This window comes from Chiloscyllium plagiosum, unplaced genomic scaffold (genome assembly GCF_037043375.1).
Source record: "Chiloscyllium plagiosum isolate Xiang-an unplaced genomic scaffold, Cpla_swu_hap1 HiC_scaffold_6, whole genome shotgun sequence".
In the NCBI taxonomy this organism is placed as follows: Eukaryota; Metazoa; Chordata; class Chondrichthyes; order Orectolobiformes; family Hemiscylliidae; genus Chiloscyllium; species Chiloscyllium plagiosum.
This window is the reverse complement of record NW_028270144.1, coordinates 61593000-61718043: the sequence shown is the minus strand read 5'-3', so window position 1 is coordinate 61718043 and position 125044 is coordinate 61593000. Positions and strand designations below refer to the sequence as shown.

Here is a 125044-nt window from a genome sequence, read left to right as displayed (position 1 = left end):
CATCCTTGGATTGTAGGAGGATACCAGAGCACCTGAAGGAAACCGACGCAGACACTGGGAGAACTTGCAAACTCTACATAGACAGTTACCTGAGGCTAGAATCAAACCGGGGACCCTGGTGCTGTGAGGCAGCAGTGCTAACCACTGAGCCACTGTGCCAGCCCCAGGACCTGATCAGGTGTAACCTAGAACTCTGTGGGAAGCTAGGGAAGTGATTGCTGGGCTCCTTGCTGAGATATGTGTTCATCAATAGTCACAGGTGAGGTGCTGGAAGACTGGAGGTTGACTAACATGGTGCCACTATTTAAGAAAGGTGGTAAGAAAAAGCCAGTGAAGTATATATCAAGGAGCTTGACATCGGAGGTGGGTAATTTGTTGGAGGGAATCCTGAAGGACAGGATTTACATGCATTTGGAAAGGCAAGAACTGATTAGGGATACTCAACATGGCTTTGTGCATGGGAAATCATGTCTTACAAACTTGATTAAGTTTTTTGAAGAAGTAATGAAGAGGCTTAATGAAGGCAGAGTAGTGAATGTGATCTATATGGACTTCATTAAGGCATTTGATAAGGTTTCTCATGGTACACTGGTTAGCAAGGTTAGATCTCATGGAATACAGAGAGAACTAATCATTTGAATACAGAACTGGCTTGAAGGTAGAAGACGGATGGTAGTGGTGGAGGGTTGCTTTTCAGAATGGAGGCCTGTGACTAATGGTGTGCCACAAGGATCGGTGCTGAGTCCACTGGAGGTATAGTTAATAAGTTTGAAGATGGCAATGAAATTGGAGGTGTGGAGTACACCTATGAAGATTACTTCTGAGTATGAGTTGGAGGTGCCGGTGTTGGACTGGGGTGTACAACGTTAAAAATCACACAACACCAGGCTATGGTCTACCAGGTTTATTTGGAAGCACTAGCTTTTGGAGCACTCCTTCATCAGATGGTTATACCTTCTCCTACTCCTTTATTCTACCTGCTAAAGTCTGCGCATGTCCTCTCTTTGCTCTTCTTAACTCTCTCTTTAAGTCCTTCCTAGCTAATCTGTAACTCTCCATCGCCTCACCTGAACCATCTCGTCTCGTCTCGTCGTCACATAAGCCTCCTTCTTCCGCTTCAGAAGAGATGAATTTCTGTAGTAAACCACAGTTCCCTTAACTTATCACTTCCTCCCTGCCTGACTGGGACATACTTATCAAGGACATGCAATATATGTTCCTTAAACCAGCTCCACATTTTGATTGTCCCCATCCCCTGCATTTTACTATCTCGTTCTGTGCATCCTAAGACTTGCCTAATCACATTATAACCTTCTCCCATCAATAACTCTTGCCCTGTGGTATGTACCTATCCCTTTCCATCATTAAACTAAATGTAGCCAAGTTATGGTCACTCTCTCCAAAGTGCTCACCTACCACTAAATCCAACACCAAGCACCAGATCCACACTGGGCCTCCCCTCTTGTCGGCCTTCGACATACTGTGTCAGGAAACCCTCCTACATACATTGGACAAAAAGTGATCTATCCAGTGTATGAGAGTTATAGCATTTCTAGTCAATGTTGGGGAAGTTAAAGTACCCCATAATAACCACCTTGTTTCTTTCATTCCTACTCAGAATCGTTTTGCCGATCCTCTCCTCCATACCCCTGGAACTCTGCGGAATCCTATAAAAAACTCCCAGCTGTGTGACCTCTCCTCTCCTGTTTCTAACCTGAGCCCATACTACCTCAGTAGACAAGTCCTCGTCAAAAGTTCTTTCAGCCACCGTTATACTATTCTTGATTAACAAAGCCACGCCTCCCCCTTTTTACCGCCTTCCCTGTTCTTAATGAAAGATCTAAATCCTGAAACCTGCAACATCCATTCCTGACCCTGCTCTATCCATGCCTCTGAAGTGGCCACAACATCGAAGTCCCAGGTACCTATCCATGCTGCAAGCTTACCTACCTTATTTTGGATACTTCTGGCGTTGAAGTAAACACACCTCAAACCAGCTAGCTGTCTGCCAGCACATTCCTGTGATCGTGAAATCCTGTCCTGACAGACTGAATAAGCTGGGGCTATTTTACCTCAAGTGTCGGAGGCTGAGGGGTGACCTTATAGAGGTTTATAAAATCATGAGGGGCATGGAGAGGGTGGGGGAGTTCAGAACTAGAGTGCAAAGGTTTAGGGTGAGAGGGGAAAAATGTAAAAGGGACCCAAGGGGCAACATTTTCTTACAGAGGGTGTGCATGTATGGAATGAGCTGCCAGAGGAAGTGGTGGAGGCTGGTCCAATTACAACATTTACATTACATTAGATTCCCTACAGTGTGGAACCAGGCTCTTCAGCCCAAACCGACCCCCCAAAGAGTAACCCACCCAGACCAATTTCCCTCTGACTAACGCACCTAACACTATGGGCAATTTAGCATAGCCAATTCACTTGACTTGCACATCTTTAGACTGTGGGAGGAAACCGGAGCACCCGAAGGAAACCCATGCAGACACGAGGAGAATGTGCAAACTCCACACAATCACCCAAGGCTGGAATCAAACCTGGGACCCTGGTGCTGTGAGGCAGCAGTGCTAACCACTGCGCCACTGTGATGCTCTAAGGCATCTGGATAGGTCTATGAATAGGAAGGTTAGAGGGATATAGACCAAATGCTGCAAATGGCACTAGATTAGGTTAGGATATCTGGTTGGCATTGACAAATTGGATGAAGGGTCTGCTTCTGTGCTGTACATCTCTATGACTCTATAACTGGATGCTTGTGGATCTGGTGCCAATCAGTCAGGATACTTTGTCTTGGATAGTGCCAAGCTTTTTGACCGTTGTTGGAGCTGCACTCTTCCAGGCAAGTGGGGAGTATTCCATCACAATCCCTTGTGCCATGTAGACGATGAACAGGCTTTGGGAGTCAGGAGGCAGGTGCGCGATGCAGTATTCCTAGCCTCTGACCTGCTCTTGTAGCCTATATGCTAATTCAAGTTGAGTTTCTTGTCAAGGATTTTGATAGCAATGGTAACAGTTTCAATGATGGTAACATAATTGCATATCAAGGGGCAGTGGACAGATTATCTCTTACTGAAAACAGTCACTGCCCAGCATTTCTGTGCCCTGAACGTTGCTAGACACTTTTCAGCCCAAGCCTGGATATTGTCCACATCTTGTTACATATGGACATTGATTGCTTCAGTAAGTGAGGAGTCACAATTGGTGCTGAACATTGTCCAATCTTCAGTGAGCACTCCAAATTCTGGCATAATGATAGAGGGAAAGTCATTGATGAAACAACTGAAGATGGTGGGGACTCAGACACTACTCTGAGGAACTTCTGCAGAGAGGTCCTGCAGCTGAGATGACTGACCTCCCACAACCATAACCATCTTCGTATGTGCCAGGGTTTGACTCCAATCAGTGGAGAGTTTTCCCTCTGGTTCTCATTGATTCCACTTTTGCTCGGGCTTCTTGATGCCACACTCAGTCAAATGTAGCCTTGATGTCAAAGGCTATCGCCTCTCACCTCGGAATTCAGTTTTTTTTATCCATGTTTGAACCAAGGTTGAATGAGGTCAGGAGCTGATTGGCCTCGGCAGAACTAAAACTGGATGTTACTGAGCAAGTTATTGTTGAGCTGGCACTGTTGATAACATTTTACATCACTTTACTGATGATCAAGAAAAGGCTGATGGAGTGGGTTAGATTTATTCTGCTTTTTGTGTATAGGACATACGTGAGCAATATTCCACATCGTTGAGTAGATTCCATGTTGTATCTGTATTGGAACAATTTTGCTTGAGGAGTGGCAAGTTTAGAAGCACATGTCTTTGGTACTATTGCTGGATGTTGTCAGGGGCCAAAGTCTTTGCAGTATCCAGTGCCTCCACCTGTTTCTTGATGACACATGGAGTGAATCAATTTGGTTGAAGACTGGTACCTGTGATTCTGGAGACCACTGGCACTTCTGGCTGAAGATTGTTGCGAATATTTCAGCATTTTCTTTTTTAACTGATGCATTTGGCTCTTCCATCATTGAGGATGGGCATATTTGTGGAACCTTCTCCTCCAGTGCATTGTTTAAATGTCCACCACTATTCACAACTGGATATAGCAGGGCTGCACAGCTTAGATCTGATGTGTTGATTGTGTGATCGCTTAGCTCCGTCTTTCGGTTGCTGTTTATGCTGTTTGGCATGCAAATAGTCCTGTTTGGTAGCTTCACTAGGTATACTTAGTCCTAGGTATGTCTGATGCTGCTCTTAGCATGCCCTCCTGCACATTCCATTGAACCAGGGTTGATCCTCTGACTTTATGGTAGTCATTGAGTAGGGGATATGCTAGGCCATGAGATTGCAGCTTGTGTTGGAGTATGAATCTGCTAGCAGCTGCTAGCACAGCATCTAATGGATGCTCAGTCTTGAGTTGGTAGATTTGATTGAAGTCTGTCCCTTTTGCATGGTGATGGTGCCATACAACACGATGGAGGACATTCACAATGTGAAGGTGAGACTTCATCTCCACAAGGACAGTGTGTTGGTTGCTCTTACTCTTACTGTCATGGACAATTGTATCTGCACAGTTTGGTCAGGATGAGGTCAAGTATGTTTTTGCCCTCTTGTTGTTTCCCTCATCACCTGCTGAAGACCCAGTCTAGCAGCTATGTCTTTTAGGACCTGACCAGTTCAATTTATAGTACTGCTGTTTGAATCACTTTTGTTGGTGGACATTGAAATGTCCCACCTAGAGTTCACTCTGTGCCCTTGCCACCCTCAGCACTTCCTCTAAGTGTTATTTAATATGGATGAGTACTGATTCATCTGCTAAGAGAGCATGGTATGTGGTAATCAATGGGACAATTCCTTGCCCATGTTTAAGCTGATACCATGAGACTTCATGGAGTCCAGAAACAACATTGAGGATTCCCAGGGTAACTCCCTCCCACTTGGAAGCCATTGTGCAGCTACCTCTGTTGGGTCTGTCCTTCTGGTGGGCCAGGACATATTCAGGGATAGTGATGGTGGTGTCCGCAACAGTGTCTGTTAAGATTGACTCCATGATTATGACTTTGTCAGGCTGTTGCTTGGCTGGCCTGTAAAACAGCTCTTCCAATTTGGCAAAAGCCACCAGACCTCAGTAAGGAGGACTTTGCAGGGTTGACAGGGCTGTTTTTGTCATTGTTATTTCCAGTGCCTCAGTTGATGCCAGGTCGTTTGTCTGGTTTTATTACTTTGCTGAGACTTTGTAGCAATAAATACAACTGAATAGCTTCTAGAACCACTTCATAATTAAAAGTGAACAGTTCAGGCTCTGAAATTTTGAAGTTCAGTAATGACTCGTACTCGTGTTTTTCAATGGATCAGTGTATCTTAGACCTGTTGCTGAAGAATTTTCTGAGCTTGCTGATACATTTTCCCTCCAACACCAAAAGCTGCTAATTTGCTCCCAGAATTCTTCAACAAAAACTGAAATTGCTGGAGAAACTCAGCAGGTCTAGAAGAATCTGTGGAGAGAGAAACAGAATTGACGTTTCAAGAAAGTTTGTTGGGTGGCCCTCTGAAACCAAAGGACTGATGCACAATTTTTGTTAAATCTCGAACTGCCACTAAATTTTTGTGAACTTGACTTCACATAGCTCATTAAACAGATTAGTTGCTTTCTTTCTTCCTTCAAGCAAATTCTCCTATCGAGCCCTTCTTGCCCCCAAGTGAATTGGGAACAGTTTTCCTTAAATTGGGAACATGATGTGGATACTTCTGCCAGATTGTCCCGATCCCACAGCCATCATGACTACTCTTGGCAGAATCTGTTAAATGCATCTCTAAAACCGCCCCCTCCAAACCGCAATAAAGATGGGGTCCTCCTTATCATCCCAACAATCTCCGCACCCAACGCATCATCCTTAAACACTTCCATCTAACTAGACCCCACCACCAAGAACATCTTCCCCTCCTAACCCCTCTTTGCCTTCCACAACGACCATTCCCTTTGCCAATCCTTGGATTGCACCACCCTCCCCACCAACCACCACTTCCCCAACCTCCTCACCCCCCGAATCCCCAGGTACCTTCCCCTGCAGCCGTAAAATATGCAAAACCTGATGGCACACCACCCCCCTCACCTCCACCTAGGGCCCCAAACAATCCTTCCAGGTGAGACAAAGGTTCACTTGCCTCTCCTCCAACCTAACTTAATGTATCCCGTGGTCCTGATATGGTCTTCTCTACATCTGGGAGATTAAACGTAAACTCAGGGCACGCTTCACCCAGCATCTCATCCAGGCCCACAGGGGTCAATCTGACCTCCCAGTCACTGCCCATTTTAATTCCCCTTGCCACTCCCTCTCTGGCATGACCGTCCTTGGCCTTCTTCATTGCCACAGTGAATCAGACCGCAAATTGGAAGAACTATGCCTCATCTTCCACCTGGGCAGCCTACAGCCCAGAGGACTCAACATTGAATTCTCCAATTTCAAGTAACCTCTCTTCCTATCCCCCAACTCCCTTTACAGCCCCTCTCTATCCCTTCCATTCCTCTTATCAACTCTTCATTCCAGCTACCAACCAGATTCATACCTGCCATCGATCAACCAGACCACAACCTATACTTGTGTTCACCTATCGCTATCTCATCACTACATCTCTTTCCCACAAAAACCCTCCTCACCCACCCCACCTTTATCTACAGCTCCCCTTATCCCCACTCCCTGTCCTGAAGGAGGGTTACACGTGAAACGTTGACTTCTTTACCTCCTGATGCTGCCATGGCTTGCTGTGTTCTTCCAGCCTCCTGTTTGTCTACCAATAATTTTCCAGTCAATAATAAACATTCAAGCAAAGAGAAACAGAGTTCATGACGGAAAAATAAGTAAGACACAACTATCACTGAACAGAGAATTCAGAATGAAAGAAGCTATAGAAGAAACACTTACCTCCATAGCTTGTGTCTAATCTGTCTTCAACCTTACTACAGTTGGTCTTGACACTCAGTGTGAGGTAATATGAGAGATTGACTAGCTACATATTAAAATAGTAGCTGGATCACAAAACTCCACCTAATATTTCTTAGATGTTGTTCTGATGATGCATTTCACACATGTAATTTTACAATTTTTCAAAATAAAAGGAACGGTGTATTAGTTGTATCTTCCAGATTCGACAGTAATTTCCCTTATTGCAGACAAAAGGCATATTAACTAGAATCAGATGTAATATGAAGTTTTAGTAATTAAATTGTTTTACCTCTTTTTTTCTGGACTTTCCTTCGATATTTGTAATAATTTAATATAGGAACACAGGAAAAGGAGGCTACTTAGTTCTTCAAGCTCGTTCCTACATTCAATTAGGCTATCTCTGTCTCATGATCTAACTCCTTAAAACCAATTTTACCTCATATCCCTAAATAGTTCTGGTTTACAGAAATCTATCATCTCAGATTTAAAACTGACATTTGATACGGTTAGTGAGTTTACAGATGACACCAAAATTTGAGGTGTAGTGGACAGTGAAGAAGGTTACCTCAGATTACAATGGGATTTTGATCAGATGGGCCAATGGGTTGAGAAACGGCAGATGGAGTTTAATTTAGATAATTGTGAGGTGCTGCATTTTGGAAAGGCAAATCTGAGCAGAATTCATTCACTTAATGAAAAGGTCCTTGGGAGTGTTGCTGAATACAGAGGTCTTGGAGTGCAGGGTCATAGTTCCTTGAAAGTGGAGACACAGGTCGGCAGGGTAGTGAAAAAGGTGCATCCCATGCTTGCTTTTATTGTTTTGTGCATTGAGTATAATAGTTGGGAAGTCACGTTGTAGTTATACAGGACATTGGGTAGACCACTTTTGGAACACATGCATGCAATTCTGGTATCCCTGCAAAAGGAAGGATGTTGTGAAACTTGAAAGAGTTGAGAAAAGGTTTACAAGGATGTTGGCAGGATTGGAGGGTTTGAGCTAAAAGGAGAGGCTGAATAGGCTGGGGCTGTTTTCCCTGGAACATCAGAGCCTAAGGGGTGATCTTATAGAGGTTCATAAAACCATGAGGGGCATGGATAAGGTGAATAGACATGGTCTTTTTCCTGGGATGGGGGAGTTCAAAACCATAGGGCATATGTTTAAGGTGAGAGGGGTCAGATTTAAAGGGACCTAAGAGGCAATATTTTCACACAAAAAGTGGTGCATGTGGTGAGCTGCCAGTGGTGCATATGGTGAGCTGCCAGAGGAAGTAGTGGAGAAAAAAAAGTGCAGATGCTGGAATCCAAGGTAGATAAGGAGGAGGCTGGAAGAACACAACAAGCCAGGCGTAGCAGGAGGTGGAGAAGTCAACATTTCGCTTGTAACCCTTCTTCAGGATGGAGTTTGAGTACAAGGGGAACTGCAGATAAAAGAGAGTGGGGTGTGAGAGGGTTTTTGGTGGGTAGAGGGGCTGACTCGTGAGGTAGAGATAGGTGAACTTGGGTAGAGGGTACAAGCTGGGTGAAAGTGAGGACTACAGATGCTGGAGATCAGAATCTAGATTAGCCCTTCTGATGAAGGGCTTTTGCCCAAGACATTGATTTTCCAGCTCCTCAAAAGCTGCCTGACCTGCTGTGCTTTTCCAACACCTCTCTAATCTAGAGGGTACAGACTGGTTGGTCGGTGGGAGAATTAATCTGGTTGGTAGGCGGGATGAAGGGTTGATCTGTGGAATGGAAGGGAGGGGGAGGGGCTAGGAAGGGAGTCAGGGGATGGGAAGGGAGGTTATTTGAAATTGGAGAACTCAATGTTGAGTCCTCCGGGCTGTAGGCTGCCCTGGCTGAAGATGAGGCATTGTTCCTCCAATTTGCAGTCCAATTCACTGTGCCAATAGAAGAGGCCAAGGATGATCATATCGGAAATGGAGTGGGAAGGAGAATTAAAGTAGGCAGTGACTGGGAGGTCAGGTTGGCCCCTGCGGGCCTGGCTGAGATGCTGCACGAAATGTTCCTTGAGTTTACGTTTCATTTCACCGATGCAGAGAAGACCACATTGGGAGCACCGAATGCAGTAAACTAGATTGGAGGAGAGGCAGGTGAACCTTTGTCTCACCTGGAAGGACAGTTTGTGTAACTGGATGGAGGTGAGACGGGAATGTGTGCTGTCAGGTTTTGCATCTTTTCTCGTTGCAGGGAAAGCTACCTGGGCATTCAGAGGGGTCGGTGGCGAGTGTGATGCAAACCAAGGATTGGTGAAGGGAATGGTCCTTGCGGAAGGCAGAGAGGGGTGGTAGTGTCTAATTGGAGTTGGCAGAAGTGTTTACTTCTAAACTGGAGCTGGTCACCACCCATTTTAATTTCCCTTCCCATGCCCTTTCTGACCGACTATCCTTGGCGTCCTCCATTGTAACAGCGAATCAGACTGCAGATTGGAGGAACTACGCCTTATCTTCCACCTGGGCAGCCTACAGCCTCGAGGGCTCAACATTGAGTTCTTCAAATTCAAATAATCTCACTTCCCATCCCCTGACTCCCTCTCCAGCCCCTCCTCTTCCCTTCCATTCTTCTGATTGATCCCTCCTTCCAGCAACCAACTGGATTCATTCCTCCCATTGACCAACCAGCTTGTAATCTCTACCTGTGTTTACCTGTCCATACTTCACCACCCCACCCCTCTCCCCACTCAAAACCCTCCCCCACCCAACATTCCTTTTTCTGCAGCAACCCTTAACCCCACCCCATTACCTGAAAAGGGGTTACACCCGAAATGTTGATTTCTTCACCTCCAGAGGAAGTGCTGAAGGCTGGTACAAATGTAATAGTTAAAAGACATCTAGATGGAAACATGAATAGAAAGGCTTTAGAGTGATATGGGCCAAGTGTTGGCAAATGGGACTAGATTAATTTAGGATATCTGGTAAGCATGGACAAGTTGGACCTAAGTGTCTATTCTCATGCTGTCCAGCTCTATGACTCTATGATTCAGTAGTGATTGCTGTTAATGGAAAAAGATCCACATTTTTCTTACGTGTAGCAAAGAGTTTCCCAGTTTCATTCTTGATTTTACTTCTGATTTTCTCCAAAGTTCCATTTACTGTCTTCTCCCTAGCTGATGTCATCTTTTTAAAAATCATGTCAAGTGTTACATTTTTCCTACAGTCCAACAGTGGCTGAACAAAGATGTGCATTTGATTAATGCCACCTTAGCTACTCTTCTCACATACATCACTTTCCAGTGAGGGAAAAAATTGTGTTTTGTAATTAGGAGGGAAAGTGCTGGAATTCACAAAAGGAAAAGTAAACTTGAACCATTCAGCTTCCTGTTGGCTGGGATGTCTTACATAAGATATGGAAGACAATAGTATCCACCTACGTCCAACTGCCTGAATAGAAAAGAGGAGTGTTCGGGAAACCCATGGCTGTAGTAATAAAAAATGTCTGAAAGTAGTTCTCAGTTGACATAAGATGGCTGGAGAAGATATTTAGCTGAAATAGCAGCTTTCATAGTCTGCTGTTCAAAGTTAAACTATAAACTCAAGTCATTAGCTGCCTCCATAGAAGGCGTAGATCGAAGATAACTTGATTAAGGTAACAGACAAAGGAGATTGTGACATGTATGCAGTGGACATCTGCTGAACAGAAGCAGATAGAGTCGCTTGTGTTGATGCAATTTAATGAAATTCATTCTAGAGAAATGCTGAATAGAAGCCTCCATATCAGGCTGGTCGAACGTCTGCTCTTCCTTATGGGACGGAAGGGAAGGGTTTGACCCACATCTGTGAAGAAGCCACTGGTCAAATATCGAAATGCAGTTTTTAAGTATGCAGCCATTCTGGGATTTAACTATATTCCTCTGGATTTTCACTCTGAGGTGGGTAGAAGAAGCCCCTTCCCATCAGCAAAAGGATTCCTGAATAACTGGAACGGAAGCTAAGCCTGGAGCGTAGTTGAACAAGATGTATATGGAGGCCTGAGGATAAGTGATAAGGTGGGTGTGTGGTAAATATCATAAGATCATGGGAAGACCTAAAGCTATTCATGGACTGATCATGCAGTCACATGATTAACCAGATTGCATGTGTATATAATCATAGGGCAGGTGATAGCCTAGTGGTATTATCACTGGACTGTTAATCCAGAGAACGTGGTGATGTTCTGGGACCAAGGTTCAAATCCTACCATGGCAGATAGTGGAATTTGAATTCAATCAAAAAAAATTCTTGAATTAAGAGGCTAATGATGACCATGAAACCATTGCCAATTATCGAGAAAAACCCATCTGGTTCACTAATGTCCTTCTGGGATGTAAATCTGCCATCTTTACCTGGTCTGACCTACATGTGACTCCAAACCCACATTAATATTATTGACTCTTAACTGCCCTCTCTGCAGTTAGGCTGGCCTAGTCAACGATACCCTCATCACTGAATGGATGAAAAAAATTAATGATGTGATAGTTTTGCACTAACCAAGGCAGGCTAAAAGCAAATTATAAAAAGTGTATGTTCAGTGGAGAAAACCCTGACTGCCCAGAGGCTTTCTCCAATAAACTCTTTGATGTTTGAAGTGAACCTGAGTATCGAGCGATTCATTTAGTCACTCTGCCCCATCAATAACATTTTGAGGTAGAGGTAAAAGAAGCCATCTCTTCTATTGACCTTGGTCTACTGTCCCCTTGTGCTTTGCCAAAGGAGATCAATCTATAATAATTAACGCTGTGAGATTTAGAATTTTAGCCTGCTGTTACTTCTTTAGATGTAAAGAATTAGAACACATTGACTCAGACTCTCTGTATCCAAATCTGAGTCAATTGTTGAATTGATTGTTATCACTGGAATTTAGAATTATGTATGTAATTCTATATTACAAAATATTTCAGGACCAGAACAGAATCATAATGCCACTTTTAAGCAAGACCCAGTGAAATAAACAAGGAATATGTAAGAACCGAAAGAACTGCAGATGCTGTAAATTAGAAACAAAAACAAATGCTCCTCGGAACAGTTCTGAGGAAGGGTCACTGGACTCTAAAAATTAAGTTTGATCTCTGCACAGACGCTGCTAAACCTGCAGAGCTTTTCCAGCAACTTCTGCTTTTGTGAAAGGTTTGTTATCAGTTTTCGAAAACAAAAATGAACTCAGAGGGATGGTGAAATCAGTAACACTTTCAGCTGCCGACTATTTTGCACATTTAAAAGCAAGTGTACTTATTTGTGAAGGAGTTTGCTTGGATGGATTCCAGAATGGAGATGTTGTTGCTACTGGGATTTTTTTGTCACTATGTAGATGCTGAGGGAATAATAATTCACTGGTCAACAAGGAATAACAATACTCAGCTGTGTGTGGTACTGAGCTGGTGAATGGATTAAAGTGACATCAGTAGCTTTACAGTAAGTCGATAAACTGGTCTCAAATATAGATATTTGGGCTTAGTATAATGAAGGAAAGAGTTGAATCATGATCAATAATTTAATCAATGTCATCCTTAGCTCTATCCTTGTCAGGTTATTTTTCATGATTCAGGATTATTACCTATGTTTCTGGATCCATGATGGCAGCAGAGTAAGACACTCCAGCTGGAGCTCCTCTGCTCTGCCAGTTATTTTTCTTTCTTTGGTAGACAATATCTCATTGGTGTCTTGGCCTGGCAGATGACATTTACTATGGATTTACTTTAGTAAATTAACTTATTGAGACACAGTTGATGCACTCTTCATTCTGAGTTTGAAGGTTGTGGTTTCAAGTTCCATTCAAGAGACTTCGCAAACATTTAAGTTGACACTTCAATACAGAATGTAGAAGTGCTGTACTGTTGGAGATACTTACTGTGTGAGGATTATTGGGGCTCCTGAGCCTGTGTGCTCAAGGCTAGCTGCATTCTTCTGTCTCTTTTTCTGTTTCCTTTTCATTTTTATCTGTCATCTTCTGACATTACGGGGAAGGCTGAGAGGTATCAGAGGGTAGTCGACAACAGGGTCAATAATTCCTAGCTGGGACCTGGACACCGGAACTTGGTGGGCTTGTTGGCTGCAGCGAGTTCAGTGTTTGGAGCATGGTTGCGATAGGCCCCCAGCAGGGACTAGATGGGTTGCAAAGACAAGGTCCCAGTGCAGTCTGGAGGTGAGGTCCGGCATTGAAGGATTCTAATGCTGAGCAATTTTTCTTTTCTATATTTTTCTAACGTATTACTAAGATCCTGTACCCAGGTACTTTTATACTGAAGATGACACCACAAATGGTGACTTTAAAAACTATTCATTGTACTCATGTGAGTACATGTGACAATAAATCTAATTCTAAGTCTATTACTGAATTATGGCATTCTCTAGCCAAAGACAGCACAAACCTGGAGATGAAGCATTCCCAAGTTGTTAACTATTTTAATGCCTTCTACAGGCCCAGATGGAAGGCAAGTGCAAACAGTGGAAGGAACATGTGAAAACCTGAGTTTCTTTTATTTGTTCATGGAATGTGGGTGTTGCTGATTCAGCTATTTATTGCCTAGAGGCTAGTTAAGAATCACCACATTTTTGTGGGTCTGTAGTCACATGTAGACCAGACCAGGTAAGAACAGTTGTTTTCTACCATAAAAGGCATCAGTGAACCACATGTGTTTTCCCCCCAAAATTGATAAAAATTTCATGGCCATCTGACCCTCAATTCTAGCTTTGTACTGAATTCAAAATCCCATAATGATGGGATTTAAATCCAGGTTTCGGGAGTAATATCTAGTGATAATATCACTCGGCCAGTGCTTTCCCTTTCTGGGTATCTGACACTTCTGCTTCTCCAAACACTGCCTGTCTCACTAATGGCAGGGTTTGCGGATCCAGTATTGGACTGTTTAGTCATATTGATATCGACCACATTGGAATGGAAGAAAGTCATTATTGATTCTGATGGACTGCCGACATGAGGAGGATGTACTTAATAAAGATCTATCCCAACCCAAATACAGCAGGAGGTGGCATTAAACCACCCTCTTAAATAATTGAGTTCAGTCACTATTTTATGAAGGTCGTTTGATGCAACATGTGGTCATATTGATCATAAGCCATCTTGATATCAAAGGCATTCACTTCCACCTCATGTTTAGATTTCAGCTTTTTGTCCATGTTTATATCAAGATTTTAATGAGTTCTGGAAGCAAGTAGTCCTGGGATATCTCAAATGGAGTATCAGTGATTAGGTTATGAGTGAGTGAGTACCATTTGATATCACTGTTGGTGATACCTATCATCAACCACTTTTGCTACATTGATGTTTGATCAAAGTCAATATTTTCCACTTTTGTTGACAAGAAAAGCTGGGCAATTTTCCATGTTGTATTATTACATTACTGTCAGGCCATATATCTTATACCATCTCCAATGCAGTAAATCAATTTGGATAGCACATGTAGTGAATAAAGTTGGCTGAGATTGGTTTCTGTGTTACCGGGTAACTCAAGATGGTTCATCCATTCAGTACGATTGATTTATTGATTGAAGATAGTTGCAAAGCCTTTGGCCATGTCTTTGCATTTGATGTGCGCTACTCTCTCATCATTCCATTGAGGTGGGGGGGGTGGGTGGGGGGATGGTGATTTTTATTAAATCTCCTTCTCCTATAAGTTGTTTAAACAGTGACTGGGTGTATATTGACTACAGTGCTTTGGCCAGTCTCTCATATGTCAGCTGTGGCAGCACTCTCGATGCTGAGTTAAACATTTTGTGTATTCAAATTTGACTCTAGGACTTGAATTAAATATCAAAGTTGATGCCCACACTGATCCTTGGAGTTCTAGCATACTGCTGGATCTGTTGTGTTGAGCTGAGACACTATAACAAAGCCATATCTGCTGTCTAGATGTAAGAGAATCCATAGGACTATTTGAAAGAAGATCAAGGAAATTATCCTTCATGTCTTGTAAAATATTTATCCCTAAATCACCATCCCAGAAGCAGATTATCTGGACATCATCACATTTATGAGATCTCGCTGTGTACATATTTGCTGCAATGTTTTCTACATTACAACAGTAACTACACTTCATAAGTGACTTGGCCTCAAAACCTTTGGTCATCATGAATGATGCTTTATAAAGGTGAGACTTTTCTTGATTTTCATTCTGATAGCTTAGCTGTCGCATTGTTTATGTCTGTGCAGTACACTGTTTTTACTGCTTAGAATGCTTGTATTGCTGTGTTATTTTGTACTGATCTGGAATCCTACAGTATAGATTTCCTACAGTATGGAAACAGGCCCTTTTGCCCAACAATTCCACACGGACCCTTTGAAGAGTAACCCACTCAGACCCACTCCCCATATTTACCCCTGACTAATGCACCTAACACTAAGGGCAATTTAGCATGGCCAATTCACCTAACCTTTGGAGAAAACCGGAGCACCCAGAGGAAACCCACACAGACACAGGGAGAATGTGCAAATTTCACACAGATAGTCGCCCAAGACTGGAATCAAACCCAGGTCCCTGGTGCTGTGAGACAGCAGTGTTGACCACTGAGCCAGGGTGCAGGATTGTTTTGCATTAAAAAAACTTGTACCCAGATGACATTGGTACAGAGTCATCGAATGACCTGAACAATGTGGACTATGATGTGAAATGGAATAGAATCACACAAGATGCCCAGTGAGATCTATCGTGATGTTAGTAGCAACACGCAAAATTCCAGGTATCAAGGCAAGATTCACGCTAGGCAGCTGTGAGATGCTTATTAAGGGAGAGCAGTATTAACCACTGAGCCACCTACTTTTGTGTTTTCCTGTTGCTGTTGGAATATTTTTCTGTAGTCTTCATTGAACCATTGTTGTATGCCTGATTTGATGATAATGGAAGAATGACAGCTATATTAGGTCTTCGGGTTATGATTTGCATTTGAATGCAATACTGTTGTTCTGCATGGGTGCCCCATTTTTAGCTGATAAGTCTGTTTTGAATTTATCCTATTTAACACAGTGGTAATGTCACATAGCTCAAAGGATCATGTTCTCAGTGTAAAGATGGGACTTTTATTTCCACAGGACTGTGCAATAGTCTTACCAATATTGTCTTTACCAATACAGATGCATCTGTAACATCTAGATTGATAATGATGAAGACAAGAACACTTTTCCCTCATGTTGCTTCACCTCTCTGTCTTAGGCCCAGTCAGACAGCTATCTTTTTACAGTACTCAATTTAGTCAGCAACAACAAACTTGAGGTACTCTGCATTCTTTACATTCCTGCCTGCCATCAGTGCTTCTTTCAAGTATTGTTCAAAATGAAGCATTGTATACATGAGCTGACATAGGTGTTACTCAGCAGATGGTTTTCTTGCCTATGTTTCACTTGATTCCATGAGACTCTGGAATCAAAGGGCTGCCAGCACAACTGCTATCCAACTGTTTCTCACCATTCCAACCTCTGGTGGATTTCTGCTGCAGTGATAACAAGATATACAGGATAGTGACGGGATAACATGAACCTTTGTCTATAAGGTATGACTGCATATGACTTTTGTCAGGCTGGATCAGCTCTCCCAATTTTGACACAAATTCCCTTTTGTTAATGAGGAGGATTTTATAAGTTGGCTGATTATGCCTTTCTTGTATTTGAATCCAAAGTCTGGATCAGTGCCAGATAGTCGGCCTGCTTTTATCATACTTTGTTGTAATGGTTTTATACTACTGAATAGCAGGCTAGGTCATTTCAGAGGGCAGTTAAGCATCACCGCATTGCATTAGCAGTAAAAGTCAGCAGCTATGAAGAGTTCTGCACAAAATGAAAATCAGTTTTTATCATCTCACACACAATGCTACCTTCTATGATCAAGTTTCTGTTACATCTTGGACACTTTCATATCCTGAAGCTTTCAAATTCAGTTATGTAAAGGCTTTTTTATTCTATTTTTGATTATGGACTTAAATGGGAGAAAAGGACTTACAAAAACCAAGGATTGAGGAAAGGATTGATGCACATATTTTTTAAAAAACAAGTTACCAGACACTCATTGTAAGTGCTGTTTAAATTGCTATTTATTCAAGTCTCGTTGCAAATGAACTGGTTTCAAGGGATATGTACAAATGAATTACAAATGAAAAACAAATGGCAACAAGTATAGAGTCATAGAGATGTACAACACGGAAACAGACCCTTCGATCCAACTCATTCATGCCGATCAGATATCCCAACCAAATCTAGTTCCACCTGCCAGCTCTGGGCCCATATCCCTTCAAAGCCTTCCTATTCATATACCCATCCAGATGCCTGATCAATGTTGCATCTGTACTAGCCTTCACCACTTCGCCTGGCAGTTCATTCCATACATGTACCACACTCTGCATGAAAACGTTGCCCCTTAGGTCTCTTTTATATCTTTCCCCTCTCACCCCAAGCCAATGCCCTCTATTCTGAACTCCCCCACCCCAGGGAAAAGACTTTGTCTATTTATCCTATCCATGCCCCTCATGATTTTATAAACTTCTATAACATCACCCCTCAGCCTCTGATGCTCCAGGGAAAACAGTCCCAGCCTACTCAACCTCTCCATATAGCTCAAACCCTCCAACCCTGGCAACATCCTTGTAAATCTTTTCTGAACTCTTTCAAGTTTCACAACAGCCTTCTGATAGTAAGGAGAACAAAATTGCACACAATATTCCAAAAGTGACCTAACCAATGTCCTTTATAGCCGCAACATGACCTCCCAACTCCTGTACTTAAAAATCTGACGAACTTCACTATCCTATCTACCTGCGACTCCACTTTCAGGGAGCTATGAACCTGCACTCCAAGGTCTCTTTGTTCAGCATCATTCCCTAGGACCTTACCATTAAGTGTGTGAGTACTGCTAAGATTTGCATTCCCAAAATGCAGCACCTCGCATTTATCTAAATTAAACTCCATCTGCCACTTCTCAGCCCATTGGCCCATCTGATCAAAATCCTGTTGTTATCCGAGATAACCTTCTTCACTGTCCACTACACCTCCAATTTGGTGTCAACTGTAAACTTACTAACTATGCATCTTATGCTTGTATCCAAATCATTTATATAAATGATGAAAAGCGGTGGACCCAGCACTACTATTTGTGGCACTCCACTGGTCACAGGCCACCAGTCTGAAAAACAACCCTCCAACATCACCCTCTGTTTTCTACCTTTGAGCCAGTTCTGCATCTAAATGGCGAGTTCTCCCTATATTCCATGAGATCTAACCTTGGTAACCAGTCTCCCATGGGAAATCTTGTCAAAAGCATTAATGAAGTCCATATGTCCACCGCTCTGCTCTCATCAATCCTCTTTGTTACTTCTTCAAAAACTCAATGAAGTTTGAGAGACATGATTTCCCATGCACAAAGCCATGTTGACTACCCCTAATCAGTCTTTGCCTTTCCAAATACATATACATCCTGTCCTTTAGGACTCCCTCCAACAACCGGCGTCAGGCTCGCTGGTCTATAGTTCCCTGGCTTGTCCTTACCACCCTTCTTAAACAGTGGCACCACGTTAGCCAACCTTCAGTCTTCTGGGTCTCAGCTGTGACTATCGATGATACAAATATCTCAGCAAGAGGCCTAGCAATCACTTCCCTAGCTTCCCACAGAGTCCTAGGGTACACCTGATCAGTTCCTGGGGATTTATCTACTTTTATGTGTTTCAAGACATCCAACATTTCCTCCTTGGAATTTAGAAAGCTTTGGGGTAATTTAATTGAAGTTTTCAAGATATTTAGGGATAGTTGCCCTTCATTTGTATAATGCCATTGCTTGGACACTCTCGAAAACCAGGGTCTTAGTCAAGGGAATGGTGACCCTTGGTCAATGACTAAGGCCTCTGTCTGACAATATGGTAAGGTAAAGTTGCCATAGACCAGGACCTAGGATTGGCTGTTCTTTCTAATGAAAGAGACTATGTGATTGACTCTGAGGCAGCTGAATGGCTTGTGGATGTAAATGTTTGGGATGCAGCCTTCAGATCTTTGAAAAGGAAGAGCTGACCTTTGACCGTAACAAAGCGTGCCAGCATATTTTCTTTAATCAGTTGTAATCTGTGACTGTTAAGCAACCAGTCAAAGACTTTATAGTATGAACCAATCATCCTGTACCTCCTGAAAGTACTTGGAGAAGGAAGATGGAGGAACAGCAGATCCTGACAAACCAAAAGCATCATCTCAGCAAACTCCATAGACAGAAATCATAGAGCTGCCTTCCCAGCCCTTCCCTCTGCCCAGTTCACCCTTTCTTTGAAATGCATATGTCTATTTGTGTATATAGGGGGAATTTTATAAAGGGTGAGACTTTTAACTAGTTGTTATATGTCTACAGTTCCTAATTATTCATTTGTAGCTAGAATCTACTTATTTGTAATAAACCTGGTCTATGGTTTTTGTCAAACTGAGTCTAAAATTGAGGTAAATTTGGGAATTTTATGTACTTTTATAAACTCCTTTGTGACAACTCTGGATATAGTGGGCTTGGTTTCCAGTGTACTATCCAAGTAAGGTATAACAATTATAATGTTTCTAACGTGTTTTACTTCACAAACAGTAACCAGTTTCCACAGCAGAAAGTTGACTGCTGACTCTGTTCTATTTTACATCAAATGTTCCTGCTCCCTTTTCATTACGTTTGAGTCAGTGCTTTAAAGAAGTTTAAAAGTTCATATTTATTTACTCCTTCTCCTGCTCCCTGTCTCTTCTTTTACGTTCTCACTCTCCATCTGCTCTCTTCCTTTTTTGCCTGTCTCCACATTTTCCCTCCCTCTCCCTTGCCCACTCTCTCTAAGCTAAAAATATGAACTGTGTCTGAAGTAACGTAGGGTTAAAGGGTAGGGGGTTGGTTCTGGGTGGGATGCTCTTCAGAGAGTCAATGTGAACTCGATGGGCTGAATGGCCTGCTTCCACACTGTTGGGATTCTATGATTCTAATGTTGTTGAATGGATCAAAGAAGATTGAGGCTTCAATTCAGAAAGTGTGTAAAGTTGATAATGAAAACATTTTGATGTGTAATTTAATTTTGCTTATACAAAACACTAGTTCCATTTCTTTTCACTAAGTATTATTGATTGGGAACAAGTGATTACCTTGTCCTTAGTTTCTTAAGTTACTAATTTCTTTGAGAGATGTTAAAGATAATTGTTGAACAATATGGTGATTGATTATAATGAAATGTTGTACTAGCTAGGAATAAATTTGAGAAGAGAAGTTTTCAATTTAGATTAACCATCAATCTGGAGCACTTTTGCTGACATTGGTGAGGCTTTATTTATTCTTATCGCAAAAGTGTTAGGTTGGATGGTTTGGATATTGATCTATCAATGTTCAAGCCATGGAGTATATGTACAAGGAACAGTTATTTTAATCAACCTCTTTAGGTATGTTACTGACAGACTTCTGGGCCAGATGGGACTTGAACTTGGACTTTTTGGCCTGGAGATAGGGACACTACCATTGGACCATATTTTACCCACTTGGGAAAATACACTGATTCTCAAGCTCCACTATTCTCAGGGTCACCACAAAAGTTCATGATCTAATCAAACCACACAAAGTCCCAAATTTACCTGTCTGTTGGAATCAAGTAATTAGAAACATAGACCAGGTTCCTGTACTTAACAGGAGCAATTGTTTCTTACAAGTAAGTAAAGTCTATTTGCATGTAAACAGCAATGAACTATGAATAAATGACATTACTCGGTAAAAGACTAGCCTCTTTTAAAACTTAGTCCCCAACACACACACACATACACACATACACACACACACACACAAATGGGCAAACAAAAATTGATTTTATGGCTGGATAGAGAAAAAAAAACTGGTTCACTGAGATGATCATCTTGCTTTCTTGGACCTTTTTTTGTCAAGCTCCTTTTTTAAATTCTTTGAATTTCCTTGTAGGAGGCACAAGGTAATTGGTACACTATTTACAAAGTCTCTTAGTTCCTGGTTAAATGCAAAAGCTTACAGTAACCAACAAGGGGGGAATATTGAATTCAATTCAATTAGCTTTATTGTCACATGTACTAAAATAAGTACACTGAAAAGTTGGAGAAAGTGAGGACTGCAGATGCTGGAGATCAGAGCTGAAAAATGTGTTGCTGGAAAAGCGCAGCAGGTCAGGCAGCATCAAAGGAGCAGGAGAATCAACATTTCGGGCATAAGCCCTTCTTCAGAAATGATCAGTTGACTGATTCCTGAAGAAGGGCTTATGCCCAAAACATCGATTCTCCTGCTCCTTTGATGCTGCCTGACCTGCTGCACTTTTCCAGCAACACATTTTTCTACACTGAAAAGTTTACAAGTTGCAACTTACAATGCCATCTTAGGTACAAGGAATCAGGGTACAGATTCTTCAGTACAAGTTCTTAGGAAAAAAAAAATATTAAAAATAAAGAAATAAAAATTCCAGCATCACAGATCATAGGAATAAATTAGAAAGTAGAGAAATAAGAAGTTGAGAGCAATGGGTGGCAGGGTGGCTCAGTGGTTAGTACCGCTACCTCACAGGATCCTGGGTTTGATTCCAGCCTCAAGCAGCTGTCTGTGTGGTGTTCTTTTGGATGCTCTAGTTTCCTCCCACAGTCTAAGGATGTGGAGATTAGCTGAATTGGCCAAGCTAAATTGCCCATAGTGTTCGGGGATGTGTAGGTCAGGTGAATTAGTCAGGGAAATGTAGGGTAATGGGTTTGGGTGGGATACTCTTTGAAGAGGCAGTGTGGACTAATTGCAGTGTGCAGAAGGGTGTGTTTCCACACTTTAGGAATTCTAATTCTAATTCTAACCCAGTCAATGCTGGCACCTAATTTCCAGGCTCCACTGAGTCTTGACTCCAGACCATACTAGGCTACACCTCTAGGCTCCTGAGGCTGGGTGATTTCTCTGGAATCACTTTGAGTCTAGAAGTCCATGCTGGGCTGAAAGACTACCATGTTGGGCTGAGAAACCACCATACCAGGCTGAGAGACTGCCATACCAGGCTGAGAGAACACCTCAATGGCTTCATGCTAAGGCCAAGAGTTCAGGATGTCACTGATAAGAAAGAAGTGAGAGGAAAAAAAGCACAGAAAAGAGAAGAATAAAAAAGAGAAATGGATGGAGTGGATAAGCTCTGGCTGACGTGTCCTTTCTGCTGCCATCTTAATATTTAACCTGTCTCTATTCGGGTTTCAGTATTTGTATTGCAGAGAGACACACCCACAGCTTGCTTCTTCCAGCAATCTGATGACTATATTGTTCACATCCACAACTGTTCAGATCCTGAGGAAATAGAGACTTGTCATCAGGCTGATGACCTTTGCATCCATGACAGGTCATAATTGCACAAACTAACAGCTTCTTTTTGCTAGCCAAGTAGGACTGTGCATACTCAGTCAGTACAGTGCTGACAACAAATGGTAAATCCCACTGCTTGAAGAAAGGAACAGTGTAAACACCAGACACAATGGATTTTGGTAGTTTGGTTTTAGAAGTGCAACATGTCCTTACACAGTCCTTTAGTTTTAAAACAGTCCATTGTTTTCCTATTTTAGTCCACAATCAAAAATGCAGAAACACAATGAAATGGTCTTTACAGTCACTTGAGAGCCTCAGTTGGTGCCAGCTCTTATTGCCTGAATCTCCCATTTAGCTGCCTGCTTATCCAACGTCCAGGCTCACCATTACTGACAGCAGAAGATTTTGCACCTAAATCTTATTCCGTTGCATATTTACTTATGTCAGGTTATGGTATTCAAGAGTTTTCCAGTGAAGTTAAGACATATGACTTCTTACCTGTGAGAAAGGCAACCCATATTCATTGTTTGCTTTGGTATGCATTATCTCGGATCAGTTTCAGTGCTTGTTTCTGAAAGCTTTCAAGCTTGTTCATGTGTTCTTTTTTAAGTCCAAAATTTGAAACATGTGCTATGTATTCAACAATAGATTTTAGTGCGACTATTAAGCACTATGAGTAGGTCAGTTGCTTCAATATTGCTGGATCAAAATCCAGAAACACACCAGCACTGTGAACTTACCTACACAACACAGACTACAAAGATTCAAGAAGGTAGCTCTCTATTTACTTATAGACAATTAATTCCGGATTTGCCAGTGATGTCCACATTCCATGAACAAAGAAAATTGTCTCGGTCACAAAAACAGAATGCTGGAGAAATTTAATGGGCCTGGCAGCATCTGTGGTAAAAGAAACAGCGTTAATACTTTGAATCTGGTACGGCTCTTCATATCTGAGTTATTCCATCATTCTTTGTTTGTTTCAGATTGCCTGCATCCACACTATTTTGTCTTTATTAAAATAGTCAAAGTGTTGCTCGTTGAAGGGAATCTTGGAAGTGATAGCATTTCCATAACCTCGATGTGCTATACTTTTTTTGTAGACAAAATTAAAAGGGGATTTAGTTGCTATTGAATGAACCCTGGCAATTTTCTTTCCATCATGCATTCTGTCCACATGACAATTGAGTCGAGTGACATCAATTAAGCAAATCCTTCTGTCTGGAATGAGTGGTGAATATTGAACCACATTCCTGTAGACAGTTGAGAAGTTTCTAGAATCCAAGAAATTAGCCATTCTTTCGACAACACTTAATATCAGTCCTGATTTTAACGCAATAGAAGGAAAATGGCTAAACCAGTTTCTACCATTGGTGGCCCCAAGAAGTTGATGATGTTAGTCTTTAAAATATTGTTGTTGTTGAATGTTGAGGGAAATTCCTGACCTTTCCCCTGCTTGAGACAAAGTCAATATTTGACAGCTGTGCACAATATCTATACCTGTATTTGCCAGCCCAAACCTCAATGTTATCCCAGCTCTGCTCTAAGATGTCCTGCGCTATTTCATTTCTAGAGAAATTCTAAATGGAGATGAATGCTAGAATAAAATGAGAGCCTAGAACAAGATGCAAAATGCATCATATCAGCAATTTCAAGTTTGTTTAGACACTTACACAAGCATAATTGTGATCAGATAAAGGTGCTGTGAACACCTTTGTGAAAGATAATTGAAATATTGCGGAGAAGTGCAAAATAATATTTCTCCTTGTTTATCTACCAACATGTAATGTAAATAAAAGGATATCATTCCAAAGTAGTAGGAGGCATCAGGGCAGGTTGAGAATATGGTGAAAAAGGCAAATGGAGTCCTGAGCTTTATGAATAGAGAGAAAGGCCCCACTTTGTGTTCTTAGATCAGGCACACACAGGTGGGAGATTCTTGGCTCCCCAAACCAGATCTTTAGAAAATGGCCATCCACACATTCTCCATTTTTAGTCTGGGGGTTGTGGAGATTGGAGGGGTCGAAGTCAAGCCAGGTAACCAACTAAGTACTGAGGATGTTGCTGGGTTTTCAGTTGATCTGTAGCTGAGCACTGTGTCAAAACTTAAAAAAAATACAATTCATTTCTCCAGCCTTCAGCCTCCACTCCCCTCAGCCCATTCATGTCAACTGAAGTCTCAATGCTTTTTACCCATCATTTCCCTTCACATCATTAAATCAACTTAATGCCTAGTTCCATCAACCAATATTTCACCCTTTACTTACTATGTTATCTCACTTAATGTCAATAAGTATGCACACACAAGGAAAGAAAAGGAATTGTCTCTGAGAGTGATACTCCAATTCATAAAACTCATTTTGACAGGTCTTGACAGTTTTGACACTTCTTTACAAGTCTTGACAGAGCTTTTACTTATTCCAGATATTTACGGTACTTTAAACACACAATTTTCTCTGTAGGTAACAATTTAAAAGGGTACCTGACCCTCCACCAAATGTTCTCTGAATCTTCCTCCCAAACAGTACTTGACACCCTCCTTCCCCAAAGGTGTCCTGAGACCATATCCACAGGATTACCTCTGCTCTCCAAAGGGTACTTTGCTGATCCAAAACAGAAAAAATGCACGGAGAACAAACCTGCTTTGATTCAATCTGCAGTATGCATTCTGGATTCGACACAGTAGGATTAATAAAATAGGATTTAAATGCAGATAATTGAATGTTTAAATGGTTTGCTGCACACACTGCTCATGCACAAAGCCAAAGTCAACACCATTTCTGCCTCCTCATGGAAATGGGATGTGATTTCAGACCATTTCCACAATTTTTGTCACAGAGAGGCTCTTCAACATGAAAAAGATCTGGTCCATAGAGTATGAAAGCAAAAGAATTATTATGGGTCTTCACTAAGCAATGGTTTGATTTGAGTATTGTCCATTTCTGGGGATTGGGAGAAAGTGAGGACTGCAGATGCTGGAGATCAGAGCTGAAAAATGTGTTGCTGGAAAAGCGCAGCAGGTCAGGCAGCATCAAAGGAGAAGGAGAATCGACGTTTCGGGCATAAGCTCCTTTGATGCTGCGCTTTTCCAGCAACACATTTTTCATTTTTGGGGATTGTATTGTAGAAAAGATATGAAATTTTTAGAGAGAGTTCAGAAAAGATTAATAAAAAAGATCTATTATGGTTTACTCAGAAAGTTAAGGATGTTAGATCAAAAAGAAAAATAAACTTGTAAATTGTAAACAATAGGAGCAAGTCTGAGGAATGAAAATGTTTTTGAATGTGAAACCGGCAAAAGGGCCACTATAAAGTTGATCAAAAGTGAAAAACAAATATGAGAGTACACGATCAGGAATTTAAAAATGTTTGCAGATGTGTTTTACAAGTTATATAAAAAGAGATGGTGAAAGGAAACATTGATCACATAGAAGCAGGAACAGGAGAAATTATTATAGGGAGTGAGGAAATGGCAGAGATATTGAAAGACTGTTTTGTATATCAGAAGACAGAATTTGCAAACCAGCAATAGGAAACAATCTCTGCCTAAAGTGATTGAGGAAATGAAAGATAATTGATATCAGCAGAGAAAAAAATACTGGATAACCTAAGGGACAAATATCCAACAAATCCCCAGGACATGATGGACTACACTTTAGGGTTTTACAGATAATGGATACACTGGCCATGATTTTCTAAAATTCCCTAGAATATAGATTGATTTCAGCATAATGAAAGTTGGTAAAGACAATACTGTTATTCAAGAAAGAGTAACAGAGAAAAGAGGAAATCACAGTCATTCATTGGGAAAGTGTTGGAATTTATAATTATACAGTTTTGGAATCATGCAGCATAGAAACAGATCCTTCGGTCCAACCAGTCCATGCCAACCATGAACCCAAATTAAATTTGTCTCACCTGCCTGTGTTTGGCTTATAACCCTCCAAATCTTGCCTACTCATGAACTTATCCAAAAGTATTTTAAATATTGTAACTGTTCCTACATCCATCACTTTCTCTGGCAGTTCATTCCATAGATATACTACTTTCTGTGTAAAAAAGTTGCTGCTCATGATCTTCTTAAATATTTCACCTCTTACCTGAAAAATATGCCCACCCCACTTTTGAACTCCTCTACCTTAGAGAAAATAACCCTTGCTGTTCACTTTATCTGTGTCCCTCATGATTTTATAAACTTCAATAAGGCCATCCCTCAACCTCCTACACTCCAATGAAAAAAGTGCCAGCCTTTCCAGTCTATTTTTATATCTTAACTCCCACCAAACATCCTGGTAGATATTTGCTGAACCCTCACCAATTAATAATATCCTTCCTATAACAGGGTGCAGAGAGCTGCACACACTACTCCAGAAGAGGCCTCACCAATGTCCTGTACAACCTCAACATCACTTTCCATATACTCAAAGTCTGAGCAATGAATGCAAATATGTTAAATGCCTTCTTAACCACCTTGTCTACCTGTGACCCAAATTTCAAAGAATTATGTACCTGAACCCTGAGGACTCTCTGTTCTACAACACTAACCTGGACCCTTGTATAAGTCCTCTCCTTGTTTGTTTTACCAAAATGCAATACTTCACCATTTATCCAAATTAAACTCCATCTGCCATTCTTCAGCCAATTGGCCCAACTGATCAAAATCTCTTTGTAATCTGAAATAACCTTTTTCACTGTCCACATTATCACTAATTTTAGTGTCATCTGCAAACTTACTAACCATTCCTTCTATATTCACATCGAAATTATCTATATAAATGCCAAACAAAAGTAGACCCAGTACCAATCCCTGTGAATCACCACTGGTCACAGGTGTGGTTTCCAAAAAACAACACTCCACTACCATTCTCTGTCTCTTATCATAAAGCCAATTTTGTATCCAATTGGCCCAAGCTCACTTTGAATCCAATATGATCTAACTTTACTAATTAGTCCACCATGCAGATCCTTGTCAAAGGCTTTACTAAAGTTCAAGTCCACTCTGTCTTTATCAATATTTTTGGTTACTTCATTAAAAATCTCAGTCAAGTTTGTGAGATATGATTTTCCTCACATAAATCCACACTGACTATTCCTAATCAAAAATCACTGACACGGGTTATAGTCCAACAGGTTTATTTGAAACTTTTTGGACTATAACCAAATGTTGTGTGATTTTTGACTTTGTCCATCCTAGTCCAATACCGGTACCTCCACATTATCCCTAATCAATCCTTGCCTCTCCAAATGCATTTAAATCCTATCTTTCAGAATCCCCTCCAACAACGTACCTTCCACTGATGCGATGACTCACATGTCTATAGTTTCCAGGTTTCATATTCATAGATGATATAAATATTTCTGTTAGGGGCCCCACAATTTCCTCTCCAACTTCCCACAACATCCTATGATACACTGAAGAGTGATCTACTTTTGGTGTTTTCTAATTCCAGCACTTTCTTTTCTGTAAAGTGAACGGTTTTCCAAGTATGAGAAGTGATCTAATTGAAAGTTATGAATATCGTAAAGATATAGATGCAAATAAATTGTTTCCCCTGGTTGGTGAGTCTTGAATCAGGGACATAACTTAAAACTGAGATGCCATTTAGAACTGAGATGAGGAGAAATTTCTTTTGAAACTGTAAAGTACAGAAATGTACTGCTAGCAGATTGTAGAAATACCTTCATAATGTGTAGGTGCTAGATGCCAGTGTCCTGGATGTGAGTGCATGTGGCTGGTGTTCATGGATTGTACCCTGGAATGTTGCTTGTTGGGTGACTGAAAAGCATCTCTAGAGGAGCAAGCAATGAACTGTAATTGCTGATACCTGCTCAGAATTTCATGTTGTGAATTCTCGTCATTTAGTTTCCTCGCAGCATTTGGCAGACTAGGATGCTACATATTAATGAAGTGAAATTTGCAGTCAATTAGGATAACAACAAGTGATAATCCCCTTTAATAAACCTCTTGCCAATTCCTAGTAAGAATCTCATCTCAATGTCCTGAATTCTTGGCAAATGAAATATATTTCTCCCCATGTCAGAAAAGGCTTCATTGTACTACTTACGTGATTCCCCAGATTTTTCAGCATCATTCACTTCATTCCGGCATTTATAAGATTCCAACAAGCCTCCCGTTACCTCTCAGAAATTGTTGGAGGAACTCAACACATCTGGCAGTATCTGTGTAGTGAGAAGCAGAGTTAAAATTTCAAACCTTGTAAACCTTCTTCAGAACTGAAAACTGATATCTGGTGGCTGTACCTTTTCATGGCACATGATCAGAGTCGAGAGTGTAGTGCTGGAAAAGCACAGCAGGTCAGGCAGCATTGGAAGAGCAGGGGAATCCATGTTTAAAGCATTCCTGATGAAACGCTTATGCCTGAAAATGTCGACCTTCCTGCTCCTCGGATGCTGCCTGTCCAGCTGTGCTTTTCCAGCACCACACTCTCGACACTAACTCATAGATTAGACAGATTACTCAAGGTTTTTCTCTTACAGACTTGCATACACACTCAGCGCCTACAGGATGCTAACAGCATTCCTGCCTTGTCATACCAGGCTTTTCAGTGAATCGTCACCCAGCCAGAGCCTAAAGACTAACTGTACTACTGTATCTGCTCTGCACAGAAATAGAGCCAGGTTGCTTATCATCAGTGTTATGCCCAGGAGTGGACATCTTGCTATATGGTATGTCAATCTCTCACCTTCGGCAAGCTGCCTGCATGGCAATCACATAGCATGATGCTTCAATCAAGTGGCAATGTCTGGGCGGCACGGTGGCACAGTGGTTAGCACTGCTGCCTCACAGCGCCAGAGACCCGGGTTCAATTCCCGCCTCAGGCAACTGACTGTGTGGAGTTTGCACGTTCTCCCCTCCGGGTGCTCCGGTTTCCTCCCACAGTCCAAAGATGTGCAGGGTCAGGTGAATTGGCCATACTAAATTGCCCGTAGATTTAGGTAAGGGGTAAATGTAGGGGTATGGGTGGGTTTCGCTTCGGCGGGTCGGTGTGGACTTGTTGGGCCGAAGGGCCTGTTTCCACACTGTAATCAGTTGGAAAACTGGAAGGAAAGTGGTCAGAGGTCTGTTCAGTCGTGATGATGGGGAGTGGGAGGAAAAAGGGATGAGGAATTAGAGAAAGGATTAAATGTGGGCAGAACCTTTTCTACTTTTTTTCTACTTCTTTATTAGTAAGTACACTTTAGAATTACCTTTATTGTTTGCATATTCACTGTTCTAACTTTCTGTATGAAAACAATTCACCTTCTTTATGTAGATACTTATCTAGAAATTATGGCCTCCCACCTTTGATTTAGATACCAATCAAAATTCTGTCTGAAGAAAGAACATGTAACTATAGAACATTGTACACAATCTTCAAGAGAGTCAAAAACAACTCAGTCAATGAAATGTCTATAAGTAAAGTGACTGAGAATGGTGAGGTTCATAAAGTTGTACATCAGTAAAGACTTCAGAAAAATATGGAAGTTAAAAGAATAACTTTTTGCTTTGATTAACCAATTCATATTTATCCTAGACCTTAAAAATCACCATTTTCCATGTTCCACACCAATTAATATAATTCACTTAATTTCAATTTCTGACAAATTATCAGCAGTTTTATTCTATTGTGAAGTGAGTTCAAATTGCCCAAATTTTACTATCCAGCTAAAAGTCTGACAAAGAAGACATTTGTTTTTTGAATCTGAACTGTCAACCAAACCAAGTCATAGAGGTTTCCAGTTTTTCATAGCACTTTAAATCCTGTCAGTAGAGTTTAAATGATTATAGCAGCCTTCGGCTTATGACTTATCCTGAAAAGTGACTGGCTGCTTTTTCTACTCTTGCAGTTAAAAAAGATATTTGATGAAAAATAAATCAAAAGATGTAAATGCATATACAACAAGGCAATAATGTGTAAAAATGGAAAACAGAATATAATGAAAGAGAAAGCAACATAGAAAAGAATTGTAAAAACAAGTATTTGGCATGAGAAATATACAGATTGAATACCAAAGATATAGGAAGATACAACAAGGTAATCTCAATGCAGAGAACAGGGTACAGATATTTGAATTTATAGAGACAGACAGACTAAATGCTATAAAGACAATAATAGCAAAAATGACACTGTCAAGAATAACATTGTTTCACGCTGTTTTTCATAGAAATGCCTTGAAATTTGATTCTCTAATATCATACAGCCTGGCCTCAAATACAGTGGATCACAATCCTAGCTCTTGTCAAAATGTATCATAGATTCAATGTTGGCTAGAAGTAGGGTGTATCTAAATTATATATTATGACTTGCTTTTCCAAATACCATTTGTCATTGGGAAGTTATGTTTGTGTGCAGTCGCTACACAATTTATTGTTTTATTGCTCTGAAATTTTCAATCAAAGATGATAAAATTATGTTTAATTGCCACAACTAATTTATGCTATAAAATTAATAGAAACATTTTTCTCATGTTGTACTTTTTAAAGAATAAAATAAATTAGAAATCAGACTGCATTTAATTAACTGAATGTTTTTGGCTAAAAGATAATTAGGAAGTTAAAATGGAAAACAAAATAGGGAACATGTGGAAACAATTAAAGATTAATTATTTATTTGTTATTAAAATCATTATTCAATGTGTATTTTACTTAAACATTAATTCTAATATTTTATTTTGTGTTATTCAGTGATTTCCAGTGCAAAGCTGGAAAAAGGTGAGGATTTCCCTGGAGTAGTGGGGAGTTAAGGCATAATTTCATTCAGTTTTATGGAGTTTGTAAGCAGCTGCAATACATAAGCATGGAGCTACCACAATTCATAGCTGCCAGTTCTACAGTAAAATCACTGTCATTCAGACTTGGATTTTTCCTTCAAGCTTGACCTTGAATCCACACAACTGCAACACATATCATTGACAGTTTCTTTGTGTTTTCTTTGTACTGCAGTCATCATCCTTACAGGGTTTGCATTGATGTTTGTACACTAACTTGCAAAAATAATTAAATATCACACATATTAATTAGATGTTAATCATTTGTTTTATCGACACAGACTATGGGGAGAAAATCTTTCCTCTTCCAAAGATAGTAGTCATAAACTGAATATGTTCAGAAACAGTATTTGCTACGCTGATTGGACAAGAATAAAAAAAACACACATTTTGATCACTTCTGCCCTGGAAATTCTTAGCAGGAGAGTCCTATCACAAAATAGTGGAAACCTCACCAGGAAACAATGCTGCGAGCAGTGAGGAGAATCAGTGCGAGAATCATGTCCTCTTTTTCAACAGCAAGTGTGCCCTACCATTTTGTTTAAATGAATAGCAGCCAGTTTGACATCCACTGTAAAAGAATTATAACATGCAAGTCTGAGGCTTGGATGCCAAGTGTGCTGGGAGAATGTTCAATTTCCCAGGCAATTCCCGCAGAGTCAGCTGTGTCAGAGAATGTACAAGGCCCAGACACGCAACTCCAACCTACACTGCTACTATAACCTGCCTGCTAATGCAATACTGGGACCGATATTCTATTTGTGCTCTTGATAATGAGTGATGCAAGATGAAAACAGCCTAAATATTCTGAAGCTGTATGTCCAAGTGTTATAATTCTTCTGCCAATCTTGGCTCAATGACACTGTTTACTGTTTTGTGAATAAAGTTTAGGTTCACACCTCTGATCAAACAGTAATTTGTTAGCTATGAAATATTTTGGGATGTGTCTGTCATGAAACCTGTCATATAAATGTAATTTTATAAATTTCCTGATACTCATCTTACAAATCTTATCATTTGAATGGGATACTGAAGTGGGTAATTTAAAATGTTAATATCCTATTTTTGAATACTTGAAATATTTGAGTTTTTGAACGTTCTTTTGTGTATTGTTTTGACTTAAGGATCACACAAGTGAATAGTTTATATCCAATCATAAGGGGAAGAACAGATCAAATATGATTTGCTCGCTGAGCTGTAGGTTTGATATCCAGACGTTTCATAACCTGGCTAGGTAACATCATCAGCGGCGACCACCAAGTGAAGCGAAGCTGTTGTCTCCTGCTTTCTATTTATATGTTTGTCCTGGATGGGGTTCCTGGGGTTTGTGGTGATGTCATTTCCTGTTCGTTTTCTGAGGGGTTGACATGTCAGAGAATTCCTAGAGGCCTGGCACTCCAACCACAACGCCATAAACAAACACATAGATCTAGATACCATCTATCAACCCCTCAGAAAATGAACAAGAAATGACATCACCTCAAATAAACCAGGAACCCCATCCAGGACAAACATATATAAGTAGAAAGCAGAAGATAACAGCTTCGCTTCACTTGGAGGTCGCCACTGATGATGTCACCTAGCCAGGCAATGAAACATCTAGATATCAAACCTACAGCTCAGCGAGCAAACCAACACCCTAAACCTCAACTTGAGCTACAAACCTTGCAGATCAGATATGAATTTGATTGCTGAATGTTGCATCATTTAATTAGTTAAAAATCACACAACACCAGGTTATAGTCCAACAGGTTTAACTGGAAGCACACTAGCTTTCGGAGCGACGCTCCTTCATCAGGTCCGCTCCGAAAGCTAGTGTGCTTCCAATTAAACCTGTTGGACTATAACCTGGTGTTGTGTGATTTTTAACTTTGTACACCACAGTCCAACACCGGCATCTCCGAATCGTTTAATTAAAAAGTCACCACAAACTCATTAGCACGTTCTGTTTATGCAAGAGCAAGTGGTTAAAATGTGGCAAAGAAGTTCCACTGTTAATGTAAGTCATATTGCAGGAAACAAAACAAGCTGTGTTGGTTACATAATAGAAGTTGAAATAACATTCAGAATGTGTCTGCTAATGAGAGCTAAGGTTTGTGAGATGATCCTCAGTCATCACAAGACATCATGAAGAATGAATTGCAGTGAATGTAAATTATCTTAGAAAAAGTCGTTCCTTTATTATTTTGATTATTTCACATTGTTGGCATTGTCTAAAATTTAATTGCTTGAATTCTCAGCAGATGCTTATATTAATGGGTAATTAAGCCTTAAAGTTGGTGATGATGACATCAGATTAAATTTAATGTAATTATATTGGTTAGGTCACTTTTGGAATACTGCATTCATTTCTGGTCTCCCTGCTATAGAAAGGATGTTGTGAAACTTGAAAGGGTTCTGAAAAGATTTGCAAGGATGTTGCCAGGGTTGGATGGTTTGAGCTACAGGAGAGGCTGAATAGGCTGGGACTATTTTCCTTGGAGTGCAGAAGGCTGAGGGGTGAAGTTTATAAAATGAAGGGCATGGATAGGGTGAATAGTCAAAGTCTTTTCCCTAGTGTAGGAAAGTCCAAAACTAGATGGTATAGGTTTAAGTTGAGAGGGAAAAGATTTAAAAGGGGCCTAATGGGTATTTCTTTCATGCAGAGGATGGTGCGCATATGGAACAAGCAACCAGCAGAAGTGGTGGAGGCTGGTACAATTACAACATGTAAAAAGCATCTGAATGGGTATATAAATAGGATGGTTTAGAGAGACATGGGCCAAATGCTGGTAAATGGGACTAGGTTAATTTAGAATATCTGATCTGCATGAGCAAATTGGTCTGAAGGTTCTGCATAGTTCTATGACTCTATAACTCTATATGATATTCATTTGTCTGTTCTTTTAGCTCAGACATTAACTTATTTAAGTATCAGTCCAGACCAAAAACACATTACTTCTCAATTGATGTTATAGATCCTCTAACCATGGTTTTTTATTTATATTTCACATTCACCTTAATACTGTGCAAATTTTGCATCACTTGATCAAATACTTTGAAAATTAATCAAAATAATATGCAGAGAAAGAAGTCCTTCACTAGTAAGATGGCACAGCATATCTGCGCTGGGCTCATAATATGGAGGTTAATTAATCAAAACCACATTTAAAGGATCTTATGTCTCAGTGGTATTATCCTTACCTCTAGGCCAGAAAGTCTGGAACTTCCAACTGTCCCAGAGATGCATTATATCACATCTGACCAAGTTAATTAAAAATAATCCTCCTATCAGAAATCTGTTAAGAGCCTGTGAACTATTCTCTCAAGCATTCTTTAAACTTTGCTATCCCTCATCTCCCCAAACATTGATTCCAAATATCAACATCCACAAACAAAGTTGTATTTGAAATAGTGTTCTTTGAGCCACCACACACTGCAGCACAGAGGAACTATGAAGAGCTGAGAAAAATCAGCTAGACAGTGTTTTCAAAAAGAATGGGTACCCAATAGAACATAGAACATAGAACATAGAACGATACAGCACAGAACAGGCCCTTCGGCCCACGATGTTGTGCCGAACATTTGTCCTAGCTTAAGCACCCATCCATGTACCTATCCAATTGCCACTTGAAGTTCGCCAATGATTCTGACTCTGCCACTCCCACAGGCAGCGCATTCCATGCCCCCTCCACTCTCTGGGTAAAGAACCTACCCCTGACATCTCCCCTATACCTTCCACCCTTCACCTTAAATTTATGTCCCCTTGTAACACTCTGTTGTACCCGGGGAAAAAGTTTCTGATTGTCTACTCTATCTATTCCCCGATCATCTTATGCACCTCTATCAAGTCACCCCTCATCCTTCCTTCTCCGTTCCAATGAGAAAAGGCCTAGCACGCTCAACCTATCCTCGTACAACCTATTCTCCATTCCAGGCAACATCCTGGTAAATCTTCTCTGCACCCTCTCCAAAGCTTCCACATCTTTCCTAAAGTGAGGCGACCAGAACTGCACACAGTACTCCAAATGTGGCCTAACCAAAGTCCTGTACAGCTGTAACATCACTTCACGACTCTTGAATTCAACCCCTCTGCTAATGAACGCTAATACACCATAGGCCTTCTTACAAGCTCTATCCACCTGAGTGGCAACTTTCAAAGATCCCTCTGCTCCTCCACCTTACTAAGAACCCTACCGTTAACCCTGTATTCCGCATTCTTATTTATCCTTCCAAAATGGACAACCTCACACTTAGCAGTGTTGAACTCCATCTGCCACTCCTCAGCCCAGCTCTGCATCATATCTAAGTCCCTTTGCAGCCGACAACAGCCCTCCTCACTATCCACAACTCCACCAATCTTCGTATCATCTGCAAATTTACTGACCCACCCTTCGACTCCCTCTTCCAAGTCATTAATAAAAATTACAAACAGCAGAGGACCCAGAACTGATCCCTGCAGAACTCCACTTGTAACTGGGCTCCAGGCTGAATATTTACCATCTACCACCACTCTCTGACTTCGACCGGTTAGCCAGTTTTCTATCCAACTGGCCAAATTTCCCTCTATCCCATTCCTCCTGACTTTCCGCATAAGCCTACCATGGGGAATCTTATCAAATGCCTTACTAAAATCCATGTATACTACATCCACTGCTCTACCCTCATCCACATGCTTGGTCACCTCCTCAAAGAATTCAATAAGACTTATAAGGCAAGACCTACCCTTCACAAATCCGTGCTGGCTGTCCCTAATCAAGCAGTGTCTTTCCAGATACTCATAAATCCTATCCCTCAGTACCCTTTCCATTACTTTGCCTACCACCGAAGTAAGACTAACAAGTGATCAAATGATCACAGTACGGTGATTTTTCAGCAAGAAACCTAACGAAGCAGACAAAACGCACCCAGAATCACTAGCCACTCTTCCCTACATCAAAGACATAAAATCATAGAGTCATAGAGAGGTACAGCATGGAATCAGACCCTTCGGTCCAACTCATCCATGCTGACTAGATGTCCTAACCTAATCTAGTCCTATTTGCCAGCACTTGGCCCATATCCCTCTAAACTCTTACGATTCATATACCCATCCAGATACCTTTTAAAAGTTGCAATTGTACCAGTCTCCAGCACTTCCTCCGGCAGCTCATTCCATGCACGTTCCACCCTCTGCGTGAAAAGGTTGCCGCTTAGCTCCCTTTTATATCTTTCCATTCTCACCCTTATCCCATGCCCTCTAGTTCTGGACTCCCCCACCCCAGGAAAAAGACCTTGTCTATTTATCTTATCCATGCCCCTCATGATTTTATAAACCTCTATGAGGTCATCCCTTAGAGTTCGACGCTCCAGGAAAAACAGCCTCAGCCTATTCAACTTCTCCCTATAGCTCAAATCCTCCAACCCTGGCAACATCCTTGTAAATCTTTTCTGAACCCTTTCAAGTTTCACAACATCCTTCTGATATGAAGGAGACGAGCATTGCACGCAATAGTCCAACAGTGGCCTAACCAATGTCCTGTACACCCAAAACATAACCTCCCAACTCCTCTACTCAATGCTCTGACAAATAAAGGCAAGCATACCAAACACTTTCTTCATTATGCTATCTAACTGCAACTTCACTTTCAAGGAGCTATGAACCTGCACTCCAACGTCACTTTGTTCAGCAACACTCCCCAGGACCTTAACATTATGTATATATGTCCTGCTAAGATTTGCCTTTCCAAAATGCAGCACCTTGCATTCATCTAAATTAAACTCCATCTACCACTCCTTAGTCCATTGGCCCATCTGACCAAGATTCTGTTGTAATCTGAGGTAACCTTCTTCGCTGTCAACTACACTTCCAATTTTGGTGTCATCTGCAAACTTCGTAGCTATAACTTCTATGTTCATATCCAAATCACTTATTAAATGACAAAAAGTAGTGGACCCAGCACCCATCCTTGTGGCACTCCACTGGTCACAGGCCTCCAGTTTGAAAAACAACCCTCCACCACCACCCTCTGTCTTCTTTGAGCCAATTCTGCATACAAATGGCTAGTTCTCCCTGTATTCCATGAGATCTAACCTTGCTAACCAGTCTACCATGGTGAACCTTGTTGAACGCCTTACTGAAGTCCATATAGATTGTGTCTACCACTCTGCCCTCATCAATCCTCTTTATTACTTTTTCAGAAAACTAAATCAAGTTTGTGAGATATGATTTCCCATGCACAAAGTCTCAGAAATGACCACCAGACTAGTCAGACCTCTTGGCATCATGGTAGCCCACAAACCCAGCAACACACTAAAACAGCAGCAAATGAACTTGAAAGACACTGTACAGACAACAAACAAAACAAACGTCATTTACAAAATACCTTGCAGGAACTGTAATAAACAATACATTGGACAAACAGGTAGAAAACTAGCCACCAGGATACATGAACATCAACTAACCACAAAAAAGACATGGTCCACTCTGTATGTATCTTTACATACAGATGAGGAAGGACACCATTTCGATTGGGACAACACATCTATCCTAAGACAAGCCAAACAGAGACACTCATGAGGCATTCCAACTGGAGCTCTATCAACAACATGTCGAAATGGACACCATCTACCACCCTCTGAGAAAAAGAACAGGAAATGATATCACCAACACAGGAAATGACATCATCAATCCAAGGAAACCAAAACACATAAATAGAAAGCAAGACATTACACCAGTGCTTCACCAGAGGCTCACTGATGAAGTTACCTAGAATGGTGATGAAACATCTGAAAATGAACCTTCCAGCTCTGCGAGCAAATTTACATCCAGAACCTCAACCTGAGCTACAAATTTTCTCAAATCTCACATTGATTCCACTTCCTAATTTTCTGAATCAAATATAATTCTGTCATATTTTATTATCAGGCTACTCCTATTTTTCCAATTTTCTTGTCTTCAAAATGTTGCATACCCTGGCATTTTTATTACTCATCATTAATCACCTCAGAACTGTGGAATGGTGATTATATCAAGCCTTTTTATTTCTATTTGTACTGTTAGTTTCTCCATCTTATTGTCAATACTTTACCTATTCAGATAAAACAAATAATTTTATATATGAACCACTTTTTTTCACTGTTCACTTATGTTCAATTGGCATTATTTTCCTTGGTCCTGTCCCACTCTATTTACCCGAAATGTCTACGCTATTCCCTTGCCTTGAGTTTTCTTTCGATTTGTAAGTCTGCACCTGATTCCACTCCACCACTCCTTTTTAGTTTAAACTTTCCTCCACAGTCCAACTTTACATGTCAATGGGCTACTGATCCTAGGACCATCTCAATGAAATAATGCTGGTTTTTCCGAGGGCTAGATAACAGTGTCCCATGATTTAAAATTATTTCCTCCCAGAGCAGTCTTTGAACCATGAATTTAATATTCTAACCCACTTGACTGTATGCCATCTAGTGTTCCGTTCAACCCAGAGATGATTACTTTTCAGTGTCTGCAATCAGGGGTCTGTTCTAGTTCTTTAAAGTAACTCAATAGAAAATCATTCCTCATTCTATCCATGTCAATACATGAATGACAGCAACTGAATCCTTCATTCTCACTCCAAATTCATGTCCAGATGTGAGGGCATATTCTTTAACCCTAGAACTGGACAGGCAACTTAATCTTTGGAACCATGGGTATGGACAAAAGATCTACAACCTTGACTGTACTGCTCCTTCATTACCATGTTCCTTTTCACTTTCTCTGCTTGAATGGCATCCTGTACCATGGAGCTATAGTTCATTTACCTTTCTGTCATTGTTCTCATCCTAAAACCTTGGCCAAAAAAAAGGCTGCTATTCTTCCTGTCACTACTTCCCTTCTCTACCTGATGATTGAGCAACTTAGAAATGTGACTTATTCCAAAAGATGTGACTGCATCCAGGATCCAGGTGAATGTTCCTCTTTTTGATGAGAATACCACAAACTTATATAATGATCTGATTGGGGCCTGTAACTTTTTTTTTACCCTTATTGTGGACATTATTTGCGACCCCAGTAAATTACCAAGTAATTAAAGCTACAAGAGTTTATACAATAGGATAAACTTTGCGTACATTTAGAAGAATTAGAGGTGATTTATTGAAACTTACAGGATTCTTAAAGCACTTGACAGAATAAATGTTGGGAGGATGTTTCCCCTCTTGGGAGGCTCTCCAACCAGGGGATATAGTCTCGGTATGAAGCGGTGCCAATTTAAGATTGAGATAAGAAATAATTTTTTCTTTGAAGGTTGAGAGTCTTCGGGGCTTCTTGCCTCATAGAGCTGTGGGGACAGAAGCGTGAATCAGATAGATTCCTAGCTAGTAAGGGATTCAAGGATTATGAGGAAATGGTGGGAAAATGAACATGAGGAATGTCAGATCAGCATGATCCTATTGAATGATAGAGCCAGTGAGAGGGGGTAAACCACCTACTCCTGTTGCTATATCTTATGGTCTTACAAACAGATTTATAAAAATAAATTAATCCAAAATAGAACACAAAATCAAAAATATATACACAATTTACAAACTGACATCCAGAATTAACAAGACGTAAATATAGGTTGACAGACAAATGCTGGTTGAACATCCAACAGAGTACATCAAATTGCAAATACCATCAAGCGAGATTTTACAAATTTCTCAGCAACTCATCCAATTATTAGTGACTCCGTGGCTCACTAAACCATATTAAAATTTGCCTCCTTCACAATGGATTCCATTTTGAAAACATTTTCAGAGCAACAATTACTTACCCCTAATAATACAATCTCTCCTGAAGGAGTGTCAGACTGGACTGATGAAACTGCACTAGATTAGAGTGGGGTTGGAAAAGCACAGCCGGTCAGGCAGCATCCGAGGAGCAGAAAATGAAACTACACTCCTACCAATAATTACTAGAAGGATTCCAACTCTTTCAGACAGCCATCCACTAAACTGGCACTGCCCTTGGGTTTCTCTGAACTTCAGTCTCCCATCTTCACTGAGCTATCGATATTGCATGTGGACTTCATTGAACCTCAACAGTGAGCTACATCAAGTAGCTTCTGGGGCTTCAATGAGACCACATCTCCTCAGACAAAACAGCGAACATTAACTCTTGACAATCTTGAAATCTTTAGATCTTGAAAATCTTTTGCTTAAATCTGAGGAGATAGGTTATGGAACTATAAGCCTATGAATCCGACCTCAGATTTAAAAAAGACATGAGAGGCACATTCTTTACACAGAGGGTGGTTTGTGTGCGTAATGAACTTCCTGAGGAAGTGGTGCACAATTACAATGTTTAAAAGACACTTGAATAAGTACATAAATAAGAAAGAGTTGGAGGGATATTGGCTAGGAGCAAGCAGGGTTAAAAAGAATCCAAAGGGATTTTAGAAATACATGAAGGACAAAAGGGTAACTAGGGAGTGAATAGGGCCCCTCAAAGATCAGCAAGGCAGCCTTTGTGTGGAGCCGCAGGAGATGGGGGAAATACTAAATGAGTATTTTGCATCAGTGTTTACAGTGGAGAAAGACATGCAAGATATAGAATATGGGGAAATAGAAAAATGTCCGTATTGCAGAAGAGGAAATGTTGGATGTCTTGAAATGCATAAAGATGAATAAATCCCCAGGACCTGATCAGGTGTACCCTAGAACTATGTGGCAAGCTAGGGAAGTGATTGCTGGGCCCCTTGCTGGGATATTTGTATCATTGATAGTCACAGGTGAGGTGCCAGCAGACTGGAGGTGGTGCCACTGTGTAAGAAGGGTGGTAAGGATAAGCCAAGGAACTATAGACCAGTGAACCTGATGTCACTGATGGGCATGTTGTTGGAGGGAATCCTGAAGGACAGGATTTACATTTATTTGGAAATGCAAGGACTGATTAGGGATAGTCAACATGGCTTTGTGCATGGGAAATCATGTCTCATGAACTGAATTGAGTTTTTTGAAAAAGTAACAAACAGGATTGACGAGGGCACATCGGTGGACGTGATCTATATGGACTTCAGTAAGGCATTCAACAAGGTTCCCCATGGGAGACTGGTTAGCAAGGTTAGAACTCATGGAATACAGGGAGAACTAGCCATTTGTATACAGAACTGGCTCAAAGGTAGAAGACAGAGGGTGGTGGTGGAGGGTTGTTTTTCAGACTTGAAGCCTGTGACCAGTGGAGTGCTACAAGGATCGGTGCTGGGTCCTCTACTTTTTGTGATTTATATAAGTGATTTGGATATGAAAATAGGAGGTATAGTTAGGAAGTTTGCAGATAACACCAAAATTGGAAGTGTAGAGGACAGTGAAGAAGACTACCTCAGATTACAATAGGATCTTGATCAGATGGGCCAATGGGCTGAGGAGTGACAGATGGAGTTTAATTTAGATAAATGTGAGGTGCTGCATTTTGGGAAAGCAAATCTTATCAGGATATATACACTTAATGTTAAGGTCCTAGGGAGTGTTGCTGAACAAAGAGATCTTGGAGTGCAGGTTCATAGCTCCTTGAAAGTAGATTCACAGGTAGTTCGGAGAGTGAAGAAGGTATTTGATATAATTTCCTTTATTGGCCAGAGCATTGAGTATAGGAGTTGGGACGTCATGTTGCGGATGTACAGGATTTTGCATGCAATTTTGGAATATTGCATGCAATTTTGGTCTTTTTACCTGGAGCATTGAAGGCTGAGGGGTATCCTCATAGAAGTTTATAAAATCATGAGGGGCATGGATAGGATGAACAGACAAGGTCATTTCCCTGGCGTGGGGTGTCCAGAATTAGAGGGCATAGGTTTAGGGTGAGAGGGGAAAGATACAATAGAGACCTATGGGGCAACTTTTTCATGCCGAGGGTGGTGCTTGTATGGAATTAAGCTGCCGGCAAAAGTGATGGAGGCTGGTACAATTTCAACATTTAAAAGGCATCTGGATGTGTATATGAATAGGAAGGGTTTAGAGTGATGTGGACCAAGTGCTGGCAAATGGGACTAGATTAGGTTAGGATATCTAGTCAGCATGGATGAGTTGGACCAAAGGGTCTATTTCCGTGCTGTACATCTCTATGACTCTCTGAGGTGTGACTAGTTTAGTTTGAGATTATGTTTAGCATGATTGGTTGAACTGAAAGGGTTGTGGGAGTGTTGGGAGTGAAGGAGGGAGTGGATCAGGGTGCCCCGGAGGGCTGACAAGGAAGGGGAGGGGATTATGTATCTGGTGGTAGCATCCTGCTGGAGGTGGTGGAAATGATCTAATCTTTGTTTTTGACAGATTGACTAGTGTCAATTTTGTATTTAAGATCAAATTACACCTACCTTAGAATCAAATGAGAAACACTTAGCAGCTGCTGGATGTAAAATAAAAAAATCACATCTTTTGCCTCTGCACTAAATTCCCACCACACTAAATCCACAACCTTATCCCTTTGGTTGTGAAACTTCCAGTTCCCCAACCACACTGAGCATGAGGAAATGCTTACTATTTAGAGTCTTACAACCCTCACTTAAGCTCCAGTTACTAAAATAGCTTCCTGCCACAATAGTTAACAGCTATTCAGGCAAATGCTACTCATGATTGACAATTAACTGTCACTGATAGGAGGTTTTTGTTAATAAAGTGTCTTTTCCTCTTGCGGTACAGTGGTAAGGAGGAGGAGGCCTCAAATTCACACCTTCTCCAGCTGTTTAATAACATCTTTGAACAGGTTGGTTAGAAAATAAGTTAACATAGTGTCTTGCCTTCTTGTGGCACAGAGGTAGTTTCCCTATCCCTGGATGAGGAGGCTTGGGTTCAGGTCCAGTGGTGTATAATAATATCTCTGAACATGTTGCTTCAAAAATATGTTAAATTTTATAAAAGTGCCTTAATTCGATTGCAGCTCAACTCTCAAGGTCTCTTGAATCATCCCATCCCCCATCCCCGATCTCAAGTGTTTAGCAGAACCATCCCATGTACCTGCATCCGTATCACCTCTTCAACCACACACCCCTGTCCAATCCCATCAGTAATCCAACAAGTTTTCTTATCTACTACTTTTTATTATGTTACTGTGGAAGTCATAGAACACTGGGGATTTTTTTACCTTGCATCTCATTTATTTCTCCCACACCGTTTATTATTTGGATTGTTAATGGGGAGCTCTTCCTTCACACTTTCATTTAATTTTTCTTACATTTAAACTCAGCCTCTGCTGTCATGTCTACCAATGATATTGTCAATAGATTAGGAAAGTACAAGAGGCCAGAATGTGGAAAACGTACAGGATACCACAGGATAAGGAAAGGCAAAAGATTCAGAATATAATTTGGAGGATTTGGGTGACTGAATAGGTCAGCAATGACAAGAATAATGGTGGAACAGGATTCTTTACACAAATGGGAGCAAATTTGGATGAGCTGAAAATATGCAATGTGGAAAATGTAAATAATGCAATGCCCAATATATTAGCATTGTGATATGAGGATACAATTTATAGGGTGGTGATTCATAATTGTAGTTATTAAATAGTGTAGATACAGCATCAAGTTTATTGATAAGACTGGAAGAAAAGGGACAGCAAAAATAGTACTGACAATAATCAGGAGAAATGAATGTGGATGAAGATGATGTTCGAGACTCAGTACACGAGTACGGGCCATTAATATGACATTTCAGGAAAGATGTATAAGGAGTCGTGATTCAGTCAGGTATGTTCTCAACCCTGTGGTAATTCCTCTAATCAGAACTGCAGCCAAAAGTCTATTCTAGTTAGATTAAGCATGAAAGCAAACTTCGATATGTTTAAGTCCTTTCAGGCACCAGTCAATTACATCAGCTCATACTGAATTTCACTGCAACCCTCCCATGCCCCCACAAATTCTTTTTTTGAACACATTCTTCCTTGCAGCACATCTCTGTCCTTAATTATTACAGTATTTTCCAGTGATCAGCTCGGAAGACCTGAGAACACCAATGAGAGAACATCTGACAGATTTTATTATTATGTTCTCACCTCAATTGCCCGAAAACTATAATTCACATAAGTTTCTGCACCTGTGATGTCCTTGATAATGACATCCCCATAAAAGGTGAAATAGCAGTGAGTTCTCAATTCATCAACATGTAATGCCGGCTGCTCATCTTCTGTAAAGTAATGAATAATATACAGGTCATTGCTGGAAGATTAAATCTTAGAGGGAACCGAAGGCTGTGACACATTGTATATTTTTATAAATAGTGAATCATAAAACAAAATATGTCATGAGCCAAAAAGAAAATCAGCAAGTAATAGGTCCCTCAGCAATTTGATATGTGATATCAAATTTGATATCAGATACATTCCCCTTTACATTATACTTTTACTCCCCAATGTTTTTACAACATTTGCTCAACTTTGGATATGTTTGAGTTAACAATATTGATTAATGAAAAGTGTATATTTCCCATTCTTGACTACGGTTGCTTTGTGCAAAATTACATTGATGTCAGTGAAAAACCAATCTTACTCAATCACAGAAAATCCTTTTTGATGTCCATAATTCATGTGATACTCACTTATAGTTGTCTTTGATTGAAAACCAGACTGAAAGATTGCAAGGCAAGATCATTTTCCTTCAGACATATTTTTTCAGTAAAGTCTTTGTGATACAGACAAATAACATGATAATTGATGGTCACACTACTTAGTCAGGCACTGTTCTCTAAACTGGCATCATCTCAATTATATTTTTCAAAATACAATGGATAAAAAATCTTACTGACCCGGAGCTATGGCAATTAGCTTCATTGCTTAATTGTTCAATGCCCTTCAGACCCATAAAGGACATTACTGTTTTACTCAAGCTGACAACTCTGATTTAAGGATAATGTTAGTAATACTTGCCTTTGTATGCCTTGTTATAATGTCATGCTTTCCGTGAACTATCTGTAAACCCTTAAATATCAATTGTGATGGTTAAGCAGGTGAAATCAGATTAGCTAATCTGTTCTATATTGGGACATATGTCTTATAGTTTAGATCTTGAGGCTGAGTAAGATTGTGCAAGAGCTGGTAAAGAAACTCATTAAAAAGTAAATAGAATAGTGGCTTTTATCTTAAAGAATAGAATGCAATGGGGTCAATGGTATTCTACAGCTATCATAGCTCTGGCTAGAATCCCACTGGGGTACATGATTCAATTCTGGGCACCACACTTCAGGAAGACTTTCAATGACATTTTTCAGAATTGTGTAAGATCACAAGAAACAGAACCAAGAGTTCAAAAAGTCTCTTGAATAATCTCTATTGTTCATTAAGATAATGACAGATCTGATCTTGGTCTCTACTGTTTTGTCTGTTCCTCATAACCCTTGAGTCCCATTATAATTCACAAATTTGTCCATCTTAACACTGAATATATTAAATAATCAGTCTGCACAGCTGTTTGAGGTAGAGATTTCCATAGATTCATGATGCTCTGGGGCAAGAACTTCTTCCTTGTCTCTGATGTTTGGGTGGATTCTTCTTTTGAAACTGTGCTCTAGTTTTAGATTCCATTGGGGAAAACATTCTTTCAGCATTTACTCCACAAAATCATCTTAGAATCTTCAGAATTTTTCAAAGATCACCATTCATTCTTCTAAATCCCAATGTGTACAGGATCCATCTGATAAACCTACCTTCATAAGCAAATCCTTACTTCCAAGCAACTTAGAAAACCTTCTCTGAACTCTTTTCAATGTAAGTTCCAATGCCCTGTACCGTTGTTGCAAGACATCCTGACCTTTATACTCCATCATCACCCTTTCAATAAAAGGCCAACATGCATTTTGCTTTCCTAATTACTTGCTATATTTGCAGGCTAGCCTTCTTTACAGAATTCTGTGAGTGCTGATAGTAAGGCTGGTATTTGCTGCTCATCCCTAATTGCTCTTGAGAAGATAATGGCGTTACATGTGTAAGAAAACCCAATCTCCTCTGTCCTACGGCATTCTACATTCTCTTTCTATTTAAATAATATTCTACGTTTCCATTCTCTTGCCAAAATAGCTAATTTCATTTTTCCACATTATGCCCAGCTGCCAATTTTTTTGCCCAATCATTGTAGCCTATATGTATCCCTTCACAAACTCTTTGGACTGAATCTCCTGATATGGGAAATTGTGTTGTGCACCTCAGCTCAAGGCCCTGTTCCACTGTGGGGTCTTGAAGCCCTGATGTGTGCACAAGTCTGATAAATGGGTAGTTTAAATGTCCAATTGCCAGTTTTAAATTTCCAAATTATGTACAATTTCCTACAACAGTGGGACTAAGGTGACACCTGGATTATTTGCCCCATACTTGCCCTAGGTTTTACACAGATTTAGTTAGAGTTATTCACAGCTAATAGAAAGTCTGGTGAGGACTTTCAAAGTGCTTGAATACTACAGCAACCTCAATGATGCTCATTCTATTCCTGACAGTATTTATCTCTCCTTCTTGACACTCCCTCCCAAAAATATTCATGGCCCCAACATTGTTCACCACCTGCATCCCCTCAGCTGACAATGTTCATTCTCTCAAGAAGGTTTACTGCTCCTCTAACAATATCTATCTCTCCTCGTGGATATTCACCCCTCTCTCCTGACAATGTGATCCAGTTTCTGCTATATCTGGCTTCTGAATGACTGATGCCAGGAGATTGGCATTGTCAGTGAGTGATGGTTTGATTGTGGGGTGAATGAGTATGATTCAGAGTGAACTTGGGGTGTAATCTAGGGGTGGAGGTGTGCACACTATTACAGCATAAGGGAAGAGGCATGAGATTTGTTGGAGGAGGAAGCAGCGAGTTGAGTAGTTAGGTAGTGAGGAAGAAGGGTTGAATATTTTCACTGGCTGGAGGTTGAACACTTTTGGGATGGGCAGGGTGAGGAGAGAGCCTGAGAATTGTCAGTGAGAATTCTGAGAAGGTCAGGGTTATGAACATTGGGGGAGGATGAGCATTATTGGCAAGGGAGGTGGCTTAGAGTTAAACTCCTTTTAAAAATACTTTAAGTCAATTATTTTTTTAAAATGTTTTTGAGGTAAAGATGATGATGATCGTCAGCTGAGGTGTTAATAGCATTGCAGGGAATATGTAAATGACTTCTAAAGTTGATTTGCATTCAGAAGACTAATGCAAACAGGAGAAGATACTGCAGAGAATTGCATTCTAAACAAATTGTTCTCCTAGCATTGTCTGTCTGCATCTGATTTGTGTATTTTTGAAGGTGGCTGTCTACAATTTTTGTTGTGCCAGCTTCAGTGACACTGGGAAGGCTTCTCTGAGGACTTGAAGTGAAGTCTTCAATATCCTTGCAGCAGTTCGTTTGAACATCATGAGAATGGTCAAGCCAAACTTAAACTTTAAGTTTGAAGTTACACTTTGGCAAGTGAGTGTCAGGCAGCCTGGTTATGGGACCAGACCAGTCAGCTGTGATTGTGTCAATATGACGTGGATGCTTGGCATGCTAGTTCAGGTGAGTATCTCAATGCTTGCCATTTTGACAGAAGCTTCCGAAGACAGCAAAAATGAAAGTGGTTGAGAAAAGTGGACAAGATTATTGCTCTGTTAAGTTTCAATTTGGTAGACAGACTTTCTCCTTTTTATAGTCATAGAGATTTATAGCATGGAAATAGGCCCTCCGACCCAATTTGTCCATGCCGGTCAGTTTTCACCATTAATCTAGTCCCATTTATCTGCATCGAATCTATATCCCTCCATACGTATCCCTCCATGTAGCTGTCTAAATGACAAAACTGTACTCACCTTCACCACTACATTTGGTGTCCTATCCCAGACACAAACCACCCTCTATGTGAAAAAATTGCCCCACTGGATTCTTTTGTGTCTCTCCCTTAATTTAAAAATATGACTTCTAGTTTTAGACTCCCCTCGCATGGGGAAAAGCTGTTGAATATCTACCTTATCTGTGCCTCTCATGATTTTATAGACCTCTATAAGTTCACCCTTCAGTCTCCTATGCTCCAGGGAAAATAAATTCCAAGCCTATCCAGCCTCTCCTTATAACTCAAACCTTCTCGTCCAGGTGGCATCCTAGTAAATTTTTTCTACAATCTCTCTAGTTTAATAATATCCTTTCTGCAGTAGGACAACCAAAACTGCATGCAGTACTTCCAACTGTGCAAGATTCCCTCCAAGTCATACACCATCCTGATTTGGAACTGTATGACTAATGATTCACTGTTGCTGTGTCAAAATCCTAGAAGTCTACTTCCACATCATTATAGGTGTACCTACACTACATGGACTGCAGATTTTCAACAAGGCAACTCATTACCACCTTTTCAAGGACAATTAAAGCTGGCAATTACCAGGTTAACCTGCATCCTGTGTAAAAAAAAATGTGTATAGGTTCCACAGCTGCTTTCCATTATGGGCACACACCTGAAACACTATCTATCAGGTTGGGCACCAATAAAATGAAAACCAATCATGTTATTGAAGGCTGCTCACTGGTCCAGGAGAGCTTTGATGGCAATGTATGGAAATGTAACAACTTACCTGTGGTGGATCCAGCGATGGTTTTGAAGGTATTAGCCCTCTCTGCCTGCCTATCAGACTTAGTCAGATAGTGCTCCTGTTGATGGCATTGATTAGCTTATTGATGCAGCACTGAGCTGCAAACTGAGAGATCTAACACATGCCCCCAGCAATTATACGTTCTTCCTATAAATTAATGTCATGCTTCCACAACAAATGTATTTTGTTTTACTCAGTTTCTTTTTATAATTCAAATCCAAATTCTATGATTGTGTTTTGGAATTGGTGAAATGTTGACACAGGAAAACAACAGCACAAACTTTGTTGGAAATTATCTGCCAGGATTGATCAAGTTTTCACTCCGCTTCTTTGATACTTAATCCTTATCCTTTTGATATCTTGTCAGCAGCTTATTGTAGCATTGCATTCGCTGCTGTGAATAGAAATAAAAATATCAAAGCCTTCCTTTGCCATCTCCTCAATTGCCAAGTAATTAACTTCACTGTGTAGTATTACACTGAGTGTTGGGATGGAACAACTAAATGAATCACTCAACACTCGGGTCCACTTCCAACATCAAAGACTTTATTGTTTTACATCAGCAGGGAGAAAATCTCTGGCAGTGCAGGGACATCTTCACTGAAGAAAGGGAAATGTACACTTTTCATACATTTGTTTTATCACACTTTTGGCTTGCAAGCGGACATCAGAGCCGCCCCGTATTTGCCACGGGACTATGACTACATCGGTAAAACTATAGGAATTCATTTTGTGTTTTAAACGGCAGCCGCAGCTTAAACCCACAGAACTCAACAGCTGCCGGTCCACCCACGTGACCAGGAGATGGGAGCCAGAGGACAGATCAAATCCACACTCGGCCAGACACTAACCATGACTCATAGACCGAAACTCCGGAGCTAATAAAATGGAAACCCATCTCCTAATCAAATCAAGAGACTGACTGAAACACACCCATATTCATCAATACAGAAACATCCTGACACAAAGGACAGGCATCCACCAGACAGGAACGAACAGACTAATACACACCAGCACCCCAAGGGAACAAAGGGGGGTGCTAGCCCCCAGCCCTCACAGAAAGAGACAAGCAGATAGTACCCGGACCCGTTTACATAATCCAATTAGCACCCTATTGTGTGTACACTGCAACTCTCCTGGGACGGCAGGAAACCTACCATTTGCACCTTCTCCAGCGATGATGGGGAACTATCATCCCATTCATACTCAAAATCCTCACATCCTGACAAAGAAAGGTATATAATGTGTGGCAGCGCGCGGGAACAGCAGAGCAGCCGAGATTCGGACCTCGGTTGGTCTCCGCCGGTGTTACTGTATCAATAAACGTTACCGATTGTTGAACCGCACTCTGGGCTCAGACTGATATCATTTCATCCGCGCTAACAGGCTGTTACAAACTAATTGTATTATTTATACTTTACATACACATCCAATCAGATTAATCATGTCACTATGTGTTCAGTCCATGGACAGCTTTAGGTCATCCATGATCCCATGGCATTTCCAAACTCTCTTGTCAGGTACTCTTGGGCCTTCACAATACATCTTGATCAACTACATTTCACACTTAGCACCTGCACCAGTTATTCAAGTGTACCCCTGCTAAATGAAAGGGGCCTCTCCTACTTGCCTTATACTGAATAAGTGTGGGAATGTAGTTAAATCCATTAATATCTGTATACTTTCAACTCTATTTTTGATGTATAACCCGTGGCTACAATTACTCGGATTTCTTAACCATTATAAGTCAGACCCTTCTCTTCCATTTCATGATCAATATCAAAATTTGGATCAGATTGGTATGGAGGCTTCTATCAGCTCTTCTTCATCACACTGTCTCTATACAAGTAGCAGCTGCATTTTGCTTATAATCAAGGAGCAACTGGTAGGACTCTTTAGTATGCATTTCACAAGACACTTTGTCTGCTATCTATATCTTGTTTCTTTGAATATACTCCCTCAATGAAAGTTACAATTGCTCTAGTTTACTGTTAAGCTTCCATAGTTTGATATTTAAAGTTAAAGTTTCCAAGAGAATTATCTTCCCAAGTCATTTTCTGCCAAGTCATTTTCTGTTGGGGATGCTCTAACAATAAACAATTCAGTTTAGAAAGGCTATATTACGCAGATCTAAATAAATTCAGCATGCCTAAACCTTTGAAATGTGAGAGGAAACCCATGCAGGCACAAGGAGAATGTACAAATTCCACACAGACAGTCGCGCAAGGATGGAATCAAACCTGGGACCCTGGTGAAGTGAGGCAGCAGTGCTAACCACTGCACCACCATGCCACCCCTTTACTCATAAACAAGAGAGGCTTTTCTTTTCAAGACAGCATGTGTGACAGCTGGTGTGTTTCAATTTCATGCTATGTTCTCCAGATTTATAGAGTAGTTAACCTCAATGGTAATTCCCTTATGGAGAAAAATTCATTTTTCATATTATTACTGAAGTTGGTAAAATTGTATACTTAACTTTGCTTTCTTTACAAATTATATCGTAAAAAGCACTGGAGTAAGCCGGAACTAAAGAAGTAAAATACTCTGACACTTTAATCGCTGAAAGTATTTAAAGAGGAGGTAGGTAGTTCTTTGAAGTATTAAGGTGTCGAGGGCTATGAATGGCATAGACTGCATTCTGGGGCAGGAAATTTCATAGTTTCGCAATCCTTACAAAGGAAAACAGCTACTCTATGACTACTTTGACAAACCTCTTTAGCAACTTTTATACTTCCAGATCCCTCATCCTTCTAAACTTTAGCAAGTATATGCTTCAACTGCTTAGTCTTTCCTCACAAGAAAAGCCTTTCATCTCTGGAATTAATCCATTGAACCTTCTCTGAACTGCCTTCAATGCAGCTACAACTTTCCTCAAGCAAGGAGACCAAAACTGTGCACAATACGGGCAACAACACTTCCAAACTTTTGTATGCCATTACTTTAACAACAAATGTCAAAATTGCATTTACTATCCTTATTAGCTGTTACACCTGCATACTAGTTTTTGCGACTTATGCATGAGAACACCAGATCCTTCAGCACTAAAGCATTTTTAATTTTATGTCCATCTAGATAATAAGTTGCTTTTTTATTCTTCTGACCAAAATAAATAACTTCACACTTATCTGTGTTAAAATCTACTTGCCAAATTTTGGCCCATTTACCTAATCTATCCATAAACTATTTTTAAATTTCTCATTTCTTCATTGCAACTTGCTTTCCCTCCCACTTTCATGTATTTTGAAAACTTGGCTATGGTTCATTCTATCCCTGCATCCAAGTCATTAATACAGACTGAAAATAGTTCAGACCTGGGGACTAAATCCTGTGACAACCCATTAGTTACACCATGCCAACCAGAATTCATTTTACAAAATTCAACAATGCATGATGTACCAAATAAAAAGAGAATTTAAGATTGGAAGATAAACTTCAGAAGCTCTAAAATGGAAAGTGTTAGGCACTAAACAAAAAAAGTCAGCAGTAAGTTTGGATCAACAATGTTGAGATTATCAGGCCAGTTACACACAGAAAAATAATTTTGAATTCTAGGTAAAAACAGACTAGTTAAAAAGTTTGATTGGATTGTTAAACAAGTTAAATACTTCGATTTGGCCTAATATCAATAATGACTTACTAAAACTGAGTACCATGTTGAAACATATTAATGTTGAGGAAACCTTGAGAACATGGCATTCAGTGTGTTTTCCTTTATTGGTCAGTGAATTGAATGTAGGAGTTGGGAGGTCATGTTGCGCCTAAACACAACATTGGTTAGGCCACACTTGGAATATTGCATGCTATTCTGGTGTCCCTGCTAAAGGAAGGATGCTGTGAAACTTGAAAGTGTTCAGAAAAGATTTACAAGGATTTTACCAGGGTTGGAGAGTTTGTGTTCTCAGGGGGAGGCTGAATAGGCTGGGTCTATTTTCACTGGAGCAACAGAGGCTGAGGGGTGACCATATAGAGGGGCATGGATAGGGTGAATAACCAAGTTCTTTCCCCAAGGATGGGGCAGTCCAAAACTAGAGGGCATAGGTTTAAATTGAGAGGAAAAAGATTTTAAAATGACATAAGGGCAACTTTTTCACACAGAGAGTGGTGCGTGTATGGAATGAGCTGCCAGAAGAAGTGGTGGAGACTGATACAAAAATAACATTTAAAAGGCATCTGGATGAGTATATGAATTGGAAGGGTTTAGAGAGACATGGACCAAATGCTGGCAAATGGGACTAGATTCATTTATGATATCTGGATGGCATGTACAAGTTGGACTGAAGGGTCTGTTTCTGTACTGCACAACTCTATGACTCTAAGTAAAACTTTAAAGAGATTAAATTCAGAAAAATGCTCGTGCAGGTTTCCAGCCTTGGATATCCCAAAGCTACGAAACTACTCTTTCTTAGTGATACTTCACATCTTTCAGATGACTACTTGATTGTGACTAGGTTTATATTATCCTTGGTGGGAGAGAATAGTGACCATTGGCCTGAGAGGCTAAGAGCATAAAAAAGTATCTTAGTGGCTGAAAAATTGACGCTATAGTTAATCAATAATTACATCACTGAACTATGTAGTTGATATCAATGTGGACCTGGTGGCTCTTCATCCTCCCATTTCAAAGTGTTCAGTAGTTATTCAATGACATCCTTGACCTTGGTACTAGGTAAAGCAATGCATTATCCTGATTTCAGCCTTGTGGCTAAGAAACATCTGCTGTCCCCTCAACTATCAAATCTCTGATAACGATTGCTCTTCTTTGTGCACTCTTGCATAATTGAATCAATCATGGTGCCAAGGGCTTGACTCTGGCTGCATGTCCTAGATAAACCATCATTTTAATCCATTTTCAGAATTTTATACTTGTTGAAGAATGTGTCCAGATGACACCTGTACAAACTACTTCTTTCTTCTTGATTCCTGATATTCACCTGCTAGCTCATTGCTTTAAGTGGTGGCTGACCATATTCACAAACACTCTATTCAGAAAGTTTTCAAACTACAGCGTCACTAGGTGTTGCTCAAGCTCCCAAAGCTGGACCTTAAGCTCCTACAACTCGTAACATGCTCTGCACTAATGATTATCTAGGACAGAGAAAATTTCAGAGTGTTCACATTGTACAGGATGTGAGCTTAAGAGGTTGGAACTTCCCTGTTATTCCACTATTTATTTAGTAATAATCCTTACTACAATGAATAAATGCTGCTATTTAAAAAGAAAAGAAGGCCAACTACTCACTTCCTTTCTACTCATGTAACAAAAATAAAGAACTGTACCATCTGTTTTACTTAATGTTTAAAAAAAGAATTCCAATTTTTGATTTTCCAGATTTAGAGTAACTTCCTGGCATTAGAGAAAAGGAAACAAAATAACAATACTCACCACTCAATCAATTCGTAACCTTTTTTTGATGTCACTGGTTAGATTTTTCTTTCTTGCTTTCTTACATTTGAGTACCCCCAGTTATGCTCTTGCATCTTTCCAGAAAAACGATGTACTCTAGACTTGAGCTTGGGCTTCAATTCCTCCTCTGTTTGGTAGCCCCAGTTCTTTCCAGGTCTGCTGCTGCTTTCTCTCTACAATCAGGATTTTATTTTTTCCAAAAGATATAATTAATCCTTGTACAAGGGATATGAACAGTTAAATGCCTTTCTGAGTAATTTTAGAAACAATTACAGATTTCCCAAACAATAAAATAAATACTCATATTCCTTACTGTTGCTGATTCAGATCAAAGGTTGCCATAATATAGTCCATGACAATGACTGTCGACGTTGTCATCACATACGGATATTCAAAATTTATGGTCAAAGTCTATGCAGAGTCTGAGGACATTTATTTTGAGTGAGTTGCTTAACAAGTTTGTTGAAATGCATAACAAGTTAGTTCCTATAAAACCTCTCTTGACTTAGTGAGCGGCACGGTGGCACAGTGGTTAGCACTGCTGCCTCACAGCACCAGAGACCCGGGTTCAAATCCCGCCTCAGGCGACCCTCTGTGTGGAGTTTGCACATTCTCCCCGTGTCTGCGTGGGTTTCCTCCCACAATCCAAAATTGTGTAGGTCAGGTGGATTGGCCATGCTAAATTGCCTGTAGTGTTAGGTGAAGGGGTAAATGTAGGAGAATGGGTCTGGGTGGGTTACGCTTTGGCGGGTCGGTGTGGACTTGTTGGGCCGAAGGGCCTGTTTCCACACTGAAAGTAATCTAATCTAATCTTAATGAGGCTTGCAATGCTGCAGTATGTATCAAATGAAGGAGGAAACTAAAGAGGAAGATAAATTCTCTGCTGGAACATCCTGTTAAACTATTCAAATTATTTATTTCAATAAAATACAGTTATTGCTGTGCCTTTGTTATTAGTTGCTAAGATAAGCTCATTACTTCCGAAGAAACAGTATGAAGCGCTGAAAGAATAATATGCACGCTGACCTAGATACATTTATTGTTAATTACTATGTAAGTATATAAGCTATTCTTACTAGATATGATAATAGAATGACTAATATTTCTGTCAAGATTAATAGAAAAACTGTAACTAAAGTTACTCATGGAAACCATTGCGAAAAGGAATGTAAAATAAAGATTGTGTACATTTGCTGCATGGTTCCTAGGAGATAAACAATGCTTTTTCCTGTATCCAGTGATATTTAAATACTAATACCTCAGCAATATCTTCTAGTCAGTGTAAATATCCAAACAATGGTGCTGTGTTGCTTCTGATTTAACATTTTCACAGTTAACTTCGTTTTAGGAAAGACATCTTAATATTAAAAGAATGTGGAATTGAAGCAATATAATACACCTTGCCAATTTGTATGAGATAACTATTCAGCAATAAGTAGCACTGAAATATTGGAACTAATTGTTCTTTTGACATAGAAACATTTTTCGTAGCCGTTGAGGGCAGTGTACATATTTGCTGTAGGTTGCAAAAGACAGTATTATCATATTAAGTACATTGTTGTATATGTGATAATAAGGTGAAAAGAAGATGTAAAGTAATCTGTTTCTGGTAACTTGTCTCCAGTATAAAGTTAGCTTTTTCTTGAAACATCTGGGTTAAATTCCTCTGTCATTGCACTTCACTCGTAGTAATGGCAAGGTATTATGTGCATACCTACAGAATAAGAGCAATAAGTAGATTATCTGGCCCTTCAAGATTGCTCTATCATTGAATAAGATCTTTTTTTTGTGTTTTGATTTCCACACTCCCAGTTACACCTGATAACCCTTGATTCCCTGCCTAACAATCCATCCATCTCTTTTTCAATGACCCTGCATTCACCACCTTCTGAGACAGAGAGTTCCAAAGTTGCACAATCCTCCAGTCAAGTCACACCATTGGAGTTTGATCTGTCTGACCAAACTTCATGAGGCAATCCCTTTAATCCAGTTTAATCTAATAAACCTACTCCTTATCACCTCCAATACATTTCATCCTCTTAAGTAAGGAGTCCAAACTGTCCATTTTTATGTGCAATTTCCCTCATAATAAAGGATGGCATTCCATTAGTTTTCTTAATTATGTACTATTGGTGCATACTAATGTTTGTGACTCATGCACCAAAGCACCTAAGTTTCTTTGCATCTCAGAATTCTGCAGTTGTTCTCCATTTAAAGTACATAGAAATAGAATATAGAACAGTACAGCACAGGAACAGGTTCTCAGCCCATGATGCTATTCTATACCAACTCTATCTGTCTGCACATGGTCCATATCCCTCTATTATTCATACAGCATGTTCATGTGTCTATCTAAATGTCTCATAAGGCTTTCTGCCGTATCTACCTCCTCCCCCGGCAGCACATTCCAGGTACCTACCAATCTCTGTGAAAAAACCTTACCTCGCACATATCCTTTAAACTTACCCCCTCACTTAAAACCTATGTCCCTAATATTTGACATTTGCACTCTGGGAAAGAATCCCTAATATCCACCCTATCCATGCCAGTTATAATTTAATATACTTCTATTAGTCTCCGATGCTCCAGCAAAAACAATCCAAGTTTGTCCAACCTTTCCTTGTATCTAATATACATCAAACCAGGCAACATCCTGGTAAACCTCTTCTGCACTCTCTCCAAGCCTCCACTTCCTCCCTATAATGCTCCAATCAGAACTGCATACAGCACTCCAAATGTGGCCTGACCAACATCACTTGCTAACTTCATTACTCAATGCCCTTACTGATAAAGGCAAGGACTGTATGTGTCTTTTTTCGTACTCTATCTACTTGTGTTGCCACTTTCTGGGAGCTATTGACTTGAACCCCAGGATCCCTCTATATATGAATGCTTCTAAGGATCTGGCTATTTATTGTATACATTCCCGTTGCATTTGATCTCCCAAATGCATCACCTCATACTTCTCCAGGTTAAACTTCATCTGCTAGTTCTCTGCCCAACTTTCCACTGATCTATAACCTGCTGCATTGTTTGATAACATTCCTCCCTATCCACAACTCCACCAAATTTCACGACACCTGCAAATTTACTAATCAGATCACAGAGATTTTCAACCAAACCATTTTTATATGTTACAAAGGTCATAGCACTGTTTCTTCTAGAACACCATTGATCACAGATCTCCAATCAGAAAAAACATCCCTCCACAACTACCCTGAGCTTCAATGACCTAGTCAAACTTGTATCCAACTTGCCAACTCACCACGCAATTTGATCTTCTCAATCAGCCTACCATGAGAGACCTTGCCAAAAACTTTGCTAAAGTGCAAGTAGACAATTTCAAATGCCTTACCCTCATCAATCATCTTCACCACTTGCTCAAAAAAAACTCACTTAAGTTTGTGAGACAAGACCTGCCCTGCATAAAGCAATGTTGACTATCCCTCAGAAGTCCATTCTTCTCCAAATGCAGTAAATCCTATCCATAAGAAACTTCTCCAATAATTTCCCTACCACTGATGTAAGGCACACCAGCTTATAATTCCCTGGATTGTCCTTGTTGCCCTTCTTGAACAAAGGAACAACGTTGGCTATTCTCCAATCTTCTGGGATCTTACATGTAACTAAAGAGGATTTAAAAAAATCTTTGTCAAGGCCTCAGCAATCTCCTCTCTTACCGACTTCAGTATCCTGGGATAGATCCAATTAGGCCATGGGACTTACCTAAATTAATGCTTCTCGGGCCATAGTTTCATAGAGAAGTACAGCACAGAAACAGACACTTCGGTCCAACTCATTCATGCCAGATATCACAACCTAATCCTGTCCCATTTGCCAGCACTTGGCCCACATCCCTCTAAACACTTCCTATTCATATTCCCATATAGATGCCTTTTAAATAATTCAATTGTACCAGCATCCACCACTTCCTCTAGCAGCTCATTCCGTTCATTGTATAATTTGCTCTAGAATTAGTCTTGCCTAAATGCATCGCCTCACATTTGTCTGGATTGAAATCCATCTGCCACTTTTTCGCCAAACTCTCCAGTCTATCTATATCCTCCTGTATTCTTTGACAGTCCCTTATGCTTTCTGCTACTCCTCCAATTGTTTTAGAATTCTGGAAGTCACAAGTATTGAGAAGAATTTGATAGAATAGAATTGCCTCACCTATTTGTGTCACCGGATATTGTGCAGTTGACTAATCTTATTAACTGGATCTAAATCTGTTCTATTTTGCGGCAGTTGGAAAGATCTAAAATGCATTGATATTTACAAAGTTCAAAGATCTGAGAGGCAAATAATGACTATAGAAAAGCATAGTATAATAAGAAAACCGAATCTTTCTGGAGGTGCCCAAATTTCTCTCTGTGTATTTGGTGGATAATAAGCAGAAAACTGGGAAAATGCCTCACCATTTCTTCAGGCTTTCCATTAATCACCTACCAAATCCACATTGGGGGATCAAGAGGAACTTCTACTGGAAAAATAGCCTTAGGATTTTACTGTTCAAGCATTTCTCATGACCTAGCAAATTGTCAATTAGCAGCTGAGCTATTCAAATCAAGAGGATGCTATTTCAATTCTAGAACCTGTGGCATTAGATCACGTTTGCTGTGGTGATTGATATAAGCACTACAGAATTAATATTTTGGCTTTGGGATGAAAATGGGATGATTTTGTAAGAGACTTGCATTCCTGATTGAAAGTCACTTATCTATGAAAGTGTCTGCAAATATGTCAGATGTCAACAGGATTAGATTCTGTTCTGGTTTTCAATGCAGTCAAATACCTTGTGAATATATCGCATCAAGGTTCACATTTGACTAACAATCACTTCAGTGAGGTACTAGACACCACACACAGGTTGAATTCTTCTTCAGTAAGATTTGTGTCTTTGGAATATGAGAAGGATGAAGCTTAGAAATCTGTTTTTCAAAAACATTGGCCAGGAACCTCTCAGAACTACTCTCTCTCCATTACTCTACAAAAAAAGCACTACGGACCAAATATTGAACTACAGAAGCAATCATCTCAATATCCACAAGTGAAGCTGCATCAGAGCATTATTTCAATGAGCCACCACACTTTGCAGCGGAACTATGCAGAGCAGAGGAAAATCTCCTATTCAGTGCATTCAAAAAGAATGGTACCCAATGAACACAATCTGCCGATTTCTCAGCAACAAACTCAAACAAGCAGACAAAACACATCCATAAACACTAGCCAGTCTCCCCTACATCAAAGATATCTTGGAAATGACTGCCAGACTACTCAGACCCCTTGGCATCATGGTAGCCCACAAACCCACCAACACACTAAAACAGCAGCTAATGAACTTGAAAGACCCCATATGGACAACAAGCAAAGCTAATGTCATTTACAAAGTACCATGCAAGAACTGTAACAAACACTACATAGCACAAACAGGCAGCAAACTAGCCACCAGAATACATGAACATCGACTAGCCACAAAATGACATGACCCTCTGTCACTAGTATCCTTACATACAGGTAAGGAAGGACACCACTTCGACTGGGACAACACATCCATCCTAGGACAAGCCAAACAGAGACACATGCGAGAATTCCTAGAAGCATGGCATTCTAACCAGAACTCTATCAACAAAAACAATGATTGGACCCCATTTACCATCCCTGAGAAAAATAACAGGAAATGACATCACCACAGGAAATGACATCACCAACCCAAGCAAACCCAAACATATAAATAGAAAGCAGAAAATGCCAGCAGTGCTTCATCTGGAGGGTCACTGAAGATGTTACCTAATATGGTGATGGAATGTTTGATAATGAACCGCAGGTCAGTGAACAAACCTATATCCAATACCATGACTTTTTGAATTGAAATGTAATTGTGTAAAAGTGTTCTTCTTGGGCTCCCATAGTTTTGTGACCTTGACCATTAGGCACACTCACTGGAATTGCTTTTTTAGAGAGAGTTCAATAGAGGCACTAGATAGACAATACTATTGTCTGGTGAGTACAAATCAATAACTTTGCCAATATTCCAGCTGAACCCTGTTTTCTTTGTGTTAATGGGGTTTCTATCTTAGTGAGAGTGATGTTTCATCAGCAGAAAAAAAACAACTTCAAGGAAGGGCAGTACATTGTCGGGTGGCAAAGTGGTTAGCATTGTTGCCTTGCAACACCAGTGACCTGGGTTTGATTTCTGCCTTGGGTGACTGTCTGTGTGAAGTGTGCACGTTCTCCTTGTGTCTGTGTGAGTTTCCTCCTGGTGCTCTGGCTTTCTCCCACAGTCCAAAGTTGTGCAGGTTAGTTGGATTGGTCATGCTAAAAAAATGCCTTATAGTATCCAGGGATGTACAGGCTAGGTGGGTCAGCCATGGTAAAAACCCAATGCAGGGATTATGGGGATGGGGTAGTGGGGGGGGATGCTCTTCAGATGGGCCGGCTGGCCTCTTTCTGCATTGTAGGGAATCTATGATTCTGTGTCTCATGGTCCTTGAGTGCAAAATAATGTCCTCATGCTTGGCTAGAACCCAAATATTTCTATTAAAAACAATGATAGTGTATTTAACATTCATAGGGTAAAATATTGGGACAGCAAGATGGGCTGAAGAGCAAAGCCAAATGCTCAACTGTTTGTTTTCTTCATGACACTGGATTTATTAAGCATGCTTATTGTTCACAATCCCAAAAAGAATAATCAACAACTTAGACCTATCACATTTGTGCAATGTCATATGTAATGAGGCTTTAATGGAAGATGTTTCTACTCCATGTCAAACATTGGAAAGACATGAATACTGACTAATTAAAAACCTGGCACTATCTAGCTGGAAGTCAGAAAGGACATGGTAAGCAATGATGAAGTAAGTTATTTCCAGGAATCAATGAAGACCCACAATTTCCCATAGGAAATTAAACAACGTGACTGCATGCTTTCTATTTCAGCAAATATCTGCAACAGTAATACTATACAAAATGCAACTAATGGCTTTTTAGATGATCGGAGCAATAGCACATAGTGTTTTGAAGAGGTCCTGCTGGATCAGCAAAATAATAACCTGTCTAGTAGAATTGCTAGTAACATTGGCAATAACATTTAGCTGGAAAGTGGTTAAGACATTTTAAGGGCCACATAATATTCTAATTGTGCATCTTAGAAATTTATCTTTTTTAACAGTAATAATAACAACAATGCTTAGTCAACTTTAAATTGCCAAACTCCTAGAGGCCAGATCATCTGCACAATTGGGGAGCACAAACCAAGAGTAGGCAGTGAAAGATCTATTTAATACAATCTAATTACAATTATTTTGGGAGGAAAAATTAAACCTTTGTTGCTTACCTGCAATATATCAAAACTTTGTCCATTCTCTTTCTGCTGAAACTTTGTAACTTGCTCCTTCCACAGCAACTAATTGCATTGCCAGTGAAGCTTCGTAAAATCTGTGATTCAATAGCTTGCCACGTTATTTAATCTGCCTCTGCACTGTTACATTCTAAATAAATTGCTTGACTTGGTAGCTCCCTTTTTACTGTGTTACTTCAATGTAATATTGAGGCAGTGTTGTATTGTTGAATGTGGAGTTTTCAGATGAAATGTTAAATCAACACCCACTACCTTTTCAAATTAATGTCAAGATCCAAGACTTAAAAGGAAATGATGGAGTTCTCCATTGCCCTGGTCAACACCTCTCTCCTCATCTAATCTGAACAATGTGTTCTTCCTTCATTCATTTAACTTACTCTTTATGGAGTTTGGCTGTGTGTAAATTGGATGCACAATGCACTCTGAAACAGAACTGATAATTGTGAAGTACCTCAGGACAGTCTGTGTGATAAAGTGCTAAATAATTGCAAATTGTTTCTTTTCCGTTAATACATTCTTTACTAATCCTAAGACTAATTCCATTTTCTAAAAAAAATCCTCAACTAATAAATTCAATTAATTCAAAGTTTTGACTCAAAATCTGATTCCAGATCTCTTCACCGGGAAATGCGTGGCTGAGAACAAGTTGTGTTGTGGGTGAGTATATTCATCAGCTTGGTGAGCAATAATCTATGCACCTAGTGCATGGATACATAGTTATAGAGTTCAACAAATGCAATTTATTTAAACTGTTTTTTTTTTTGACAAAGTGCCCAGTGAATAAGACTGGGATAATAGCAATCTAGGAGAGCAATGGCTCTTAAAAGGCTTTCTGCTCATGTAAATGAAGGCCACATTTACTTGAGAGTTTACTGTACAGCATGTTTGGGGAGTTCCAGAGATGTTTCTTTAGTGAAGGGAAACTAGAAACTGGACAGAAGGAAAATGTGTTTTTGGAGGTGATGGAATGGAGCTTGAACAGAACGAACTCAAATAGATCGAATGTTCATTAAGCATTGCTGCTCATTGTCAGTTGTGTACCTTGTGTCTTATCTTTGCAATGTTCATAGCAGCACAGGAGGCAAGTTGATCTTCCTGCTGAGGATAAGGACGATTTGGAGGTACCGGTGTTAGACTGGGGTGTAAAAATCACACAACACCAATTTATAGTCCAGCAGGGTTATTTAGAAGCACTAGTTTTATCAAGTGGTTGTGGACTATTAGATCATAAGAGACAGAATTTATAGCAAAAGTTTACAGTATGATGTAACTGAGATGATACAATCCAGGTCTTCTTCAATGTTTCTTAAGCACCTCACCAAGACCTTCCCCACACCTCTACTTCTCACCTTTAAACAACCACCAAACCTCAAATGGATCATTATTCGCAGCAAACTGCCCGGTCTTCAGGCCAACACCATATAACCCTGTCATGGCAGACGATGCAAGATATGACAAACTGTCGACACGGATATCACATGGGAATATCACCCAACATGTATGCAGCAGTTACTCATGTGACCTGGTCAGCATTGTCTATCTCATACACTGCAGGCAAGGATGTCCTGTGGCATGGTACATTGGCGAGACTGAGCAGAGGCTACAACAACGATTGTTGTGCCATGTCCATTCAATCACCAGCCAGGAGTGTTCCCAGTTGGGGAACACTTCAGCGGTCCAGGATATTCGACCTTTGACCTTCGAGTGACCATTCTCCATGGTAGACTTTGGGATAGACAACAACACAAAATGGACAAGCCGAAGCTGATAGCCAAGATTGGTACCCATGGGGACGGCCTCAACTGGGACCTTGGGTTCATGTCACACCACCCACCCCCCCACCACCCACCACCAAGTTTGTGGGGTGAATTTGTACTTGCAGAATTACATTTTATTTTGCTCAATAACTGCATAAATCCATGTAAGATTCTGTAAATCCCTTTTTTAGAAATAGAATCACTCTGAACATTGGGACACATGCAGACAGACTTTAACTTTACACTTTCAATGCATTATCTGAGCAGACATGGCACATATTGTTAAAGTTTGCTTGAGAATGTAACTTATTAAAAAAAAAAATCTGAGATTTACTTATGAAAGAACTGAAAACAACATGGTCATTCTAAAAGATGAGAGACCTAACAAACAATCCAGGTATTTTTCAATATATCATTTCAGTTGCATCACACTCTAAACTTTTGCTATGTCTTAAGTTCTCATAGTCCACAACCACCAGATAAAGGAACAGTGCTCTGAAAGCTTGTGCTTCGAAATGATCCTGTTGGACTCTAACCTCGTGTTGTGTATTTTTTTTAACTGAGGATAGATGTAGATGTAAGGAAGATCAATGGGAGTGTGTAGAAAGAAAGAGCACTCAACTTGCAGAATGTTGGCATATCTGTGGTGTCATTTGATCTTATACTTGTAGTGACTACTCAGATATGTGATCTTCAGATAGTAACATTGAGTTGGAATCTGCACATAAGTTACTGGGTACAAATTGACACAACCAGTAGTGAAAATGCTAGTTTGTGTTCCAACAGCCAGGAGGCCATGATGCCAGATCTGTTCTGCACCAAGAGACTCACAACAGGACTTCAGTTGAGAAACTGACAGAAGAGCTTTGGGCATATATATCAAGGTGCATGGTGCATTAGCGGGATGGCACGCTATCTTCTTATCACTGTCATAAGACTGAAGTATCCGGCTGCAATGTGACACAGAGCCTGGAACCCAACCTTTGGAAGTAGTGGACAATTCCTTGATGACACACAGAGGGCCCAAACTTTTGGGTGAATTAAAATTGGACTGACAGGCTCTGTAACCAATCTGTCGACTTCCACTGTAGCACAAGCAAAAGTCGTCCAGCAATGGAATGCTGCAGTGGAAGGTTAGGCTAGGGTCACGAAATCCATGCATGGTCTTGGGCCTGCTCAAAGTGCTGCAAACATGGATGCAGTTACCAGTGCTTAAAGAGGCTTTCAGGGTTTCACAGCAGGAGAAAGTGAGGACTGCAGATGCTGGGGATCAGAGTCAAAAATTGTGATGCTGGAAAAGTACAGCTGGTCAGGCAGCATCCGAAGAGCAGGAGAGTCGATGTTTCGAGCATAAGCTCTTAGCAGTTCAGCAATCTGTCCTTCAGCAAATTATGCAGATTGCTGAGGTGCAACTCCAGGGGTGAGTGGAACCATAAAGCATAAACCCGCAGTCCTCCCCGAGGATAATAGTGTTTGTGTTGCCAATATGTCCATTCCAGTACTCTTTTTTTTTTTGTTGTTTGAAGAAAATCTTTGTTGCCATTTTGAATTTATCAGTGCAATTTCATTTAGTTACAATTAGCTTTCATTATTATAATCAAAGCTCTATCTTTCTTTGGTTTACCCACTACGTATCATTCCCTCCACCTTTTGTATTCAGCCTCATTTTCCCATGCGCACCCCATCTCGTTTCCTTTTGCCTTGCCACCAATTTATAAAGACAGGATTTATAATCCAGAAAACCCAGTTCAAAGAGGAAATCTTCTTCACGAGAGAAGGTATACATCTTACCCTAAGAATTCACATTACTACTGCTCAACATTGCCACAAAGACACTGATAAGAGGTGAGTAAGTATTCAGAGCACAATATTAGAGCTTATTTCATAAACAAATTTCTACAGTTTTGATAATCTGTTAATGTCAACTCCTCAATTCCTTTTTTTAACCTTCATGTCCAAACATTACTCACTCTCTTAAAAGGCTTATTTACTACAGGTTTTGTGTTAATTTAAAATAACTTCCACTACAGCAGTCTTAAATAATTACATTTTATGTTGAAGTATTTGGGTGCATCAATTGATCAGAAACCATGTGAGGTGGCAATCCCATATTCATTCAGCTTCAGTCCGGTTGTATGCTAATTGTTATTACTGTAAATTAACGTTTAACATGCAGGATATCTGAACTAAAAAATACTATTAAAATCAAACAGGGCAGCATCATTGGCCCAATCATCTTCATCGAAAACCTTTCATTCCTGTTGATGTCCGAAATGGGGATGTTCACCAATGATGTACAATATCCAGCACCAGTCATGACTCATAGATTCTGAAGCAGGCCATGATGAAATGCAACAAGATCTGGACAATATCCAGGCTTGGGCTGACAAGTGGCAAACAACATTCACAAATGCCAGGAAATGACCATCTCTAATAAGAGACAATCTAATCACAGTCCCATATTCAACAGCATTACCAACACTGAATCCCCAACTGTCAACATCCTGCTGGTTACCATTGACCAGAAACTCAACTCTACTTGCCATGTATGCGTAGTGGCTACAAGAGCAAGTCAGAGGCTAGGGATACTGTGGTGAGTAATTCAACCCCTGAATCCCCAAAGCCTGTCCATCATCTGCAAGCACAAGTTAGGAGTGTAATTCCCCACTTGCCTAGATGAGTACAATTCCAGGAGAAAGTGAGGTCTGCAGATGCTGGAGATCAAAGTTGAAACTTTATTGCTGGAACAGCACAGCAGGTCAGGCAGCATCCAGGGAACAGGAGATTCGACGTTTCGGGCACAGGCCCTTCTTCAGGAATTCCTGAAGAAGGGCCTGTGCCCGAAACGTCGAATCTCCTGTTCCCTGGATGCTGCCTGACCTGCTGTGCTGTTCCAGCAATAAAGTTTCAACTGAGTACAATTCCAACAACACTCAAGAACTTGATACCATCCAGGACAAAGCAGCCTGCTCAATTGACACTATAACTGTAGACTAGGCAAAAGTGAGTACTGCAGATGCTGGATATCAGAGTCAGGATTTGAGTGGTGCTGGAAAGGTGCGATAGGTCAGGCAGCATCTGAGGAGCAGCAAAATCGATGTTTCGGGCAAAGGCTCTTCATCAGGAATGAGGCTTGGAGCTTCAGGGGAGATAAATGGGGGCGGGGGGGGGGGGGCTCGGGGGAAGGTCCACCCTCCTCTCTGACCTATCACCTTCACCCCACCTCCATCCACTTATCGCAATCAGCTACCCCCCGCCCCCCCAGCCCCACCTCCTTCCCATTTATCTCTCCACCTCTGAGGCAACTAAGTATGAGCAACAAATGTTGGTGCAGTCAGCAAAGCCCACATCACATAAGTGAATTTTAAAAAATGATATCACACTATGTAGCAACTGTGCAAAGAAAAACAATTAATACTTCATTTTAAAAACCTTTCGTTAGAACATTAATTTTATTTTGTGTTTACATCATGATTTTTGGTTTGCTGAGCTTTTCCACCAAAATGTACTTTTAGTTAAGATTTACCAAACTCTTTTATAATGAAAACTATTCAGTGGATACAGAATTCAGACACTGGAGCAAGTTCTTGTTGGAATTTGTAAGGTGGGACTTGCCAATAGTCTAAGGGTTAATATGCTACAGTACAATTTCACTCCGTCACCACACGTTGCAACTGCATTACACAGCTGGTAATCTGTGAACATAAAAGAGGTTTCCAGCAGGTGTTGGCAGCTAATAACATACTGTTAAACTGAAAGACAAAGGTGTCAGAGAAGCAACATGCTGCACTCAATTTTGGTTTAGTGGGCACTTAGGTAATTGCTTTGAAAATTCTTTAAGATTAAATTCTGTAGTGTAAAACTAGGCTTTTTTAAAATCAGCCTCTGTATTTCTGAATCTTAAGAGTCTGTTCAGAGGCTTTCTCATTGCAGTGCAATGATTAATGGCTTCAATATATTCACCCAAACTAGAGAAATGAGATGTGACCATCATTCAGTTTGGGAACTGATTAACTGTAAATAACATTTTGTTGTGGGTTTTTAGGTAACTGACTTGTGTGAAATTTTCAGCTGTGTTGCTTACTGATTTTACAGTACAAAGATAACAAATGATCTGTTTACATGAAACTAATATAATGTCAGTTTTGGATTAGTTGGTGGCACTCTTGACAATACCTTAAAAGGTATTGGATTTAACTCACACTCAGGAGACTTGGATATACAATCCAGGTTTCCATTTTGCTGTACAGTACTGAAGAAGGGACTTCTTTCACTGGAGCATAGATTGAGGGTTGACCTTGGAGGTTTATAAAATCATGAGCATAGATAAGGTGAATAGAGAAGGTCTTTTCCCTATGGTAAGGGGTTCAAACTAGGGGGCACATTTTTAAGGTGAGGGGAGAAAGATGTAAAAATGACATGAGAGGCAATGTTTTTTACATAGTGATTAGTGTGTGAAATGAACTGCCAGAGGAAGTGATTATAAAAAACAGTAACATCACTATGTACAGTTACAACCTTTAAAAGGCATTTGGAAAAGTACATGAATAGGAATGGTTTGGAGGATTAAGAGCCAAATGCGGGAAGGTGGGATTAGTTTAGTTTGGGAACATGGTCAGCGTGGACTAGTTGGACTGAAGGGTCTATTTCCATGCTGTATGACTCAATGACTTTGAGTCCTACACTGACAGAGGTTCCATCTTTCAGGTGTAACTTTAAACTGAGATACCATCTGTCCTCTTAATGCCATGCGATCTTTAATGCGCATTTATTAAGAGTCCAGGAGTCATCCTAATATCCTGACCAGTATTTAGTCTTCAACCAACACTTAAAATTTGTATGAAAACCAAAATTGCTGGAAAAACTGAAGAGATCTGACAGCATCTGTGGAGAGAAACCATATACCACCTAAAATATCTGATTGCTCTTTGTGGGAGCTTGATGAAAGTTTGTGTAAATTGGCCAATATATTTCCTACGCTATAACAGTGACTATACTTCAACAGTACTTCATTGACTGGTGATTTTGGAAACCTTGAATTCATGAAAAGTACCATATACCTGCAAGTCCTTTATTTAATAGATATTGTTCGCATATATTTGGATGTCTGCTGTTTTAAGGATTGAATTACTCTTACCTTTGCTTACATTTGACAGATATTTCTTGAAAGTAGCTTTTGTTTCTTCATTCCTCACTAATTGTTTGAGCTGTCTGTGACTTGGTTTATGCAATCATGTCCTAGCTTCATTTTGATGCAAGCATGAGTCAGCCCTTTCTTACAAATTCACTGAGTGATGGCAAGAAAACGAAGAGAGGCATCATGTTCGGGTAAATCAATCACAATCTCTTTCATGTTAATGTACTTGTTATAATATTAGTGGAGAAAGTTGACAGCTGACTGATACAAAATACAACTTGTGCTGTGAATGCTACAAACCAATCTGAAGTTTGGTTTAATTCTAATATCTATTAAATAAAGGACTCTGCTTTTGAATACTCAAATTTTGAATCTTGGAAAACTTGTGTTTTCATCAAGAATTTATAATTTTCAGAAGAAGACTTTTATTAGATTTTCATCACGAGTACTCTAGACATCCCTAGAATGGTTAGTTTCTGGGTTGTGGTAAAAAACAATTTCCTACGCAGTTTACCAGTTGTGGGATGCTGCATTAAAGTCTCAAGAGATTGAAGCAGGAATAGCTATTTATCTCATGCAGCCCACTCCACCATTTAATAGGTTTTGAATGTAGTCTTTAGTCAATCAAAATTCTGTCTCACCTAGCTTTGAATATATTCACCAGCCGAGAGTGTGCCTGCACTGCTGTTTGTGGAAAAGAATTCCAAAGTTTAAACAATTTCTGACAGAAGAAATTGCTCTTCAACCCTGTCTCAAAAAAGAGATCCTTACTTTTTGAACTACACCTTCCTTTGGATGTAGGTTTGCTCGCTGAGCTTGAAGGTTCATTTCCAGACGTTTTGTTACTCTACTAGGTAACATCTTCAGTGGGCCTCAGACAAAGCAATGCTGAAAATTCCTGCTTTCTATTTATGTTTGGGTTTCTTTGGGTTGGTGATGTCATTTCCTGTGGTGAAGTCACTTCCTGTTCCTTTTCTCAGTGGGTGGTAGTTGGGGTCTATCTCGATGTTTGTTGATAGAGTTCCACAAACCCACCAACACACTAAAACAGCAGCTAATGAACTTGAAAGACCCTATACAGACAATGAGCAAAACTAACGTCATTAAGCGGCACGGTGGCACAGTGGTTAGCACTGCTGCCTCACAGCGCCAGAGACCCGGGTTCAATTCCCGCCTCAGGCGACTAACTGTGTGGAGTTTGCACGTTCTCCCTGTGTCTGCGTGGGTTTCCTCCGGGTGCTCCGGTTTCCTCCCACAGTCCAAAGATGTGCAGGTTAGGTGAATTGGCCATGCTAAATTGCCCATAGTGTTCGGTCGGGGGTAAATGTAGGGTTATGGGTGGGTTTCGCTTCGGCGGGTCGGTGTGGACTTGTTGGGCCGATGGGCCTGTTTCCACACTGTAAGTAATCTAATCTAATTTACAAAATACCATACAAGGACTGTAACAAACACTACATTGGACAAACCGGCAACAAACTAGCCACCAGGACACATGAACATCAACTAGCCATAAAAAGACATGACCCTCTCTCACTAGTATCCTCACATTCGGATGAGGAAGGACACCACTTCGACTAAGACAACACATCCACCCTAGGACAAGCCAAAAAAAGACATGCACGAGAATTCCGAGAAGCATGGCATTCCAACCCGAACTCTATCAACAAACACATCGAGTTAGACCCCAACTATCACCCCCTGAGAAAAGGAACAGGAAGTTACTTCACCACAGGAAATGACATCACTAACCTATAAATAGAAAGCAGGAATTTTCAGCATTGCTTCGCCTGAGGCCCACTGAAGATGTTACCTAGTAGAGTAACGAACCATCTGGAAATGAGCCTTCTAGCTCAGCGAGCAAATCTACATCCAAAACATCAACCTAAGCTACAAATCTTCTCAAAACTCACTGCACCTTCTAGTTGTGGACTCCCCTCCCCCCCCCCCCCCCCCCCCCCCCCAAGGAGAGGATACAGCTTTGTGGCATTGACCCATAAGATGGTTTAGACTCTTATCTGGAAAAAGAAATCAATTATAATTCTTTCAATAAGTCGAATTCCAAGCTACTCAACTATTCATCATAAGGCAACCCCTTCATTAATACTGAACCTGAAAAACAGCAGAGTGAATCTGAAATATTTCCAACGTACCTATATATATCTCCCATTAGGAGATTTAAAAACTAGATAACAGCTGTGGTCTTAGTAAACCTTGTACAGCCTAGGCATCCCTATTTTTAACAAAAATAAATCTGTTGTCGAGAGGGAGGGAGACAGAGCAGGAAACAATAGACTTGTTAATTTGATATCATTGGAAAAGTGTCAGAATTGGTTCTAAAGAATGTTATAACTGGTGCTTTGAAAATAATTGGGAAGATTCAGTACAGTTTTCTGTAAAGAAATAATGCTTAACCAATTTACTAGAGTTCACTAAAGGAGTAGCTTGTGCTGTGGACAAAGTGGAGTCCACTGACGTGTGTTTGGATTTCCAGAAAGTTTTTGACAAGTTGCCAGATAGAAGGTTATTATGCAAAGGAGGAGCTCCTGTGTCAGAGTAACATTTTAGCATGGATGGAAAACTGTTTGGTTGGCAAAAAACAACAAATACACTTAAATAGGGCAGGATAATATATACTGGGGCCTGTGCTGGGGTTTCACCATTTTACAATTAAAATGTTAAAGATTTGCAAAAGAATTAAGTGTTATGAGAGAAAAATGCAGCAAGTAGTTCTGGTCTGGAATGCACTACCTGAAAATGGTGGAGCCAGAGTCAATCAAACCACTTGAGATCATTAGACCAGGTCAGGTGCTCGGCACTGAATGAGACACTTATTCTGGATGTGCTGAAGCCTGTCCACCATGTACAAGCCATAAATCAGGAGTGTGATGAAACACTTTCTACTTCCAATGATAAAGCAGCTTCAACAATACTCAAATTAAATATCATTGAGGACAAAGCAGGACACTTGATTGCTTACCTCTTCACTAAATAAGTCTTCAGATATCCAATCTTTTTATTACAGTTACACACGGCAGTGGAAATGCAGAATGCGCATCAGCACCTTCCAAATCCATGACCTCTACCAACTCGAATGGCAAAGTCAGTTGATGCAGAGAAAAACCATCTGCAGCAGGCTTCCCTTCCAGTTAAACACTATGCTGCCATGAAAATATATGACTGTTTCTTTACGATCTCTGAGTTAAAGTAATGAAAATTGCATTGAACAGCACTGCGAGTATGTTTACAATCTATCTTCGTATCTGAAGTATCTAATTTCTGGAACCACTATCACAAACAAGCATAAACTGAAGCACAATATTGTTCACGTTCCACTTGAATGTCTTTCCAACCTTCATCTGACCTTATCAGCATATCTTTCCAATACATATAAAACGTATGTAGTTATTCTTGAAATGAATAAAAATTCTGAACTGGACCAGAACTCTTAATTCTGTGAAGATCCACAATAATGTATGATAGTAATAATACTCAATATGCATCTGTTTGGGAGGGCTGAACTGGTTCGAGATGGGAAAGACAGGGGAAAGGGTAGCATCGGTGGCGGGGGGGGGGGGGGGGGGGGGACCGGGGGGTAAGGGGGGAGTACGCAGGGATAAAATGATAGAATTGGTTAAGTGTGACAAACTTGTGTATACAGTTATTTGTTGCAACTTATGCAAAAACTATTCTTTGTGTGAAAAATTAAGGTTTACTTGATAAGAATTTTAAAAAAACTTTTTTATTTCAGATGCTATCTTTTTAAAAAGAATATATTCATTCATAGACAAGATGATGATAACAACTAGGTGAAAGTGAGTACTGCGGATGCAGGAGATTAGAGTCGAGAGTGTGGTGCAGGAAAAGCACAGCAGGTCAGGCAGCATCCAGGGAGCAGGAGAATCGATGTTTTGTGAAAAGCCCTTCATCAGGAAGATTATAATAGCAGGCCATGCCAGTCTTACTCTGATAGGCATGCCACAACAAAGATTTGGGAAAAAGGTCAGACATGTTAAAATGCCATGACAAAATTTGAATCTTAAGGAAATGCTTTGTCATGGAACATTTCTGGTAATTAGGAAACTGCTTTCTTCAATGTTAGATGTTAATGTTATAACACAGGATTCAATAACAATAACCTACAAAGAATGATTAAGGCAATGTAACATCCCAAAACACTTCACAGGAGCTTTCTAAACAAAGTGTGACACTCAGTGACATTGATAATAGGTTAGATAATCAAAAACGCGCTAGAGGAGTAAATTTTAAGACTTACTTTAAATGAGCAAAGTAAGATTGAGAGGCATAGAAGCTTAGGGATGAAATTCTAAATCTTGGGGTGTAGGCAAATGATGGCACAACCACTAATATAGGACAACTATAGGGAAATGATTCAAGTTAAGACAAGGGCAGTAGAGATTTTATTTGATCTCAAGTTTATGGAGGATAGAATGTGGAGGGTTAGCCAGGTGTGCTTTAGAATAGTTGAACCTAGAGGTAATGAAGACATGGATGAGGATTTCAGCAACTCGGAGAAAGCGGGAACTGCAGATGCTGGAGTCAGAGTTGAAAAAGCATGCCGCATTAGGCCCGAAACATCGCCTCTCTTGCTCCTCAGATTTAGCGTGACCTGCGTGCTTTCTCCAGCACCACACTTCTTCAACTCTGAGGATTTCAGCAGCAAATGAGCCAGGGTCTACATCAAGCAAAGCTTCAGAAATGTAAATAGGCAGCCTTAGTGATGACAGATGTATGAGAGCAGAAGCTCAGTATCAAATGTGACACTCAGGTTGCCAACAGACTGACTGTTGCCAGGGAGAGGGATGGCATTGATAATAGCGTCAGACTCCCTCATATTAAATCAAAATTATATCAAATTTTCAAGGAAATCACATGTTCATTTCTCAAATAATAGAGTCCATCAAATGTAAACCTCCCATTTCAAAGCAAGTAGAATGAGTTCTGTATTCAGCTGTCATACTCTAGGACTATTAAAAAAAAAATTACAACACTAGACTGTTAGCAATTTTAGTGTTGATCGTCCTTGGCCTGCATTTGCAACAAAGAGACATTCGAAGTGTGAGAAGTTCTGATTTTGTTAGTCTTTGGTCAAGGAATAATTATAAAGTCTACACTTAAAGATGTACTTTTGAAATAAAGGTACTAATTTGTTTTGACAGTCTCTGTTACTTATTGACTATAATTTCATATATATTCTATTACATCTTTTAAAAGTTTAAACTGTTATTTTGGATGATTCTATTTCAATTGATGGAATGGATGAAAAATGTAAATGTGGTCAGATTGTGCAATCCAGGCTGATGCACTTTCAATATAAAACAGCAGCAATTTTATGATGACTTTGATATTTAAAATATCTGTCACAGCACCACCAAGAGGAAAAATGAGTACTGCAGATAGCTATAAGCAATTAATAAAATATGTGCCCTTCATACTGATTTTAAGAAGTAAGTATTCAATCCTCTTTGATAATTACATAATATACCAGAGAATATGGACAGTCTTACTCTCACCACTATCTTTAAGTTGTCATTCATTTGTCACACCTCTTCAGGCCCTCCCTTCTATGTATTTTTCTGTTTTTGTGAAGCCCATTTTTTCCTTCTCTCTATCTCTCTGTTTCTCTTTGCTTTCTCTCAGATGCACTCCGGGAATATTTGGGCTTTTAAAAAAGCACTAGAACTACATTATTTCGGTGTGGCAGTGCTGCTTATTGCAGATACAAATGAAGGAAGCTTGTAATGGTTGTCAGCAGGCTTCAGTCAAAGGAGACAGTGGGTCCCAACACCTTGTCATAGACAGCCTCCAATCCCTTTCCAGGGGTTTGGGCAGGATCAGGTTCAGGGTCTTCTCCTCATAATGGGTAAGGTCAGGCAGTCAACTCCCATCTTGAATCTTCTGCCTTATTGTCAGCTGTTTTCTCATGGAATGAGAGAAAAGAAGATGAAAGTGGGTCACACAGCTGTTAGTGCTGATACGTGTAGAGGAAGGGTGTTGTGATATTCTGAGTAAGTGAGTGAGTAGGTAGCACAGAAACCTTGCAAGATTTAGTAGTGTGGGCTTTGGGAGGGAGGTGCTGCAAGCAAGTCAAGGAAAATGTTGCATAAAATACTGAGAATGATAAAATATGAGCTATTTTGCAGTAGCAGGGATAGTGAATGTGAAGTGTAGAGAGAAGATGGTGGCATTTACCTTTGCAGAATAGATGAGGGCATTAATCATTTGCCTGCACAACAGGTTTTCCTCCAGATGATTGAGACCACGCTTAGCCAGGTGGCAACCATGGCCCAGGCTGGCAGGATCTGGTGTTGTGGCCTCCTCTGTCAGCCTGGGGGCGGAAAACATCCTCTGTCTGCACCATCTCATCTACCAGTACCTCCCGATCCCTATCCACAAAGCCGAATGCCAAGTATTCACTTATCTGCCATTTCTGGAGCAAATGTCAAGAAGTGTGCAGGGCACCTCCAGACTGATCATGCCTGTCCATGCATACAACAGCTTTTTAAAGGTGGTACAGGTGCCATGGAAACTCACCCTTTCCATGAGCACCTGCTTAGTTGCGAGTCCTTTCGGTTACAGTGAGTGGGACAAACGGGCGAACATCAGACAAGAGGAGCAACAGATAGGCATTGCAGGAAGTTAATAAGGTGTGTTTGGGTTAAGAAAAGCGAAAGGCTCTGGCTTGAGAAAACTCACTAGGCCTTGCATAGAGAGCCCTCTATGAAATCTGATAAAATTGACAGAGTCACAAAAAGTGAGATTCAACACATAAAGAATATTTCTATGTTTTTGTGGCATTTGTCCTTTTAACTTAATTAAAAAATTTATCATGGACACAAGAAGCTTTACTTACTCACTAGATGTCTATTTTCACAAATATTTTGAACAATCTGTCGAAGTCATGTGCCTAATTGTGTATTATGAGGTGATACACAATAATTGCTATTCTGTAGATTGAGTACAGACTGACAGCATGACATCTTTAAGTTGAGAATATCTGTCAAATGACACCTACAGGAATGACAATGACTGCTGGAGGTCATAATGAAGTCTTAATGCTACATGCACTCCACATTCTGCATTGAATATGTAATGGATTAAATGATTATAGAGGTTTATTAACATTTGATTGAAACTCCAGTCTCTATCAATCAGCAAAGAAGCCAACATGGAATCACCTTTTGTGAGTGATGACACTTACAAAAAGTCTACAGATTACAGCTGAACGTGACAACAATATGAAATCGTAATGTCAGTTAAATTAAACATTCCTTTGGAGAGCTTAAAGAAGGAAGTTTTGATCATTGCCAAGGTACAATGTCCAATAATACCCAATAAAGATCCATTAAGTTTTAGCATCTTGTTATATGGTGTAAACCTAGTAGGTGGAATCCCCCAGAAAGTGTGAGAAATGTGAGCTATGGCAAGATATATGCTAAGAAAACTTGACAAGGAAACCAGAGTGTATATCTGGGGGATTCAGCTCACTGCTTGCTCCAAATCATCACCATGTTGCCTGGAAACAAACCACAACTCAAGGCAAACTACCCAGACGTCAACCATAGCTGGATTAGTGGTGCTGGAAGAGCACAGCAGTTCAGGCAGCATCCAAGGATCAGCGAAATCGACATTTCGGGCAAAAGCCCTTCATCAGGAATAAAGGCAGTGACCCTGATGCGTGGAGAGAGAAGCTGGAGGAGGGTGGGGGTGGGGAGAAAGTAGCATAGAGTACAATGGGTGAGTGGGGGAGGGGATGAAGATGATAGGTCAGGGAAGAGAGGGTGGAGTGGATAGGTGGAAAAGGAGCTAGGCAGGTAGGACAAGTCCGAACAAGTCATGGGGACAGTGCTGAGCTGGAAGTTTGGAACTAGGGTGAAGTGGGGGAATGGGAAATGAGGAAACTGTTGAAGTCCACATTGATGCCCTGGGGTTGAAGTGTTCCGAGGCGGAAGATGAGGCGTTCTTCCTCCAGGCATCTGGTGGCGAGGGAGCGGCGGTAAAGGAGGCCCAGGACCTCCATGTCCTCGGCAGAGTGGGAGGGGGAGTTGAAATGTTGGGCCACGGGGCGGTGTGGTTGATTGGTGCGGGTGTCCCGGAGATGTTCCCTAAAGCGCTCTGCTAGGAGGCGCCCAGTCTCCCCAGTGTAGAGGAGACCGCATGGGGAGCAACGGATACAATAAATGATATTAGTGGATGTGCAAGTAAAACTTTGGATGTGGAAGGCTCCTTTAGGGCCTTGGATAGAGGTGAGGGAGGAGGTGTGGGCGCAGGTTTTACAGTTCCTGTGGTGGCAGGGGAAAGTGCCAGGATGGGAGGGTGGGTTGTAGGGGGGCGTGGACCTGACCAGGTAGTCACGGAGGGAACGGTCTTTGCGGAAGGCGGGAAGGGGTGGGGAGGGAAATATATCCCTGCTAGTCAACCATAGCCCTTTCTCCTCCATTGGCATTGACATTTAGCATCTGTCAGCCTATTTTGGTCATTCTGGCAATTCTATTCATGGACATTGTGATCTGGAAACACAGATTCACACTGCACTAGCAACTAACATTGAAGTGCAGCAGTGGGAAATACAATGCACAACGACTGGTATGCAGCTCATGCAGTGGACTAGGCTGCATGTTAGGGATTCATGCTTGTTCTCTTCCATCCATCCACTTAATGCCTACCTACTTATTTACACCATCTGTGCCTTGCCATGCATTGCCTTGCTATGTCAATCTCAGGAGAAAGTGAGGACTGCAGATGCTGGAGATCAGAGCTGAAAATGTGTTGCTGGAAAAGCGCAGCAGGTCAGGCAGCATCCAAGGAACAGGAGAATCGACGTTTCGGGCATAAGCCCTTCCTGAAGAAGGGCTTATGCCCGAAATGTCGATTCTCCTGTTCGTTGGATGCTGCCTGACCTGCTGCGCTTTTCCAGCAACACATTTTCAGCTATGTCAATCTCAGACCTGCTCCACCTGTCAGTTTACATGGAAAACTCATGGCATGTGCAGTAAGCAGGCAGCTATGTAAGGAGATTAGTCCTCAATTAAGTTTTCTTAGATACCCATCAGTCAGGGAGTCCTGGCACAGCATGTTAAGGGCAGCTTCCTACACCAGTCCGGGGGATTGGTGATTAGGTATCTGGTCAGGGGGCATCTTAGTCATGGTTTCATGGGTCCATGTCCCTGGAACCCAGGGAGTAGGTCACTATCAGTGGGCCAATGGCATCTGCGTTCCTTCTGGATGACAATCCCTAATATTTAGTGCCCTCTGTGTACAAAGGTGTAGCTGCAAAAGAGTTGTTCAGCAGTGGCTGAATCAGGGAGGTGTCAGCTTCAGAGAGCATCAATGGTGCACAATGGCCAGGGAGTTTGCATTCTATAAGCCTTTAGTCCCAGGTGAGAAATGTCCGGACTCCTGACTGATACCTGTGCATCTGCCAGCCCTAATAACCCTGCCTCCTCAAGTAGCTGGAGTGGAGCCAGAGGACTGACCATGACCCATTTCCCAGACTGCAGAGGTATGATCCTTGTCTGAGAACACCCTGACGAGACAGTTGAACATGGCCAAACCCCGAGACCATGGGCGGTTTCCTTTCTCTAACTGTGTTGGGATCCTCTGATTGTTGGGCCTCTGCCTGGACTTCAGCGAGGACAATTCCCCTCAGATTGTGAGACGTGGCTGCCTGCTTGCTGTACATGAAGCAATTATGAGCTTGACATAGCATGATGCTACACTGAGACAGGGAACTGGTGACCAACAAGGCTTGGCTGACTGGCTGTGTGACTGTACTAATTGGAAAAGCAAGGAATGGATGCCGTGAGCATGCAAGTAGAAGCTAAATGAATGAGCCTTAAGAAGCATCTCACTGACAGCCATGATGGTGTGTATTCTTCAGCACAGCCAAGAATGAGCTTGGTGTCCCTTTGTGCAAAGTGGACTTGCGGCAGCCTTTCTGTGCTAATTGCTGGCACACCGTGTAGTGTGAGTCGGTGCTTTTGGACATGTCTCCCAGTGGATCAGAGAGATGCAGGGATAATCATCATGGGTTGTCAAATATTGAATGCCAATATACATGGATGAGGGATGTGTGCCTACACATTGTGCACGAAGATGCTGCTTTGGTACTGAGCAACTCAGAGGCCCCTCACAGCCAGCAGCAAGATCCCTTCATTTCTATGTCGAGAACTCTCAAAGTCTAGATTATTTGACATGTTTGGGAAGATAGGAGAAGATAAGGCTGAATACTAATGGCACAAGTTACAGCTTTAATAAAGTGTTAACAAGTTATGACCTCTTATAACTAGTCAACTTGTAACTGCCCAATGAAAGACTTGCATTTCTTTTTTGTAAAAGCTTAATACCTGCATTGAGATGTTCCCGATTTCAATGTGGGCCTCACTAAACTTCTCATCTGATTCTGCTGCAGTGCCACTCAGATTCTACTTAATATGTGTGAGTGACTAAGTGAGTGTGTGTTCATGCAGTGGAACAAGCTTACCAATCTATCCTTGATGTCCCTGTCATTGAACAGATATGGTCTGGATCAGTATGTGGCAGTTGGTTGCATCTGCCAACTCATACAAAAACACAAGCATTTTCCACCCTCTCAAACTGAGTTCAGGACCGGAAACATCAGAGCTCTCACAGCTAACCCCAGCTGTGACAGACTGATTGTTGTACTGTCATCATTGCTCAGCAATGTCAGTGCTCTGACATTGAAATCACTGCTGTGAGTGAGATGTGGCAGCAGGAGGCAGTCGGCTCAAAAAACAAGGTGATAGATAAAAACTGAGAACTGCCGTTGTTGCAAATCAGGAACAAATCCAAAAATGTGCAAGTCAGGTGAATTGGCCATACTAAATTGCCCATAGTGTTAGGTGCATTAGTCAGAGGGAAATGGGTCTGGGTGGGTTACTCTTCAGAGGGTCGGTGTGGACTTGTTGGGTTGAAGGGCCTGTTTCCACACTGTAGGGAATCTAATCTAATCTAATTTAATCAAAACTAGAAATTGCTGGAAAAGCTCAACAGGTCTGGCAGCATCTGTGAAGAGATTTCAGAGATAATGTTTTGGGTCCAGTGACTCTGCTTCAGGACAACACCCTTTTTCTGGAATGATGAGCCAAATTCCAATAACTAAAAGAACAGATAATGGGTGGAAAGCACTTGGAAAATACAACAACTCACTGACAGCCATGATGGCGTGTATTTTCAACATAGCCAAGCTCATCTAGTGTCCAAGGACCAAGAACCTACTCCACAGAGAACTAAGGATCAAGTGGGGCCCATTAAAGACAGAGAAAAGTTGGATTCATTTAATAAAATGAACTATTTGACTGTCTCCATGAGCTTTCTTGTGGTATAAACAAATGCCTCAAGACTCTTCAGCTCACCCTAACCTAGAAACAGTACACCACAATTATCAGAGCATATTCCCCAAGCCTGGAAGCAATGGATAAGCCAGAAAGGAATTCTACCACAGCCTCAATGAGTATCCTAAAGGAAAACAAGCTGATTCTCCTTGTGATTTCAATGTCAGATGTGGAAGAGCCATACACCTTTGGAAAGATGTGATTGGCAAGGAAAATGTAGAGAAATACAACAGCAATGGAGTCCTCCACCTAACAACATATTTAGAACATGGAATGGTCACCATGAGCATACTATTTCATTAGATTGAGAAGTGCATGATGTCACGGCAACACCCTCACTGCTTGACCTTTCAGCTCTCACACATGCTATGACAGGAGCTGATGACTGCTGACTGTTCCTTAATCTGATCTTCTACTTTCATCAGCCTAGCACACAAACTGCTACAGGAAATTCAATGTTGAAGGAGTCGAGGACTTGGGAAAAAATGACCTCTGGAAAAAAATCACCTTCACCACACTCAATGAATAGGAAGCACAGTAAATCGACAGCACCTGGTCTGCCTTTGAATCCATCACAAACAGCATGTGCAAAGAGAATCTCTGAGAAAACATTTTGATTTATTTTTAGAACAGCCGGAGACTCAGGAGCTACTACATCAAACCATCCCTTACCTGGAATTGTCACCAAACCTTGAGGGAATGAAAGCAGGCCTACAAATAAATGAGGGCAAAGGCCCAACAAAAAAATAAAAATCCTATCACCAAAAGAACAGTTAATGGGTTGAAAGTGCACAGGAAATACAACATCTTACTGACAGCCATGAAGTTGTGTATTCTTCAGGGCAGCCCAGATCGTCTACTGTCTAAGGACCAAGAGCCTACTCAACAGAGAACTAAGGATGAAGTGGAGGCCACCAAGGAAAGTGAAGCAGTCAGTGCTTGTTGCAAGGATCACTTTGAGGATCTCCTCAACTTAGTTGCCTTGTTGCCAATTCACTGGACAACATGCCACAGTCTGATACCTGCATCCACCTCAGCAAAACCACAGCTCATCTGAGGTTGAAAAGACCATTGAACAATTGAGAGCTGACAAGGCTGCTAGAACAGGTGCACTCTCTGCTGAAGGATGAAATACTGCAGAGAAACATTCTTGGCTCTTCTAGATAAACTTATCAACCTCATTTAGAAGGGAGAGAGCATGCCAGTGGATCTCCTTAATTTTGAGTCTCCTCAAGAAAGGAGATAAGACTGATTGCAGTAACTACAGTGGGGTATCCCTACAGCTGCCATAGCAAAGATCAGAGCAGGCTAGTGGACGTGGTCATAGCAGACATTATTCTGAATCACCTTCTCTCAGTGACTGAAGAGGTGCTACTAGTATCACAATATGGATTCTGGCCATCAAGGGGCACAATGAACATGGTGTATATATAAGACAAATTCAAAATTGTACAGAGGGCAGCAATAACCTCAATATATGACCTTTTCTAAACGTGCAAAGGCACTTGCCTCTGATAACCCAGCTGGATTATGGAATGTTCTCTTCACTTTTGACTATCTGCAGGAATTCATTACCATCTGTCCTTGAGCTGCAGACAGTGTTTGTGTGTATGCACAATAAGAGCAGTATCTAGGAGTTTAGAAGAAATGCATCAAGGATATCCTTAAAGCTTCCCTGAAAAAAATGCAATAACCCCATAGATGCATGGCATTTTCTTGCCCTGGACTGCCCAATGTGGAGATAAAACATCATCAAAGGTGCCAATCAAAGGTGAACATCTTGGGCAGCATGGTATCTCAGTGGTTAGCACTGCTGCCTCACAGCGCCAGGGATGCAGAGTTTGATTCCAGTCTTGGGTGACTGTCTGTGTGGAGTGTGCACATTCTCTCTCTGCCTGCATGGTTTCCTCTGGGTGCTCTGGTTTTCTCCCACAGTCCAAAGATGTGCAGGTTAGGTGAATTGACCATGCTAAATTGCCTGTAGTGTTAGGTGCATTAGTCAGAGGGAAATGGGTCTGGCTGGGTTACTCTTCGGAGGGTCAGTGTGGATTTGTTGGGCCGAAGGGCCTGCTTCCACACTATAGGAAATCTAATCTCATCTCTGACAAGCCCAATCAGAGGGCAGTGCAAACAGGAGAAGAAGCGTGTTGAATCTGAAACATGCCAGTTCCCAACCTCTTCAAACAGCACCTGCCCTACCTGCCTTGGACTTTGTAGTCACTTCAGTACATATACCTCCAGAGTGGAAGAAAGTCATCCATGATTCTGAGGGACAGCCACAGGACAATCATTCATGTGAATGTGGAATGTGACTTTTTGTTTAACCTAAGTATCAAAGGTACTCATGCATTTAAATGAGCAATTTATTGCTTTGAAATAGTTATTTTCTTTCCGTAAATTCATGTCGAGCCATTGCACCAAATCTTATCCATCTAAAGTTTTCTCACTAGCTCCCTGGGTGAGAGAAAAATTGAAATATGAACACTCATGTGAAAATATTGAACAAGCCTCTCTCAAGCTACGAGGTTGTATGATGGATTCTAAGCTGAAAATGTGTTGCTGGAAAAGCGCAGCAGGTCAGGCAGCATCCAGGGAACAGGAGAATCGACGTTTTGGGCATAAGCCCTTCTTCAGGAACCTGAAGAAGGGCTTATGCCCGAAACGTCGATTCTCCTGTTCCCTGGATGCTGCCTGACCTGCTGCGCTTTTCCAGCAACACATTTTCAGCTCTGATCTCCAGCATCTGCAGACCTCACTTTCTCCTGATGGATCCTAATCATGGTCAGTCTTGCTAGGCCTGAACTGCTTTATATGATCAACTGTAGATCTGAATTACAGAATCTTGTTTCCCTTCATAAAGCTTCATCTGAAGATTTCTTCAAAGCTCATTCAAATCTACACAGCTGCTCATTACATTTCATGGTTACTATGATGAAAGATACATCAGGAAGATTTGCTGACACCATCTTACTTATAGTTTGGGAGCTCAAGGACCTGACAGTCTAGTGTGATGCAAAAAGTCACATTGTAGTTTAATAAGAAGCCTTAGATGAGATGTAATTTATTGTGTGACAATAACATTATTTCATTGGTATATGGTACATTCATGCAATATACTTGTTACAAGACAATGGGGGAAGTCTTGATGTTATGTCTGTGTCCTTCAGTATCCAGGGTTGGTCTTAACAAGTTTTTAGGATATTGTCATATTGGATAGTGCTTAATGCATTCTTCAGCATTGACTCTTTCAGAACCGAACACCTTATACAACTTATAAGCATGATCAAAACTTAAGGAGGAGGCAACTGGTGCCTCATACCTCCCATTTCCTGACATATACTTACAAAGAAAGTAACTCGATTGTTCAACAACATGGATAGGTAGAAAGGAATTGGTTTAACCTTTTATTCAATATGTGAACATATAAATAGCCACGAGAGGGTGCTATTACACACTTTTCTCATTGATGAAAAGGTTACAATACTGCAGCTTTGATTTTATAGTCAGGGTCAGAAATGCTATTTCCAACCGTGATTGGACAACAAAATTATACTTTTACATTCTGATCAGTTCGGCCCAGAATTTTTTGACCAGGAGTATTCTGTTACAAAACAGTGGAGACCAATCCAGGAATGTTTGCAGCCATTAGTGAAGTAGATCATGTTGGAAACCATACACTCCTTTTCAGCACTGAGTGTTGTATTCCTTGGTTAAAATGTCCAGCAACCACTTTGAAAGCTACTGAAATATTCAAATACATATTTGAGGTGAGTATGGGGACAGGATGTGGGTAGTGGGGCAAGTGTGTGAGGGGCTGTGGTATCCAGTGGGTGAAGGGTGAGTTAGGATGATGAGGTGGAAGCTTAGGATTGGTTAACAGGTTAGGTCAGGTGGAAAGGGGTCAGTGCGATGTCACGTGCAGCAAGGATATGGAGGGTTGGAGATTCAATGTTGAAGTTAGGGATTGTGGGGTTTTTCAGGTCTAGTGGGGTTGGGTCAAGCAAGGGGGTCAGATCAGAGAATGGGGTATGTCATTTCTGAGGGTGATTGTATCGAGGAGTGGGTGGGGTTTGTACAGATTGGGTAAGAGGTATGTAGGGGCAGATAAGGTGTCAAGTCCGGGATCTGAGAGGTTTTGGGTTTGTTGAAGGCATGTTGTGAAATTTGATTTTGTGAAACTTGAAAAAGTTCAGAAATGACTAACAAGACTGTTGCCAGAGTTGGAGGGTTTGAGCTTTCAGGAGAATCTGAATAGGCTAGGGCTATATTCCCTGGAGTGTTGGAGGCTGAGGGGTGGCCTTATAGAGATTAATAAAATCATGAGGGCATGGATAAAGTGAGTAGCTAAAATCTTTTCCCCAGGGTGTGGGAGTCCAAAAGTAGAGAGCATAGGCTTAAGGTGAGAGAGGAAAGGTTTATAAAGGACTTAAGGGTCAACTTTTTCAGGCAGAGGCTGGTGCGTGTATGGAATGAACTGCCAGAGGAAATGGTGGAGATTGGTACAATTACAACATTTAAAAGACACCTAGATTGGTAGATGAATAGGAAGGGTTTAGAAGGATATACTGGCAAATGAGACTAAATGTATTTAGGATATCTAGTCAGCAAGGATAAGTTGGACAGAAGGACCTGTTGCCTGTGTATATCTCTGTATGTCTGCTGTACATCTCTATGACTCTGAATCTATTTAATGATGATCTTTCACCCTAATCTTCTAACATATGAACTTATGAATTCTGAACAGGAGCTGTCCATTCACTTGCTCAAGACTGTTCTACCACTCAATAAGCTTATAGCTAATTTAATTACTGTACGTTCTTGCAAATCTACAGTAACCTTTCACCCTTTTGTTCATCAGGAATTTATCCAGCCTGTTTTAAAAAGGTTCAGAGTCTGCTTCGAACACCTTTGAGGAAAATAATTTCAAAGACTCATGACTTTCTGAAAATTTTTCTCCTCGTCTCTGTCTTAAATAGGAGTCCAGTGTTTCAAATTCAGACTCCTTTCTTTCACTCTTCCCTTCTTGTGATTCTCTTTCTGCCTTGTTTTTTTTCTCTTCTATTGACTGTGCTAAATGAGACTTCAACAATGAAAACACCTTACTGTGCTGTCTTCTGAGAAACAATTCAGCTGGTGTTCTGCCAGTCCTAGTGTGAGGTGTATTACAAAGGTAAACAGAAAATTTGCCAGATTGTGAGTCAGTGATAACTGATATTTCTTCAGATTTGCATAAAGTATTTACCTAACAAAAGAATGTTTAACACTATATGCTGTGCATTCTGCTGCTCCACTGGATGACACAATGGATGTTCAATGTGTTTTACACCATTCATTACGATGAATTATGCAAACGCATATAAGTGTCTACTCAACAATATGGAAAATTTCCCAGATATGTCCTGCACACTAAAATCAGGACAAATCCAACCTGCCAATTACCACCCAATCAGTCAACTCTCAATCAGCAGCAAAGTGATAGAAAACATCATTCACAGTGCTATCAAGCAGCAACTGCACTGAAATAACCTGCCCAGTCATGGATTAGAGTGGTGCTGGAAAAGCGCAGCAGTTCAGGCAGCATCCGAGGAGCAGGAAAATCAACGTTTCGGGCAAAAGCCCTTCATCAGAAATATAGGCAAGGTGCCTGCAGAGTGGAGAGATAAATGAGAGGGGGGTGGGAGTGGGGAGAAAGTAGCATAGAGTACAATAGGTGAATGGGGGTGGGGATGGAGGTGATAGGTCAGAGAGGAGGGTGGAGTGGATAGGTGGGAAGGAAGATAGGCAGGTAGGACAGGTCATGGGGACGGTGCTGAGCTGGAAGGTTGGAGCTGGGCTGAGGTGGGGGAAGGGGAAATGAGGAAACTGGTGAAATCCGCATTGATGCCGTGGGGTTGAAGTGTTCTGAGGCGGAAGATGAGGCGTTCTTCCTCCAGGCGTCGGGTGGTGAGGGAGCTGCAGTGGAGGAGGCCCAGGACCTCCATGTCCTTGGCAGAGTGGGAGGGGGAGTTGAAATGTTGCACCATGGGGCGGTGGGATTGATTGGTGCGGGTGTCCATAAAACGCTCTGTAAGGAGGCGTCCAGTCTCCCCAATGTAGAGGAGACCGCATTGGATACAATAAATGATTTTGGATGTGCAGGTGAAACTTTGATGGATGTGGAAGGCTCCTTTGGGGCCTTGGCTGGAGGTGAGGGAGGAGGTGTGGGCACAGGTTTTGCAATTCCTGTGGTGGCAGGGGAGGGTGCCAGGAAGGGAGGGTGGGTTGTTGGGGGGCATGGACCTGACCAGGTAGTCACGGAGGGAACGGTCTTTATGGAAAGCAGAAATGGGTGGGGAGGGAAATATATTCCTGGTGGTGGGGTCCGTTTGGAGGTGGCGGAAACGTCGGCGGATGATGCGGTTTATGCGAAGGTTGGTAGGGTGGAAGGTGAGCACCCGGGGAGGGCATTCTGTCCTTGTTATGGTTGGAGGGGTGGGGTCTGAGGGCAGAGCAGTGGGATGTAGACAAGATGTGTTGGAGGGCATCTTTAACCACGTGGGAAGGGAAATTGCGGTCTCTAAAGAAGGAGGCCATCTGTTGTGTTCTGTGGTGGAACTGGTCCTCCTGGGAGCAAATACGGCACATGTGGAGGAATTGGGAATATGGGATGGCATTTTTGCAGGAGGTAGGGTGGGAAGAGGTGTAATCCAGGCAGCTGTGGGAGTCGGTGGGTTTGTAAAAAATATCAGTGTCAAGTCGGACGTCATTACTGGAGTTGGAGAGGTCCAGGAAGGGGAGGTCAGAGATGGTCCAGGTTTCTGCCCAGTAACGCCCAGTTTGGGTTCCACCAGGTCCTCTCAGCTCCTGACCTCATCATAGTCTTGGTTCAAACATGGAAAAAAGAGCAAAATTCCAGAGATGAGGTGAGAGTGCCTGCCTTTGACATCAAAGCCACATTTGTCTAAGTGTGACATCAAGGCGTGCAAGCAAAACTGGAGTCAATGGGAATCGGGGCAATCTCTATTCTGGTTAGAGTCTTCCTGCACATAGTTGAAACTTTATTGCTGGAACAGCACAGCAGGTCAGGCAGCATCCAGGGAACAGGAGATTCGACGTTTCGGGCACAGGCCCTTCTTCTTCCTGAAGAAGGGCCTGTGCCCGAAACGTCGAATCTCCTGTTCCCTGGATGCTGCCTGACCTGCTGTGCTGTTCCAGCAATAAAGTTTCAACTTTGATCTCCAGCATCTGCAGACCTCACTTTCTCCTCGAAGATTTCTTCCTGCACATAGGAAGCTGGCTGTGGTTGTTGAAGGACAAAGTCATCCCAGCTCCAGGGTATATCTGCAGGAGCTCCTCAGTGTAGTGTCCTAGGCCCAACCATCTTCAGCTGCTTCATCAATGACCTTCCCTCCATCATAAGGTCAGAAGTGAGGACGTACGCTGATGGTTGCACAATGTTCACCTCCATTTGTGTCTCCTCTTACTGAAGCAGTCCATGTTCAAATGCAGCAATGCCTGGACAGCTTTCAGGCTTTTGAGTTGACAGGTGGCTAGTAACATTCTTGTCAATTACTGCCATCCTGTGACATTCAATGTCTTTAGCATCACTGAGTCCCCCACTATCAATATCTAGGAGTTACCGTTGACTAGAAATTGAACTGGACTAACATAATGGCTACAAGAGCAGGTTGGAGCCTTGGAATACTGCAGCGAGTGACTCACCTCCTGACTCATTAAAGCTTATGCAACAACTACATGGCATAAGTCAGGAGTGTGCTGAAATACTCATCACTTACTTGAATGAGTGCGACTCCAACAAAACTCAAGAAGTTTGATACCATCCAGGATAAAGCAGCCCACTTGATTTGCCCCTCATTGACAAATATTCATTCCCTCTACCACTGACTCTCAGTGGTAGCAGTGTGAACCATCTACAAGATTCATTGCAGAAATTCACAAGAGATCTTGATACAGCGTCTTCCAAATCCATGACCATCTGTATTTAGAAGGAGTGTGTGGAAGAGAATTTTAGGAATAGTGATTATAATTCACTTAGTTTTTAACATAATTATGGAACTGCAGCTTAATTTCTAAAATGGAGCAATTGAATTTTAGGAAGGTGATGGGTGAATTAGCAAAACCGGACTGGAAGCAGCTACTTGAAGATAAATCAGCATTGAGAGATATTTAAAAGGAAGATTCAAGCAGTTCAGAATAAACACATTCCCATAGAGCAAAGGAGCAGTCACATTTTGAGCTTCCTGGAGATGAAGGCACATATAGGATAAGATAAAACATAAAAGGAATGCTTACATCAGACACTGAGAACTCAATTCTGCAGAAAGCCGAGAGGACGATGCAAAGGGCAGAGGTGTTATCAGAAAGAAATTTTGGAAATCAAATAGAAGGCAAGTAAGAATTTTGGCAAGTAAGAATTTTGGCAAGTAAGAATTTTGGCAAGTAAGATCAGGGAGAAACCAAATACATTTTAACAATCTATTAGGAGGATCACTAAGGAAAGAACAGACGCCATAAAGAATCAATCTGGTAATGGATGTGTGAGGCAGAAGGTGTGGGTATAGTTCTTAATGTAAATATTTTTGGTCTTAGAAAGTAAGGGACAATGCAAGCATTGCATTTAAAGAGAAGGATGCATTTGAAATATAGGCTGTGATGAGCTTCAAGAGAGAGGAAGTATTGAAGGGATTAAAATCTTTGTACATGGATAAATCACCAGTGTCAGGTGAAATATACCCCAGGCTGTCAAAAGAAACTGGGGAGGAAATTGTAAATGCTGTGACCATTATTTTCCAAGCCTCGTTTGTTGCAAGTGTGGAGCCAGCGTATTAGAGCATTGCTAACATTGCACCTTTGTTTAGATAAGGAAATAGATGGAATAATTACAGGCCATAGAACATAAAACATTACAGTGCAGTAAAGGCCCTTTGGACCCTGATGTTACGCCGGCCTATGGAACCAATCTGAAGCCCATCTAACCTACACTATTCCATTCTCATCCATATATTTATCCAATGACCATTTAAATGCCCTTAAAGTTGGTGAGTCTACTACTGTTGCAGGCAGGGCGTTATACACCCCTACTACTCTCAGAGTAAAGAAACTACCTCTGACATCTGTACTATATCTATCATCCCTCAATTTAAAGCTGTGTCCCCTCATGCTAGCCATCACCGTCCAAGGGAAAAGGCTGTCACTGTCCACCCTATCTAACTTTCTGATTATCTTATATGTCTCAATTAAGTCACCTCTCAACCTTCTCTCTAATGAAAACAGCCTCAAGTCCCTCAGTGTTTTCTTGTAAGACCTTCCTTCCATACCAGGCAACATCCTAGTAAATCATCTCTGAACCCCTTCCAAAGCTTCCACATCCTTCTCATAATGCGGTGACAGAATTGTACACAATACCCCAAGTGCGGCTGCACCAGAGTTTTTGTACAGCAGCAATATGACCATGTGGCTCCGAAACTCAATCCCTCTACCAATAAAAGTTAACACACCGTATGCCTTCTTAACAACCCTATCAGCCTGAGTGGAAGGCCAGTCAGCTAACCTTGGCAGTGAGCAAATTATTAGAATTAAATTTGAGAGCCATCACTTAGAAAAACAAGGATTAATCAAGAACAGTCATCATGGATTTATTTCAGGGAAATTGTGTCTGACTAACTTACTTGAATTGTTTCAGGACATAATAAGGAGAGTTGATGTAGTCCTGTAGATATGATCTACATGAATATTAGCAAAGCTTTTGAAAATGTTCTACATGGCAGACAGGTGGAAAAAAATCCTCACGGAATTCAGGAGAATGTAGCAAGCTGGATACAAAATGGATTCAGAGACAGGAAACAAAGAATAGAGGTTGATGTTATTATTGAAACTGGAAGGCTGCTTCCTGTGCATTTAACAGAGATCAGTACTAGGCCCCAGCTTTTTATGATATATACTACTGATATGGTCTAAACATAGAGGGAATGATCAAGATATTTGCAGACAAAACAAAAATTACCTGCATGGTTGATATTGAGGAGGGAAACTGTAGACTGCAGGAAGGTATCAGGATAAGGAACGTGGTAAATGGATTCGACCTCGAGAAGATCAAGCAAGGCAAACAAATACAGAGTAAATGGGAGAATATTGAGAGATCTAGCAGATGTTAAGAACTTTACAGTGAATGTCCCAAGAAGTTTCAGAAAAGATTGATACAGAAAATGTATTAGATAAAGTATAAAATATAAAAGCAAGGAGGTTATGCTGGAATAAAAGAAATGTGAAAAAGAGTTATAGTTGACTCAAAATGTTGACATTGTTTCTGTCTCCACAAGTGCTGCCAGATTGTGAGTTTTTTTTTTCCAGGACTTACTGTTTTTATTTCAGTTCTCCAGTCTCTGCATCACATTGCATTTATGTTGCACATAATGCTGGAACTAAGTAAATAACAGCAAGACTGTAACTTGTGTACTGTGTGCAGTTTTGGTGACCACAAAACAGGAGTACGTAATTGTACTAAAGATTGTAGAGACAAGATTTACGAGGATGTTGCCGGGACAGGAAAATTGCAGCTATGAGGACAGACTGGACAAACTGGATCTCGAAGACAGATTTGATTGAGATGTACAAAATAGTGGCGGTGGTGGTGTAGAAGCAATACTCTTACAATTTTCTTTGGTGTACTGACCTTCAAGGTCTGGGCATGGTGTTCAATGCGCTCCCAGTGTCATATTGAAGCTCCTGGTGGCGGTTTGACAGTGTGGCCATGCAGCTTACAGAGAAGTCTGCTGGGATGCCTGCACTGAGTTGACAGGAAGGATCTATTGCCATTAGCAGAGGTTTCAATGATTCCGGGGAACAGACTTAAGGTGGAAGGATTAGAAGGCAGATAAGAAATGCGTTTTCACGCAGATGATGGGTGCTGGAAACCCACAGCCTGGAAGGGTACTAGAGCTGACAGCCTCCTTGTATTTAAAAAGTGTCTGATATGTATCTGAATGCCTGTAACTTACATGAGTATGGACCAAGAATTGGAAAATGGGATCAGGCTAGATAGCTCATAATTCAGCCAACACAGACACAGTGACCTACTTTGAAATCTTAGATGTATCATTGTTTTCTAAATATTCAAATGTCTGAAAAGAAGGAATGTGCAAGAATATGAGAGATGGTGGAAGGAGTGATAGTGTGTGAATTGTGTCATCGGGGGACCAGCATGGACATAATAGGATAAATGGCCTTCTTCAGTGCTGTAATGATTTTATGTTTCCATGTGTGACAATTGAACTTAGTTTGCTGTATTCGTTCAGTATTAAGCTACAGAACAAGAGGAATTACCATCAACCTGGAAGGGACAGGACAAGCTGCTCACAAGTTATCCCTCTTAAGACGCTACATGTATGTGGCCACGTTAAAGAATGAATGCATAGCATGCTGTTTAGCATTAAGTTACTTGCATGCTCTGTGTCAGAACTGCAATGCTCTGTTAGTACAATATTAGAGCATTAAGATCTCGGTCATTAATGTTTAAATGTGTTTTGCCTGCTCGTTAGATTTAAATTTCCTATTGGCAGAAACCTCCTCATTTGATCAGTTTGCTGTATAAGGTTTGACTTCTCATTTGGACTCTGAAATATATGGTCAATGTATGATATAGTGAATCCTTAGTAATTATTTAAATTACTTATAAACATTGCTTGGGAAGCAACACAATCTGAAAACATTAACATTGTAATATTGTTTTCATAATGCTTTTGTTGGATACATTTCATTCTGAAGATCATGAATCATTTGGTTGGCATAAGTTTAAGGTTGTAAACTCTAGATGGATAAATTCCAATTTCAGTCTTCATGCTGGCATTCTGACTGTATGTAAGCCTGGAAACTGATTATTCCATTCTCCTGTGGAGGGTAACAGAGTAGCAATTATAGGAGGGCTGTATATTAGTGACCATTAGTAACTATGGACTGAATCTTACATATTTTTTGGCTAAGTGATTTTTAGAGGGAATTTCACCAAAAGGTCCAGTGAGATTTCTGGTCATATCTTACTAAACTGGCCCCAGTGGCATCTTTACATTGCAAGTTGGTATGATTAGCTGCTGAATCTGAGAAACTGATGTTATTCTGGAAGTACTAATGTATTTGCAACACTACTAACTAATAGGTGAGTTGCAAATGCTTCATTTGAAATATACTATTTTTGTGGAGACCGGCATTTAGATTCAGGACTCCACTTTGTGATTGATGTATGAGGGCATGTAGAGAAGCATACATCAGTCATGGTCAGCAGCACACAAAATGTACTGTCAGAATTCACCAGTGCACAACTTAGCAGGTCCACCCCTTTTGAGGTAAGTAACTGGCTGTAATGAAAGGAAGGCTATGAATAACTCTGCGACTATGTCAGCTATCAATTACTCATACTGCATGGCAGAAGATATCAAAATCACTGCAGCTTCAATATTAATGTATCTGCCTCATTTTAGGAAGTTTTCAGTCAGCTGATTTCAGAAGTGCCAGGGAGATTGAACATTGCCAAAATGTCACCAAGTTACCACTGACTATCAGCAGTTACAACAACTGTTTTATTAATAGTGCTACTAGTTAGCTGGCTTCTGCAATAATCCACTGATCATGAATAAAACCATTGTAATTTTTTGGATTACTGTATACTGTGCCATATTCTGCATGAACTGAAAGGAATATTATCCTATCAGTGTTAAACTGGGATGTAACCAGCAGCAGGAAATAATTCAAGATCATTTCCTAGAAGCTTTCTTACGCTTCCATTTTAAGGCAATTCATGGGTCAAGACACAGAAGCAGATCTAATATCTCTTTGGATTTGTAGCTACGTCTAATATTGCAACAATTTAAAAAGATTTTCATTTATGCTACTCTGTGAAGGACAGAGTTGTGTGTATACAGATAGCCAATTGATGCTCTCTTCTTTTTCTCCTACTTCTAGTTAGAATTGGGATGAAAAGTCTGCAAAATCAGAAAAAAAAGAGTGTAAAGTTCAATCCATGTTGATGAAAGTAAATGTCAATTTGTGTAGGAAATTATCCATTTAAGTAGGGATAGCCAAAAATAAACTGTATGAATAGCATTGTAATGTACTAAACTAGTTCCCACTTGTTTCATCACTCGTCTTCAATACTGTGTATGTTGGTATAAAATGGGCATCCAGCATTTATTTCTAAATCCTTCAAAAACTGAAAAAATCTACAAGTCACTAAATTTGGCAAGGTACAGTTCAAAACATCATCCTTCAACCAAAGGCTCATATTTAGCGGCCCAGTAGTATTCTTTGAGTATCTCAGATATCCGTCGTTGCTGAGTTCCACCTCACCAAACATGTTGCCATGAACCTATGATAGGTTCTGGAGGCTCAGCATTGGTGTTTCTAAGCTGTGTCCTCTGCTTCTCTACGAAGACAGAAGTCATTGTCTTTGGCTTCCATCACAAATTCTCTACCATAGAACATAGAACATTATAATGCAGTACAGGCCCTTCGGACCTTGATGTTGCACAGACCTGTGGAACCAATCTGAAGCCCATCTAACCTACACTATTCCATTCTTGTCCGTACGCCTATCCGATGACCATTCAAATGCCCTTAAAATTGGTAAGTCTATTACTGTTGCAGGCAGTGCATTCCATGCCCCTACTACTCTGAGTAAAGAAACTACCTCTGACATCTGTCCTATATCTATCACTCCTCAATTTAAAACTATATCCCCTCATGCTAGCCATCACCATCCAAGGAAAAAGGTTCTCACTGTCTACCCTCTCTAACCATCTGATTATCTTATATGTCTCAATTACATCACCTCTCAACCTTCTTCTCTCTAATGAAAACAGCTTCAAGTCCCTCAACCTTTCCTCATAAGACCTTCCCTCCGTACCAGGCAACATCCTAGTAAATCTCTGAACCCTTTCCAAAGCTTCCACATCCTTCCTATAATGCAGTGACCAGAACTGTACTCAATACTCCAAATGTGGGCACACCAGAGTTTTGTACAGCTGCAGCATGATCTCATGGTTCCAAAACTCAATCCCTTTAACCAATAAAAGCTAACACACCGTATGCCTTCTTAACAACCCTATCAACCTAGGTGGCAACTTTCAAGAATCTATGTACCTGGACACTGAGATCTCTCTGCTCATCTACATTGCCAAGAATCTTACAATTAGCTCAATACTCTGCATTCCTGATATTCCTTCCAAAGTGAATCACCTCACCACTGCCATGAATTCCAGCCTATGTCTCTGCAAATCTTAGGCTGAAGCAGACTATTTGCTAACTCTATCTTATTTAAACCAGAGCCATAGATTCAAACACAACATTTAATCATCACCTTCACCCCCAAAAAAACACTTCTCTATCATTCACTGCCTTTACTCCTACCACAGGTCATTTGCTCATGAAAATCTCATTTATAATCTTGTTGTCTCCAAACTTAACAAATTTGAAGTTCTTCTCACCTGATATCCATAATTCATAAACTTTACTTCATCAGATATTCGACTGTCTCTATCTATTCTAAAATCAAAATTGTGATCACCATCACATCAGACTTCCTGACTTTAATCAACGTGATATTTTAGTAAAGCTCAAAGTCAAAAATCACACCTAATATTTGTCTCACTCCTTCAATCACTTTCTCTGACCCAAGGCACTCAAGATTCTTGAGTATAGTTAAAGCTGACTCATCCCTGTAAATGACTTGTGCCTTGTGGTTGCTGAAAGATTTTGGAGAGTCAGGAATTTAATTCCTCACTACAAGATTACTGGACTCTGAACTGATTTAGAGCCACAGTTTCTAGACTTCTTGAAATGCATGGTGGCTGGAAGAATTAGTGGAAGTTATTTGAAAACTGACGTTGTGCTTTAATACTTTAACAACATGGCTGAACATGGTGGCGATAACTCTGGCAAAAATTCAGACACAAATCAACTAAAAAGTTATATGCATATAGAACTCTTGTTCTGTTATTGCACAATTTCCTTATCTGTTGCAACTAACTGATTTGTTTTTATTCTTTTTCCATCATAGATATATGTATAACTTCTTATCCACTCATGAGATATCATATTCCTGAGAATTACAGAGAATTGGGAAGGTTTTATGAAGGCACAAAGTTTGAAAAATACTTCAGGCATAAATAAGAAATTTGCAAATCTGGTTGGACCTGGGGAAATAACCTTTATTTTAAGAAAATGAATCTTATGTCACCATTAAAAAAAATGTGTAGCAATGAATTTTATTAATTACAATTGAAAGAAAATTCAACCAGATGGAATTATGTTGACAATGGGATCTATAAACGGATGAATTACCCTGGCCTACTTCTATTTTCTCTTTTGTTTCTTCTTTTTCATTAATCTAAATTTAATTCTTTTAACTATTCTTTTTATCTAATGTACTTATTCTACATATATTTATGTTGTCTTTATTTTCCAGTCTTTTTCAATTCACATGCATGCTAATATTTCCCAGTTCCAAAACTTTATTTTGGACTAGGAGCAGGCTTCGATTTTCATTGACTACAAAAAAACAATCAGGGTGACTGTTAAAAATCGGAAAATCCTAGTCTTTCTACTCCACATGAATAAACCGCTGAATGTAAAGATATATCTAAGCCCTGACTAAGCTTGCCCATTGAATATTTGGGATTTTGCTATGAGCAGCAAAGAACAGCTTTCTCATTCAAAAAAAAACAAGGGATTGCAGAATGCTAGAAATCAGAAGCAAAAACACAAATTGCTAGAAGATCTCAGCCAATCTGGCAGCATCTATGGAGAGAGAGCAGAGTTAAAGTTTCAGTCCCAGTGACCCTTTTTCAGAACTGGTTGTAGCTAGGAAAAGGTTGGTATACAAGCTAAGATGGAGTCAGGGAAGGGGGATGGAATAACTAATAAGTGGAGATGGAGCCCACAGTGGGAGAAAAAAGTTGGGCAGACAAAGAAATGGGTTGAGATCAGCCTGGGAAAACCAATAGTTGCTAAATGACTTGTTCATATTACTTGTGATGACAAGGCCTGGTGTGTGGGGGAGTGGGGCTAAGGACATGGGAAAAGTTGTTCAGGCCTTAAAACTTTTGAACTCAATAGTTGGTCCTGAAGGCTGCAGGGTCCCTAAGTGGAAAATGAGGCAGTATTCTTCCAGATTATTTTGAGCTTTGCTGGAGCACTGCAGTAAACCTGAGGCAATGATGTTCAAGGTCATTTTTGTGGACAGAAGATAGGTATTCTACAAAGCAGTCATCCAGTCTGTGTTTCATTTCCCCAGTGTAGAGGAGACCACATTGTGAGAAATAGGTACAGTAGACTAGATTGAGTGAAGTGCACTTAAATCCCTGCTTCAGGAAGGTCTAACTGGAGCCTTGGATTATGAGGGAGGAGGAAGTAAACAGACAGATATTGCATATTTTATGATTGCATGGGAAGGTGCCAAGGGGTGGGGGGAGGAGGGAGGATAGCAGAGAGTGAAGGAGTAGTCCAGGGTGTTCCAGATGAATGGTCCCTGTGACAGGCTGACAAGGGAGGGAAGTGGAATGTGTGTCTGGTGGTGGCATCCCGCTGGAGGTGATGGAAACGGTGGCTAATGATCCCTATGGATGTGGATGCTGGTAGGATATTAGGTGAAGATAAGGCCTTATGCTCGAAATGTTGACTCTCCTGCTCCTCGGATTCTGCCTGACCGGCTATGCTTTTCCAGTATCACACTCTTCGACTCTGATCTCTACATCTGCAGTCCTCACTTATTTCGAGGACAAGGGGGACCCTATCGCTTTCGTGAGGGAACAGAAGGTGTAAGGGCCAAAACTTCATTCTGCCTGCCACTTCAACATATCGTTTTCTTCCATAGACAACATGTGTCTCAGCTTGTTGCAGTGCTTCAGTGAAACTCAGCACAAGCTGGGCGGACAGCATCTCAGTTTCTACATATGGTTCTCAAAACCTTCCAGACTCAATATTGAGTTCAATAGTTTCAAGGCCTAAGCACCTTCTCCTATATCCTTAGCCCAACCCCCATATATCAGGCCTGGTCATCAAATGGGCTGCTATCACAACCAACCCATTTGTGAGCCAATGATGCCATTAGCAGCTACTGATTCTCGCAGGCTGACCTTCCACCCATTCCTTTGTCTGCCAAACTGTTGTTTTACCTCAAAAAACTGAAAGAACTGTGGATGCTGGAAATCAGAAACAAAAACAGAAATTGTGAAGAAGGGTTATTGGATCCAAAATGTTAACTCCACTTTCACTCTACAGATGCTGCCAGACCTGCTGAGATTTTCCAGCAATTCCTTTTTTTTTATTGTTTAATCTCTCTGGGCTCCATTTCCCACCTCTTTGTTATTCCTTCCTCCTCTCCCCAGCTCATCTTCAGTGTGTGTGTATATATATATATATATACACACACACATACATACACCAACTTTTTTCCTAGCTATAATCAGTTCTGAGGACGAGTCACTGGACCTGAAATGTTAACCTTGCTTTCACTTCACAGAGACTGCCAGACTTATTGAGTTTTTCCTGCAATTTCTGTTTTAGTTTGTGCTTTCTCATTTATCTTGCACACTATTGTCCAGAGATTTCATAGTTTGATGAGCAAAGACGCATGTCATTAGGTATCTTGCTGTATGATAATCTCCATTGGGCAACTGTAGTATCTGTGAGATGAAAAAGACCAGTCAGATTGATGAATCCTAACTGAGTCACACAATAGGAAGAAAAGACAGGAAATATAGATTACAGTTAAATAATGTGTAGATGAAACAAATCAAGATTGATGTAATTTTCTTTTTCAAAATCTGCAATGGCAGTTTTCTTCTAAGTGAATGTTAATCTGTGATTATTAATTTATAGTTTCATGGTCAGAGGCATTGTTGAAAATTAAATATTACTTAAGGTCTGAAAACAGATCAGTTACAAATGATGTTACAATCCTTCCTGATTGTACAAGTTCTAATAATTTCATTGATCTCAATGTTGAGTCCATTGGGAAAGATGGCAAACCGTGGCGCAGCAGAATAACATTGACTGCATCTTCTCGAGTTCATTGGTTAATTTTTCAGACACCAGAAATTCATAGAATCATCAAATTGTTATAGCACAGAAGGGGGTCACTTAGCTTGTCAGTGCTTCACCTTCAAAGCTAACTCTCTGTAAAAAGCAATTCAACGTGATTTACTTTCCACCTCAGGAGGGTAGTCAGTACTGGTCAGGATTTTCATTACTATTGCTGCATAGACAGATTGTGTTTGTTTCAGCTGAGTAGTTTTTCGAGTGGTATCCATGAACTTGATGTACTTTACAGATTTATTGATTTTCACGGACCTGATGGTTTTACAGACTGGAGGGCCTAGAAATGCAATCCTGTTTGGAACAAAAGGATATGCCATGTGATAAATACAATAATCAGAAAAATGGGATTCGAATGGCTCCTCACTTTGCCCTCTCCACATTTTCCTGCAACAAGTTTATTTGTTGTGGAAAAGGATGCAATAGACGGTTCGATGAGTACTTAACCACTTGCATGCTGTGAACATGAAGAAAAATAGACAGGATGTTATGGATTTACAAAGGAAATAAATTAGCTTTATTCTACTTATGCTGAACTACATAAAATAGTAAAATAGACACTAATTTACACACACATGCATGCGTTAACAAACACACACAAACACACACACATTACAGAATTTGGAAGGATAGGCTGGCCAAATAAGAGTCCATAATCAGTCATCCATTTTGTTGTTTGGTGGCTTGACTAGGTACCAGATGAATTTAGTAGTCTAATTTCATTCAAATTAAAGATGTAGATAGCTAAATTTGATGTTCTTCTGAAGATGGTTTTGTTGTATGGGATTTTATTAAATAAATCCATGTCTGCAGCAGGACATTTGTGGAGGATCACAGTCATGAAATGGCTTGAAGCTTTCCAGGTGGTTTGGAAAGACAGGGAGGCAACAAGGTCTCCGTTTCAGGTTTTGTATCCCGATGCTACTTGTTCTCAATTCAGCTGAAAAATGTGACTTTAAAACATTCAAAGTGTTGACTTATCTTGTGACTTTCCTTCGCCAACTGCCAGCTTTCTAAAGTAATTTGATTGGTTCATAGCTGGCAGCTTTCTCAGTCCAAGCATCATTATTTAAACAATTAGTCTTAGTGGTCGGTCTCCAAAAGTTGAATTCTTCTGATGGTTGCTGGAAATGTCTCGCTAATGACGTAGGAGATGTGAGTCTTCCATACTCTTCTGAAGTTATTAATAATAAAAACAGAATATGCTGGAGAAACTCAGCATGTCTGATAGCATCTCTGAATAGAGAAATAGCAATAACATTTTGAGTCTGACAAGATTCTTCTTCTGACGAGTTTCTCCAACATTTTCTTTTCCTTTTATTTCAGATCTCCAGCATCTATTGAATTTATTATTTATTCCCTTTGCGTTTGCATTTTATTATTGAAGTTCTGGGGAGACTGGACATCTGGAGAGAAAAACAGGGATAATCTTTTGAATTGTATGTAACTCTTCTTCAGAAATGCTAGGAGCTTAGCTCTTTGCACATGACAGTTGCGCTGCAAAAATACCAGGCAATTTCAGGATATAGCACTGGATTATTATTTAAATAAATTATTCACTCTTCCAAATTCTTACGGGAATATCTTGACAGCATTAAGAAATGGGTAGAGTATGGCAAACAGTGCATCTATGGCTGTAATTGTGCCCATTTTCTTTGTCCTCTCAGGAGTCCTCTGGATATTGAATTTTAGATTGATGTTTTCTGATAGACTTGATGCTCTTCACAGTCTTGGTGGTCTTGGGTTATTTTCTCTATACAAGCACTAAGGATTTTCACATGCAGGCTTGACAAATAGGTTGTATTTCCTATTGCTTATAACAATTTTCTTCCTGATTAAGGTGAATATTGGCAAAATATCAATTCTCGCACTTGTTCGCACATGAACGATGCTTGAATTCTGCTTTAGTAAACACTTCCAAATAATTTCTTGCTCATCCAGAACCTGAGCCTTGGTGGAAAAGAAAATGAGATTTGATATTCTCGTGCCTATCGTGATGGTTTTAAGATGAAAAGTTGCAATATCATGTATGTTTTCTCAGCACTAGGTATACTTTGCTTATATTGTTGCAACCTATCAATTTCCTGTAACAGACCATTTGTTTAGGCAGTGAAAATGTGACAGGTTAATTCTATATCTATAGCACTGACCAACATCAATCTTATTTCTGGAGAGATAGCATTTTTACTCAATGAGCAATGTAACAAAGAAAGTACATTGTTAGGTGTATATGTGTAAACTGATTAAGTTGAAACAGCACAGACCTCCCTGCAGAACAGATCTTTTCATTTTTAAATACCTAATGCTGTCATTCTGAGGGAACTAGAATTAAACTTGAAGGCGAAATGTAGGATTTGATGTTTTGATTATCATTTTGATATGACAGCCATTCACGGCTATTGCTATGTTCAGGATTAGATGCTTTAAGGTGGCAGGATGAAAGAGCTATAAGATATGGAGAATGCTGAAGATATTTTCCCAGAAATACAATAGCAGCAGCTCATATCTTACCATGATTCTGACTAGGGAATGCAGCTGCTTATGAATTATTTTTGTTTGAGAAATTAAACTGATTGCTGGATATTCACAGCAGGTCAGGCAGTATTTCGGGAATGTAAGAATGGAATTCATTCTCTCATTTCATCAGAATTGTTCTGCTAATACAGCATTGACCTGGAGAAATAGGCAGAATTGTATCTGTCATAGGGTTGTGATTTTGGAGGAGGGGAAACCAGGATAATAGCAGAGAACCACACCATTTTGGCTTCCTGATTAATTTTCATCATGATAAGTATGGAGACAAATTGGCTGTCACTAAACTGTGGTGGTCAACCAATTGACATAATTAAAACACCAATTGGAGTGATTTAGTAGGGTTGCCAGTATTTTGCTGGAATTAATTGACTTTTTGTCAATAGAGTTAATGGTGAGGCCATTAACTACAAGGAAGAGACCTTTGTGCAGAAGTCTGGAGGGCTATTTCTCCACATGGCTCAATTTCTCAAAGAGAAGGGCCGCAGAGCAGCAAGTCCACATCCTCATTCCAAACAAGCATCTAGAGAGGTTTTCTTTCCAATCTGAGGGACCTATATGTTTGTCCCCTTGGAATTCTTAAACTTACTTCCCCTCCTCCAAAACTTACTTGCCCTGAGTCCCTCCATGTTGAAACACCATCTCAATCTCCTACTTACCACAAGACTGTCCATTCCTCCCTTAGGGCTGTTGTGTCTCCAGAGTTGCTGGCTGTCAGCTTGGGAAGCCAATATTGGGATTCAGCCTGTCATCCATCCTTAATAGGGCGGTGAGTTCGGAGACAACCAATTAAAAGCTTTTCTCTGGACATAGTCTTTCATTGGTCTCACTGTCAGCAAATACGACTCCTTTGGATCTGCTTATGTCACAAAGCCTGGGAAAACTCAGTCATAGAGTCAGAGAGTCATAGAGTCATACAGCATGGAAATAGACACTTCGGTTCAACCAGTCCGAACATAATCCCAAACTAAACTAGTCCTACCTTCTTGCTCCTGGCCCATATCCCTTCAAACCTTTCCTATTCATATACTTATCTCTCTGTCTTTAAAATGTTGTAACTGTGTCCACATTCACCACTTCCTCAGGAAGTTCATTCCACACACGAACCAACCTCTCTGTAAGAATTTGCCCCTCATGTCTTTTTAAAACCTTTCTCCTCTCATCTTTAAAATATGCCCCAAAGTCTTGACATTACAAGCAAAAGAGGACCCAGGACTGATCTTTGTGGAACACTGATAATGTCAGGCCTCCAGTCTGAAAGGTAAGCCACCACCACCACCACCACTCCTACCATTAAGCTATTAAGTATCCAATTGACAAGCTCACCTTGAATCCCATTTAACCAAACTCGATGAATTAGTCTACCATGCAGAGCCTTGTCACAGACTTTTGTAAAGTCCAAGTAAACAACGTCTACTGCCCTGACCTCAATATTTTTGGTAACTTCCTGAAAAAACTCAATCAAGACACAAATTTCCTCACAGAAAACCATGCCGACCATTCTGAATCAATTTTTGCTTCTCTGAATATCTATAAATCCTATGTTTTAGAATAACCTCCAAATATTTACCTACAACCGAAGTCGGACTCACCAGTGTATCGTTCTCCAATTTTCTCCTTCTTACATAAAGTCCTTTAAATTTGTTTGTCTCTCCACAGACACTGAGTATGTCCACTCATTTTTTCTGTCTTTATTTTAAATTTCCAGGTTTGATATATCAATTTGGAATATAAAAGTAGTCTCAGTAGTGATGATGATGCCAACAATTATTGATTGTTGCAAAAATGCATTTGTTTTATTTATGTTCTTCAGGGAAGGACTTCTGTCAAACTCACCTGCCCTCCACAGCAACATGGTTGGCTCAGTAAGCAATGTTCCATGTAAGCTGCATGTGTGTATAACCGTGCACCAGGAAACAAAACCCTTGACTGTCCACACACCAAATGGCCGCATCCAAACAGCCAATGAAGGAATTCTACAGATCTCTACACACCATCATCCCCATGGTTGAGTATGGATGGCCCATGAATTCCAGGATCCTCCATATGCCAGAACAAAGCCCAAGCTTTCCAAACTCACTACGTGGCCACATAATATTGCATTCCAGATCCAGATAAACTGTAAAGATTTGTGATCGTCAAAGCAGGAAAAGGAAGAAGCCAAGTCACATCACCTCCATTTGGGGGACTTCTGTCTAAAACTATAGGAATAGAGTCAGGGAATCCTTCGCAGTTTACTTCAAAGTCAAGTCATGAACTGGCCATCATCAAAGGGCATTGTAATTAAAAAGCAGTGAAGGTTGAATTGATAAAAGATTGTATCATAGCCAGTGTCAGGGATGAAAATATTTTTAATTCAAGTTTGTCAGAGACAATCCATTTCACTACAAAAACAGAAATCAGAGCCCGAACTGTGACAGTTCTGTGAGGATATATTGGGGATTTTTCTGACAAGGTTTAGATTGGTAAGACCAAATATGACATTGTTCTCTTCCCAAAGTCCCACATCATCATTGACCATATTTTGTTATGCAAGATATGGTTAGTTGGGATACTTTAGAAAATGTGTAGGCACTTTCATCAGCACAAAAATGAAGAAAAATCTTGAAAAAGGGAAATTTCCAGAGAAATGAAAATCATATAGCAAGGAAAGTTTTTGAGCAGTTAAAGATACAGAGCAAAAAGCGAAGGCAACTTCCTAAATTAAACAGAGTCAACACTGATTCTGCACTATTGACTTGAAGCAGAATTTAAGCTTAACGTTAGATATGTTGTTTCAATATTGACATATACTGAAGGATCAGGATACTTAATTGTTGAGCAAAAATATTTATCTAGGTTCCCCTACAGAGAGTGGATACACTCTCAAAGTGCAGCAGTAAAAAGAAAGACTTATATGGCTATAACCAACACTTTACTGGCAACTGAGGGAAAGTGCATACACATTTATGCAGCTTAAGAGCTGCAAGAACTGAGAAGAACTATATTAAAGTCAGACACTTTTATCTGCAGGAGAGGTTAAATATAGTCCAGCAAACCATGAGCTAAAACAACGTTTGACAATAGTGGAAGAGTTATTAGTGTACAATCATTGAATGTTCATATCAAGTTAAGTCAAACAGAAATTCTACAGAAACTCCACAAGGATATCTAAGCATCATATCTAAGTACAGAGCAAGAGCACAATAATCAGTGAGCTTGCCAGGCATTTCAAAGGAGTTACAGGATTATATTTAGTCAGATTGGACATATGTCACCACAGATAATTCCTACTAAGCCATTGATTTCATCAAGTTTTCTGGGCAGGCCAGGAGAAAAGCTAGCATTTATTTGATTTCAAAGAGAAGAAATGTTTATTCTAGACAATCTTATTAAAGATGTATTGAGGTGACAAGACTTCATTCAATCACAACAGGCTCAGAGAACTGAAAAGAATCTTCATAATACACAGTTTCTCTAAGTAATTACAATGGGATAGTGGACCTCACTTTTTGAATGAGGCTTTCAGGACGATCATTTTGGAGGCAGCCATTAACCGGATAATAATTCTCCACTCTATTCTCAGAAAGTGTGTACGCGTGCTCACTCATGTGTATGTCTGCGGGGGATGGTTGATTTGATTTGATTTGATGTGATTTGATTTGACTTATTATTGTCACATGTAGCTAGGTACAATGAAAAGTTTTGTTTTGTATGCAGTACAGGCAGGTCATACCATACAAAGTGTATTAAGGTACTAGAACAGAGTCAACAAAACTATATTACAACTGCAAAAAAGGTGCCCAGAGAGTGAGATCAATATTGAATTTAAAATTTGAGAAGTTCATTCGGAAGTCTAATAACAGCAGGGAAGAAGCTGTACTTTGATGTATTCCAAGTGATTAAAAGTTTTTAGATCATCTGCCTGACCAAAGAGGGTAAGAGGGCACTTAGATTACATTGGTTGCTTTCGTGAGGCAGCAGGAAATATAGATGGAGTCAATGGGCAGGGGGGGGGGGGGGGGGGAGCGTGGGTGTGGGTAGGGAAGGGGGTGTTAGGGATTGATAGTTGTACATAATGATGTTATTGATGATGTAACTCATGATGAGGCACTGACAGCAGAAGGAGAGAAGAAATTTAGGTTGGAAGAAGCATGTAGAGAGAGCAGATTTAGACACTACAATGGAGAATGGCATTTGGTAACCTGTAAAGTACAGATGTAAGGAACAGAGGGCTCCTGGATATCAGAAGTGGACGAGCCTAATAAGGATACAGATCCAATAGCTTCAGATTCAGTCTATATGCAGATATCAAAAGCTCAGAGATAATGAAGATCTGTAGCTAAATGTGCAGATAACAGTATGAACTTAAAGTACAAGATAAAGGCCTACAGCATGAGGATGGAACCCTCAATTAAATGACGTATGAAAGCATTCTTACAATGGCTGTATGTAAAGCAGACATCATAACAAAGAAGACCAGACAGTCCCAGAGACTTCTTCTATTGGACATCCAGATGACAAACCAAATTTAACTTCAAGGTAGATTTCAGTCCATTTGCTGGAGGGTCAAGCTGCTTGTTTTCAGTGAGTGCATTGGCCACACAATGGATATCAGGCGAAAGGTGAAAAAGTTACAAATATTCTCACATCCAGCCTGACTTTGTCGTCAAGCCTGCTGACAAAGATAGCACTGTTGTTTTCTGGAATACTGACATTTATATTGCAGAGACTGTGCGCCAGCACTCTAATACTTCCTCCTATCTTCCCTGGATCATGACCCCACCCTCAATCATCAGGTCATTGTGTCCACAACGGTCACTGATCTCATTTCATCTAGTGATCTCCCCTCTCTGGCTCCATGCTTATATGTCCCTAGCCCGTACAGCCCGCTTCCCAAAATCCACAAACAGGACTGCCCTGGGGATCCATTGTTTTTGCTTGCTCCTGTCTCACAGAATGCATCCACTCCTACCTCAACTAGATTTTTTCTCCCCTTGCCCAGTCCCTTCCCACTTACATCCACGGTTCTTCTGACACTTTACATCATACAGTCACGGAGTCATAGAGATGTACAGCATGGAAACAGACTCTTTGGTCCAACTTGCCCATATTGGCCATTATCCCAAATTAATCTAATCCCATTTGCCAGCATTTGACCCATGTCCCTCTAAATCTTTCTATTCATATCCCTATCCAGACGTCTCTTAAATGTTGTTATTACACCAATCTCCACCACTTCTTCTGGCAGCTCACTCCATACATGCGTCACCCTCTGCATGAAAAAGTTGTCCCTTAGGTCCCTTTGAAATCCATCCCTCTCACCTTAAACCTATACCCTCTAGTTCTAAACTCCCCCTCCCCAGGGAAAAGACATTGGCTGTTCACCCTATTTATGCCCCTTATGATTTTGTAAACCTCTATATGTTCACCCCTCAGCCTCTGATGCTCCGGGGAAAACAGCCCCAACCTATTCAGCCTCTCCCTATAGTTCAAGCCCTCCAACCCTGGCAACATCCTTGTAAATCTTTTCAAAATCCTGTCAAGTTTCTCAACATCCTTCTAACAGGGAGACCAGAATTGCACAGAGTATTCTGAAAGAGCCGAAACAAAGTCCTGTACAGCCACAACATGCTATACGCAATGCACTGACTAAAAAAGGCAAGCATACCAAATGCCTTCTTCACTATCCTGTCTACCTAGGACTCCACTTTCAAGGAAATATGAACCTGCACACCAAGATCTCTTTGTTAAGCAACACTCCCAGGACGTTACCATTAAGTGTATAAGTCCTGCCCTGATTTGCTTTTCCAAATGGAGCTGCTCACATTTATTTAAATTAAACTCCATTTGCCACTCCTCAGCCAATTGGCCCATCTGATCAAGATCCTGTTGTACTCTGAAGTCCACTACATGTCCAATTTTACTAACTCTGGGTTATGGGTAGAAAGCGGGAGAATGGGGTTTGAGAAACTTATCAGCCATGATTGAATGGTGGAGAAGACTAGATGGGCTGAATGGCCTAATTTCTGCTCTTTTTTTCTTATAGTCTCATGGTTTTAACTATACCTCCTTTGATCACATCCAAATCACTTGTATTAATGACGAAAAGTAGTGGACCAGCACTAATCCTTGGAGCACACACAAATCCCTGCATTTCACACAGGCCTCCTGTGTGAAATGCAACCTTCCACCACCACCCTCTGTCTTCTACCTTCAAGCCAGTTCTGTATCCAAACAGCTAGTTCTCCCTGTATTCTATGCAATCTAACCTTGCTAACCAGTCTACCATGATGAACCATGTCAAATGACTTACTGAAGGCCAGGTAGATCACGTTCACCTCTCTGTCCTCATCAATCGTCCTTGTTACTTCTTCTCAAATTGCAATCAGTTTCAGAATTCCAATTTCCAGGTCACAGCCATCTCATCTCATCACGCGCCTCACATATATCCACAGTCTTCCTCAATTGAGGATTTCCTACTACTATGGTTGATAGAGCCCCCAGTCAGGTTCAGCCCACCTTTTACACTTCAGCCCTCTCCTCATCTGTCCCCTCTCAAAACAGCGATGTGGTTCCCCTTTACCTACCATCCCACTAGCATCCACATCCAAAGGATCACCAGCCGCCTTTTCCGCCAGCTCCAGCGGGATTCCAACAACAGACACATATTCCCCTACCCTCCCCTTCACTCCCCTCCTCTGTCAGTCTTCTGCAAAGACCATTCCCTTGAGGATGCCTTTGTCCACTTGCCCTCCATTCCCAGCACCTCTCCAGATGCCCACACCACCTTCCCATGCAATTGCAGAACTTGTAACATTTTCCTGTTTATTTCCTCCCTCATCAGCATCTGAGGCCCCAGACACAGCTTCCAGGCAAAATAGTGACTTACCTGTACTTCACTCAATCTCTTCTACTGCATTCACTGCTCCTAATGTGGTCTGTTCTACATTAGGGAAATGAGGCAAAAACTGGGTGACTGTCTTGCAGAACACCTATGTTCTGTCTGCAAAAATGACCCTTGAGCTTCCAATTGCTTCCCTTTTTAACTCTTTCTCATGTTTCTTGTCCAACATCTTTGTAACAGGTTTGCTACGGAGCTCCAGCAAAGTTCAGGGCAAGCTGGAAGAACAGCATCTCATTTTCCACATGCAAACTCAATATTGATTTCAATATGTTAGAGCCTGAGCACCCTCTCCTGTGCCCTTATCCCAAGCCCCACACACTAGGCCTTATAGGGTGGCCTATATACCACATGGACTGCAACCTCAAATAACCCTTTGTCAGCCACGAATGACCCCCATTAGTAGCTATTCATTCTCCCAGACCGACCTTTACCCATTCCTTTCTCTGTCCCACTGTGTTTCTCTTTCTCAGGGTTCCACCTCTACCTCTGACCTATATACCAACTTTTACCAAGCAGTTCTATAAAAAAGGTCCGTAGACCTTAAACATTAATTTTGCTTTCTCGCCACAGATGCTGCCTGACCTGTTGAGTGATTTCCAGCAATTTTTCATTTGTTTCTGATTTCCAGTATCCACAGTTATTTTTTGTCCAAATATTTGTGTTCACACTCACAATCAGGAGCCCGTTGCTGAAACTATTCAACATAGTGCTGGATCGTGGCAACAGTGAAAGCATTTCACTATATTTTAATGTACTTTTCACTGTAAAATACATATGACAATAAAAAAACCATTCAAATTTGAGGTGGACAGAAGTTCTCCATTTATGGGGAGGACCTACCTTGAACCTAGTTATAGATGTTTTTCTACACTGCTGCTTTTCTTTACAGAAACTGAAGATCTGTACATTTTCAGGAGACAGTTCCTTCCTGGCTTTTGGTACAGACCTAACCAACAGCTCAGTGAGATTATTGACTGCAATTTTGTAGGGTCAATTTCATTTGAATTTTTGTGAATAACTGCATGTATAATTGGGTTGTGCAGAGAGCTAATCTTATGAAGGTTGTATAAAATCAGGCCTGTTGGGATGGATACAACTGAAAGCAAGGGGATGCATGTGGAGATAGTTATTAAGAATGAATTCCCCTCAGTTTTAGCACAAAAAATGTCCAATTTTAGATGTGCATAGAGCAAAGAGTTGAGAGCAGAGTTTTCAGTCCTTTGCAGTTTTGTGCTTTCCCTCCAAAGGGGCAGGATACTTGTGCTGGAGCAGCAGCAGTAGCTAGTCCAGGTTAATCAGTAGTGAGGAAGGCACTGAATGATATGACTACCTTTTAGCAAATTGAGCATATTACGTGATCACATCTGTTAAAGCTAATATTTTACCAGCTGTAAATGATTGTAAACTTGTGGAAACCTCCAGGTGGGCTCAGGGTGGGCCCCCATAATTGGGCACCCCTTTGACATGGAGGATTGCTACCTATCAAATCTCCCACTGTCCCTTCTGGCAAGGAACAGTCACACTGAAAAATTTAGCATTGTTTTCATGACCACCTTACCCATCCCCCATCCCTTCTATCCCTGTCATCATTGGCATGTTCTTGATTCGCAATGGCAAGTCTGACTTGACTTATCTCATTCTGGGCCCTGTAACCTCATACAAATCTCAGCTACAGAAACCTACAGCAAAGAAGGAGGCCAGAAGGCCCGCTGTGCCTTTTGTGGACCTTTGAAAGGACAGTTGTACTCACTATCACTACCATCCCGCACACCTCCCTCAACAGCTTTCCCTCCGCTCAGCTTTTTGCCTGTAATTCTATAAAGTACCAGTAAGTATCTGCTACTTTTAAGAATTATTTATAAAGTCATCATTGATTATGGATTCCTGATCATACGATATAGAAACTAGCCCTTTTGCTCAACTTATCCATGCTGCCCAGGTTTCCTCAACTGAACCAGTCCCACTTGCCTGCATTTGGCCCACATCCCCCTAAACCTTTTCTATCCTTGTCACTGTCCAAATGTCTTTTAAATACTGTAATTGCATCTTCCTCTACCACTTCTTCTGGCAGCTTTTTCCATATATGGACCACTGCCTCTGTGAGAAAATTGTCCCTTGGGTCCCTTTTAAATCTTTACCCTCTTACCTTATACCGATGCCCTTTAGTTTTGGACTCTCCTACCCTGGGGAAAAATCCTTTGCTATTTACCTTATATATCCTCATTATGATGTCATAAATCTTTTTGATTAGATTAGATTACATACAGTGTGGAAACAGGCCCTTCGGCCCAACAAGTCCACACTGACCCGCTGAAGCGCAACCCACCCAGACCAATTCACCTAACCTGTACATTTTTGGACTGTGGGAGGAAACCGGAGCACCCGGAGGAAACCCACGCAGACACAGGGAGAATGTGCAAACTCCACACAGTCAGTTGGCTGAGGTGGGAATTGAACCCGGGTCTCTGCCGCTGTGAGGCAGCAGTGCTAATCACTGTGCTACCATGCCGCCCACACCATGTCACCCTTCAGCCTCCTACACTCCAGGGAAAAATAGTCCCAGCCTATTCAGCCTCTACTTATAACTCAGAGCTTCCAGTGTCAGTGTGGGAAAAGATCTGCCACCCTGCCAACCCACGATAGGCCCACAAAAGCAAAATTGGTCAATGGTACCAAAACACCCAGAATGCCCAAACAGGCTCATAAGCCAAACCAGACAGCCCACACAGACAAAGGAATACACTTCAAGCTCACGAACAATGACAGAGCACCACAGATATCCCAAAGCCCCAAAGGTAAGTTACACAATCCAACAATACCAAATCCACACAAAGAGCAGGTCAGACAGAGAGGCACCAGTAAGGCATTGCTCCCAGAACAAGACAATGGAAGCACCTCACCACTTCAGATGAGACATTAACACCTACCTGTGAAGGGGAATGGAACCATCGATACTTTCAGGATGTTGCATTGTGTGAAGGAACAGGACATTCATCTGATAACTGTTTTCCAATTAGCATCCTTGTAACTAGATTACTCCATTTCCAATACACTGTATTTTGCAGATTTTTTAATCAGCCTTATTGTACAGCATTATTATAAAAACTGGTCTCATCCTCAGCTCTAGGAAGAGAAAGTCTGATCTACCTGTACAGACTGTCAGTTCTGTGTCAGCCTAGTCAGTTTCTCTTCCAGTGATATCTTTTGCAAACAACTGTTTGTCAATTTCACTTTGAGCTGTGCTTTGTGATCTCTAACCTATTGGCAAATTTCTCTGACACTCATTAACATCTTTGTGAATCATTTTTGCAACCTTTCCAGTTTAATAACATCCTTCTTATAGCAGGGTGACCAGAATTGTACATAAGACTCTAAATATTGCCTTACCTGTCACTATTTCAAGTAATGCATTCCAGATGCCAATAATCCTTTGTGTGATAAAAAAAGATATATATCCTCTCTAAATCTTTTGACAATAGTTTAAAATCAATGAGCTCTAGTTATTGACCTCAAGGGAACTAACTTTTTCTCTGTTTACTCTATCGAAGAGAACTCTATTGGAGAGTTCAGAAACAGACCAGTAGAAAACCAAATAAATAGGAACAGTTCTTGGCTCATTCTGCAATAATGTCACTTCTTGTCTTAGTAATCTTTTCTCCCACTCACACCCTTTAAGAATATCCACAGTAAAACTGCTAGAACAGTCAGTCAAACAAAGCAGCACAGCATGGCATTCGATTACAGGAGAAAAACACATAATTTTTGAAAACAGTAACCTTCAGCCCTCTTTAACAAGAAAACACAGAGAGCTGGAATCACAGTCATTAAAATTGGAGAAGATAATATTACAGAAACCGACCAGATATCATTTTTTGCAATAACCCCAAACTCAAAATTACCCCCAAAATCTTTGAAGCACAACCTACCTGCAACCTTTGTGGTCTTTGGGGTCTCATGTCAGTCACCAAGGGACCCTTTGTATTCAAGAAAAATGTGGTGATATGCCATTGCACAGTTTGAAAGGAAATAAAAATGTTGACCAATTGGCCACCCATATGATTGTATCAATACACTTGATAATATAACTGATGATACTTATGTTAGCTTGGGAGAAGACAGAGGCAGAAATATTTAGAGGCTGCATGATCTTGACAGTTGTAATAGAGTTTGGCTTCTAGGCCTGGAAGCTCTACTCAGAATCCCGCTAGTGTTGTGCGTAGATCAGAAAATCCAGTCATCAACCTTACTCAAATGAGCACATGCTGGCAGAAAAGTACCACATTGGTAGAGCATCTCTAGTACAGAATTATTTTTTTCAAAATCAGTAATACGTTTTCTTGTTCTGATTAGGACAAATACTTATATTGAAAGTTTATAAAAATTGGGGTAAAGTATTATGCATGAAAATCAATCAAATTCACAAATCAACCGTAACTTGAACGAATTTTTTTCTTAGAATCCCTACAGTGTGGGAACAGGCCATTTGCCCAATAAGTCCATACCAACCCTTTGAAGAGTAATCCACCTAGACCCATTCCCCAACCTTATATTTACCCCTGACTAATGCATCTAACCTACATCCCTGAACACTATGAGCAATTTAGCACAGCCAATTCACCTAACATGCACATCTTTGGATTGTGGGAGGAAACTGGAGCATCCAAAGGAAACCCACACTGACACGGGGAGAATGTGCAAACTCTATACAGTCACCAGAGGCTGGAATCAAACTCAGGTCACTGGGACTGTGAGACAGCATCTAACCATTGAGCCACTGTGCCACCCCACCATGTGTTGTGCAGGAATACAATAGAAATTTTGATCCGATGAATAGAGCCAGCAAGATTTACTGGATTTAAAATTTACTGGCTTCAAAGTTATGTAACCTGGAATTGATTTGAATGTGCCTGTGTGTGTTTTGAATAATAATAATGGACATGTTTTTTTCATTAACACTTTGAACATGGAAGCATACTTTCAGTTCAGGCAACATTTCATTTTCATCATATTTATACAACACCAAAAAACACAGGGCAAGTTGCACCAGTGTGAAATCAGCCTCAGTTTTGCAAGCTTCATCATCGAAACTATGACCATTTGTTACCACAAAGTAAATGTGTTTTATTATTTATTACAGAATTACTGTTTTTTCAGTTCAAAAGACTGTAGGTGTATGGTCACCTTTTGACATCCATTAGGGTATTTTCTAAGACCTCTACTACATTTCTATTGCATCTGCCAGTTCAGTTCATTGACGATTTTCCGAGTTAGTGGGCTGAATCTTACCATAATTTGGTAAAGCGTCATTTTCATTGAGTTTTCTGGAGAGCTTTTTTCTGCCAGGTCAAGCATAGTTTCTTGCACTATTATCCCCAATTCACCTCATTAATGATCCCCGACGCCCCTATAGTGCCTCTCACGTCTGATGTTAGCCTAATTCTCTCACCTGCCATAGCTAGAAAAACTCACTATTTCCCAGGTAACCTGGGACCCCTGGCACCAGTGCCATCTTTAAAAGACAGTCCTGCACCTGGTCAAGCTCTGTAAGTCTGTAGGTGCCCTACATGCTTCATAACATTTGTCCTGGACATGACAGAAAGAAGGAAATTGATGCCCTACTTTATGATCAGGCACCAAGGTCCTGATGGTTCAGGTGGTGCAGCAGAGGGACATCCTTTTCCTATGGGACCAGGAGAGGCGACCACAACACAGAACCCTGCCAGCCTGGTCTGGGCTGCCACCAAAGTTAATGACATCTGAGCCATCTAAAGGAATGCCCAGTAATTTAGGAAGAAGGTCAGAGACCTTCTCTGCTCCACCAGGATGAATGTCACCATCTTTTGTCTGCTACCTCACACTCACTCTATGTACGGTACTACATACATTTCTCACTAAGGATCATAGACTACCACTATCTCTGTTGCTGGAAACATCTCTCACTTGCTTTCAAACACCCACTTTCTCTGGATTGCTAAGCATGCATAGCTTTTACATTGCCTATTCACTTTCTCAGCAAACCTCACCACCTTTGTTCCATCTGCACGAGTACTAACAACTGTGCATGATTTGGAGATGCCGGTGTTGGACTGGGGTTAAAAATCACCCAACACCAGTTTATAGTCCAACAGGTTTAATTGGAAGCACACTAGCTTTCGGAGCGACACACCCTTACAGACACCCACACTCCCACACTCACACATGCACCCCCTCACAGAATTAAGACACTCTGCACTCACTACACACACACATACATTTGCTCACACTCACAACCCCCAACCCAGACAGCCACACACAGACAGACAAAGACCCACATGCACACATATATTTTGTACTTACAGGGTTACATTGTACTTTGCTCAAAAACTGCATGAATTCATGTAAAACTCCATTATCTCACTTTTCAGATTAGAATCAATCTAAACATCATGGCATAGACAGAGAACACAGGAGGCTAACACCTTCAACATATTGTCTAGCTATCACCATTGTTAACAGCTAACATGAGAATGCAACTTTTTAGAGAAAAAGGTTTTGTGATTTACACATGAAAGAAGTGAAACTGTCATGGTATTCTAACAAATGAAAGGCTTAACAGACAATCAATTTTTCAATGTATAATTTCAGTTACATCACACTGTAAATTTTTGCTATAAATTCTGTGTGTTAGGATTGAGCCCTCCACTACCACCTGATGAAGGAGCAACGCTCCAAAAGCTAGTGTGCTTCCAATTAAACCTGTTGGACTATAACCTGGTGTTGTGAGATTTTTAACAACTGTGCAAGTCACTTTCCCCTTATTCAATCATTGACTTTCTCTCATTCCAGGACAGATCAACCCACAACAGGGCAAAAAGAAAGACAGGTGCAGAGTGTCTGGTATTCAGCTTCTCATCCACAATGAGGAAAGAATCCTGGCCCTGATCACCCCAAGTGACAGGGTGACCTTAACTAAGGCCTCGGCTGTTATCAGACATTCCCTAACTATTGGGCTGGGACCCCTGACTGACTACTCCACTTCAACTTTGAGACACACCAACTTATTTGAAGCACATGGAGTGTATTTGTCATAGTGTTCAGATGTGAGACTGACATAATATGGTGCCATACAGCAACATGTCCACCCCCTCGTCTGATGACTGCTGAGAAACAAGACAGATTCCCTAGCTTTGCATCAATGCTAAAAGGCCAGTCAAGACAGAAATACTGTAGTCCTATAAGTGTGGCTACAAAGTAAAGTATTATGATACAGGGATAGCAAGCCAAAACAGATCAGCCTCCCATCACTGGATTCACAACACAATGAATTAAAATCTTCAATGACCTCAAAGTTGCTCAATTGTTCCCAAATAGACTTCAAAAATAATAGATCTTGGATACCAAGTTTATAACTTAAACAATAAATAATAATTTATTATTAAGAATGTAAATTTGCAGAACAGAAATAAACTAGAAGGAAATCTAATTAATATTAATATGATCTAAGCCTAATCTTTGATCATAAATCCCCACTAGCATACCAATATTCAGACAGACAGAATTGAGGAATAAATTATAAAGGAAAATAACAAAAGTATAATTTGACATTTATTTCAAAATAATCATTTCAACAATGAATACAAGGCCTTTATGAAAACTTTGGACAATGCAAAAACATAGGACTGTTTATCTTTCTTGAATTTCAAAATGTGAATGAGCCAATGATGGACAAAGTTAAAAATCACACAACACCAGGTTATAGGTTTATTGGGTTTATTTGGAGGCAACAGCTTTCAGAGCACTGCTCCTTCATCAGGTGATTGTGGAGCATAAGGCCATAAGACACAGGATTTATAGCAAAATAATAGTGTCATGCAACTGAAATAATATATTGAACAAACCTAGATTGTTAAGTTTTTTTTTATTTTTTTAGAATTGGTTGTAGATTTTGGTTCATCAAAATGTAAATCCCAGAGCTTCTTTTAAGTCACCTTCTGGAGAGTGGTTCGTGTTTGGAATGAACTTCCAGAGGTAGTGGTGGATGTGTGTTCGATTGCAAAGTTTAAAAAACATTTGGATAAATACATGAATAAGAAATGCTTAAATGGAAATGGGCCAAGGGCCGGGAGGTGGGACTAATTTAATTTTGGATTATGGTTGGGCTGGACCGGTTGGACCGAAGGGTCTGCATCTGTGTTGTATGACTCTATGACTCTCGTGGGTAGAAATGACCTACTATTGAAAATTGTATCTGTATATGCATCAGGATGGCAACTGACTTTGTCAGATATGTCTTAGCATACCAAGACTAACTTCATGATCCTGGGATTTCAGGGGGGAAGGCGTGCACGCAAGGAACAATTGGTGGAAAATGAGGGAGCATACAATCAGCTCTCTGATCATGTTGCAATCACTTAGTCATCAAGAATTTTGATTGTTAGCAATAAAATACCACTTATATCACCAAATCTATATGTATGAGTGTACTTGTGTATCTTCAGCAGCAGTCAGAGGTTTGGGTCTTCTCAATTACACCAGGAATTGCAGATGTCGCTAATTTGAGGATTACTTTAATCTTAGAATTTGACAGCTGAATGCTATCTTGCTCTTTTGCTACATCCTGCAATTACTCTACCTCACTTACACTATACACTTCATCTGGGAACTTTCCATCCTAACTCAAATTATGAGACAGAGAATACTCCACTGTTGGCATTTATTATAAGTGAAGTGGGTACAGCTGCTATGTGATATGCACTGTTCAGCTTGCTATCCTCAAGACCAAACACAGACACACAAGAAGGTCAAGTATTTACAGATATATCAACAATAGAGATCATGAATATGGAAAGATGGAAGTTAAAGTACTACAGCACCAAGCCAGGGTGGGATCTGAAACAAAACAAGAAAATGCCCAAGAGTCATCGGGTAAAGCAGTAATTACAGTGAACAAGCAAGTTAAGGCTCCAAGTATGGCGAAAGTGAGGACTGCAGATGCTGGAGACCAGAGTCAAGATTAGAGTGGTGCGGGAAAAGCACAGTAGGCCAGGCAGCATCTGAGGAGCAGGAAAATCGATGTTTCAGGCAAAAGCCCTTCATCAAGAATGGCTTGATTCCTGATGAAGGGCTTTTGCCTGAAATGTTGATTTTCTTGCTCCTCAGATGCTGCCTGGCCTGCTGTGCTTTTCCAGCACCACTCTAACCAAGGCTCCAAGTGTGGCATTTCCTTTAGATCTGGAAAACATAACTGAAGAGCAGCATTTAAACAGCAACAAAATGATAAATCTGGCAATTTATTAGTGAGCAGCTGGAAAAAGAAGTTGTCAAAGATGGTGAATTATCATAAAAACTCAACTAATTTCTTAATGTCCTTCAGGACATGAATCTATAAAACTCATTGGAAATAAAAATTGAGAGATGTGCAACAGGCTGCTGATTCACTTCCATTAAATCAAACTATTGCACAAAGCAAAAATCTATGCCCTTTTATCTTGTATCTACTGCCCTTGATTTTAGATCTTGCAATTGTTGTAAACTGTTTTTATCAAGCCAGCAGCAAAATACTGTGGATTCTGGAAATCTAAAATTTAAAAAAAGATTATAGAGAATCTCAGCAGGTCTGACAGCATATGTATATAAGAAGTAACATGTTAAACATTGCAAGGCTGATTTGACACTTCTTTGGAACGTCTTCTCTAGACCTGTTAAGTTTCTCCAGTACTTCCAGTTTTATTACCACTTCTACCTAACTTGATCAACCTTTTTATAATATTAAACAAATCCAGAAGATTGCCAGAAGAGTCATCAGGTAAAGCAGTAACTACAGTGAACAGGCAAGTTAAGGCTCCAAGTGTGGCATTTCCATTAGATCTGGAAAACATAATTGAAGAACAGCTTTTGAACAACAACAAAATAATAAATCTGGCAATTTATTAATGAGCAGCTGGAAAAAGAAGTTGTAAAAGATGTTGAATTGCAATAGTCCTAGAGCTGAACTATTTGAGGTACTATTAACAACTTCTTACCACATGAAAAAATGACCTTGGTGCTGAAAATGGAATTTTAATCATGCCTATCCAATGGAAACCAGCCAGTGAGTGGTCATAATTGTCTGTAGGCCCTCTTCCAATCATCTTCTTCCTCTCATGTCCCATTCCAGCAATCATCTCTCCAAGCAAGAAGGTCTGCTGGCAGGAACCAGCAAACTCTGCCTTTAAATTTGCAGTAGAGCCGTGGAGCATCATAGAACACTGACTTTCATTTTAACAAGGCTCTGGTACTTCCTACAATTTGCCCACTGAAATGTGAGTGACCTAATTTGTTTAAATTATAGAGAGGATCAAATTGTATCTCTGAATTTCTAGTTTTTATTATTGAAATGCATGAGGGATAAATTGCATTGAGAAATAAAAGTGCAGATGCTACCACGATCGATGAAAGTAAAATTTTGTGAACAAATTCTGTTACTGGCAATGACTGTTTGCCACGTTATTGCTTTGCTGTTGTTGGGGGGATGTCACTCACAAGTTACTTTTTAATTCAGCTATGTTTTAAGACTCATAGACAGTCAAGTACTGAAACAATAATTCAAACTTTAATGAATGTAATGACCAAGTGTAAGACCTCTCAAGTATGCAAGCATAAACCTGCAGCCCACCTTAGCTATTACCTGATTAATGGTGAAACCTTGCCAGGTCTTCAACCAACAGTGATCTGTTGCTGGGGCAAGTCTCCAGAGTTTGATTCTTGTGTAGTGCTGTTCTTTGAAGTTCTGCTAAGGTGGAGTTGTGGTTTGACTCATATAGATTTCTGTTCTTCAGTCTCTGAAGTGACATATATTTCTTTAGCATTGTTTCATTCAAAGTACTGCACGTCTACAGCTGGCTTCTTTTTCAAAAGTGATTTCTTTGTTTCTTGTAACATTTGGCATTGACTGTCTGTTTGATGACACAGCTTTCCTGTGATTAACTCCTCAAATTCTACTGCAGGGCAATCAGTTAGCCATGTGGCAATAAAGCATCCAGTTTATCAGACTGGTGTCAAAGCATTTTTGTTTATGTAACCTCGGCAAGACTAATTGCTCAGTCTCTGTGTAACATCCTGTCTTTGTTTCCTAACAGTTTATTCAGACAGAGTTATTGCTATGTGTAATAGTTTATCTTTTGATGATTTATTCAGTCCATTAATTTTATTAAAATTATGAAGTCTATAATATCACACTGTTCTGTCTGTGATTGACCTTCTGCTGCCAAATTAAGACCACCAGAGAATTTAAGCACAATTTTTCAAGAGCACATATGAGATTCCATACAGAATATCTTTGTAATCCACTATGATGGAGGAGAAGGCAGGGGAGAACATAGTACACAAATGAAGGCCAGACACATTTAAGGAGAATGGAGCCCATTGCTAAGAGGACTTTGACAGCCAGCACTCAGTCTCACCCGACGTCCATTTCATTGAGCAGACTTTGCAGATTGGATTCTATGTGCCAAGGTCTGATCTCTTGTTTCATCCCTCTGAAAGCTGATCTCATGGTACTTATTCTTGAAAAATGAGACATAGATAGTCACCATAAATAAAATTAAGGAAGATGATAATCAGTTAAATGACCAAAGTATTATTTCTTACTTTCTGCTCTTTTCTTCACCTTTTCTACAAATTTCAACCAGAATCTACTTCTTAAATGCTGCACTCTAATTTCCATGGTGCTCAGAATATTACTTCTATTGCTCAGATATCTTACACCAACTGTATTTAAATTAACTGATCATGCAACTCCTGCCACAAATTCCTTTCTGAGAATGTTCCCCTGGGCTCCAGGAATAAAGGTTGGACTGCTGCAGAACAGCCTTTCACTTTGATTCTCCTCTTCTCCATTCCAGGTTGCCCTATGTATATCAAGCAGTAAGCTGCCAGTCTGTCTCAGGCAGGCACTTAGCTCATCCCAAATGTTTTAAATGGACTAGGCCTCTCACACAATGTCCCACACACTCTCTATCCTCTATAGCACTGCCCTAACATCGAGAGATAAAAGTTTTCTTGATATTTTTGAAATTCTCAAGTGAAAATTTAAAAATATTACCACCTCATTTGTTGATATATGTATCCACTATTTTGAGGCCTTACTGCATTTAGAATTAGGTTTTGGAGTAATATCCATGCCAATAAAAGCTAAAAAGTTTTCACGAGTGCAGCATGGTTGCTCAGTGGTTGGCACTGCTGCCTTACAGGACTAGGACTTGTGTTCAATTCTATCCTTGGGCGACAGTCTGTGTGGAGCTTGCACAATCTCCCTGTGTCTGCATGGATTTCCTCCTGGCGCTCCAGTTTTCTCCCACAGTCCAAAGATGTGCAGCTTAGGTAGATTGCTAAATTGTTCATAGTGTTTACAGATATGTAGATTAGGTGGAACAACCACGAGGAATGCAGGGTGATAGGGTAGGGTGGTGGGTTTAGTTGGGATGCACCTCAGAGGGGCATTGAGGACTCAATGGGCAAGATGGCCTGCTTTCACACCACAAGAATTCCATGATTTCTATTCTATTCTATTTTGTACATTAATGCATAATACTCACAAGTCAACATTGGTAATATCTGTAACTATTTCTGGATGAATAAATAATTTCAATTGTTAAAAAGACATGAGTAACTCAGTTGAATTATGCTCCGTATAATTTATGTCTTAAAGAGATCAGTTTTAAGTTGAAGTTTTTTGAGAGTATTAGTTTTGACAGTTTTACCTTGCCTGTCTAGACAAATGAATTAGCTATGGTTCTGTGTCCACATCAGGAGCATCAAAATCATTTCATATGCTGAGTCTGATCTGATATTCTGCCATTTGGCATAAGCAAAGTTCAGATGACTGACTGAGGCTATATTGAGTATCAAGATTGGTTGATGTATCACAAAGCAGACAAGCATATTTTATACTTGTTGATATTCATGACGGTGAATATATGTTTCCCACTGGTTTAAAACAATTCTCAATGCAAAAGATTTCATATTTGAAATATTTTTATGCCAAAAATTGATCAAATTTGTGACGTCGACATCAACAAAGTTGAATATTGCAGGAAGGCATTTCGATTGGAGGAGGTAAGTGAATTAATTGTTTTATTTTATTTTATTTTCTGTCATGTTAGAGGCATTTAAAGTTTGATCTACCAGTGCTGCAGATATTAATACTTTCCCTCAGAAAAATCATTTTGCAGATCTAGCTAGGACATGAGCAATTAAATATTTTAATAACAATGTCACTTGTATGATGTGATTAATAAACATTCATTGATTTTTCTTTCAAACATGCTCGTTCAGAAAATTTATCTTTGCATAATTGCACTCTATGCCTACTATAGTTCTCATCATCAGTTACTACAAAATGTCTTTGCATGTTTCATTCTTTCACGCCAGTTAAGTGCTGTTTGCAAAGCAAGCATGAGATCATCCAATTTATGCCTGCAAAAAGATTTAAAATTTAACACTTCTTGTGAAATGCTCACCACTCTCAATTACCCTTTCTTTTCCTTAGAAAAGACAAAAAGATTCTTGTCACTACATAAATTAAAAATCAGGGATCAAACTGGGTCAAACAAAATGAGGAACACTTGATTGCCATCTTTTGATAATAGTAACTATTAGTGTAAAGTTGCATGAATGATTTCATCCTGTAACTAAACTTATCTGGCAGGCTTCACCCGAAGGAAAGTATTTGCATTTCAATGACGCATTTCATTGCCTCAGGACGTTCCAATTACAGAAATTAAGTACTTTTGAAGAGATCTGTCTGCTGTAGTGTAGAAAATGGAAGTAAAGAAATCATAAAGAATGGGAAGGCTGCAGGCAGGAAGAAAGTGTTCTACTAGCTGCATCTGGCCTTTGAACCTTTGAGACCAGAATTATGCTCATCTCCAGCTATTTCTCCATCATTCCCATAAAACGTGACAATTGTATTTATTGAGATGTATCTCAGGTTGGATCATTCTGGCCATATTTGCAAATTGTGTTTATCAATGTGAAGAACATCAATGATGAGATACAAATGTTTTTATAAGTCAGGTACGTTAATGTTAGTATCAAACTCTCTAACGCCATATGGAGTAAGTTCAATGCAGGGTAAAGCTTTCCTTTAATTGACTCAACAACATGCCTCAGCCCTAATCTCAGAAAACATCTGGATTCTGCCTGCACAAACTGAAATGTGTCAGACCCATTATAACAATAGGAAGTTTGAACTTCATTCGAATAGATAGGATTGTAAAAATCACATTTTTGGATGAAAGTGTCTGATTTGCACATTTCCTGTTTTGATTAATAAAGTTAATGGAATAGTTCATGCAGAAGAATACCACTGATCCACTGTGTCTTCACCAGTTTTCGAAATGAATGATTCACTTTGTGCCAATCTCCCACCTTTTTCATGATAATTTTGCGCAGTGCTTCTTTTCAGAACATAACCAAATCTGACACTGATACAGACAGCCAAACCAAATCACCCGTTCTATCTCTGTATTTGTAACACAGTAAAACTATATCATCAAAAACCTCCAACAGTTACTTCAACAGTACCAGACCAGAATTTTGAATAACGATCCTCATCTTTTCTGAACAATTAATTTCGGGCACTGGATTTGTATCTCAAACAAAAGACTTGACAATTCATTAAATACGCAATAATGTTGACAGAGAAAAATTAACAACAAGGTAATCTGATTAATGTCTATGCTTTAAACCCAAAACATTTATTTGTAGTCTCCATTGACACAAAAGACAGACAGACAAACAAACACAGTTAAGGTCTAAATGATGGAAATTAACACAAATGGCCAATTATTTAATTGGTTTTCCTGATATGTTGATTCACAGGTACAGTTGTGGACTCGTTAGTTGCTTTTATGAAATGTTAGCCACAGTTACCTTCTCACCCTGGTAAAGGTAGTGGTACTTCTAACTTAGCTTTCTACTCTATAGGTTTCCAAAAACTGATAGGGAAGATTAGGTTGGGAGCTTTCAAATCTTCACACTGTGTTGTCGGCAGACAAGAATATTTCCCCCTGAAAACACAGTTCAAACACAACTCTGGTTTTGCCCTGATTGACTACATATCAGCAAGTAAAGGCTGGAAAATGGGAAGCCTTCAGAAATGACATAGCAAGAATCCAGAGAAAGTATATTCTTGTCAGGGTGAAAGGGGAGGCTGGTAGGTATAGGGAATGCTGGATGACTAAAGAAATTGAGGTTTTGGTTAAGAAAAAGAAGGAAGCATATGTCAGGTACAGACGGGATAGATCGAGTGAATCCTTAGAAGAGTATAAAGAAAGTAAGAGTATACTTAAGAAGAAAATCAGGAGGGCAAAACGGGGACATGAGATAGCTTTGGCAAATACAATTCAGGAGAATCCAAAGGGTTTTTACAAATATATTAAGGACAAAAGGGTAACTAGGGAGAGAATAGGGCCCCTCAAAGATCAGCAAGGTGGCCTTTGTTTGGAGCCACAGAAAATGGGGGAGATACTAAATGAATATTTTGCATCAGTATTTACTGTGGAAAAGGATATGGAAGATATAGACTGTAGGGAAATAGATGGTGACATCTTGCAAAATGTTCAGATTACAGGGGAGGAAGTGCTGGATGTCTCGAAACGGTTAAAGGTGGATAAATCCCCAGGACCTGATCAGGTGTACCCGAGAACTCTGTGGGAAGCTAGAGAAGTGATTGCTGGGCCTCTTGCTGAGATATTTGTATCATCGATAGTCACAGGTGAAGTGCCAGAAGACTGGACGTTGGCAAATGTGGTGCCACTGTTTCAGAAGAGTGGTAAGAACAAGCCAGGGAACTATAGACCGGTGAGCCTGACCTCGGTGGTGGGCAAGTTGTTGGAGGGAATCCTGAGGGACAGGATGTACATGTATTTGGAAAGGCAAGGCTTTGTGCGTAGGAAATCATGTCTCACAAACTTGATTGAGTTTTTTGATGAAGTAACACAGAAGATTGATGAGGGCAGAGCAGCAGATGTGATCTATATGGACTTCAGTAAGGCGTTCGACAAGGTTCCCCATGGGAGACTGATTAGCAAGGTTAGATCTCATGGAATACAGGGAGAACTAGCCATTTAGATACAGAACTGGCTCAAAGGTAGAAGACAGAGGGTGGTGGTGGAGGGTTGTTTTTCAGACTGGAGACCTGTGACCAGTGGAGTGCCACAAGGATCGGTGCTGGGCCCTCAACGCTTTGTCATTTACATAAATGATTTAGATGCGAGCATAAGAGGTACAGTTAGTAAGTTTGCAGATGACACCAAAATTGGAGGTGTAGTGGACAGCGAAGAGGCTTACCTCAGATTACAACAGGATCTTGACCAGATGGGCCAATGGGCTGAGAAGTGGCAGATGGAGTTTAATTCAGCCAAATGCAAAGTGTTGCATTTTGGGAAAGCAAATCTTAGCAGGACTTATACACTTAATGGTAAGGTCCTAGGGAGTGTTGCTGAACAAAGAGACCTTGGAGTGCAGGTTCATAGCTCCTTGAAAGTGGAGTCGCAGGTCGATAGGATAGTGAAGAAGGCATTTGGTATGCTTTCCTTTATTGGCCAGAGTATTGAGTACAGGAGTTGGGAGGTCATGTTGCAGCTGTACAGAATATTGTTTAGGCCATTGTTGGAATATTGCATGCAATTCTGGTCTCCTTCCTATCGGAAAGATGTTGTGAAACTTGAAAGGGTTCAGAAAAGATTTACAAGGATGTTGCCAGAGTTGGAGGATCTGAGCTACAGGGAGAAGCTGAACAGGTTGGGGCTGTTTTCCCTGGAGCATCGGAGGCTGAGGAGTGACCTTATAAATGTTTATAAAATTATGAGGGGCATGGATAAGATAAATAGGCAAAGTCTTTTCCCTGGGGTCGGGGAGTCCAGAACTAGAGGGCATAGGTTTAGGGTGAGAGGGGAAAGATATAAAAGAGACCTAAGGGGCAACTTTTTCACGCAGAGGGTGGTACGTGTATGGAATGAGCTGCCAGAGGATGTGGTGGAGGCTGGTACCATTGCAACATTTAAGAGGCATTTGGATGGGTATATGAATAGGAAGTGTTTGGAGGCATATGGGCCGGGTGCTGGCAGGTGGGACTAGACTGGGTTGGGATATCTGGTCGGCATGGGCGGGTTGGACCGAAGGGTTTGTTTCCATGCAGTACATCTCTATGAGGAGAAAGTGAGGTCTGCAGATGCTGGAGATCAAAGTTGAAACTTTATTGCTGGAACAGCACAGCAGGTCAGGCAGCATCTAGGGAACAGGAGATTCGACGTTTCGGGCACAGGCCCTTCTCTATGACTCTATGACTCTAAGTGAGCAGCTCTGAGATACAGTCTGGTCCAGTCTGTGAGCTGGATGCCTGTCCTTGGGGGCAAAATGTTCTCGCAACAGCCTTTCAATGTAGCTGCTGGTGCACCCTGCTATGCAACTCTCTGCTTCCTGGGTATCCTGCCAATAGATCAAAAACATGTCATGAGGATTCAAAGGGGTTGACAAACTTTGGATGACAATGTCCGTGGACAAGGGATGTATGTGCTTTTTGTGCATGGATCATGACCTGAGATGTTGTTGAGCAAATTAGATTCTCTTCACAGGCAAAAGTGAGCTGAAATCTCCAAGTACCTGCTCTGACATCCATGTCGAAAATTCTTGGCATCTAGTTTATGCCCGAATTGTCGATTCTCCTGCTCCTCGGATGTTGCCTGACTGCCTGTGCTTTCCCAGCACTACATTCTTCGACTCTGATCTCCAGAATCTATAGTCCTCACTTTCTCCTGCTCATGGCAGACAGTAGGATACAAAGTTGCATATTAATGAGGTGAGCTCTTCAGTTAATAAAGTCATCAACAAGCAGTAATAGGCAACTATTGAGAATTTTGCCTCTGAACTTAGTTAAAAGCAAATTACTTGCAATGTCAAGATAGCCCTTGTTAGACAATTTGTGCAATTCTGCCACATATCTCACCATAGCCCACATCGTTCAGGATCCCACAGGATTCCACCCATAGTTTACCTTTCTAATGTAAATTGTACCTGATTTCTATCA

The 125044-nt window shown here is 40.6% G+C and overlaps 1 long non-coding RNA gene across 1 annotated transcript; it reads right to left on the bottom strand.

The window, feature by feature from the left end:
• Positions 1-26140: 26140 nt before the first annotated feature.
• LOC122550593 (uncharacterized) lies at positions 26141-110133 on the bottom strand. Its single transcript, XR_006311890.2, has 4 exons — positions 109923-110133; positions 53844-54037; positions 39072-39244; positions 26141-28373 (listed from the first exon to the last, which is right to left on the bottom strand). It is a non-coding gene; the product is annotated as an uncharacterized LOC122550593 (long non-coding RNA).
• Between the last annotated feature and the right edge of the window lie 14911 nt (positions 110134-125044).